Below are 144,179 nucleotides of genomic sequence, written 5' to 3'. Positions count from 1 at the left end.
GCAAGCAGAAAAGCTGATTGCCAGCGTCCTAAGTCCCCGCCCTCCTGCAACTTTCGGGGAACAATTCTGGCCCCAGGAGGCTGCGCAGGCTCCGCGCGCCCGGAGCGGGGGCGCTGCCCACGGTCACCTGTCTGGGTGCCCACCCCACACGCGCGTCCCCTCCCGTGGTTCCTACCATGTCCCCCTCGGTGGCTGAACCGGCTCCTCGGCGCGCTCAGCCTGCTCGCCAGCTCATCCCGCCGCCCCGCCCCGGCCCCGGCCCCGTGGCTCTCCGGGCACCGTGGCTCTCCGGGCTTCCCGGGATGCGGGATCCGGACCGAGGGGCCACAGCTTTCTAGCGGCCAACTCCGGGGCGGGCGATGCGCGGCGGGATGCTCTGAGGTTGGGCTCCGTAGAGGAGGTCTAGGAGAATGCACACGCGGGATCCGTCGTTCTGCGGTAGCCTTCCCACAGCCTCGAGCCTCCTCAATCAGCTAGGGACGTTTGCAGAGTTTGCAAAGTCCTGGCCTCGAGTCCCGGCCCAGCCTCCCCACTTCCCCGAAAGCGCGGGAGGGGGAAGCTCCTTTCACAATAAAAGCCCTGCCCCGGGCTCGAGCAGCCGCAGCCGCCTGAAGCAGGGGCCCAGGTGCTAGGAATGAATGGGCCCCGCCCGCCGGTCCGCTGGGTGATGAGCTGAGGCTGGGGGGCGAGGGGCGCTGCGCAAGGCCTGGGGACATCGCCTCGATCTCTCCTCCAAGGGGTGCGGTGCACTGTGAGCCCCTGGCAACCGGGGGGGGGGGTCCTGCGGAGGGTCTCCCAAACTATCGCTTTCCCCTGCAAAGCCTCAGAAGGACAACTTTACTGGCATCTCATAGCCTTGCTTGGGCCCAGTCCCCAAGGGCGATTTGGAAGGAAACACGGAAGGAGAATCCGTTGACCACTTAAGATCATTAACGATGAACAGGTTTTCTCCTTGAGAACTAATCAGTGTTTAAGTTGCTGCAGTAAGCCACTGATACCAACCTCTCCGCTAAGGATGCGAACACAGGGCCCTGTGTCTCCTGGGTCTTCGTGCTCCTTGTTGGAGAGGAGACTGGGCTTGGAGCCCATAGCCCTGGAATTAGGGGCTGGACCCTCTGTAAACAGCTCAGTGACCTTCTACCAGTGCCTGGACCTCTTTGAGACCAGTGTCCCTAAGCAGCCCAACGTTGTATCTCAGGATTCTTAACAGCCTGCAGGCAAGAAGGTGGAGGTGGGGATAGAGTCAGCAGTAGGACTCAGAGAATCTGGGAACCAGGCTAAAATATTACCCTCCAAGATTGAAACTAGTACGAACCATTATTAGATGGACAAAACCTGGTATGTTCCCAGAAGTTCCCTGCTACAGAATGCTTTGAGGTTGTCACTGATGACAGTGCTTCTTAAGAGGGTCTCCTTAAATTGTGTGTGTGTGTGTGTGTGTGTGTGTGTGTATGCTGGGGCTACGACAGATGGAAAGGAAAGTATTTTTTTCAGTCCTTATCTTGTTCCAGATGCTTTCCAGAGGTTATTTCATTTCATCATCACAAGCAATCCTAAGAGAGAAATTTTATTACCACCATTTTTCAAATAAGGAAACTGAGGATTAGGCAGTTGAAGTGACTTTCCTGAGGCCAGATAGTCAGTTAGTAGTTTAGCAAACCAAAGTCTATTTGCTAGAGCATGTGAAAAAGAGGAAGAAATCAATAAGCCAGGAACAGGAGGCAGGATGCGGTGCTGAAAACCAGAGCTTATTTGTGCATAGGGAGGACAGCGAGAACTGAGAATCTGAGTGCTGGCTGAGGAATGTGGAGGAAGGGGGAGACGGACAGAGAGTATAAACTTTTTTGTGTTTTGTCCAGATGTTTGGGGAGACGATGTGGTCTTTTGAGTCTCCTTTTCTGACTGCAACCCACATAAGATGTACATTCTTTGTCATGACTTTTTACACAAACATACACGTACAAACGTAACTGAAACAAAATTTTATAAATCATTGTTACACATAGTGCACTCCAATGTGTTCTATTCTAATCCATCTTAATTATTATTATTATTATTATTTTTTTTTTTTTTGCAGTATGCGGGTCTCTCACTGTTGTGGCCTCTCCCATGGCAGAGCACAGGCTCCGGACGCACAGGCTCAGCGGCCATGGCTCACGGGGCCAGCCGCTCCGCGGCATGTGGGATCTTCCCGGACCGGGGCACGAACCTGTGTCCCCTGCATCGGCAGGCGGACTCTCAACCACTGCACCACCAGGGAAGCCCCATCTTAATTATTTTTAACGGTGGTCTCTAATCACTCTATTTCCCTAACATCCACTACTGAGTATAGTTTGAAAAACACTGTACTTGAGAGTAGAACAGAGACATTTCTTTAATGTTTTCGAAGAGCTTTGTGGTCTTCTACAGAATGTATCTGCTATATAGAAAAGGAATTTTAAAGTCAGGGATTTTGTTGGTCAAGTTTGAGAACACTGAGCACAGCTTTTTTTGTTTTTTGTTTTGTTTTTGGCAATAGGACTTGCCAGAGCCTTTGATGCTAATATATGTTGAGGTTTTCTGAGACAGGAGGATAGTGCCCAGTTTTTCCCAGGTTTACTGGATGTAGAACTCTTCTCCAGAGGAGTCATCTCTCAGGACTCACGGGACACCCTTGGGAAAAGCTGTTCCAGGACCTGGTCCAGACAAGTGAAGTGTCGCATACGAACAGGGAGTGAAAACCCTACATTCTGAAGCCCAACTCCCAAGCTCAGCACCATTTTGTTCACCTGATACTCTGCTCAGAGAAGGATCAACTACCCAGATGGTGAATGTAGGAACTCCATTCGTAAATGAACAACTGCCACTTTTATAACCCAGAATGAATGTGAGCAGTGTCCAGGAATGACCACAGCTGAGGAAGCAGATAAACTATCCAGCTGAGGACGCACGTGGGATCTGCAAGCATCCACCTGCCTTTCACAAGATCCTGCCTAGACTCCTGCCTTCCCTTTCTTTACTAACTCCTAATTGACACTGATTCCTTCCAGCTCTGAAATCCTATGAAGTTATATTAAATTTAGGTAACCAATAAACCCCTCCTTTCTAGGAAATAGCACTCCAGGCAGTATTTACTTTCAGAACTTGGGCTGCTTGAGAGTTGGCTGCTCCCAGGATACCTGGTAGGGCCTCTGGTTACACAGTGGAGCTTGCAAGTGAGAAACATTCAACTGAGACAGGTTGGTGCTAGTGAGGAATATTTTGCTATTTCCACCAGAGAGAGCTTCCTACTTCATTGCGGAGTGAATCTATCTTCACCTTAACCATTCCCAAGGAGTCAGACTTACAATTTGCGCTAATGACTTTTAGAGCTCCTTACAAATTGGTACCCCAGGCAGCTGCCCAACTGGCTACTTTTTTTTTTTTTTTTTTTTTTTTTTTTGCTGCGCCCTGCACTTGCGGGATCTCAGTTCCCTGACCAGGTATGGAACCCGTGCCCCCTGAAGTGGAAGCGAGGAGTCCTAACCACTGGACTACCAGGGAATTCCCACAACTGGCCCACCCCGTGGTATGGTTCCATGTCTCATTCCAACTCAGACTTACTAAATCAAAATTTCCAAGGCTTGAGAATCTATCCATTTTTTAAGCACCATAATTAATGCTAAAGCACAGCCAGGCTGAAAACTGCTGAGCTAAGCAACTCCTCTTTCTTGGCTCCCATGTCTAAATGGCCATTCTAAATGATTCTGGAATCTCTCTCCTATCCATTCTGACTGCCAGTTCTTTGACCCAAACTCTTGTCTCACTCACAGAACTCTTGGAGGGACTCCCAGGCCCTGCATTTGCTCCTCCCAATCCATCCTGCACATCACTACAAAAATGTAAATGTGGACCAGCCACTGGCCTGCTCCCCATAACTCTTGGGATTAAATGCAAATTCCTCAGCATAGCTTTCAAGGTCCTTCAGCGTTTGACTTCTGATGACCTCTCAGGCCTCTTACACATTTCTAAACCTTCTTAAGTGCAGTTCCCTCCATCTCAAAGCCTTTTCTTTTTTTTTTTTTAATTAATTTATTTTTTGCTGCGTTGGGTCTTCGATGCTGCGCGTGGGCTTTCTCTAGTTGTGGCGAGCAGGGGCTGCTCTTCGTTGCGGTGCACGGGCTTCTCATTGCGGTGGCTTCTCTTGTTGCAGAGCACAGGCTCTAGGCGCGCAGGCTTCAGTAGTTGTGGCACGTGGGCTCAGCAGTTGTGGCTCACGGGCTCTAGAGTGCAGGCTCAGTAGTTGTGGCACACAGACTTAGTTGCTCCGCAACATGTGGGATCTTCCCGGACCAGGGATCTAACCCGTGTCCCCTGCATTGGCAGGCGGATTCTTAACGACTGCGCCACCAGGGAAGTCCCTCAAAGCCTTTTCCTGATACACTCATTTCTAACCAGACACACCTCCACCGCCATTCACCCCCACCCCCAAATCCTCTCTATTCTGAAGACCCAGCACAGCATGTTCCCTGAAGTTATGACCTTGTTAGTCTCTCTCATGGACCTTGGACTCCCTAGAGGAAGGGACCATTCTGGGCCTTCTGTGTCCACTTGCCTAGCACCAAGTAACAGCTCAGTAAATGCTTTTGAATAAAGGAATAAGAGAGAAGACTGGGGTTCGATAATGAATCTGCCACTCACCACGCATGGGTACTCAGTAAAGCAACTCTGCTCCAATGGCTTCACGTTCCTCACCTGACAAATAAGAACCATCATCCCTGCCCAGCCCACCTCCCTGGATTCCTACAACCATATAATGGGTTCATATAAATTACATCATCCAGAACAAAGCCTGTGTCATGACAAACTTTCAAAAACATTTGTTGAATCCATGAATGAAGGAATGAATGAATAAGAAAGAAGCTTCCTTTGTGGCTAACATCCAGTTTACATTTTCTCTTTTTATCTTCACTCACCGAACCACTGTATTTTAGAGGGCAGCAGTGTACTCAGCCAAAAGAATTACGTACTTCACAACCCCACTTGCAAAAAGGGACAGTCAATGGGAAGTAAATGGAAGTCATTGAGTGGGGCCCACAGGAAGCTCTTCCCAGGGGCCTGGCATTGCTTTGATATCGCTCAGCAAATATTCACTCCCCTTTGCCCTGCTGTGAACAGAGCATGTGTCTGTGCCACTGTCGTTTGGCTTGGCCATGGACTCACCATAACCATTAGAATGTGAGCAAGTAGAGGCATTATATTTGCTTGTGCAGCATCACTTGGCTTTCATTCTGGGGGTTCACCATGTAAAGAACAAGCCCTGGGTAGCCACTACCCTCTAGTCTGAGCCCTAGAATGAGATACGTGGGACAGACCTGAGCCCAACTCACTGCGTGGAGTCACACACAGCTGCCCCAGAGGCATGAGGATAAACGCTGTGGTTGGAAATCACTGAGTCTTAGAAAAGTTTGTTCCATGACATTATTACAGTAAAAGTTGAGGCACACAGGTAGGAGGGCCAAGCGCTTAGAGAGTCAATCTAGGACAAAAGGGTTCCCAGGTCAAAAAAAGAGCCCTATCATACCAAAAAGTCCCATAATAACATAATATATAACAAATTATTATACATATATGTGCTATTACTTCAACATAAAAATACAGAAACAGATGTCATATTAAATTATCTATTATTCCATATTATTAATTTTTGTTTCATAAATTCTATTATTTAAACAAAACAAAAATAGGACTACTTAGCAATAGTAATTAGTAGCAATGAAAAATATATGTGAGAAAAATATAACAAAATTTTGGTTTCTTTCTCTCCTCTCATATAGCAATTTATTTAAACTCTTTATTGGATATTTATATAAACTATATCATTGTATATTCTTAAGCTATATAAATGTAAGCTTGCTTAAAAAGATAACAGAAATGTAATAGGACTACTTAAACAGATATTACCTAGATTTAATTTAAAAATAACAATATGGGTTTCCCTGGTGGCAGAGCTTCCCTGGTTGAGAGTCTGCCTGCCGATGCAGGGGACACGGGTTCATGCCCTGGTCTGGGAAGATCCCACATGCAGCGGAGTGGCTGGGCCCCTGAGCCATGGCCGCTGAGCCTGCGTGTCCGGAGCCTGTGCTCTGCAACGGGAGAGGCCACAACAGTGAGAGGCCCGCGTACCGCAAAAAAATTAAAAAAATAAAAAATAACAATATGCTTCCTTGTATCCCATACTATAGTAGGATATTTTTACTCTCCTGTCAAAGATAAACTTTACTTTGACCTGTAGCTGTGCTCTTATCAAGTGTATGTTTCATTGATTCCTAGCATCAGTCCAGTGTGATAACATCAAGCTAAATATCCTCTCAACAAAGGCATTTGACCATGGGAAACAGGATTCTACTTACTAGGTTTATCTTATGAACCTGCAACAGCAGGCTTATAAACTTATAGGAATTAGTTTCCAGCTCTCCAAAAATGTCCATCTACTTTGTATCCACAGGTTTGTTTTGGTAGAGCAGCTGTTTGTCAGTCAGTTACTTTGCATCTGTAAATTCATCAGATGGGCTATCTATGTCTGAAATGTCCATCATTTTTAAACACTCTGAAGCATGTTGGATGTCATTATAAGTTAAACCTCTCTTTCTCAGGGAAAATAGTTTAAAGCACAGAGATAATCTGAAGTTGTAAAATTAAATTCTAAATCAGTTACAGTTTTAATAAATAAATTGGGATTAATGGATACACACTACTATATATAAAATAGATAACCATCTAGATGGACCTACTGTATAGCACAGGGAGCTATGTTCAATATCTTGTAATAACCTATAATGGAAGAGAATCTGAAAAAGAATACAAGTATATATATATCTATATATCTATCTATATATATGTATACGAACCACTTTGATGTACACCTGAAACATTGTAAGTCAACTATACTTCAACTTAAAAAAATTTTTTTTAATTAATTGAGAAAGTCCTGTTTAAACTGGCTACCCTTTTCTGGTGACACTTTTTTGGAGTTCTAAAGCAGTCTTACTTCCAAATATCAAGTCATTTTTTGCTTGTATGAGTTTTTGTTGCAACCTATCCATAACATCTAATGACTCAGGTGTACTCAGTTCATCCTTTTTCAGACTTTGTGGCCTCTTCAAAGATCATCAAACAGCTTTGGAGAAAGAGCATATAAATTGTTTTGCTATAATACTTTTCTCCACTCTCATTAATATATTTCCAAATTAAAGAAGGACATTGTTACAAACTGAATGTGCCCCCAACCCCAAAATTCATATGTTGAAGCCCTAACCCCCCAGTGTGGCTGTATTTGGAGATGGAGCCTCTAAGGAAGTAATTAAGATTAAATGAGGTCATAGGTGGGGCCCTGGTCCATTAGGATTAGTGTCTTTATAAGAAAAGACTCCAGAGAGCTTGGTTTCTCTTTCTCTCCACATGCTCACAAAGAAGAGGTCATTTGAGCAGCCGTCTGCAACCCATGGAGAGAGGCCTCACCAGTCACCAACCCTGCTGGCACCTTGATCTTGGACTTCCAGTGTCCAGAACTTTTCTCCACAGTGTGCAGTATGCTCTGTTGGGTTATTCACTGCCCTAATCCAGATGTACACGTCCTTCAATCTGTCATTAAAATAAGTCATTTAGCAATGGAATAGAATAGAGAGCCCAGAAATAAACCCACACACCTATGGTCAATTAATCTTCGATACAGGAGGCAAGAATATAAAAGGGGAAAAAGTCTCTTCAGCAAGTGGTGCTGGGAAAGTTGGACAGCTGCATGTAAATCAATGACATTAGAACACACCCTCACACCATGCACAAAAATAAACTCAAATTGGCTTAAAGACTTAAACATAAGACACAACACCATGAAACTCCTAGAAGAGAGTATAGGCAAAACATTCTCTGACATAAATCGTACCAATGTTTTCTTAGGTCAGTCTCCCAAGGCAATAGAAATAAAAACAAACATAAAAAAATGGGACCTGGGCTTCCCTGGTGGTGCAGTGGCTGAGGGTCCGCCTGCCGATGCAGGGGACGCGGGTTCGTGTCTGGTCCAGGAAGATCCCACATTCCACAGAGCGGCTGGGCCCGTGAGCCATGGCTGCTGAGCCTGTGAGTCCGGAGCCTGTGCTCCACAACGGGAGAGGGCACAACAGTGAGAAGCCCGCATACCACACCCACACACAAAAAAAGAACCTAATCAAACTTACAAGCTTTTGCACAACAAAGGAAACCAATGAAATGACAACATATGGAATAGGAGAAAATATTTGCAAATGATGCAACTGACAAGAGCTTAATCTCTAAAATATACAAACAGCTCATACAACTCAAAAGAAAAAAAACCCCAAAAAACCCAACCCAACCGAAAAATGGGCAGAAGGGGCAGAAGACATTAATCGACATTTCTCCAGAGAAGACATACAGATGGCCAGTGCACACAGGAAAAGAGGCTCCACGTCACTCAGTATTACAAAGTCTACAAATAACAAATGCTGGAAAGGGCGTGGAGAAAAGGGAACCCTCCTACACTGTTCGTGGGAATGTGAGTTGGTGCAGCCACTGTGAAAAACAGTATGGAGGTTCCTCAGAAAACTCAAAATGGAATTACCATATGATCCAGCAATCCCACTCCTGGGCATGTACCTGGACAAAACTCTAATTCAAAGAGATACATGCATCCCTATGTTCATAGCAGCACTATTCACAATAGCCAAGACATGGAAACAACCTAAATGTCCATCAACAGATGAATGGATAAAGAAGATGTGGTACATATATACAATGGAATACTACTCCGCCATAAAAAAGAAAGAAAGAATGCCATTTGCAGCAATATGGATACAACTAGTTATTATCATACTAAGAAAGAGAAAGACAAACACCATATGATATCACTTATATGTGGAATCTAAAATATGCCACAAATGAACCTATCTACAAAATAGAAATAGACTCACAGACATAGAGAACAGACTTGTGGTTGCCAAGGGGGAAGAGGAGAGGGAGAGGGATGGACTGGGAGTTAGTAGATGCAAACTGTTACATCTAGAATGGATAAACAACAAGGTCCTCTTGTATAGCATAGGGAACTATATCCAATCTACTGGGATAAACCATAATGGGAAAGAATATAAAAAAGAGAATGTATGTATGTGTATAACTGAGTCACTTTGCTGAACAGCAGAGACTGGCACAACATCGTAAATCAACTATATTTCAATAAAATATGAGTCATTTAGCCTTCTTTTTCAGTGATGTCTGTGTCATACTGGCACTGGTAGGATAATCATTCTTGTTTTCATTATCTGAACTCCTAGAAAACATGGTCATGATATTCAGTGTCAAAAATTAAACTAGCACTATCTCAATACAAAGTCCAATAGTTAATCCACAAGCAAAATGAAAAATAGACTGTTAGTGCTCATGATTACAACACACTTAAGGTGGACATTTAAGTCACATCATTTGGAGTGACGTTACAATGAATGCTCCAGTTTTGTGAACCATAAATCATGGTTGCCTGCATCAATGGTAAGGGAAAAAAATAAGCAACAGCAACTACAGAAGGCAGATAATCTATGCCATATCCATCTGACACTAAAAATCGTATTGATTTCAGCCCCTATTTTTCAGGTAGCCTTGTGGGGTTCTATATTCTCCCCCAGACTTCTGCATCCATCACCAAAAACTGGGACTTTTTGTGTCCTGAGGAGGGGTTTCCTGGGATGCTAAACTTTCAGTGCTAAAACTGGGACAGTAGTGAGCAAACCAGGGGGTTAGTCACCCTTGCCTAAAGGAAGCTCGGAGTCTGTATCAGTTATATCAACTTCCAGAATGGATGGATTCAATGAGTAATTAGCTACACTTACTGAGCATCCACAATGATCAGGTATATAGTGCAAGGTTTCTTCATGCGCATTTAATTTTTTAAAAAATATTTATAATAGCCCCACAAGTAGATGTTATAGTCTCCATTTTATAGATGGAAAAAGTAAGCCTCAAAATCTAGGCTGCACCACTCATGGAATTGGGGAAAAGTGTAAAATGGATTTTTGTCCTTGCCTTGGCTAGAGAGGAACCATATCTGAGTAAACTAAGGGTCAGACACACTGTCAAAGAGGAGAAAATTCAGTAACTCTAAGGGAAAGACAACAAATTATAGAGGGGTGAGTTAGGGCCTGCCAGTCCCACTGCCCTTTGCGCCCTCCAGGTGGCTCCTTTTGTTTCTGGAACATTAGGACCTTGTTTTATTAAGAGGTGCATCCCTTATGCAGTAATTCTTAAACTTTGTCTCTAATGGCAGGTCAGAGAAAATTTAGACTCAAGGCACATGACCAGGGATGAGGCTGTAAACCACCTTATGGTCAGCATGTACTTTAACATTAAAATAATTAAATCATTATTAAAATGTTTAAATACACTTTGACTTTGTATTTCAAAATCCTTGTCTGAAATTACTGCTCCAGAAAGCAGTAACTATGGGCAAGCTAATTAACATTTATATTCCTTATAAAAGCAAATATAATATGATGCCTTCCCTCTCTATTCCACAGTCTCTGAGAATTGAGAAGAAATAATTTACATAAGACATATTCTTTAAGCTTATTACTATTTGGGGAGTCAAGGCTCCATGCTTCTGTCACGACTGTATTTTTTTTTTCTGAAATTCTACCACTAGTTCTCACCTGTAAAACAGTCACAGCTCAGCCAAGCAGGACATACCACATTTAAAGGCTAGTTCCCTGGTCCAGACCAAAGAGTTAAGATAATCAGTATCTCATTTTCATACTTCTTTATCTTGTGTTCCAAGTGTAGGCAACAAGGTAAGTATTGGCTATTTCAGATTTATTATCTTATCACCACAGATCTGAGCAACACTGTAATAAAGAGTATAACTTCATTACTGATATTTGATCACTAACAGCTTTCAAGCCTCTTTTCCCCCTCTTCTCCTATTGCCCCACACCTGGATAGGCCTGTAAGAAACCCTGCAGGCTCCCTCTCCTGGTGCCAGTGGAAGTTCAAACCATGCCGGCCCCTGCAGGCACAGTTAGAACCCTCACCCCAACGCTACTACCTACACAAAAAGAATATCCAAATGGCCAATAAGGATATGAACAAGGTACTCAACATCATTAGTCATTAGGGAAATATAATTAAAACCATAACATGTTACATCTATACTAACACCAGAATGGCTAATATTAAAAAGACTACCCAGGGGCTTCCCTGGTGGTCCAGTGATTAAGACTCCATGCTTCCAATGCAGAGGGCATGGGTTCAATCCGTGTTCGGGGAACTAGAAAAGACTATGAAGGAGGAGGCTGCAGAGTATCTGAGACTCTCATACACTGCTGGAAGCAGGATACTTCATTACAACTATTTTGTAAAACTTTTGGCAGTATCTGTCTAAGCCAAGCATATGCCTAACCTGTATGATGTAGCAATTCCACTCATATAATAATTAGTTAATATAAAATTATATCAATGTATCTACCTACCTATAGATATTCAAGAGATATACATGAATAGGTCAGTCAAAAGGCATGTAAAAGAACGTTCATAGTATTTACAAAAGCCCCAAATCTGAAGCCACCCAAATATCCATCAACCAGTGGTATATTCAGTCAATGGAATAGTACTCAGCAATTTTAAAAAGCCTCTGCTACACGTAACAACATGGATAAACCTCACAGACAAAATGTGGTAAAAGCATCTAAACATAAAAGAGCAGATACTAAATTATTTTCTTTGTCATCTACACTAACCTATAGTAAGAGAAATCATTACAGTGGTTGACCCTTGGGAGGAGGCTGACTGGCAGAAGACGTGAGGAAGCCGTCTGGGCTATCTTGATCTGGGTAGGGGGCACGATACACCTCACTGTTTGCCTCCACTGGAGCCTACCTTGCTATTCTCAAGCGTGCCTTTCCTTACTTAGCAATATCTTGTGGCCGTTCCCGTGTCAATAAAAGTAGCTCTCTTTCATCAACTTTGAGTTGCTGTCACCTCTTTTTATTAAACATACTTTCAGGAATCTTGTCTCCTTAAGCAAGTTACAAATGCTACAAGGGCAGGGGCTCTATCTTGCAAATCACATGAAGAAAGAGAATTTGGAGCTGCGGAGAGAGACAGACCTGGTTTTAAAACCGAATTTCACCACTTTGGGCTGTATAACCTTGGACAAATAATGTACCCATCCAGCCTCAGTTTCCTCATCTATAAAATGGGGGTATAATGCCTACCTCATGAAGTTTATTAGAAAGTTTTACATAGACAATGAATGGAAGGAACTTAATACCTAATGGGTGCTCATCAAACGACAGCTGTCTTCTCTTCCAGCCTCATCAAGGCCTTGCTCACAGAGCCCTCAGAAAAGCTATGACGATTCTCTTACCTCGTTCCTGGAACCAAGCAGCAGTCTAGAGACTAAGGGCAGGGCAGCATCAGCTCAGCGTGCTTCCTAATGCCAATCGCTCCTTCTCAAGGTCAGGAGACACTGTCCAGCTGATCACACCATTTAAGACCTGAGGATGAATTCCGAGAACACATAGTAATGTGTATCCTGAATTGCTCTCCCCAGTCACAGACAGCAATCCCCTCAGAAGGCATAAAAATGAGGAAGTGTGCTGAACTTCAAGGCTGGCAGGTGGGGTTTGACAGAGACCACCTAGGCTAGTCCCAGAATCAGGAGTATAAGAGAAATGTGTTAAATAATGAGGATTTGAAGAAGTAAATAGCACCCCTGCGTGGCCAACATTCCATATGGAAGCTGTTCTGTGCTTTGATTCAGCCTGGGGTTTTTCCTAACTGCTGTATCATGTCCTGACTTCACAAGGGTGGAGAGAGAACTAAGACACATTCAGGAAAATGAGTACAGTTGTTCCCATAATCTGTTCCTCACCAAGGTCTGGCTCTGAGCCCACTGTGCCTCTAGGGCCTCCTAGCTTCATAACAGGCATTAATTCAACAACCTCTTGCCATAGGCATTGTACAGATCTTAACCTGAGCAAGCCCCACCTCACTCCTTTTTTTTTTTTTTTTTTTTTTTTTTTTTTTTTTTTTTCGGTACGCGGGCCTCTCACTGTTGTGGCCTCTCCCGTTGCTGAGCACAGGCTCCGGACGCGCAGGCTCAGTGGCCATGGCTCACGGGCCTAGCCACTCCGCGGCATGTGGGATCTTCCCAGACCGGGGCACGAACCCGTGTCCCCTGCATCGGCAGGCGGACTCTCAACCACTGCGCCACCAGGGAAGGCCCTTTTTAAAAAATAAAAATAAATTTATTTATGGCCGCGCTGGGTCTTTGTTGCTGCGCGTGGGCTTTCTCTAGTTGCAGCGAGCGGGGGCTACTCTTCATTGCGGTGCGCGGACTTCTCACTGCAGTGGCCTCTCTTGTTGTGGAGCACAGGCTCTAGGCGTGCAGGCTTCAGTAGTCGTGGCACGCAGGCTCAGTAGTTGTGGCTCGTGGGCTCAGTAGTTGTGGCTTGAGGGCTCTAGAGCGCAGGCTCAGTAGTTGTGGCACACGGACTGAGTTGCTCCGCAGCATGTGGGATCTTCCTGGACCAGGGCTCGAACCTGTGTCCCCTGCAACGGCAGGCGGATTCTTAACCACTGCACCACCAGGGAAGTCCCCCACCCCACTCCTATATTCTGCTCTCTGATCTTTCAATGTGGGTGGGATTCATGAAACTGTATTTCTTGCCAGACTCCTGCCTTCCACTGTATATGGCTGTCTATCTTCTCGTAGGTTTCCTAAGCAATATGAGGACAGATGCCAGGACTAGCTTATTCACAAATGTAATCTTGGCACCTATCACGATGCTTGGCACAAAGAATGAGCTTAATAAATGTCTGCCGAATAAATGAATGTTGACGTGCTTGAACTGTCCAATATATGCTGTAACTACTGATTGCAGAAATCATTTCACTCACTCACTTGATCCAAGATTTATTAAGTATCTCCTATGTGCCATGAACTGTATAAGGTGCCAGGGTGACAAAGATGACTAGAACATTATCCTCTGCCCACAAGGATCTCCAGGTGGGAGAGAGAAGGTGTGGAAGTGAATAATATGACCAGAGCTACCACAAAGGAATGAGCAGGCTGCTTGACACCTGCCTGAATAGGTGGGCTAAGGCTTCTGAGCCAGCTGACTGTTTGGGATGAGTAGCAGCTCTCTAAGTAGGCAACTCGGGAAGGGCAGGCGTTCTACTCAAAGGGAACGGGATGCTGTGCATGAGGCTGGGTCAGGGTCACTTTGCATTGGCCAAAACAAGTCTCATGGCCAAGCCTGACTTCAACAGAGTGTGAAGAATAACCCTCCCGGGAGGCGCACTGCGAAGACGCAGCTGGTCGGCTCCTTTCCCCCTGGCGCTTCTGCCCAGCTCTGGCAGACAAGTCTCGACCTCGTGCGCGCCCCTCCCCCCCGGGACCGCTCCCTCCCCCTTCTCGACGTAGTCGAAGATAAACAATAGTTGGCCGGCGAGCGCAGAGTGTGCATCCCGCTGCCGCATTCGGCGGGCTGCGTGGGACCGGCGGGATCTCGGCCAGCCTGCCATGGCGGGGCTGTACTCCCTGGGAGTGAGCGTCTTCTCAGACCAGGGCGGGAGGAAGCACATGGAGGACGTTACTCAGATCGTGGTGGAGCCCGAGCCCACGGCTGAAGAAGAACCCTCGCCGCGGCGGTCTCTCTCTCAGCCGTTGCCTCCGCAGCGGTCACCGCTGGCTTTTCCTGGCGGCGAAATCTCGGGGAAAGGCCCGGCGGTGGCAGCCCGAGAGGCTTGCGACGCGCCGCCGGACGCCGGGGCCTCGCCGGCTCCCGGCTGCTGCTGTCGCCGTCGTTCCTCAGTGGCCTTTTTCGCCGTGTGCGACGGGCACGGCGGGCGGGAGGCGGCACAGTTTGCCCGGGAGCACTTGTGGGGTTTCATCAAGAAGCAGAAGGGCTTCACCTCTTCCGAGCCGGCGAAGGTGTGCGCTGCCATCCGCAAAGGCTTCCTCGCTTGTCATCTCGCCATGTGGAAGAAACTGGCAGAATGGCCAAAGACTATGAAAGGTCTTCCCAGCACGTCAGGGACAACTGCCAGTGTGGTCATCATACGGGGCCTGAAGATGTATGTAGCTCATGTGGGTGACTCAGGGGTGGTTCTTGGAATTCAGGATGACCCAAAGGATGATTTTGTCAGAGCGGTGGAGGTGACACAGGACCATAAGCCAGAACTTCCCAAGGAAAGAGAACGAATTGAAGCACTTGGGGGGAGCGTGATGAACAAGTCTGGGGTGAATCGTGTAGTTTGGAAACGACCTCGGCTCACTCACAGTGGACCTGTGAGAAGGAGCACAGTCATTGACCAGATTCCATTTCTGGCAGTAGCAAGAGCACTTGGTGATTTCTGGAGCTATGATTTCTTCAGTGGTGAGTTTGTGGTGTCACCTGAACCAGACACAAGTGTCCACACTCTTGATCCCCAGAAGCACAAGTATATTATCTTGGGGAGTGATGGTCTTTGGAATATGATTCCACCTCAAGATGCCATCTCAATGTGCCAGGACCAAGAGGAGATAAAATACCTGATGGGTGAGCATGGACAGTCTTGTGCCAAAATGCTTGTGAATCGAGCTCTAGGCCGCTGGAGGCAGCGTAGGCTTCGAGCGGATAATACTAGTGCCATAGTAATCTGCATCTCTCCAGGAGTGGGCACTCAGGGAGATTTCACCAATGGAGACGAGCTCTACCTGAACCTGACTGATAGCCCTTCCTATAATAGTCAAGAAACCTGCGTGATGACTCCTTCTCCATGTTCTACACCACCAGTCAAGTCACTGGAGGAGGACCCATGGCCAAGGCTGAACTCTAAGGACCACATACCTGCTCTTGTTCGTAGTAATGCCTTCTCAGAGAATTATTTAGAAGTCGCAGCTGAGATAGCTCGAGGGAATGTCCAGGCTGCAGTCATATCCTCAAAAGATCCAGAGCCACTTGAAGAAAATTGCACTAAAGCCCTGACTTTAAGGATACATGATTCTTTGAATAATAGCCTGTCAGTTGGCCTTGTGCCTACCAATTCAACAAACACCATCATGGACCAAAAAAACTTAGAGATGTCGATCCCAGGTCAAATGAAAGCTCAAGAAGTTGAAAGAACCCCTCCAACAAACTTCAAAAGGACATTAGAAGAATCCAACTCTGGCCCTCTTGTGAAGAAGCATAGACGAAATGGTTTAAGTTGAAGCAGCGGTGCTCAGCCTGCAAGCCTCCCCACAAACTCACGGCGAAAGAACTCTGTTAAACTTACCATGTGACGCAGACTTAGGGGCCAGAAGAAAATGGGAAATCCTTTACTTCACCAGCACAGAAAAACTGTTTGTGTTTGCTGAAATATATCTGGAATTTTTTTTTTCCAGACTTCTAAGAGGGCTTTATGAATTTGGTGCCGAAGCTGAACTTTTTTTAAGGGGACAAAATAAAAATAGTATACAGTTTGACTTTTTGGAATTCAACAGTTTTATCCTGGCCTTGTACTTGCTTGTATTATACCTGTGAATTTTGTAGATGTTAGGGTATAAGTTGCTATAAAATGTGTGTAAATTTGTATCCTTCACACAAACTCAGTCTCTTACACTGATACACAGTAAACGTAACAACAGGGCTAAAGGTTTAAAAAAAGATCAAAAGAATCTATTCGATTTTAGAAATACATTTAAACTTTTAAAAATGCTTATTAAGACATTTGTATAAGTCACGTGTGATGAAAGCTACACAACTTTTTAAAGTAAATTATGAAGCAAACTGGAAAAGTGATGTATTTTCATAGTGACCTGTGTTCCACTTAATGTTTCTTAGAGACAACTAGTGTCTTTTAAAAATTATTCTTTATTTCTGATTTCATAATTCAGAACTAAATTTTTCATAGAAGCAGAAGTGTTGAGCCATGCAAAAGCAGCTGGGTTTTAGTCTCCTTGTCCTAATTAAAATACTATGCAGTATCTCTTATTTCTTTCAGTAGCATTTTTTCTAAACATTAATCATCAGATTTGCTCACCAAATCTTTGAAGTAGAAGGAGGTAGGTTTGCCTAAAAAGATGCCCTTCTCAATCATCCTGGACATTCAGTGGCATTAGTGGGTCTTAAAAGTAGTTATATCCTCTTCTAGTGTTTGCATAAAATATGTGAAGTTTTTCTTGCTATGTCAATAACAGATGGTGCTGCTAATTCCCAACATTTCTTAAATTATTTTATATATCCTATGGTTTTCATTGATTATATGGACATGTTTGTTCATCGAACAAAATCAGTGAACTGTTAAAGAAAAAAAAAAAAAAAAGAATAACCCTCCCACAGAGAGAATAAGTGACTCTTTGGTGAATGACAATATGAGCTCATTGCCCATGTGAGCGGTCCTCCCCACAGACAGTAAACTCCAGGACTGTTTGATACAAGTCAACTTTTCCATTCGAAGATTGACCAGAGGGCTTCCCTGGTGGCGCAGTGGTTGAGAGTCCGCCTGCCGATGCAGGGGACACGGGTTCGTGCCCCGGTCCGGGAAGATCCCACATGCCGCAGAGCGGCTGGGCCCGTGAACCATGGCCGCTGAGCCTGTGCGTCCGGAGCCTGTGCTCCGCAACGGGAGAGGCCACGACAGTGAGAGGCCCGCGTACCGCAAAAAAAATAAAGATCGACCAGAATTCAGGAATTGAGGGGAACCTACAGAGTGTCTCTCACATTTGATGAGGCCAACCCACCAGGTACTGGCTTTATCAGTTTTCTCTTTGACCGAGAAGCCCTGTGATCTGGCCATGTTGTGTGTACTTTCCTTCTTTGTCCCATTCTTCAGAATAGGATAGTCAGAGAGAAGACCTGTCCATCTTTGGCTTTGTTTAATAGAGCTTCTATTACTACTGAGCTATTGCAACAAATACTGACATTCTCATCTGGTCCCTCAACAGTCACTCAGTATGCCCTCCTAGCTCCTCCAAACTCAGGGACATTAATAAAACCTTGCTCAAATCTCCTCTACTTGCTGCCTAAGAAACAGAAACTTTCTCAGAAAAGGCTTTGAGTCATCCCTCACGATCAATTCACATCCATCTACACAAGTCTTTAAGAATGAAGAAAAGTCCTTAAGAATTGAGGCAAAAGGTAGTATTGTTATTTGTTCTCTTCTCTTTTGTATTCTTTTCAGGACAAGATCAGTCACAAGGATGGGGAATTAGAGAGTTGGATGTCTGTGCTCAAATCATCATATTAAGTTAAACATTTCTGAGTGGCATTTTAAAATATAAAATTTGAATTGGTCATACCATATCCCTATTGCCTACAAGTTGGTAGATGCAGTGGAATTTAGAAGGACGTAACCCACTTTCTAGCAATGTTAACAAATTTTGCTGTGTCAGTTCCCATTGTACTACAACACTCAGTAAAGAAAAAATAAACTTCTAATTTTGTTATAATTACACAGGCTTTTCTGAGGTATCAATATGCCTGGAGCAAAAGCTTTATTAAAGTCAAATCCAGCAACGCGGTGCTCTCAGGACATTGTTTCAGGTATTATCTCAATAACCCTCCACCTTATAGTGTCCATTTGAGGGCTTCTCATCCATTCCAGTTGCTGGACTGGTGGTTGGTTCTCCTGGCATGGATGGCATGCAGTGCAGATTCTATCACAGGGTGGCACAAGACTCAGGTGCCTAATTAGGTACCAGCATATTCTTGGCATTGGAAATATACTGAGGCATAGCCACTTCTCCTCACTAAACACTGTATTGCTTAAAATTAATTCAATTTTTAGCAAGTCCAAGCAGCTATCAGCTTCTTGTCATACATGCCTATCTCAACAGTTGGCTCTGCTACATAAACGATCAGATCTTCACATACACACTCGTTTAGGTAACATCGATTGCCAGCCAGCATGGTTCTCTAGCCTTCTTCCCCATCGCCAGGCTCTGATAAATTCTAAAGTTGCTTTCCCCAACTTTTCTGTCTTTTGTTCCTATTATTTTCTGTAAGTGTCTGACTCCTCACCAGTAAGGCCTCTGAGTAAGATCTTCAGCTCTGAGTATGGAAGGGAAGACAGAGGCTGCGACTGGCCCTTCCAGGCTCCGTGTATGGAGCCAGGTCACGGGAGGTCTTTCAGCGGCAGGGCCAGGAGTAGTGAAGAGAGAGAAGCCTGGGATACCTACCTCAAGAACCTAGAGTGGGGCACAAAACAGCAATAGGGGTAGATGAAAAACGAAAGTGGTGCAACCATGGTCACACGTGGAGACATACTCACTGAATTTGAATTCAAACCTCTCAGTATACCCCCACGTATTCATGTGTAAACTTCTGACACTAGGACTTCCCTGGTGGCGCAGTGGTTAACAATCCGCCTGCCAATGCAGGGGACACGGCAAGATCCCACATGCTCCAGAGCAACTAAGCCTGTGCGACACGACTACTGAGTCTGAGCTCTAGAGCCCGTGAGCCACAACTACTGAGCCCTCGAGCCACAACTACTGAAGCCTGCGCACCTAGAGCCTGTGCTCCACAGCAAGAGGAGCCACCGCAATGAGAAGCCTGTGCACCGCAACGAGGAGTAGGCCCCACTCGCCGCAGCTAGAGAAAGCCCACGTGCAGGAACGAAGACCCAACACAGGCTAACTAACTAACTAAATAAATAAATAAACTTATTTATTTATTTGTTTATGGGGAAAAAAATTGTGACAATAATAACCCCTTACTACAGAGAGCTATTATACCATTGAGATAAAGAATATAAACTCCACACAATAATACTTGGCTCATGTTAGGTGCTCAAGAAGATGTGGTGTACATATATATGAAATATGATGCAGCCATTAAAAAAATGAAATAATGCCATCTGCAACAAAATGGATGGATGTAGAGGTGATCAAACTAAGTGAACACAGTCAGACAAAGACAAATATCATAGGATAACACTTATAGGTGGAATGTAAAAATTGATACAAATGACAACTTGACAAAACAGAAACAGGCTGGCAGACTTCAAAAAGACATTTATGTTTACCAAAGGGGAAAGGTGGGCAGGGGGGATAAATTAGGAGGTTGGCATTAACACACACACACACACACACACACACACACATATAAAATAGATCATCAACAGGGACCTACTATACAAAACAGGGAACTCTACTCAGCACTCTGTAATAACCTAAATGGGGAAAGAATTTGAAAAACAATAGACATATGGATATCTATGACTGCATCAAGTTGCTGTACACCTAAAACAAAAACAACATTGTAAATCAAGTCTACTCCAAGTTAAAGTAAAAGTTAAATGAAAAACAACACAAAAAAAAGTAAGGAAAGAAATGCCTACTCTGTTACCCTCAGGCCTAGTGACCTGGGCTGGTGTCACATCCCTGGAGCCTGAGCAGCCTTGGGTCCCATGGCTGGAGTACGCTGGTGCTGAGGGAGCCAGCGGGGAGGACGTGCCAACAAAGGAGCCCTGCCCGGACTCAGACTGCCCCGTCCCCTCTAGATGGGACTACGATCACCAGATCCAGGCAGGCCCTCCTACACCTAAGCCAAGCCTACTGCACCCCAAAGATGGTGGACCCTCTGGGCTCAAAGAGCGTTAACAAGGGACCTGGTCACCAGGTCCCCTAGTGGTAAGGTCCCCACCTCCAGCCTCCTTCCTTAGAGTAGCCCCATGTACGGACGACAGCACCCTCAGCAGAGTGGTTATGCAGGGATTGGCATCTGCCAGGGTAAGGGGGAAAAAGGAATGAGGCACAAGCCCTTGAGTCCTTGTGCTGGCACACTCCCCTCTCTATTACAAGCCAGGAACACAACTTTCCCTAAGGCTCTGGTTGCCTGAGTCACCACACTGGAGCATGAAGAAATCCTGCCGCCGTGTGGCCGCTTCCTGTAACAACAGCTATAAACCCGCTGCTGCTGGGCACTTAATGTTCACAAGGCCTGAGGGGCGTTAGGTGATACCTGCCCTCAAGTAACGTGCTGGGGTAGGTCATCGAAGAAGAACTCAAAAATGGGAAGACTTTCCAGAAGCCCATTTCAAGAGATAACTTTTACTCACACTGTTTAAGGGAAAAAAAATAAAAGCACATGAAAAGATGCTCAACGTGGCTAATTATCAGAGAAACGCAAACGAAAATGACAACGAGCTATCACATCGCACCAGTCAGAATGGCCATCATCAAAATGTCTACAAACAGTAAATGTTGGAGAGGGTGTGGAAAAAAGGGAACCCTCCTCGCTGTTGGCGAGAATGGAAATTGGTTAAGAGCCACTGTGAAGAACAGTATGGAGGTTCCTTAAAAAACTAAAACTAGAGCTACCAAATGATCCGGCAACCCCACTCCTGGGAGTATATCCACAGAAAATCCTATTTCAAAAAGACACATGGGGCTTCCCTGGTGGCGCAGTGGTTGAGAGTCCGCCTGCCGATGCAGGGGACACGGGTTCGTGCCCCGGTCTGGGAAGATCCCACATGCCGCGGAGTGGCTGGGCCCGTGAGCCATGGCCGCTGAGCCTGCGTGTCCGGAGCCTGTGCTCCGCAACGGGAGAGGCCACAACAGTGAGAGGCCCGCGTACCGCAAAAAAATTAAAAAAATAAAAAATAACAATATGCTTCCTTGTATCCCATACTATAGTAGGATATTTTTACTCTCCTGTCAAAGATAAACTTTACTTTGACCTGTAGCTGTGCTCTTATCAAGTGTATGTTTCATTGATTCCTAGCATCAGTCCAGTGTGATAACATCAAGCTAAATATCCTCTCAACAAAGGCATTTGACCATGGGAAACAGGATTCTACTTACTAGGTTTATCTTATGAACCTGCAACAGCAGGCTTATAAACTTATAGGAATTAGTTTCCAGCTCTCCAAAAATGTCCATCTACTTTGTATCTACAGGTTTGTTTTGGTAGAGCAGCTGTTTGTCAGTCAGTTACTTTGCATCTGTAAATTCATCAGATGGGCTATCTATGTCTGAAATGTCCATCATTTTTAAACACTCTGAAGCATGTTGGATGTCATCATAAGTTAAACCTCTCTTTCTCAGGGAAAATAGTTTAAAGCACAGAGATAATCTGAAGTTGTAAAATTAAATTCTAAATCAGTTACAGTTTTAATAAATAAGTTGGGATTAATGGATACACACTACTATACATAAAATAGATAACCATCTAGAGGGACCTACTGTATAGCACAGGGAGCTACGTTCAATATCTTGTAATAACCTATAATGGAAGAGAATCTGAAAAAGAATACAAGTATCTATCTATCAATCTATCTATATGTATACGAACCACTTTGATGTACACCTGAAACATTGTAAATCAACTATACTTCAATTTAAAAAAAAATTTTTTTAATTAATTGAGAAAGTCCTGTTTAAACTGGCTACCCTTTTCTGGTGACACTTTTTCGGAGTTCTAAAGCAGTCTTACTTCCAAATATCAAGTCATTTTTTGCTTGTATGAGTTTTTGTTGCAACCTATCCATAACATCTAATGACTCAGGTGTACTCAGTTCATCCTTTTTCAGACTTTGTGGCCTCTTCAAAGATCATCAAACAGCTTTGGAGAAAGAGCATATAAATTGTTTTGCTATAATACTTTTCTCCACTCTCATTAATATATTTCCAAATTAAAGAAGGACATTGTTACAAACTGAATGTGCCCCCAACCCCAAAATTCATATGTTGAAGCCCTAACCCCCCAGTGTGGCTGTATTTGGAGATGGAGCCTCTAAGGAAGTAATTAAGATTAAATGAGGTCATAGGTGGGGCCCTGGTCCATTAGGATTAGTGTCTTTATAAGAAAAGACTCCAGAGAGCTTGGTTTCTCTTTCTCTCCACATGCTCACAAAGAAGAGGTCATTTGAGCAGCCGTCTGCAACCCATGGAGAGAGGCCTCACCAGTCACCAACCCTGCTGGCACCTTGATCTTGGACTTCCAGTGTCCAGAACTTTTCTCCACAGTGTGCAGTATGCTCTGTTGGGTTATTCACTGCCCTAATCCAGATGTACACGTCCTTCAATCTGTCATTAAAATAAGTCATTTAGCAATGGAATAGAATAGAGAGCCCAGAAATAAACCCACACACCTACGGTCAATTAATCTTCGATACAGGAGGCAAGAATATAAAAGGGGAAAAAGTCTCTTCAGCAAGTGGTGCTGGGAAAGTTGGACAGCTGCATGTAAATCAATGACATTAGAACACACCCTCACACCATGCACAAAAATAAACTCAAATTGGCTTAAAGACTTAAACATAAGACACAACACCATGAAACTCCTAGAAGAGAGTATAGGCAAAACATTCTCTGACATAAATCGTACCAATGTTTTCTTAGGTCAGTCTCCCAAGGCAATAGAAATAAAAACAAACATAAAAAAAATGGGACCTGGGCTTCCCTGGTGGTGCAGTGGCTGAGGGTCCGCCTGCCGATGCAGGGGACACGGGTTCGTGTCCGGTCCGGGAAGATCCCACATGCCGCAGAGCGGCTGGGCCCGTGAGCCATGGCTGCTGAGCCTGCACGTCCGAAGCCTGGGCTCCACAACGGGAGAGGGCACAACAGTGAGAAGCCCGCATACCACACCCACACACAAAAAAAGAACCTAATCAAACTTACAAGCTTTTGCACAACAAAGGAAACCAATGAAATGACAACATATGGAATAGGAGAAAATATTTGCAAATGATGCAACTGACAAGAGCTTAATCTCTAAAATATACAAACAGCTCATACAACTCAAAAAAAAAAAACCCAAAAAAACCCAACCCAACCGAAAAATGGGCAGAAGGGGCAGAAGACATTAATCGACATTTCTCCAGAGAAGACATACAGATGGCCAGTGCACACAGGAAAAGAGGCTCCACGTCACTCAGTATTACAAAGTCTACAAATAACAAATGCTGGAAAGGGCGTGGAGAAAAGGGAACCCTCCTACACTGTTGGTGGGAATGTGAGTTGGTGCAGCCACTATGAAAAACAGTAGGGGGGTTCCTCGGAAAACTCAAAATGGAATTACCATCTGATCCAGCAATCCCACGCCTGGGCATGTACCTGGACAAAACTCTAATTCAAAGAGATACATGCATCCCTATGTTCATAGCAGCACTATTCACAATAGCCAAGACATGGAAACAACCTAAATGTCCATCAACAGATGAATGGATAAAGAAGATGTGGTACATATATACAATGGAATACTACTCAGCCATAAAAAAGAAAGAATGCCATTTGCAGCAACATGGATACAACTAGTTATTATCATACTAAGAAACAGAAAGACAAACACCATATGATATCACTTATATGTGGAATCTAAAATATGCCACAAATGAACCTATCTACAAAATAGAAATAGACTCACAGACATAGAGAACAGACTTGTGGTTGCCAAGGGGGAAGAGGAGAGGGAGAGGGATGGACTGGGAGTTAGTAGATGCAAACTATTACATCTAGAATGGATAAACAACAAGGTCCTCTTGTATAGCATAGGGAACTATATCCAATCTACTGGGATAAACCATAATGGGAAAGAATATAAAAAAGAGAATGTATGTATGTGTATAACTGAGTCACTTTGCTGAACAGCAGAGACTGGCACAACATCGTAAATCAACTATATTTCAATAAAAAAATGAGTCATTTAGCCTTCTTTTTCAGTGATGTCTGTGTCATACTGGCACTGGTAGGATAATCATTCTTGTTTTCATTATCTGAACTCTTAGAAAACATGGTCATGATATTCAGTGTCAAAAATTAAACTAGCACTATCTCAATACAAAGTCCAATAGTTAATCCACAAGCAAAATGAAAAATAGACTGTTAGTGCTCATGATTACAACACACTTAAGGTGGACATTTAAGTCACATCATTTGGAGTGACGTTACAATGAATGCTCCAGTTTTGTGAACCATAAATCATGGTTGCCTGCATCAATGGTAAGGGAAAAAAATAAGCAACAGCAACTACAGAAGGCAGATAATCTATGCCATATCCATCTGACACTAAAAATCGTATTGATTTCAGCCCCTATTTTTCAGGTAGCCTTGTGGGGTTCTATATTCTCCCCCAGACTTCTGCATCCATCACCCAAAACTGGGACTTTTTGTGTCCTGAGGAGGGGTTTCCTGGGATGCTAAACTTTCAGTGCTAAAACTGGGACAGTAGTGAGCAAACCAGGGGGTTAGTCACCCTTGCCTAAAGGAAGCTCGGAGTCTATATCAGTTATATCAATTTCCAGAATGGATGGATTCAATGAGTAATTAGCTACACTTACTGAGCATCCACAATGATCAGGTATATAGTGCAAGGTTTCTTCATGCGCATTTAATTTCTTTAAAAATATTTATAATGGCCCCACAAGTAGATGTTATAGTCTCCATTTTATAGATGGAAAAAGTAAGCCTCAAAATCTAGGCTGCACCACTCATGGAATTGGGGAAAAGTGTAAAATGGATTTTTGTCCTTGCCTTGGCTAGAGAGGAACCATATCTGAGTAAACTAAGGGTCAGACACACTGTCAAAGAGGAGAAAATTCAGTAACTCTAAGAGAAAGACAACAAATTATAGAGGGGTGAGTTAGGGCCTGCCAGTCCCACTGCCCTTTGCGCCCTCCAGGTGGCTCCTTTTGTTTCTGGAACATTAGGACCTTGTTTTATTAAGAGGTGCATCCCTTATGCAGTAATTCTTAAACTTTGTCTCTAATGGCAGGTCAGAGAAAATTTAGACTCAAGGCACATGACCAGGGATGAGGCTGTAAACCACCTTATGGTCAGCATGTACTTTAACATTAAAATAATTAAATCATTATTAAAATGTTTAAATACACTTTGACTTTGTATTTCAAAATCCTTGTCTGAAATTACTGCTCCAGAAAGCAGTAACTATGGGCAAGCTAATTAACATTTATATTCCTTATAAAAGCAAATATAATATGATGCCTTCCCTCTCTATTCCACAGTCTCTGAGAATTGAGAAGAAATAATTTACATAAGACATATTCTTTAAGCTTATTACTATTTGGGGAGTCAAGGCTCCATGCTTCTGTCACGGCTGCATTTTTTTTTTCTGAAATTCTACCACTAGTTCTCACCTGTAAAACAGTCACAGCTCAGCCAAGCAGGACATACCACATTTAAAGGCTAGTTCCCTGGTCCAGACCAGAGAGTTAAGATAATCAGTATCTCATTTTCAAACTTATTTATCTTGTGTTCCAAGTGTAGGCAACAAGGTAAGTATTGGCTATTTCAGATTTATTATCTTATCACCACAGATCTGAGCAACACTGTAATAAAGAGTATAACTTCATTACTGATATTTGATCACTAACAGCTTTCAAGCCTCTTTTCCCCCTCTTCTCCTATTGCCCCACACCTGGACAGGCCTGTAAGAAACCCTGCGGGCTCCCTCTCCTGGTGCCAGTGGAAGTTCAAACCATGCCAGCCCCTGCAGGCACAGTTAGAACCCTCACCCCAACGCTACTACCTACACAAAAAGAATATCCAAATGGCCAATAAGGATATGAACAAGGTACTCAACATCATTAGTCATTAGGGAAATATAATTAAAACCATAACATGTTACATCTATACTAACACCAGAATGGCTAATATTAAAAAGACTACCCAGGGGCTTCCCTGGTGGTCCAGTGGTTGAGAGTCCGCCTGCCGATGCAGAGGGCATGGGTTCAATCCATGTTCGGGGAACTAGAAAAGACTATGAAGGAGGAGGTTGCAGAGTATCTAAGACTCTCATACACTGCTGGAAGCAGGATACTTCATTACAACTATTTTGTAAAACTTTTGGCAGTATCTGTCTAAGCCAAGCATATGCCTAACCTGTATGATGTAGCAATTCCACTCATATAATAATTAATTAATATAAAATTATATCAATGTATCTATCTACCTATAGATATTCAAGAGATATACATGAATAGGTCAGTCAAAAGGCATGTAAAAGAACGTTCATAGTATTTACAAAAGCCCCAAATCTGAAGCCACCCAAATATCCATCAACCAGTGGTATATTCAGTCGATGGAATAGTACTCAGCAATTTTAAAAAGCCTCTGCTACACGTAACAACATGGATAAACCTCACAGACAAAATGTGGTAAAAGCATCTAAACATAAAAGAGCAGATACTAAATTATTTTCTTTGTCATCTACACTAACCTATAGTAAGAGAAATCATTACAGTGGTTGACCCTTGGGAGGAGGCTGACTGGCAGAAGACGTGAGGAAGCCGTCTGGGCTATCTTGATCTGGGTAGGGGGCACGATACACCTCACTGTTTGCCTCCACTGGAGCCTACCTTGCTATTCTCAAGCGTGCTTTTCCTTACTTAGCAATATCTTGTGGCCGTTCCCGTGTCAATAAAAGTAGCTCTCTTTCATCAACTTTGAGTTGCTGTCACCTCTTTTTATTAAACATACTTTCAGGAATCTTGTCTCCTTAAGCAAGTTACAAATGCTACAAGGGCAGGGGCTCTATCTTGCAAATCACATGAAGAAAGAGAATTTGGAGCTGCGGAGAGAGACAGACCTGGTTTTAAAACCGAATTTCACCACTTTGGGCTGTATAACCTTGGACAAATAATGTACCCATCCAGCCTCAGTTTCCTCATCTATAAAATGGGGGTATAATGCCTACCTCATGAAGTTTATTAGAAAGTTTTACATAGACAATGAATGGAAGGAACTTAATACCTAATGGGTGCTCATCAAACGACAGCTGTCTTCTCTTCCAGCCTCATCAAGGCCTTGCTCACAGAGCCCTCAGAAAAGCTATGATGATTCTCTTACCTCGTTCCTGGAACCAAGCAGCAGTCTAGAGACTAAGTGCAGGGCAGCATCAGCTCAGCGTGCTTCCTAATGCCAATCGCTCCTTCTCAAGGTCAGGAGACACTGTCCAGCTGATCACACCATTTAAGACCTGAGGATGAATTCCGAGAACGCATAGTAATGTGTATCCTGAATTGCTCTCCCCAGTCACAGACAGCAATCCCCTCAGAAGGCATAAAAATGAGGAAGTGTGCTGAACTTCAAGGCTGGCAGGTGGGGTTTGACAGAGACCACCTAGGCTAGTCCCAGAATCAGGAGTATAAGAGAAATGTGTTAAATAATGAGGATTTGAAGAAGTAAATAGCACCCCTGCGTGGCCAACATTCCATATGGAAGCTGTTCTGTGCTTTGATTCAGCCTGGGGTTTTTCCTAACTGCTGTATCATGTCCTGGCTTCACAAGGGTGGAGAGAGAACTAAGACACATTCAGGAAAATGAGTACAGTTGTTCCCATAATCTGTTCCTCACCAAGATCTGTGGCTCTGAGCCCACTGTGCCTCTAGGGCCTCCTAGCTTCATAACAGGCATTAATTCAACAACCTCTTGCCATAGGCATTGTACAGATCTTAACCTGAGCAAGCCCCACCTCACTCCTTTTTTTTTTGTTTTTTTTTTTTGTTTTTTGCGGTACGCGGGCCTCTCACTGTTGTGGCCTCTCCCGTTGCTGAGCACAGGCTCCGGACGCGCAGGCTCAGTGGCCATGGCTCACGGGCCTAGCCACTCCGCGGCATGTGGGATCTTCCCATACCGGGGCACGAACCCGTGTCCCCTGCATCGGCAGGCGGACTCTCAACCACTGCGCCACCAGGGAAGGCCCTTTTTAAAAAATAAAAATAAATTTATTTATGGCCGCGCTGGGTCTTTGTTTCTGCGCGTGGGCTTTCTCTAGTTGCAGCGAGCGGGGGCTACTCTTCATTGCGGTGCGCGGGCTTCTCACTGCAGTGGCCTCTCTTGTTGTGGAGCACAGGCTCTAGGCGTGCAGGCTTCAGTAGTCGTGGCACGCAGGCTCAGTAGTTGTGGCTCGTGGGCTCAGTAGTTGTGGCTTGAGGGCTCTAGAGCGCAGGCTCAGTAGTTGTGGCACACGGACTGAGTTGCTCCGCAGCATGTGGGATCTTCCTGGACCAGGGCTCGAACCTGTGTCCCCTGCAACGGCAGGTGGATTCTTAACCACTGCACCACCAGGGAAGTCCCCCACCCCACTCCTATATTCTGCTCTCTGATCTTTCAGTGTGGGTGGGATTCATGAAACTGTATTTCTTGCCAGACTCCTGCCTTCCACTGTATATGGCTGTCTACCTTCTTGTAGGTTTCCTAAGCAATACGAGGACAGATGCCAGGACTTATTCACAAATGTAATCTTGGCACCTATCACGATGCTTGGCACAAAGAATGAGCTTAATAAATGTCTGCCGAATAAATGAATGTTGACGTGCTTGAACTGTCCAATATATGCTGTAACTACTGATTGCAGAAATCATTTCACTCACTCACTTGATCCAAGATTTATTAAGTATCTCCTATGTGCCATGAACTATATAAGGTGCCAGGGTGACAAAGATGACTAGAACATTATCCTCTGCCCACAAGGATCTCCAGGTGGGAGAGAGAAGGTGTGGAAGTGAATAATATGACCAGAGCTACCACAAAGGAATGAGCAGGCTGCTTGACACCTGCCTGAATAGGTGGGCTAAGGCTTCTGAGCCAGCTGACTGTTTGGGATGAGTAGCAGCTCTCTAAGTAGGCAACTCGGGAAGGGGAGGCGTTCTACTCAAAGGGAACGGGATGCTGTGCATGAGGCTGGGTCAGGGTCACTTTGCATTGGCCAAAACAAGTCTCATGGCCAAGCCTGACTTCAACAGAGTGTGAAGAATAACCCTCCCGGGAGGCGCACTGCGAAGACGCAGCTGGTCGGCTCCTTTCCCCCTGGCGCTTCTGCCCAGCTCTGGCAGACAAGTCTCGACCTCGTGCGCGCCCCTCCCCCTCCCGGGACCGCTCCCTCCCCCTTCTCGACGTAGTCGAAGATAAACAATAGTTGGCCGGCGAGCGCAGAGTGTGCATCCCGCTGCCGCATTCGGCGGGCTGCGTGGGACCGGCGGGATCTCGGCCAGCCTGCCATGGCGGGGCTGTACTCCCTGGGAGTGAGCGTCTTCTCAGACCAGGGCGGGAGGAAGTACATGGAGGACGTTACTCAGATCGTGGTGGAGCCCGAGCCCACGGCTGAAGAAGAACCCTCGCCGCGGCGGTCTCTCTCTCAGCCGTTGCCTCCGCAGCGGTCACCGCTGGCTTTTCCTGGTGGCGAAATCTCGGGGAAAGGCCCGGCGGTGGCAGCCCGAGAGGCTTGCGACGCGCCGCCGGACGCCGGGGCCTCGCCGGCTCCCGGCTGCTGCTGTCGCCGTCGTTCCTCAGTGGCCTTTTTCGCCGTGTGCGACGGGCACGGCGGGCGGGAGGCGGCACAGTTTGCCCGGGAGCACTTGTGGGGTTTCATCAAGAAGCAGAAGGGCTTCACCTCTTCCGAGCCGGCGAAGGTGTGCGCTGCCATCCGCAAAGGCTTCCTCGCTTGTCATCTCGCCATGTGGAAGAAACTGGCAGAATGGCCAAAGACTATGAAAGGTCTTCCCAGCACGTCAGGGACAACTGCCAGTGTGGTCATCATACGGGGCCTGAAGATGTATGTAGCTCATGTGGGTGACTCAGGGGTGGTTCTTGGAATTCAGGATGACCCAAAGGATGATTTTGTCAGAGCGGTGGAGGTGACACAGGACCATAAGCCAGAACTTCCCAAGGAAAGAGAACGAATTGAAGCACTTGGGGGGAGCGTGATGAACAAGTCTGGGGTGAATCGTGTAGTTTGGAAACGACCTCGGCTCACTCACAGTGGACCTGTGAGAAGGAGCACAGTCATTGACCAGATTCCATTTCTGGCAGTAGCAAGAGCACTTGGTGATTTCTGGAGCTATGATTTCTTCAGTGGTGAGTTTGTGGTGTCACCTGAACCAGACACAAGTGTCCACACTCTTGATCCCCAGAAGCACAAGTATATTATCTTGGGGAGTGATGGTCTTTGGAATATGATTCCACCTCAAGATGCCATCTCAATGTGCCAGGACCAAGAGGAGATAAAACACCTGATGGGTGAGCATGGACAGTCTTGTGCCAAAATGCTTGTGAATCGAGCTCTAGGCCGCTGGAGGCAGCGTAGGCTTCGAGCGGATAATACTAGTGCCATAGTAATCTGCATCTCTCCAGGAGTGGGCACTCAGGGAGATTTCACCAATGGAGACGAGCTCTACCTGAACCTGACTGATAGCCCTTCCTATAATAGTCAAGAAACCTGCGTGATGACTCCTTCTCCATGTTCTACACCACCAGTCAAGTCACTGGAGGAGGACCCATGGCCAAGGCTGAACTCTAAGGACCACATACCTGCTCTTGTTCGTAGTAATGCCTTCTCAGAGAATTATTTAGAAGTCGCAGCTGAGATAGCTCGAGGGAATGTCCAGGCTGCAGTCATATCCTCAAAAGATCCAGAGCCACTTGAAGAAAATTGCACTAAAGCCCTGACTTTAAGGATACATGATTCTTTGAATAATAGCCTGTCAGTTGGCCTTGTGCCTACCAATTCAACAAACACCATCATGGACCAAAAAAACTTAGAGATGTCGATCCCAGGTCAAATGAAAGCTCAAGAAGTTGAAAGAACCCCTCCAACAAACTTCAAAAGGACATTAGAAGAATCCAACTCTGGCCCTCTTGTGAAGAAGCATAGACGAAATGGTTTAAGTTGAAGCAGCGGTGCTCAGCCTGCAAGCCTCCCCACAAACTCACGGCGAAAGAACTCTGTTAAACTTACCATGTGACGCAGACTTAGGGGCCAGAAGAAAATGGGAAATCCTTTACTTCACCAGCACAGAAAAACTGTTTGTGTTTGCTGAAATATATCTGGAATTTTTTTTTCCAGACTTCTAAGAGGGCTTTATGAATTTGGTGCCGAAGCTGAACTTTTTTTAAGGGGACAAAATAAAAATAGTATACAGTTTGACTTTTTGGAATTCAACAGTTTTATCCTGGCCTTGTACTTGCTTGTATTATACCTGTGAATTTTGTAGATGTTAGGGTATAAGTTGCTATAAAATGTGTGTAAATTTGTATCCTTCACACAAACTCAGTCTCTTACACTGATACACAGTAAATGTAACAACAGGGCTAAAGGTTTAAAAAAAGATCAAAAGAATCTATTCGATTTTAGAAATACATTTAAACTTTTAAAAATGCTTATTAAGACATTTGTATAAGTCACGTGTGATGAAAGCTACACAACTTTTTAAAGTAAATTATGAAGCAAACTGGAAAAGTGATGTATTTTCATAGTGACCTGTGTTCCACTTAATGTTTCTTAGAGACAACTAGTGTCTTTTAAAAATTATTCTTTATTTCTGATTTCATAATTCAGAACTAAATTTTTCATAGAAGCAGAAGTGTTGAGCCATGCAAAAGCAGCTGGGTTTTAGTCTCCTTGTCCTAATTAAAATACTATGCAGTATCTCTTATTTCTTTCAGTAGCATTTTTTCTAAACATTAATCATCAGATTTGCTCACCAAATCTTTGAAGTAGAAGGAGGTAGGTTTGCCTAAAAAGATGCCCTTCTCAATCATCCTGGACATTCAGTGGCATTAGTGGGTCTTAAAAGTAGTTATATCCTCTTCTAGTGTTTGCATAAAATATGTGAAGTTTTTCTTGCTATGTCAATAACAGATGGTGCTGCTAATTCCCAACATTTCTTAAATTATTTTATATATCCTATGGTTTTCATTGATTATATGGACATGTTTGTTCATCGAACAAAATCAGTGAACTGTTAAAAAAAAAAAAAAAAAAGAATAACCCTCCCACAGAGAGAATAAGTGACTCTTTGGTGAATGACAATATGAGCTCATTGCCCATGTGAGCGGTCCTCCCCACAGACAGTAAACTCCAGGACTGTTTGATACAAGTCAACTTTTCCATTCGAAGATTGACCAGAGGGCTTCCCTGGTGGCGCAGTGGTTGAGAGTCCGCCTGCCGATGCAGGGGACACGGGTTCGTGCCCCGGTCCGGGAAGATCCCACATGCCGCAGAGCGGCTGGGCCCGTGAACCATGGCCGCTGAGCCTGTGCGTCCGGAGCCTGTGCTCCGCAACGGGAGAGGCCACGACAGTGAGAGGCCCGCGTACCGCAAAAAAAATAAAGATCGACCAGAATTCAGGAATTGAGGGGAACCTACAGAGTGTCTCTCACATTTGATGAGGCCAACCCACCAGGTACTGGCTTTATCAGTTTTCTCTTTGACCGAGAAGCCCTGTGATCTGGCCATGTTGTGTGTACTTTCCTTCTTTGTCCCATTCTTCAGAATAGGATAGTCAGAGAGAAGACCTGTCCATCTTTGGCTTTGTTTAATAGAGCTTCTATTACTACTGAGCTATTGCAACAAATACTGACATTCTCATCTGGTCCCTCAACAGTCACTCAGTATGCCCTCCTAGCTCCTCCAAACTCAGGGACATTAATAAAACCTTGCTCAAATCTCCTCTACTTGCTGCCTAAGAAACAGAAACTTTCTCAGAAAAGGCTTTGAGTCATCCCTCACGATCAATTCACATCCATCTACACAAGTCTTTAAGAATGAAGAAAAGTCCTTAAGAATTGAGGCAAAAGGTAGTATTGTTATTTGTTCTCTTCTCTTTTGTATTCTTTTCAGGACAAGATCAGTCACAAGGATGGGGAATTAGAGAGTTGGATGTCTGTGCTCAAATCATCATATTAAGTTAAACATTTCTGAGTGGCATTTTAAAATATAAAATTTGAATTGGTCATACCATATCCCTATTGCCTACAAGTTGGTAGATGCAGTGGAATTTAGAAGGACGTAACCCACTTTCTAGCAATGTTAACAAATTTTGCTGTGTCAGTTCCCATTGTACTACAACACTCAGTAAAGAAAAAATAAACTTCTAATTTTGTTATAATTACACAGGCTTTTCTGAGGTATCAATATGCCTGGAGCAAAAGCTTTATTAAAGTCAAATCCAGCAACGCGGTGCTCTCAGGACATTGTTTCAGGTATTATCTCAATAACCCTCCACCTTATAGTGTCCATTTGAGGGCTTCTCATCCATTCCAGTTGCTGGACTGGTGGTTGGTTCTCCTGGCATGGATGGCATGCAGTGCAGATTCTATCACAGGGTGGCACAAGACTCAGGTGCCTAATTAGGTACCAGCATATTCTTGGCATTGGAAATATACTGAGGCATAGCCACTTCTCCTCACTAAACACTGTATTGCTTAAAATTAATTCAATTTTTAGCAAGTCCAAGCAGCTATCAGCTTCTTGTCATACATGCCTATCTCAACAGTTGGCTCTGCTACATAAACGATCAGATCTTCACATACACACTCGTTTAGGTAACATCGATTGCCAGCCAGCATGGTTCTCTAGCCTTCTTCCCCATCGCCAGGCTCTGATAAATTCTAAAGTTGCTTTCCCCAACTTTTCTGTCTTTTGTTCCTATTATTTTCTGTAAGTGTCTGACTCCTCACCAGTAAGGCCTCTGAGTAAGATCTTCAGCTCTGAGTATGGAAGGGAAGACAGAGGCTGCGACTGGCCCTTCCAGGCTCCGTGTATGGAGCCAGGTCACGGGAGGTCTTTCAGCGGCAGGGCCAGGAGTAGTGAAGAGAGAGAAGCCTGGGATACCTACCTCAAGAACCTAGAGTGGGGCACAAAACAGCAATAGGGGTAGATGAAAAACGAAAGTGGTGCAACCATGGTCACACGTGGAGACATACTCACTGAATTTGAATTCAAACCTCTCAGTATACCCCCACGTATTCATGTGTAAAATTCTGACACTAGGACTTCCCTGGTGGCGCAGTGGTTAAGAATCCGCCTGCCAATGCAGGGGACACGGCAAGATCCCACATGCTCCAGAGCAACTAAGCCTGTGCGACACGACTACTGAGTCTGAGCTCTAGAGCCCGTGAGCCACAACTACTGAGCCCTCGAGCCACAACTACTGAAGCCTGCGCACCTAGAGCCTGTGCTCCGCAGCAAGAGAAGCCACCGCAATGAGAAGCCTGTGCACCGCAACGAGGAGTAGGCCCCACTCGCCGCAGCTAGAGAAAGCCCACGTGCAGGAACGAAGACCCAACACAGGCTAACTAAATAAATAAATAAACTTATTTATTTATTTGTTTATGGGGAAAAAATTGTGACAATAATAACCCCTTACTACAGAGAGCTATTATACCATTGAGATAAAGAATATAAACTCCACACAATAATACTTGGCTCATGTTAGGTGCTCAAGAAGATGTGGTGTACATATATATGAAATATGATGCAGCCATTAAAAAAATGAAATAATGCCATCTGCAACAAAATGGATGGATGTAGAGGTGATCAAACTAAGTGAACACAGTCAGACAAAGACAAATATCATAGGATAACACTTATAGGTGGAATGTAAAAATTGATACAAATGACAACTTGACAAAACAGAAACAGGCTGGCAGACTTCAAAAAGACATTTATGTTTACCAAAGGGGAAAGGTGGGCAGAGGGGATAAATTAGGAGGTTGGCATTAACACACACACACACACACACACACACACACACACACATATAAAATAGATCATCAACAGGGACCTACTATACAGAACAGGGAACTCTACTCAGCACTCTGTAATAACCTAAATGGGGAAAGAATTTGAAAAACAATAGACATATGGATATCTATGACTGCATCAAGTTGCTGTACACCTAAAACAAAAACAACATTGTAAATCAAGTCTACTCCAAGTTAAAGTAAAAGTTAAATGAAAAACAACACAAAAAAAAGTAAGGAAAGAAATGCCTACTCTGTTACCCTCAGGCCTAGTGACCTGGGCTGGTGTCACATCCCTGGAGCCTGAGCAGCCTTGGGTCCCATGGCTGGAGTACGCTGGTGCTGAGGGAGCCAGCGGGGAGGACGTGCCAACAAAGGAGCCCTGCCCGGACTCAGAGTGCCCCGTCCCCTCTAGATGGGACTACGATCACCAGATCCAGGCAGGCCCTCCTACACCTAAGCCAAGCCTACTGCACCCCAAAGATGGTGGACCCTCTGGGCTCAAAGAGCGTTAACAAGGGACCTGGTCACCAGGTCCCCTAGTGGTAAGGTCCCCACCTCCAGCCTCCTTCCTTAGAGTAGCCCCATGTACGGACGACAGCACCCTCAGCAGAGTGGTTATGCAGGGATTGGCATCTGCCAGGGTAAGGGGGAAAAAAGAATGAGGCACAAGCCCTTGAGTCCTTGTGCTGGCACACTCCCCTCTCTTTTACAAGCCAGGAACACAACTTTCCCTAAGGCTCTGGTTGCCTGAGTCACCACACTGGAGCATGAAGAAATCCTGCCGCCGTGTGGCCGCTTCCTGTAACAACAGCTATAAACCCGCTGCTGCTGGGCACTTAATGTTCACAAGGCCTGAGGGGCGTTAGGTGATACCTGCCCTCAAGTAACGTGCTGGGGTAGGTCATCGAAGAAGAATTCAAAAATGGGAAGACTTTCCAGAAGCCCATTTCAAGAGATAACTTTTACTCACACTGTTTAAGGGAAAAAAAATAAAAGCACATGAAAAGATGCTCAACGTGGCTAATTATCAGAGAAACGCAAATGAAAATGACAACGAGCTATCACATCGCACCAGTCAGAATGGCCATCATCAAAATGTCTACAAACAATAAATGTTGGAGAGGGTGTGGAAAAAAGGGAACCCTCCTCGCTGTTGGCGAGAATGGAAATTGGTTAAGAGCCACTGTGAAGAACAGTATGGAGGTTCCTTAAAAAACTAAAACTAGAGCTACTAAATGATCCAGCAACCCCACTCCTGGGAGTATATCCACAGAAAATCCTATTTCAAAAAGACACAAGGGCTTCCCTGGTGGCGCAGTGGTTGAGAGTCCGCCTGCCGATGCAGGGGACACGGGTTCGTGCCCCGGTCTGGGAAGATCCCACATGCCGCGGAGTGGCTGGGCCCGTGAGCCATGGCCGCTGAGCCTGCGTGTCCGGAGCCTGTGCTCCGCAACGGGAGAGGCCACAACAGTGAGAGGCCCGTGTACCGCAAAAAAATTAAAAAAATAAAAAATAACAATATGCTTCCTTGTATCCCATACTATAGTAGGATATTTTTACTCTCCTGTCAAAGATAAACTTTACTTTGACCTGTAGCTGTGCTCTTATCAAGTGTATGTTTCATTGATTCCTAGCATCAGTCCAGTGTGATAACATCAAGCTAAATATCCTCTCAACAAAGGCATTTGACCATGGGAAACAGGATTCTACTTACTAGGTTTATCTTATGAACCTGCAACAGCAGGCTTATAAACTTATAGGAATTAGTTTCCAGCTCTCCAAAAATGTCCATCTACTTTGTATCTACAGGTTTGTTTTGGTAGAGCAGCTGTTTGTCAGTCAGTTACTTTGCATCTGTAAATTCATCAGATGGGCTATCTATGTCTGAAATATCCATCATTTTTAAACACTCTGAAGCATGTTGGATGTCATCATAAGTTAAACCTCTCTTTCTCAGGGAAAATAGTTTAAAGCACAGAGATAATCTGAAGTTGTAAAATTAAATTCTAAATCAGTTACAGTTTTAATAAATAAATTGGGATTAATGGATACACACTACTATATATAAAATAGATAACCATCTAGAAGGACCTACTGTATAGCACAGGGAGCTATGTTCAATATCTTGTAATAACCTATAATGGAAGAGAATCTGAAAAAGAATACAAGTATATATATATCTATATATCTATCTACATATATGTATACGAACCACTTTGATGTACACCTGAAACATTGTAAATCAACTATACTTCAATTAAAAAAAATTTTTTTTAATTAATTGAGAAAGTCCTGTTTAAACTGGCTACCCTTTTCTGGTGACACTTTTTTGGAGTTCTAAAGCAGTCTTACTTCCAAATATCAAGTCATTTTTTGCTTGTATGAGTTTTTGTTGCAACCTATCCATAACATCTAATGACTCAGGTGTACTCAGTTCATCCTTTTTCAGACTTTGTGGCCTCTTCAAAGATCATCAAACAGCTTTGGAGAAAGAGCATATAAATTGTTTTGCTATAATACTTTTCTCCACTCTCATTAATATATTTCCAAATTAAAGAAGGACATTGTTACAAACTGAATGTGCCCCCAACCCCAAAATTCATATGTTGAAGCCCTAACCCCCCAGTGTGGCTGTATTTGGAGATGGAGCCTCTAAGGAAGTAATTAAGATTAAATGAGGTCATAGGTGGGGCCCTGGTCCATTAGGATTAGTGTCTTTATAAGAAAAGACTCCAGAGAGCTTGGTTTCTCTTTCTCTCCACATGCTCACAAAGAAGAGGTCATTTGAGCAGCCGTCTGCAACCCATGGAGAGAGGCCTCACCAGTCACCAACCCTGCTGGCACCTTGATCTTGGACTTCCAGTGTCCAGAACTTTTCTCCACAGTGTGCAGTATGCTCTGTTGGGTTATTCACTGCCCTAATCCAGATGTACACGTCCTTCAATCTGTCATTAAAATAAGTCATTTAGCAATGGAATAGAATAGAGAGCCCAGAAATAAACCCACACACCTACGGTCAATTAATCTTCGATACAGGAGGCAAGAATATAAAAGGGGAAAAAGTCTCTTCAGCAAGTGGTGCTGGGAAAGTTGGACAGCTGCATGTAAATCAATGACATTAGAACACACCCTCACACCATGCACAAAAATAAACTCAAATTGGCTTAAAGACTTAAACATAAGACACAACACCATGAAACTCCTAGAAGAGAGTATAGGCAAAACATTCTCTGACATAAATCGTACCAATGTTTTCTTAGGTCAGTCTCCCAAGGCAATAGAAATAAAAACAAACATAAAAAAAATGGGACCTGGGCTTCCCAGGTAGTGCAGTGGTTGAGGGTCCGCCTGCCGGTGCAGGGGACACGGGTTCGTGTCCGGTCCGGGAAGATCCCACATGCCGCAGAGCGGCTGGGCCCGTGAGCCATGGCTGTTGAGCCTGCGCGTCCGGAGCCTGTGCTCCACAACGGGAGAGGGCACAACAGTGAGAAGCCCGCATACCACACACACAAAAAAAAGGACCTAATCAAACTTACAAGCTTTTGCACAACAAAGGAAACCAATGAAATGACAACGTATGGAATAGGAGAAAATATTTGCAAATGATGCAACTGACAAGAGCTTAATCTCTAAAATATACAAACAGCTCATACAACTCAAAAAAAAAAAAAAACCCAAAAAAACCCAACCCAACTGAAAAATGGGCAGAAGGGGCAGAAGACATTAATCGACATTTCTCCAGAGAAGACATACAGATGGCCAGTGCACACAGGAAAAGAGGCTCCAAGTCATTCATTATTACAAAGTCTACAAATAACAAATGCTGGAAAGGGCGTGGAGAAAAGGGAACCCTCCTACACTGTTGGTGGGAATGTGAGTTGGTGCAGCCACTATTAAAAACAGTATGGAGGTTCCTCGGAAAACTCAAAATGGAATTACCATCTGATCCAGCAATCCCACGCCTGGGCATGTACCTGGACAAAACTCTAATTCAAAGAGATACATGCATCCCTATGTTCATAGCAGCACTATTCACAATAGCCAAGACATGGAAACAACCTAAATGTCCATCAACAGATGAATGGATAAAGAAGATGTGGTACATATATACAATGGAATACTACTCAGCCATAAAAAAGAAAGAAAGAATGCCATTTGCAGCAACATGGATACAACTAGTTATTATCATACTAAGAAAGAGAAAGACAAACACCATATGATATCACTTATATGTGGAATCTAAAATATGCCACAAATGAACCTATCTACAAAATAGAAATAGACTCACAGACATAGAGAACAGACTTGTGGTTGCCAAGGGGGAAGAGGAGAGGGAGAGGGGTGGACTGGGAGTTAGTAGATGCAAACTATTACATCTAGAATGGATAAACAACAAGGTCCTCTTGTATAGCATAGGGAACTATATCCAATCTACTGGGATAAACCATAATGGGAAAGAATATAAAAAAGAGAATGTATGTATGTGTATAACTGAGTCACTTTGCTGAACAGCAGAGACTGGCACAACATCGTAAATCAACTATATTTCAATAAAAAAATGAGTCATTTAGCCTTCTTTTTCAGTGATGTCTGTGTCATACTGGCACTGGTAGGATAATCATTCTTGTTTTCATTATCTGAACTCTTAGAAAACATGGTCATGATATTCAGTGTCAAAAATTAAACTAGCACTATCTCAATACAAAGTCCAATAGTTAATCCACAAGCAAAATGAAAAATAGACTGTTAGTGCTCATGATTACAACACACTTAAGGTGGACATTTAAGTCACATCATTTGGAGTGACGTTACAATGAATGCTCCAGTTTTGTGAACCATAAATCATGGTTGCCTGCATCAATGGTAAGGGAAAAAAATAAGCAACAGCAACTACAGAAGGCAGATAATCTATGCCATATCCATCTGACACTAAAAATCGTATTGATTTCAGCCCCTATTTTTCAGGTAGCCTTGTGGGGTTCTATATTCTCCCCCAGACTTCTGCATCCATCACCAAAAACTGGGACTTTTTGTGTCCTGAGGAGGGGTTTCCTGGGATGCTAAACTTTCAGTGCTAAAACTGGGACAGTAGTGAGCAAACCAGGGGGTTAGTCACCCTTGCCTAAAGGAAGCTCGGAGTCTATATCAGTTATATCAACTTCCAGAATGGATGGATTCAATGAGTAATTAGCTACACTTACTGAGCATCCACAATGATCAGGTATATAGTGCGAGGTTTCTTCATGCGCATTTAATTTTTTAAAAAATATTTATAATAGCCCCACAAGTAGATGTTATAGTCTCCATTTTATAGATGGAAAAAGTAAGCCTCAAAATCTAGGCTCCACCACTCAAGGAATTGGGGAAAAGTGTAAAATGGATTTTTGTCCTTGCCTTGGCTAGAGAGGAACCATATCTGAGTAAACTAAGGGTCAGACACACTGTCAAAGAGGAGAAAATTCAGTAACTCTAAGGGAAAGACAACAAATTATAGAGGGGTGAGTTAGGGCCTGCCAGTCTCACTGCCCTTTGCGCCCTCCAGGTGGCTCCTTTTGTTTCTGGAACATTAGGACCTTGTTTTATTAAGAGGTGCATCCCTTATGCAGTAATTCTTAAACTTTGTCTCTAATGGCAGGTCAGAGAAAATTTAGACTCAAGGCACATGACCAGGGATGAGGCTGTAAACCACCTTATGGTCAGCATGTACTTTAACATTAAAATAATTAAATCATTATTAAAATGTTTAAATACACTTTGACTTTGTATTTCAAAATCCTTGTCTGAAATTACTGCTCCAGAAAGCAGTAACTATGGGCAAGCTAATTAACATTTATATTCCTTATAAAAGCAAATATAATATGATGCCTTCCCTCTCTATTCCACAGTCTCTGAGAATTGAGAAGAAATAATTTACATAAGACATATTCTTTAAGCTTATTACTATTTGGGGAGTCAAGGCTCCATGCTTCTGTCACGGCTGCATTTTTTTTTTCTGAAATTCTACCACTAGTTCTCACCTGTAAAACAGTCACAGCTCAGCCAAGCAGGACATACCACATTTAAAGTCTAGTTCCCTGGTCCAGACCAGAGAGTTAAGATAATCAGTATCTCATTTTCATACTTATTTATCTTGTGTTCCAAGTGTAGGCAACAACGTAAGTATTGGCTATTTCAGATTTATTATCTTATCACCACAGATCTGAGCAACACTGTAATAAAGAGTATAACTTCATTACTGATATTTGATCACTAACAGCTTTCAAGCCTCTTTTCCCCCTCTTCTCCTATTGCCCCACACCTGGACAGGCTTGTAAGAAACCCTGCAGGCTCACTCTCCTGGTGCCAGTGGAAGTTCAAACCATGCCAGCCCCTGCAGGCACAGTTAGAACCCTCACCCCAACGCTACTACCTACACAAAAAGAATATCCAAATGGCCAATAAGGATATGAACAAGGTACTCAACATCATTACTCATTAGGGAAATATAATTAAAACCATAACATGTTACATCTATACTAACACCAGAATGGCTAATATTAAAAAGACTACCCAGGGGCTTCCCTGGTGGTCCAGTGATTAAGACTCCATGCTTCCAATGCAGAGGGCATGGGTTCAATCCGTGTTCGGGGAACTAGAAAAGACTGTGAAGGAGGAGGCTGCAGAGTATCTGAGACTCTCATACACTGCTGGAAGCAGGATACTTCATTACAACTATTTTGTAAAACTTTTGGCAGTATCTGTCTAAGCCAAGCATATGCCTAACCTGTATGATGCAGCAATTCCACTCATCTAATAATTAATTAATATAAAATTATATCAATGTATCTACCTACCTATAGATATTCAAGAGATATACATGAATAGGTCAGTCAAAAGGCATGTAAAAGAACGTTCATAGTATTTACAAAAGCCCCAAATCTGAAGCCACCCAAATATCCATCAACCAGTGGTATATTCAGTCAATGGAATAGTACTCAGCAATTTTAAAAAGCCTCTGCTACACGTAACAACATGGATAAACCTCACAGACAAAATGTGGTAAAAGCATCTAAACATAAAAGAGCAGATACTAAATTATTTTCTTTGTCATCTACACTAACCTATAGTAAGAGAAATCATTACAGTGGTTGACCCTTGGGAGGAGGCTGACTGGCAGAAGACGTGAGGAAGCCGTCTGGGCTATCTTGATCTGGGTAGGGGGCACGATACACCTCACTGTTTGCCTCCACTGGAGCCTACCTTGCTATTCTCAAGCGTGCTTTTCCTTACTTAGCAATATCTTGTGGCCGTTCCCGTGTCAATAAAAGTAGCTCTCTTTCATCAACTTTGAGTTGCTGTCACCTCTTTTTATTAAACATACTTTCAGGAATCTTGTCTCCTTAAGCAAGTTACAAATGCTACAAGGGCAGGGGCTCTATCTTGCAAATCACATGAAGAAAGAGAATTTGGAGCTGCGGAGAGAGACAGACCTGGTTTTAAAACCGAATTTCACCACTTTGGGCTGTATAACCTTGGACAAATAATGTACCCATCCAGCCTCAGTTTCCTCATCTATAAAATGGGGGTATAATGCCTACCTCATGAAGTTTATTAGAAAGTTTTACATAGACAATGAATGGAAGGAACTTAATACCTAATGGGTGCTCATCAAACAACAGCTATCTTCTCTTCCAGCCTCATCAAGGCCTTGCTCACAGAGCCCTCAGAAAAGCTATGATGATTCTCTTACCTCGTTCCTGGAACCAAGCAGCAGTCTAGAGACTAAGGGCAGGGCAGCATCAGCTCAGCGTGCTTCCTAATGCCAATCGCTCCTTCTCAAGGTCAGGAGACACTGTCCAGCTGATCACACCATTTAAGACCTGAGGATGAATTCCGAGAACGCATAGTAATGTGTATCCTGAATTGCTCTCCCCAGTCACAGACAGCAATCCCCTCAGAAGGCATAAAAGTGAGGAAGTGTGCTGAACTTCAAGGCTGGCAGGTGGGGTTTGACAGAGACCACCTAGGCTAGTCCCAGAATCAGGAGTATAAGAGAAATGTTTTAAATAATGAGGATTTGAGGAAGTAAATAGCACCCTTGCATGGCCAACATTCCGTATGGAATCATAACAGCCATTAATTCAACAACCTCTTGCCATAGGCATTGTACAGAACTTAACCTGAGCAAGCCCCACCTCACTCCTTTTTTTGCGGTACGCGGGCCTCTCACTGTTGTGGCCTCTCCCGTTGCGGAGCACAGGCTCCGGAGGCGCAGGCTCAGTGGCCATGGCTCACGGGCCTAGCCACTCCGCAGCATGTGGGATCTTCCCAGACCGGGGCACGAACCCGTGTCCCATGCATCGGCAGGCATACTCTCAACCACTGCGCCACCAGGGAAGGCCCTTTTTAAAAAAAAAATAAATTTATTTATGGCTGCGCTGGGTCTTTGTTTCTGCGCGTGGGCTTTCTCTAGTTGCAGCGAGCGGGGGCTACTCTTCATTGCGGTGCGCGGGCTTCTCACTGCAGTGGCCTCTCTTGTTGTGGAGCACAGGCTCTAGGCGTGCAGGCTTCAGTAGTCGTGGCACGGAGGCTCAGTAGTTGTGGCTCGTGGGCTCTAGAGCGCAGGCTCAGTAGTTGTGGCACACGGACTGAGTTGCTCCGCAGCATGTGGGATCTTCCTGGACCAGGGCTCAAACCTGTGTCCCCTGCAACGGCAGGCGGATTCTTAACCACTGCACCACCAGGGAAGTCCCCCACCCCACTCCTATATTCTGCTCTCTGATCTTTCAGTGTGGGTGGGATTCATGAAACTGTATTTCTTGCCAGACTCCTGCCTTCCACTGTATATGGCTGTCTACCTTCTTGTAGGTTTCCTAAGCAATATGAGGACAGATGCCAGGACTAACTTATTCACAAATGTAATCTTGGCACCTATCACGATGCTTGGCACAAAGAATGAGCTTAATAAATGTCTGCCGAATAAATGAATGTTGACGTGCTTGAACTGTCCAATATATGCTGTAACTACTGATTGCAGAAATCATTTCACTCACTCACTTGATCCAAGATTTATTAAGTATCTCCTATGTGCCATGAACTATATAAGGTGCCAGGGTGACAAAGATGACTAGAACATTATCCTCTGCCCACAAGGATCTCCAGGTGGGAGAGAGAAGGTGTGGAAGTGAATAATATGACCAGAGCTACCACAAAGGAATGAGCAGGCTGCTTGACACCTGCCTGAATAGGTGGGCTAAGGCTTCTGAGCCAGCTGACTGTTTGGGATGAGTAGCAGCTCTCTAAGTAGGCAACTCGGGAAGGGGAGGCGTTCTACTCAAAGGGAACGGGATGCTGTGCATGAGGCTGGGTCAGGGTCACTTTGCATTGGCCAAAACAAGTCTCATGGCCAAGCCTGACTTCAACAGAGTGTGAAGAGTAACCCTCCCGGGAGGCGCACTGCGAAGACGCAGCTGGTCGGCTCCTTTCCCCCTGGCGCTTCTGCCCAGCTCTGGCGGACAAGTCTCGACCTCGTGCGCGCCCCTCCCCCTCCCGGGACCGCTCCCTCCCCCTTCTCGACGTAGTCGAAGATAAACAATAGTTGGCCGGCGAGCGCAGAGTGTGCATCCCGCTGCCGCATTCGGCGGGCTGCGTGGGACCGGCGGGATCTCGGCCAGCCTGCCATGGCGGGGCTGTACTCCCTGGGAGTGAGCGTCTTCTCAGACCAGGGCGGGAGGAAGCACATGGAGGACGTTACTCAGATCGTGGTGGAGCCCGAGCCCACGGCTGAAGAAGAACCCTCGCCGCGGCGGTCTCTCTCTCAGCCGTTGCCTCCGCAGCGGTCACCGCTGGCTTTTCCTGGCGGCGAAATCTCGGGGAAAGGCCCGGCGGTGGCAGCCCGAGAGGCTTGCGACGCGCCGCCGGACGCCGGGGCCTCGCCGGCTCCCGGCTGCTGCTGTCGCCGTCGTTCCTCAGTGGCCTTTTTCGCCGTGTGCGACGGGCACGGCGGGCGGGAGGCGGCACAGTTTGCCCGGGAGCACTTGTGGGGTTTCATCAAGAAGCAGAAGGGCTTCACCTCTTCCGAGCCGGCGAAGGTGTGCGCTGCCATCCGCAAAGGCTTCCTCGCTTGTCATCTCGCCATGTGGAAGAAACTGGCAGAATGGCCAAAGACTATGAAAGGTCTTCCCAGCACGTCAGGGACAACTGCCAGTGTGGTCATCATACGGGGCCTGAAGATGTATGTAGCTCATGTGGGTGACTCAGGGGTGGTTCTTGGAATTCAGGATGACCCAAAGGATGATTTTGTCAGAGCGGTGGAGGTGACACAGGACCATAAGCCAGAACTTCCCAAGGAAAGAGAACGAATTGAAGCACTTGGGGGGAGCGTGATGAACAAGTCTGGGGTGAATCGTGTAGTTTGGAAACGACCTCGGCTCACTCACAGTGGACCTGTGAGAAGGAGCACAGTCATTGACCAGATTCCATTTCTGGCAGTAGCAAGAGCACTTGGTGATTTCTGGAGCTATGATTTCTTCAGTGGTGAGTTTGTGGTGTCACCTGAACCAGACACAAGTGTCCACACTCTTGATCCCCAGAAGCACAAGTATATTATCTTGGGGAGTGATGGTCTTTGGAATATGATTCCACCTCAAGATGCCATCTCAATGTGCCAGGACCAAGAGGAGATAAAATACCTGATGGGTGAGCATGGACAGTCTTGTGCCAAAATGCTTGTGAATCGAGCTCTAGGCCGCTGGAGGCAGCGTAGGCTTCGAGCGGATAATACTAGTGCCATAGTAATCTGCATCTCTCCAGGAGTGGGCACTCAGGGAGATTTCACCAATGGAGACGAGCTCTACCTGAACCTGACTGATAGCCCTTCCTATAATAGTCAAGAAACCTGCGTGATGACTCCTTCTCCATGTTCTACACCACCAGTCAAGTCACTGGAGGAGGACCCATGGCCAAGGCTGAACTCTAAGGACCACATACCTGCTCTTGTTCGTAGTAATGCCTTCTCAGAGAATTATTTAGAAGTCGCAGCTGAGATAGCTCGAGGGAATGTCCAGGCTGCAGTCATATCCTCAAAAGATCCAGAGCCACTTGAAGAAAATTGCACTAAAGCCCTGACTTTAAGGATACATGATTCTTTGAATAATAGCCTGTCAGTTGGCCTTGTGCCTACCAATTCAACAAACACCATCATGGACCAAAAAAACGTAGAGATGTCGATCCCAGGTCAAATGAAAGCTCAAGAAGTTGAAAGAACCCCTCCAACAAACTTCAAAAGGACATTAGAAGAATCCAACTCTGGCCCTCTTGTGAAGAAGCATAGACGAAATGGTTTAAGTTGAAGCAGCGGTGCTCAGCCTGCAAGCCTCCCCACAAACTCACGGCGAAAGAACTCTGTTAAACTTACCATGTGACGCAGACTTAGGGGCCAGAAGAAAATGGGAAATCCTTTACTTCACCAGCACAGAAAAACTGTTTGTGTTTGCTGAAATATATCTGGAATTTTTTTTTTCCAGACTTCTAAGAGGGCTTTATGAATTTGGTGCCGAAGCTGAACTTTTTTTAAGGGGACAAAATAAAAATAGTATACAGTTTGACTTTTTGGAATTCAACAGTTTTATCCTGGCCTTGTACTTGCTTGTATTATACCTGTGAATTTTGTAGATGTTAGGGTATAAGTTGCTATAAAATGTGTGTAAATTTGTATCCTTCACACAAACTCAGTCTCTTACACTGATACACAGTAAATGTAACAACAGGGCTAAAGGTTTAAAAAAAAATCAAAAGAATCTATTCGATTTTAGAAATACATTTAAACTTTTAAAAATGCTTATTAAGACATTTGTATAAGTCACGTGTGATGAAAGCTACACAACTTTTTAAAGTAAATTATGAAGCAAACTGGAAAAGTGATGTATTTTCATAGTGACCTGTGTTCCACTTAATGTTTCTTAGAGACAACTAGTGTCTTTTAAAAATTATTCTTTATTTCTGATTTCATAATTCAGAACTAAATTTTTCATAGAAGCAGAAGTGTTGAGCCATGCAAAAGCAGCTGGGTTTTAGTCTCCTTGTCCTAATTAAAATACTATGCAGTATCTCTTATTTCTTTCAGTAGCATTTTTTCTAAACATTAATCATCAGATTTGCTCACCAAATCTTTGAAGTAGAAGGAGGTAGGTTTGCCTAAAAAGATGCCCTTCTCAATCATCCTGGACATTCAGTGGCATTAGTGGGTCTTAAAAGTAGTTATATCCTCTTCTAGTGTTTGCATAAAATATGTGAAGTTTTTCTTGCTATGTCAATAACAGATGGTGCTGCTAATTCCCAACATTTCTTAAATTATTTTATATATCCTATGGTTTTCATTGATTATATGCACATGTTTGTTCATCGAACAAAATCAGTGAACTGTTAAAAAAAAAAAAAAAAAAAGAATAACCCTCCCACAGAGAGAATAAGTGACTCTTTGGTGAATGACAATATGAGCTCATTGCCCATGTGAGCGGTCCTCCCCACAGACAGTAAACTCCAGGACTGTTTGATACAAGTCAACTTTTCCATTCGAAGATTGACCAGAGGGCTTCCCTGGTGGCGCAGTGGTTGAGAGTCCGCCTGCCGATGCAGGGGACACGGGTTCGTGCCCCGGTCCGGGAAGATCCCACATGCCGCAGAGCGGCTGGGCCCGTGAACCATGGCCGCTGAGCCTGTGTGTCCGGAGCCTGTGCTCCGCAACGGGAGAGGCCACAACAGTGAGAGGCCCGCGTACCGCAAAAAAAATAAAGATCGACCAGAATTCAGGAATTGAGGGGAACCTACAGAGTGTCTCTCACATTTGATGAGGCCAACCCACCAGGTACTGGCTTTATCAGTTTTCTCTTTGACCGAGAAGCCCTGTGATCTGGCCATGTTGTGTGTACTTTCCTTCTTTGTCCCATTCTTCAGAATAGGATAGTCAGAGAGAAGACCTGTCCATCTTTGGCTTTGTTTAATAGAGCTTCTATTACTACTGAGCTATTGCAACAAATACTGACATTCTCATCTGGTCCCTCAACAGTCACTCAGTATGCCCTCCTAGCTCCTCCAAACTCAGGGACATTAATAAAACCTTGCTCAAATCTCCTCTACTTGCTGCCTAAGAAACAGAAACTTTCTCAGAAAAGGCTTTGAGTCATCCCTCACGATCAATTCAGATCCATCTACACAAGTCTTTAAGAATGAAGAAAAGTCCTTAAGAATTGAGGCAAAAGGTAGTATTGTTATTTGTTCTCTTCTCTTTTGTATTCTTTTCAGGACAAGATCAGTCACAAGGATGGGGAATTAGAGAGTTGGATGTCTGTGCTCAAATCATCATATTAAGTTAAACATTTCTGAGTGGCATTTTAAAATATAAAATTTGAATTGGTCATACCATATCCCTATTGCCTACAAGTTGGTAGATGCAGTGGAATTTAGAAGGACATAACCCACTTTCTAGCAATGTTAACAAATTTTGCTGTGTCAGTTCCCATTGTACTACAACACTCAGTAAAGAAAAAATAAACTTCTAATTTTGTTATAATTACACAGGCTTTTCTGAGGTATCAATATGCCTGGAGCAAAAGCTTTATTAAAGTCAAATCCAGCAACGTGGTGCTCTCAGGACATTGTTTCAGGTATTATCTCAATAACCCTCCACCTTATAGTGTCCATTTGAGGGCTTCTCATCCATTCCAGTTGCTGGACTGGTGGTTGGTTCTCCTGGCATGGATGGCATGCAATGCAGATTCTATCACAGGGTGGCACAAGACTCAGGTGCCTAATTAGGTACCAGCATATTCTTGGCATTGGAAATATACTGAGGCATAGCCACTTCTCCTCACTAAACACTGTATTGCTTAAAATTAATTCAATTTTTAGCAAGTCCAAGCAGCTATCAGCTTCTTGTCATACATGCCTATCTCAACAGTTGGCTCTGCTACATAAACGATCAGATCTTCACATACACACTCGTTTAGGTAACATCGATTGCCAGCCAGCATGGTTCTCTAGCCTTCTTCCCCATCGCCAGGCTCTGATAAATTCTAAAGTTGCTTTCCCCAACTTTTCTGTCTTTTGTTCCTATTATTTTCTGTAAGTGTCTGACTCCTCACCAGTAAGGCCTCTGAGTAAGATCTTCAGCTCTGAGTATGGAAGGGAAGACAGAGGCTGCGACTGGCCCTTCCAGGCTCCGTGTATGGAGCCAGGTCACGGGAGGTCTTTCAGCGGCAGGGCCAGGAGTAGTGAAGAGAGAGAAGCCTGGGATACCTACCTCAAGAACCTAGAGTGGGGCACAAAACAGCAATAGGGGTAGATGAAAAACGAAAGTGGTGCAACCATGGTCACACGTGGAGACATACTCACTGAATTTGAATTCAAACCTCTCAGTATACCCCCACGTACTCATGTGTAAAATTCTGACACTAGGACTTCCCTGGTGGCGCAGTGGTTAAGAATCTGCCTGCCAATGCAGGGGACACGGCAAGATCCCACATGCTCCAGAGCAACTAAGCCTGTGCGACACGACTACTGAGTCTGAGCTCTAGAGCCCGTGAGCCACAACTACTGAGCCCTCGAGCCACAACTACTGAAGCCTGCGCACCTAGAGCCTGTGCTCCGCAGCAAGAGAAGCCACCGCAATGAGAAGCCTGTGCACCGCAACGAGGAGTAGGCCCCACTCGCCGCAGCTAGAGAAAGCCCACGTGCAGGAACGAAGACCCAACACAGGCTAACTAACTAACTAACTAAATAAATAAATAAATAAACATATTTATTTATTTATTTATGGGGAAAAAAATTGTGACAATAATAACCCCTTACTACAGAGAGCTATTATACCATTGAGATAAAGAATATAAACTCCACACAATAATACTTGGCTCATGTTAGGTGCTCAAGAAGATGTGGTGTACATATATATGAAATATGATGCAGCCATTAAAAAAATGAAATAATGCCATCTGCAACAAAATGGATGGATGTAGAGGTGATCAAACTAAGTGAGCACAGTCAGACAAAGACAAATATCATAGGATAACACTTATAGGTGGAATGTAAAAATTGATACAAATGACAACTTGACAAAACAGAAACAGGCTGGCAGACTTCAAAAAGACATTTATGTTTACCAAAGGGGAAAGGTGGGCAGGGGGGATAAATTAGGAGGTTGGCATTAACACACACACACACACACACATATAAAATAGATCATCAACAGGGACCTACTATACAGAACAGGGAACTCTACTCAGCACTCTGTAATAACCTAAATGGGGAAAGAATTCGAAAAACAATAGACATATGGATATCTATGACTGCATCAAGTTGCTGTACACCTAAAACAAAAACAACATTGTAAATCAAGTCTACTCCAAGTTAAAGTAAAAGTTAAATGAAAAACAACACAAAAAAAAGTAAGGAAAGAAATGCCTACTCTGTTACCCTCAGGCCTAGTGACCTGGGCTGGTGTCACATCCCTGGAGCCTGAGCAGCCTTGGGTCCCATGGCTGGAGTACGCTGGTGCTGAGGGAGCCAGCGGGGAGGACGTGCCAACAAAGGAGCCCTGCCCGGACTCAGAGTGCCCCGTCCCCTCTAGATGGGACTACGATCACCAGATCCAGGCAGGCCCTCCTACACCTAAGCCAAGCCTACTGCACCCCAAAGATGGTGGACCCTCTGGGCTCAAAGAGCGTTAACAAGGGACCTGGTCGCCAGGTCCCCTAGTGGTAAGGTCCCCACCTCCAGCCTCCTTCCTTAGAGTAGCCCCATGTACGGACGACAGCACCCTCAGCAGAGTGGTTATGCAGGGATTGGCATCTGCCAGGGTAAGGGGGAAAAAGGAATGAGGCACAAGCCCTTGAGTCCTTGTGCTGGCACACTCCCCTCTCTTTTACAAGCCAGGAACACAACTTTCCCTAAGGCTCTGGTTGCCTGAGTCACCACACTGGAGCATGAAGAAATCCTGCCGCCTTGTGGCCGCTTCCTGTAACAACAGCTATAAACCCGCTGCTGCTGGGCACTTAATGTTCACAAGGCCTGAGGGGCGTTAGGTGATACCTGCCCTCAAGTAACGTGCTGGGGTAGGTCATCGAAGAAGAATTCAAAAATGGGAAGACTTTCCAGAAGCCCATTTCAAGAGATAACTTTTACTCACACTGTTTAAGGGAAAAAAAATAAAAGCACATGAAAAGATGCTCAACGTGGCTAATTATCAGAGAAACGCAAATGAAAATGACAACGAGCTATCACATCGCACCAGTCAGAATGGCCATCATCAAAATGTCTACAAACAGTAAATGTTGGAGAGGGTGTGGAAAAAGGGAACCCTCCTCGCTGTTGGCGAGAATGGAAATTGGTTAAGAGCCACTGTGAAGAACAGTATGGAGGTTCCTTAAAAAACTAAAACTAGAGCTACCAAATGATCCGGCAACCCCACTCCTGGGAGTATATCCACAGAAAATCCTATTTCAAAAAGACACTTGGGGCTTCCCTGGTGGCGCAGTGGTTGAGAGTCCGCCTGCCGATGCAGGGGACACGGGTTCGTGCCCCGGTCTGGGAAGATCCCACATGCCGCGGAGTGGCTGGGCCCGTGAGCCATGGCCGCTGAGCCTGCGTGTCCGGAGCCTGTGCTCCGCAACGGGAGAGGCCACAACAGTGAGAGGCCCGCGTACCGCAAAAAAATTAAAAAAATAAAAAATAACAGTATGCTTCCTTGTATCCCATACTATAGTAGGATATTTTTACTCTCCTGTCAAAGATAAACTTTACTTTGACCTGTAGCTGTGCTGTTATCAAGTGTATGTTTCATTGATTCCTAGCATCAGTCCAGTGTGATAACATCAAGCTAAATATCCTCTCAACAAAGGCATTTGACCATGGGAAACAGGATTCTACTTACTAGGTTTATCTTATGAACCTGCAACAGCAGGCTTATAAACTTATAGGAATTAGTTTCCAGCTCTCCAAAAATGTCCATCTACTTTGTATCCACAGGTTTGTTTTGGTAGAGCAGCTGTTTGTCAGTCAGTTACTTTGCATCTGTAAATTCATCAGATGGGCTATCTATGTCTGAAATGTCCATCATTTTTAAACACTCTGAAGCATGTTGGATGTCATCATAAGTTAAACCTCTCTTTCTCAGGGAAAATAGTTTAAAGCACAGAGATAATCTGAAGTTGTAAAATTAAATTCTAAATCAGTTACAGTTTTAATAAATAAATTGGGATTAATGGATACACACTACTATATATAAAATAGATAACCATCTAGATGGACCTACTGTATAGCACAGGGAGCTATGTTCAATATCTTGTAATAACCTATAATGGAAGAGAATCTGAAAAAGAATACAAGTATATATATATCTATATATCTATCTACATATATGTATACGAACCACTTTGATGTACACCTGAAACATTGTAAATCAACTATACTTCAACTTAAAAAAAATTTTTTTTAATTAATTGAGAAAGTCCTGTTTAAACTGGCTACCCTTTTCTGGTGACACTTTTTCGGAGTTCTAAAGCAGTCTTACTTCCAAATATCAAGTCATTTTTTGCTTGTATGAGTTTTTGTTGCAACCTATCCATAACATCTAATGACTCAGATGTACTCAGTTCATCCTTTTTCAGACTTTGTGGCCTCTTCAAAGATCATCAAACAGCTTTGGAGAAAGAGCATATAAATTGTTTTGCTATAATACTTTTCTCCACTCTCATTAATATATTTCCAAATTAAAGAAGGACATTGTTACAAACTGAATGTGCCCCCAACCCCAAAATTCATATGTTGAAGCCCTAACCCCCCAGTGTGGCTGTATTTGGAGATGGAGCCTCTAAGGAAGTAATTAAGATTAAATGAGGTCATAGGTGGGGCCCTGGTCCATTAGGATTAGTGTCTTTATAAGAAAAGACTCCAGAGAGCTTGGTTTCTCTTTCTCTCCACATGCTCACAAAGAAGAGGTCATTTGAGCAGCCGTCTGCAACCCATGGAGAGAGGCTTCACCAGTCACCAACCCTGCTGGCACCTTGATCTTGGACTTCCAGTGTCCAGAACTTTTCTCCACAGTGTGCAGTATGCTCTGTTTGGTTATTCACTGCCCTAATCCAGATGTACACGTCCTTCAATCTGTCATTAAAATAAGTCATTTAGCAATGGAATAGAATAGAGAGCCCAGAAATAAACCCACACACCTATGGTCAATTAATCTTCGATACAGGAGGCAAGAATATAAAAGGGGAAAAAGTCTCTTCAGCAAGTGGTGCTGGGAAAGTTGGACAGCTGCATGTAAATCAATGACATTAGAACACACCCTCACACCATGCACAAAAATAAACTCAAATTGGCTTAAAGGCTTAAACATAAGACACAACACCATGAAACTCCTAGAAGAGAGTATAGGCAAAACATTCTCTGACATAAATCGTACCAATGTTTTCTTAGGTCAGTCTCCCAAGGCAATAGAAATAAAAACAAACATAAAAAAAATGGGACCTGGGCTTCCCTGGTGGTGCAGTGGTTGAGGGTCCGCCTGCCGGTGCAGGGGACACGGGTTCGTGTCCGGTCCGGGAAGATCCCACATGCCGCAGAGCGGCTGGGCCCGTGAGCCATGGCTGCTGAGCCTGCGCGTCCGGAGCCTGTGCTCCACAACGGGAGAGGGCACAACAGTGAGAAGCCCGCATACCACACACACACACAAAAAAGGACCTAATCAAACTTACAAGCTTTTGCACAACAAAGGAAACCAATGAAATGACAACATATGGAATAGGAGAAAATATTTGCAAATGATGCAACTGACAAGAGCTTAATCTCTAAAATATACAAACAGCTCATACAACTCAAAAGAAAAAAAACCCAAAAAAACCCAACCCAACCGAAAAATGGGCAGAAGGGGCAGAAGACATTAATCGACATTTCTCCAGAGAAGACATACAGATGGCCAGTGCACACAGGAAAAGAGGCTCCACGTCATTCATTATTACAAAGTCTACAAATAACAAATGCTGGAAAGGGCGTGGAGAAAAGGGAACCCTCCTACACTGTTGGTGGGAATGTGAGTTGGTGCAGCCACTATGAAAAACAGTATGGAGGTTCCTCGGAAAACTCAAAATGGAATTACCATATGATCCAGCAATCCCACTCCTGGGCATGTACCTGGACAAAACTCTAATTCAAAGAGATACATGCATCCCTATGTTCACAGCAGCACTATTCACAATAGCCAAGACATGGAAACAACCTAAATGTCCATCAACAGATGAATGGATAAAGAAGATGTGGTACATATATACAATGGAATACTACTCCGCCATAAAAAAGAAAGAAAGAATGCCATTTGCAGCAACATGGATACAACTAGTTATTATCATACTAAGAAAGAGAAAGACAAACACCATATGATATCACTTATATGTGGAATCTAAAATATGCCACAAATGAACCTATCTACAAAATAGAAATAGACTCACAGACATAGAGAACAGACTTGTGGTTGCCAAGGGGGAAGAGGAGAGGGAGAGGGATGGACTGGGAGTTAGTAGATGCAAACTATTACATCTAGAATGGATAAACAACAAGGTCCTCTTGTATAGCATAGGGAACTATATCCAATCTACTGGGATAAACCATAATGGGAAAGAATATAAAAAAGAGAATGTATGTATGTGTATAACTGAGTCACTTTGCTGAACAGCAGAGACTGGCACAACATCGTAAATCAACTATATTTCAATAAAAAAATGAGTCATTTAGCCTTCTTTTTCAGTGATGTCTGTGTCATACTGGCACTGGTAGGATAATCATTCTTGTTTTCATTATCTGCACTCTTAGAAAACATGGTCATGATATTCAGTGTCAAAAATTAAACTAGCACTATCTCAATACAAAGTCCAATAGTTAATCCACAAGCAAAATGAAAAATAGACTGTTAGTGCTCATGATTACAACACACTTAAGGTGGACATTTAAGACACATCATTTGGAGTGACGTTACAATGAATGCTCCAGTTTTGTGAACCATAAATCATGGTTGCCTGCATCAATGGTAAGGGAAAAAAATAAGCAACAGCAACTACAGAAGGCAGATAATCTATGCCATATCCATCTGACACTAAAAATCGTATTGATTTCAGCCCCTATTTTTCAGGTAGCCTTGTGGGGTTCTATATTCTCCCCCAGACTTCTGCATCCATCACCCAAAACTGGGACTTTTTGTGTCCTGAGGAGGGGTTTCCTGGGATGCTAAACTTTCAGTGCTAAAACTGGGACAGTAGTGAGCAAACCAGGGGGTTAGTCACCCTTGCCTAAAGGAAGCTCGGAGTCTATATCAGTTATATCAATTTCCAGAATGGATGGATTCAATGAGTAATTAGCTACACTTACTGAGCATCCACAATGATCAGGTATATAGTGCAAGGTTTCTTCATGCGCATTTAATTTTTTAAAAAATATTTATAATAGCCCCACAAGTAGATGTTATAGTCTCCATTTTATAGATGGAAAAAGTAAGCCTCAAAATCTAGGCTGCACCACTCATGGAATTGGGGAAAAGTGTAAAATGGATTTTTGTCCTTGCCTTGGCTAGAGAGGAACCATATCTGAGTAAACTAAGGGTCAGACACACTGTCAAAGAGGAGAAAATTCAGTAACTCTAAGGGAAAGACAACAAATTATAGAGGGGTGAGTTAGGGCCTGCCAGTCCCACTGCCCTTTGCGCCCTCCAGGTGGCTCCTTTTGTTTCTGGAACATTAGGACCTTGTTTTATTAAGAGGTGCATCCCTTATGCAGTAATTCTTAAACTTTGTCTCTAATGGCAGGTCAGAGAAAATTTAGACTCAAGGCACATGACCAGGGATGAGGCTGTAAACCACCTTATGGTCAGCATGTACTTTAACATTAAAATAATTAAATCATTATTAAAATGTTTAAATACACTTTGACTTTGTATTTCAAAATCCTTGTCTGAAATTACTGCTCCAGAAAGCAGTAACTATGGGCAAGCTAATTAACATTTATATTCCTTATAAAAGCAAATATAATATGATGCCTTCCCTCTCTATTCCACAGTCTCTGAGAATTGAGAAGAAATAATTTACATAAGACATATTCTTTAAGCTTATTACTATTTGGGGAGTCAAGGCTCCATGCTTCTGTCACGGCTGCATTTTTTTTTTCTGAAATTCTACCACTAGTTCTCACCTGTAAAACAGTCACAGCTCAGCCAAGCAGGACATACCACATTTAAAGGCTAGTTCCCTGGTCCAGACCAGAGAGTTAAGATAATCAGTATCTCATTTTCATACTTATTTATCTTGTGTTCCAAGTGTAGGCAACAACGTAAGTATTGGCTATTTCAGATTTATTATCTTATCACCACAGATCTGAGCAACACTGTAATAAAGAGTATAACTTCATTACTGATATTTGATCACTAACAGCTTTCAAGCCTCTTTTCCCCCTCTTCTCCTATTGCCCCACACCTGGACAGGCCTGTAAGAAACCCTGCGGGCTCCCTCTCCTGGTGCCAGTGGAAGTTCAAACCATGCCAGCCCCTGCAGGCACAGTTAGAACCCTCACCCCAACGCTACTACCTACACAAAAAGAATATCCAAATGGCCAATAAGGATATGAACAAGGTACTCAACATCATTAGTCATTAGGGAAATATAATTAAAACCATAACATGTTACATCTATACTAACACCAGAATGGCTAATATTAAAAAGACTACCCAGGGGCTTCCCTGGTGGTCCAGTGATTAAGACTCCATGCTTCCAATGCAGAGGGCATGGGTTCAATCCGTGTTCGGGGAACTAGAAAAGACTGTGAAGGAGGAGGCTGCAGAGTATCTGAGACTCTCATACACTGCTGGAAGCAGGATACTTCATTACAACTATTTTGTAAAACTTTTGGCAGTATCTGTCTAAGCCAAGCATATGCCTAACCTGTATGATGCAGCAATTCCACTCATCTAATAATTAATTAATATAAAATTATATCAATGTATCTACCTACCTATAGATATTCAAGAGATATACATGAATAGGTCAGTCAAAAGGCATGTAAAAGAACGTTCATAGTATTTACAAAAGCCCCAAATCTGAAGCCACCCAAATATCCATCAACCAGTGGTATATTCAGTCAATGGAATAGTACTCAGCAATTTTAAAAAGCCTCTGCTACACGTAACAACATGGATAAACCTCACAGACAAAATGTGGTAAAAGCATCTAAACATAAAAGAGCAGATACTAAATTATTTTCTTTGTCATCTACACTAACCTATAGTAAGAGAAATCATTACAGTGGTTGACCCTTGGGAGGAGGCTGACTGGCAGAAGACGTGAGGAAGCCGTCTGGGCTATCTTGATCTGGGTAGGGGGCACGATACACCTCACTGTTTGCCTCCACTGGAGCCTACCTTGCTATTCTCAAGCGTGCTTTTCCTTACTTAGCAATATCTTGTGGCTGTTCCCGTGTCAATAAAAGTAGTGCTCTTTCATCAACTTTGAGTTGCTGTCACCTCTTTTTATTAAACATACTTTCAGGAATCTTGTCTCCTTAAGCAAGTTACAAATGCTACAAGGGCAGGGGCTCTATCTTGCAAATCACATGAAGAAAGAGAATTTGGAGCTGCGGAGAGAGACAGACCTGGTTTTAAAACCGAATTTCACCACTTTGGGCTGTATAACCTTGGACAAATAATGTACCCATCCAGCCTCAGTTTCCTCATCTATAAAATGGGGATATAATGCCTACCTCATGAAGTTTATTAGAAAGTTTTACATAGACAATGAATGGAAGGAACTTAATACCTAATGGGTGCTCATCAGACGACAGCTGTCTTCTCTTCCAGCCTCATCAAGGCCTTGCTCACAGAGCCCTCAGAAAAGCTATGATGATTCTCTTACCTCGTTCCTGGAACCAAGCAGCAGTCTAGAGACTAAGGGCAGGGCAGCATCAGCTCAGCGTGCTTCCTAATGCCAATCGCTCCTTCTCAAGGTCAGGAGACACTGTCCAGCTGATCACACCATTTAAGACCTGAGGATGAATTCCGAGAACGCATAGTAATGTGTATCCTGAATTGCTCTCCCCAGTCACAGACAGCAATCCCCTCAGAAGGCATAAAAATGAGGAAGTGTGCTGAACTTCAAGGCTGGCAGGTGGGGTTTGACAGAGACCACCTAGGCTAGTCCCAGAATCAGGAGTATAAGAGAAATGTGTTAAATAATGAGGATTTGAAGAAGTAAATAGCACCCCTGCGTGGCCAACATTCCATATGGAAGCTGTTCTGTGCTTTGATTCAGCCTGGGGTTTTTCCTAACTGCTGTATCATGTCCTGGCTTCACAAGGGTGGAGAGAGGACTAAGACACATTCAGGAAAATGAGTACAGTTGTTCCCATAATCTGTTCCTCACCAAGATCTGTGGCTCTGAGCCCACTGTGCCTCTAGGGCCTCCTAGCTTCATAACAGGCATTAATTCAACAACCTCTTGCCATAGGCATTGTACAGATCTTAACCTGAGCAAGCCCCACCTCACTCCTTTTTTTTTTTTTTTGCGGTAAGCGGGCCTCTCACTGTTGTGGCCTCTCCCGTTGCTGAGCACAGTCTCACGACGCGCAGGCTCAGTGGCCATGGCTCACGGGCCTAGCCACTCCGCGGCATGTGGGACCTTCCCAGACCGGGGCACGAACCCGTGTCCCCTGCATCGGCAGGCGGACTCTCAACCACTGCGCCACCAGGGAAGCCCCTTTTTAAAAAATAAAAATAAATTTATTTATGGCCGCGCTGGGTCTTTGTTGCTGCGCGTGGGCTTTCTCTAGTTGCAGCGAGCGGGGGCTACTCTTCATTGCGGTGCGCGGGCTTCTCACTGCAGTGGCCTCTCTTGTTGTGGAGCACAGGCTCTAGGCGTGCAGGCTTCAGTAGTCGTGGCATGCAGGCTCAGTAGTTGTGGCTCGTGGGCTCAGTAGTTGTGGCTTGAGGGCTCTAGAGCGCAGGCTCAGTAGTTGTGGCACACGGACTGAGTTGCTCCGCAGCATGTGGGATCTTCCTGGACCAGGGCTCGAACCTGTGTCCCCTGCAACGGCAGGCGGATTCTTAACCACTGCACCACCAGGGAAGTCCCCCACCCCACTCCTATATTCTGCTCTCTGATCTTTCAGTGTGGGTGGGATTCATGAAACTGTATTTCTTGCCAGACTCCTGCCTTCCACTGTATATGGCTGTCTACCTTCTTGTAGGTTTCCTAAGCAATACGAGGACAGATGCCAGGACTTATTCACAAATGTAATCTTGGCACCTATCACGATGCTTGGCACAAAGAATGAGCTTAATAAATGTCTGCCGAATAAATGAATGTTGACGTGCTTGAACTGTCCAATATATGCTGTAACTACTGATTGCAGAAATCATTTCACTCACTCACTTGATCCAAGATTTATTAAGTATCTCCTATGTGCCATGAACTATATAAGGTGCCAGGGTGACAAAGATGACTAGAACATTATCCTCTGCCCACAAGGATCTCCAGGTGGGAGAGAGAAGGTGTGGAAGTGAATAATATGACCAGAGCTACCACAAAGGAATGAGCAGGCTGCTTGACACCTGCCTGAATAGGTGGGCTAAGGCTTCTGAGCCAGCTGACTGTTTGGGATGAGTAGCAGCTCTCTAAGTAGGCAACTCGGGAAGGGGAGGCGTTCTACTCAAAGGGAACGGGATGCTGTGCATGAGGCTGGGTCAGGGTCACTTTGCATTGGCCAAAACAAGTCTCATGGCCAAGCCTGACTTCAACAGAGTGTGAAGAGTAACCCTCCCGGGAGGCGCACTGCGAAGACGCAGCTGGTCGGCTCCTTTCCCCCTGGCGCTTCTGCCCAGCTCTGGCGGACAAGTCTCGACCTCGTGCGCGCCCCTCCCCCTCCCGGGACCGCTCCCTCCCCCTTCTCGACGTAGTCGAAGATAAACAATAGTTGGCCGGCGAGCGCAGAGTGTGCATCCCGCTGCCGCATTCGGCGGGCTGCGTGGGACCGGCGGGATCTCGGCCAGCCTGCCATGGCGGGGCTGTACTCCCTGGGAGTGAGCGTCTTCTCAGACCAGGGCGGGAGGAAGCACATGGAGGACGTTACTCAGATCGTGGTGGAGCCCGAGCCCACGGCTGAAGAAGAACCCTCGCCGCGGCGGTCTCTCTCTCAGCCGTTGCCTCCGCAGCGGTCACCGCTGGCTTTTCCTGGCGGCGAAATCTCGGGGAAAGGCCCGGCGGTGGCAGCCCGAGAGGCTTGCGACGCGCCGCCGGACGCCGGGGCCTCGCCGGCTCCCGGCTGCTGCTGTCGCCGTCGTTCCTCAGTGGCCTTTTTCGCCGTGTGCGACGGGCACGGCGGGCGGGAGGCGGCACAGTTTGCCCGGGAGCACTTGTGGGGTTTCATCAAGAAGCAGAAGGGCTTCACCTCTTCCGAGCCGGCGAAGGTGTGCGCTGCCATCCGCAAAGGCTTCCTCGCTTGTCATCTCGCCATGTGGAAGAAACTGGCAGAATGGCCAAAGACTATGAAAGGTCTTCCCAGCACGTCAGGGACAACTGCCAGTGTGGTCATCATACGGGGCCTGAAGATGTATGTAGCTCATGTGGGTGACTCAGGGGTGGTTCTTGGAATTCAGGATGACCCAAAGGATGATTTTGTCAGAGCGGTGGAGGTGACACAGGACCATAAGCCAGAACTTCCCAAGGAAAGAGAACGAATTGAAGCACTTGGGGGGAGCGTGATGAACAAGTCTGGGGTGAATCGTGTAGTTTGGAAACGACCTCGGCTCACTCACAGTGGACCTGTGAGAAGGAGCACAGTCATTGACCAGATTCCATTTCTGGCAGTAGCAAGAGCACTTGGTGATTTCTGGAGCTATGATTTCTTCAGTGGTGAGTTTGTGGTGTCACCTGAACCAGACACAAGTGTCCACACTCTTGATCCCCAGAAGCACAAGTATATTATCTTGGGGAGTGATGGTCTTTGGAATATGATTCCACCTCAAGATGCCATCTCAATGTGCCAGGACCAAGAGGAGATAAAATACCTGATGGGTGAGCATGGACAGTCTTGTGCCAAAATGCTTGTGAATCGAGCTCTAGGCCGCTGGAGGCAGCGTAGGCTTCGAGCGGATAATACTAGTGCCATAGTAATCTGCATCTCTCCAGGAGTGGGCACTCAGGGAGATTTCACCAATGGAGACGAGCTCTACCTGAACCTGACTGATAGCCCTTCCTATAATAGTCAAGAAACCTGCGTGATGACTCCTTCTCCATGTTCTACACCACCAGTCAAGTCACTGGAGGAGGACCCATGGCCAAGGCTGAACTCTAAGGACCACATACCTGCTCTTGTTCGTAGTAATGCCTTCTCAGAGAATTATTTAGAAGTCGCAGCTGAGATAGCTCGAGGGAATGTCCAGGCTGCAGTCATATCCTCAAAAGATCCAGAGCCACTTGAAGAAAATTGCACTAAAGCCCTGACTTTAAGGATACATGATTCTTTGAATAATAGCCTGTCAGTTGGCCTTGTGCCTACCAATTCAACAAACACCATCATGGACCAAAAAAACTTAGAGATGTCGATCCCAGGTCAAATGAAAGCTCAAGAAGTTGAAAGAACCCCTCCAACAAACTTCAAAAGGACATTAGAAGAATCCAACTCTGGCCCTCTTGTGAAGAAGCATAGACGAAATGGTTTAAGTTGAAGCAGCGGTGCTCAGCCTGCAAGCCTCCCCACAAACTCACGGCGAAAGAACTCTGTTAAACTTACCATGTGATGCAGACTTAGGGGCCAGAAGAAAATGGGAAATCCTTTACTTCACCAGCACAGAAAAACTGTTTGTGTTTGCTGAAATATATCTGGAATTTTTTTTTTCCAGACTTCTAAGAGGGCTTTATGAATTTGGTGCCGAAGCTGAACTTTTTTTAAGGGGACAAAATAAAAATAGTATACAGTTTGACTTTTTGGAATTCAACAGTTTTATCCTGGCCTTGTACTTGCTTGTATTATACCTGTGAATTTTGTAGATGTTAGGGTATAAGTTGCTATAAAATGTGTGTAAATTTGTATCCTTCACACAAACTCAGTCTCTTACACTGATACACAGTAAATGTAACAACAGGGCTAAAGGTTTAAAAAAAGATCAAAAGAATCTATTCGATTTTAGAAATACATTTAAACTTTTAAAAATGCTTATTAAGACATTTGTATAAGTCACGTGTGATGAAAGCTACACAACTTTTTAAAGTAAATTATGAAGCAAACTGGAAAAGTGATGTATTTTCATAGTGACCTGTGTTCCACTTAATGTTTCTTAGAGACAACTAGTGTCTTTTAAAAATTATTCTTTATTTCTGATTTCATAATTCAGAACTAAATTTTTCATAGAAGCAGAAGTGTTGAGCCATGCAAAAGCAGCTGGGTTTTAGTCTCCTTGTCCTAATTAAAATACTATGCAGTATCTCTTATTTCTTTCAGTAGCATTTTTTCTAAACATTAATCATCAGATTTGCTCACCAAATCTTTGAAGTAGAAGGAGGTAGGTTTGCCTAAAAAGATGCCCTTCTCAATCATCCTGGACATTCAGTGGCATTAGTGGGTCTTAAAAGTAGTTATATCCTCTTCTAGTGTTTGCATAAAATATGTGAAGTTTTTCTTGCTATGTCAATAACAGATGGTGCTGCTAATTCCCAACATTTCTTAAATTATTTTATATATCCTATGGTTTTCATTGATTATATGGACATGTTTGTTCATCGAACAAAATCAGTGAACTGTTAAAAAAAAAAAAAAAAAAAAGAATAACCCTCCCACAGAGAGAATAAGTGACTCTTTGGTGAATGACAATATGAGCTCATTGCCCATGTGAGCGGTCCTCCCCACAGACAGTAAACTCCAGGACTGTTTGATACAAGTCAACTTTTCCATTCGAAGATTGACCAGAGGGCTTCCCTGGTGGCGCAGTGGTTAAGAGTCCGCCTGCCGATGCAGGGGACACGGGTTCGTGCCCCGGTCCGGGAAGATCCCACATGCCGCAGAGCGGCTGGGCCCGTGAACCATGGCCGCTGAGCCTGTGCGTCCGGAGCCTGTGCTCCGCAACGGGAGAGGCCACGACAGTGAGAGGCCCGCGTACCGCAAAAAAAATAAAGATCGACCAGAATTCAGGAATTGAGGGGAACCTACAGAGTGTCTCTCACATTTGATGAGGCCAACCCACCAGGTACTGGCTTTATCAGTTTTCTCTTTGACCGAGAAGCCCTGTGATCTGGCCATGTTGTGTGTACTTTCCTTCTTTGTCCCATTCTTCAGAATAGGATAGTCAGAGAGAAGACCTGTCCATCTTTGGCTTTGTTTAATAGAGCTTCTATTACTACTGAGCTATTGCAACAAATACTGACATTCTCATCTGGTCCCTCAACAGTCACTCAGTATGCCCTCCTAGCTCCTCCAAACTCAGGGACATTAATAAAACCTTGCTCAAATCTCCTCTACTTGCTGCCTAAGAAACAGAAACTTTCTCAGAAAAGGCTTTGAGTCATCCCTCACGATCAATTCACATCCATCTACACAAGTCTTTAAGAATGAAGAAAAGTCCTTAAGAATTGAGGCAAAAGGTAGTATTATTTGTTCTCTTCTCTTTTGTATTCTTTTCAGGACAAGATCAGTCACAAGGATGGGGAATTAGAGAGTTGGATGTCTGTGCTCAAATCATCATATTAAGTTAAACATTTCTGAGTGGCATTTTAAAATATAAAATTTGAATTGGTCATACCATATCCCTATTGCCTACAAGTTGGTAGATGCAGTGGAATTTAGAAGGACGTAACCCACTTTCTAGCAATGTTAACAAATTTTGCTGTGTCAGTTCCCATTGTACTACAACACTCAATAAAGAAAAAATAAACTTCTAATTTTGTTATAATTACACAGGCTTTTCTGAGGTATCAATATGCCTGGAGCAAAAGCTTTATTAAAGTCAAATCCAGCAACGCGGTGCTCTCAGGACATTGTTTCAGGTATTATCTCAATAACCCTCCACCTTATAGTGTCCATTTGAGGGCTTCTCATCCATTCCAGTTGCTGGACTGGTGGTTGGTTCTCCTGGCATGGATGGCATGCAATGCAGATTCTATCACAGGGTGGCACAAGACTCAGGTGCCTAATTAGGTACCAGCATATTCTTGGCATTGGAAATATACTGAGGCATAGCCACTTCTCCTCACTAAACACTGTATTGCTTAAAATTAATTCAATTTTTAGCAAGTCCAAGCAGCTATCAGCTTCTTGTCATACATGCCTATCTCAACAGTTGGCTCTGCTACATAAACGATCAGATCTTCACATACACACTCGTTTAGGTAACATCGATTGCCAGCCAGCATGGTTCTCTAGCCTTCTTCCCCATCGCCAGGCTCTGATAAATTCTAAAGTTGCTTTCCCCAACTTTTCTGTCTTTTGTTCCTATTATTTTCTGTAAGTGTCTGACTCCTCACCAGTAAGGCCTCTGAGTAAGATCTTCAGCTCTGAGTATGGAAGGGAAGACAGAGGCTGCGACTGGCCCTTCCAGGCTCCGTGTATGGAGCCAGGTCACGGGAGGTCTTTCAGCGGCAGGGCCAGGAGTAGTGAAGAGAGAGAAGCCTGGGATACCTACCTCAAGAACCTAGAGTGGGGCACAAAACAGCAATAGGGGTAGATGAAAAACGAAAGTGGTGCAACCATGGTCACACGTGGAGACATACTCACTGAATTTGAATTCAAACCTCTCAGTATACCCCCACGTATTCATGTGTAAAATTCTGACACTAGGACTTCCCTGGTGGCGCAGTGGTTAAGAATCCGCCTGCCAATGCAGGGGACACGCCAAGATCCCACATGCTCCAGAGCAACTAAGCCTGTGCGACACGACTACTGAGTCTGAGCTCTAGAGCCCGTGAGCCACAACTACTGAGCCCTCGAGCCACAACTACTGAAGCCTGCGCACCTAGAGCCTGTGCTCCGCAGCAAGAGAAGCCACCGCAATGAGAAGCCTGTGCACCGCAACGAGGAGTAGGCCCCACTCGCCGCAGCTAGAGAAAGCCCATGTGCAGGAACGAAGACCCAACACAGGCTAACTAACTAACTAACTAACTAAATAAATAAATAAACATATTTATTTATTTATTTATGGGGAAAAAAATTGTGACTATAATAACCCCTTACTACAGAGAGCTATTATACCATTGAGATAAAGAATATAAACTCCACACAATAATACTTGGCTCATGTTAGGTGCTCAAGAAGATGTGGTGTACATATATATGAAATATGATGCAGCCATTAAAAAAATGAAATAATGCCATCTGCAACAAAATGGATGGATGTAGAGGTGATCAAACTAAGTGAACACAGTCAGACAAAGACAAATATCATAGGATAACACTTATAGGTGGAATGTAAAAATTGATACAAATGACAACTTGACAAAACAGAAACAGGCTGGCAGACTTCAAAAAGACATTTATGTTTACCAAAGGGGAAAGGTGGGCAGGGGGGATAAATTAGGAGGTTGGCATTAACACACACACACACACACACACACACACACACACACATAAAATAGATCATCAACAGGGACCTACTATACAGAACAGGGAACTCTACTCAGCACTCTGTAATAACCTAAATGGGGAAAGAATTCGAAAAACAATAGACATATGGATATCTATGACTGCATCAAGTTGCTGTACACCTAAAACAAAAACAACATTGTAAATCAAGTCTACTCCAAGTTAAAGTAAAAGTTAAATGAAAAACAACACAAAAAAAAGTAAGGAAAGAAATGCCTACTCTGTTACCCTCAGGCCTAGTGACCTGGGCTGGTGTCACATCCCTGGAGCCTGAGCAGCCTTGGGTCCCATGGCTGGAGTACGCTGGTGCTGAGGGAGCCAGCGGGGAGGACGTGCCAACAAAGGAGCCCTGCCCGGACTCAGAGTGCCCCGTCCCCTCTAGATGGGACTACGATCACCAGATCCAGGCAGGCCCTCCTACACCTAAGCCAAGCCTACTGCACCCCAAAGATGGTGGACCCTCTGGGCTCAAAGAGCGTTAACAAGGGACCTGGTCACCAGGTCCCCTAGTGGTAAGGTCCCCACCTCCAGCCTCCTTCCTTAGAGTAGCCCCATGTACGGACGACAGCACCCTCAGCAGAGTGGTTATGCAGGGATTGGCATCTGCCAGGGTAAGGGGGAAAAAGGAATGAGGCACAAGCCCTTGAGTCCTTGTGCTGGCACACTCCCCTCTCTTTTACAAGCCAGGAACACAACTTTCCCTAAGGCTCTGGTTGCCTGAGTCACCACACTGGAGCATGAAGAAATCCTGCCGCCGTGTGGCCGCTTCCTGTAACAACAGCTATAAACCCGCTGCTGCTGGGCACTTAATGTTCACAAGGCCTGAGGGGCGTTAGGTGATACCTGCCCTCAAGTAACGTGCTGGGGTAGGTCATCGAAGAAGAATTCAAAAATGGGAAGACTTTCCAGAAGCCCATTTCAAGAGATAACTTTTACTCACACTGTTTAAGGGAAAAAAAATAAAAGCACATGAAAAGATGCTCAACGTGGCTAATTATCAGAGAAACGCAAATGAAAATGACAACGAGCTATCACATCGCACCAGTCAGAATGGCCATCATCAAAATGTCTACAAACAGTAAATGTTGGAGAGGGTGTGGAAAAAAGGGAACCCTCCTCGCTGTTGGCGAGAATGGAAATTGGTTAAGAGCCACTGTGAAGAACAGTATGGAGGTTCCTTAAAAAACTAAAACTAGAGCTACCAAATGATCCGGCAACCCCACTCCTGGGAGTATATCCACAGAAAATCCTATTTCAAAAAGACACATGGGGCTTCCCTGGTGGCGCAGTGGTTGAGAGTCCGCCTGCCGATGCAGGGGACACGGGTTCGTGCCCCGGTCTGGGAAGATCCCACATGCCGCGGAGTGGCTGGGCCCGTGAGCCATGGCCGCTGAGCCTGCGTGTCCGGAGCCTGTGCTCCGCAACGGGAGAGGCCACAACAGTGAGAGGCCCGCGTACCGCAAAAAAATTAAAAAAATAAAAAATAACAATATGCTTCCTTGTATCCCATACTATAGTAGGATATTTTTACTCTCCTGTCAAAGATAAACTTTACTTTGACCTGTAGCTGTGCTCTTATCAAGTGTATGTTTCATTGATTCCTAGCATCAGTCCAGTGTGATAACATCAAGCTAAATATCCTCTCAACAAAGGCATTTGACCATGGGAAACAGGATTCTACTTACTAGGTTTATCTTATGAACCTGCAACAGCAGGCTTATAAACTTATAGGAATTAGTTTCCAGCTCTCCAAAAATGTCCATCTACTTTGTATCCACAGGTTTGTTTTGGTAGAGCAGCTGTTTGTCAGTCAGTTACTTTGCATCTGTAAATTCATCAGATGGGCTATCTATGTCTGAAATGTCCATCATTTTTAAACACTCTGAAGCATGTTGGATGTCATCATAAGTTAAACCTCTCTTTCTCAGGGAAAATAGTTTAAAGCACAGAGATAATCTGAAGTTGTAAAATTAAATTCTAAATCAGTTACAGTTTTAATAAATAAATTGGGATTAATGGATACACACTACTATATATAAAATAGATAACCATCTAGATGGACCTACTGTATAGCACAGGGAGCTATGTTCAATATCTTGTAATAACCTATAATGGAAGAGAATCTGAAAAAGAATACAAGTATATATATATCTATATATCTATCTACATATATGTATACGAACCACTTTGATGTACACCTGAAACATTGTAAATCAACTATACTTCAATTAAAAAAAATTTTTTTTTAATTAATTGAGAAAGTCCTGTTTAAACTGGCTACCCTTTTCTGGTGACACTTTTTCGGAGTTCTAAAGCAGTCTTACTTCCAAATATCAAGTCATTTTTTGCTTGTATGAGTTTTTGTTGCAACCTATCCATAACATCTAATGACTCAGATGTACTCAGTTCATCCTTTTTCAGACTTTGTGGCCTCTTCAAAGATCATCAAACAGCTTTGGAGAAAGAGCATATAAATTGTTTTGCTATAATACTTTTCTCCACTCTCATTAATATATTTCCAAATTAAAGAAGGACATTGTTACAAACTGAATGTGCCCCCAACCCCAAAATTCATATGTTGAAGCCCTAACCCCCCAGTGTGGCTGTATTTGGAGATGGAGCCTCTAAGGAAGTAATTAAGATTAAATGAGGTCATAGGTGGGGCCCTGGTCCATTAGGATTAGTGTCTTTATAAGAAAAGACTCCAGAGAGCTTGGTTTCTCTTTCTCTCCACATGCTCACAAAGAAGAGGTCATTTGAGCAGCCGTCTGCAACCCATGGAGAGAGGCTTCACCAGTCACCAACCCTGCTGGCACCTTGATCTTGGACTTCCAGTGTCCAGAACTTTTCTCCACAGTGTGCAGTATGCTCTGTTTGGTTATTCACTGCCCTAATCCAGATGTACACGTCCTTCAATCTGTCATTAAAATAAGTCATTTAGCAATGGAATAGAATAGAGAGCCCAGAAATAAACCCACACACCTATGGTCAATTAATCTTCGATACAGGAGGCAAGAATATAAAAGGGGAAAAAGTCTCTTCAGCAAGTGGTGCTGGGAAAGTTGGACAGCTGCATGTAAATCAATGACATTAGAACACACCCTCACACCATGCACAAAAATAAACTCAAATTGGCTTAAAGGCTTAAACATAAGACACAACACCATGAAACTCCTAGAAGAGAGTATAGGCAAAACATTCTCTGACATAAATCGTACCAATGTTTTCTTAGGTCAGTCTCCCAAGGCAATAGAAATAAAAACAAACATAAAAAAAATGGGACCTGGGCTTCCCTGGTGGTGCAGTGGTTGAGGGTCCGCCTGCCGGTGCAGGGGACACGGGTTCGTGTCCGGTCCGGGAAGATCCCACATGCCGCAGAGCGGCTGGGCCCGTGAGCCATGGCTGCTGAGCCTGCGCGTCCGGAGCCTGTGCTCCACAACGGGAGAGGGCACAACAGTGAGAAGCCCGCATACCACAAAAAAAAAAAAAAAAAGGACCTAATCAAACTTACAAGCTTTTGCACAACAAAGGAAACCAATGAAATGACAACATATGGAATAGGAGAAAATATTTGCAAATGATGCAACTGACAAGAGCTTAATCTCTAAAATATACAAACAGCTCATACAACTCAAAAAAAAAAAACCCAAAAAAACCCAACCCAACCGAAAAATGGGCAGAAGGGGCAGAAGACATTAATCGACATTTCTCCAGAGAAGACATACAGATGGCCAGTGCACACAGGAAAAGAGGCTCCACGTCATTCATTATTACAAAGTCTACAAATAACAAATGCTGGAAAGGGCGTGGAGAAAAGGGAACCCTCCTACACTGTTGGTGGGAATGTGAGTTGGTGCAGCCACTATGAAAAACAGTATGGAGGTTCCTCGGAAAACTCAAAATGGAATTACCATCTGATCCAGCAATCCCACTCCTGGGCATGTACCTGGACAAAACTCTAATTCAAAGAGATACATGCATCCCTATGTTCACAGCAGCACTATTCACAATAGCCAAGACATGGAAACAACCTAAATGTCCATCAACAGATGAATGGATAAAGAAGATGTGGTACATATATACAATGGAATACTACTCCGCCATAAAAAAGAAAGAAAGAATGCCATTTGCAGCAACATGGATACAACTAGTTATTATCATACTAAGAAAGAGAAAGACAAACACCATATGATATCACTTATATGTGGAATCTAAAATATGCCACAAATGAACCTATCTACAAAATAGAAATAGACTCACAGACATAGAGAACAGACTTGTGGTTGCCAAGGGGGAAGAGGAGAGGGAGAGGGATGGACTGGGAGTTAGTAGATGCAAACTATTACATCTAGAATGGATAAACAACAAGGTCCTCTTGTATAGCATAGGGAACTATATCCAATCTACTGGGATAAACCATAATGGGAAAGAATATAAAAAAAGAGAATGTATGTATGTGTATAACTGAGTCACTTTGCTGAACAGCAGAGACTGGCACAACATCGTAAATCAACTATATTTCAATAAAAAAATGAGTCATTTAGCCTTCTTTTTCAGTGATGTCTGTGTCATACTGGCACTGGTAGGATAATCATTCTTGTTTTCATTATCTGAACTCTTAGAAAACATGGTCATGATATTCAGTGTCAAAAATTAAACTAGCACTATCTCAATACAAAGTCCAATAGTTAATCCACAAGCAAAATGAAAAATAGACTGTTAGTGCTCATGATTACAACACACTTAAGGTGGACATTTAAGACACATCATTTGGAGTGACGTTACAATGAATGCTCCAGTTTTGTGAACCATAAATCATGGTTGCCTGCATCAATGGTAAGGGAAAAAAATAAGCAACAGCAACTACAGAAGGCAGATAATCTATGCCATATCCATCTGACACTAAAAATCGTATTGATTTCAGCCCCTATTTTTCAGGTAGCCTTGTGGGGTTCTATATTCTCCCCCAGACTTCTGCATCCATCACCCAAAACTGGGACTTTTTGTGTCCTGAGGAGGGGTTTCCTGGGATGCTAAACTTTCAGTGCTAAAACTGGGACAGTAGTGAGCAAACCAGGGGGTTAGTCACCCTTGCCTAAAGGAAGCTCGGAGTCTATATCAGTTATATCAATTTCCAGAATGGATGGATTCAATGAGTAATTAGCTACACTTACTGAGCATCCACAATGATCAGGTATATAGTGCAAGGTTTCTTCATGCGCATTTAATTTCTTTAAAAATATTTATAATGGCCCCACAAGTAGATGTTATAGTCTCCATTTTATAGATGGAAAAAGTAAGCCTCAAAATCTAGGCTGCACCACTCATGGAATTGGGGAAAAGTGTAAAATGGATTTTTGTCCTTGCCTTGGCTAGAGAGGAACCATATCTGAGTAAACTAAGGGTCAGACACACTGTCAAAGAGGAGAAAATTCAGTAACTCTAAGAGAAAGACAACAAATTATAGAGGGGTGAGTTAGGGCCTGCCAGTCCCACTGCCCTTTGCGCCCTCCAGGTGGCTCCCTTTGTTTCTGGAACATTAGGACCTTGTTTTATTAAGAGGTGCATCCCTTATGCAGTAATTCTTAAACTTTGTCTCTAATGGCAGGTCAGAGAAAATTTAGACTCAAGGCACATGACCAGGGATGAGGCTGTAAACCACCTTATGGTCAGCATGTACTTTAACATTAAAATAATTAAATCATTATTAAAATGTTTAAATACACTTTGACTTTGTATTTCAAAATCCTTGTCTGAAATTACTGCTCCAGAAAGCAGTAACTATGGGCAAGCTAATTAACATTTATATTCCTTATAAAAGCAAATATAATATGATGCCTTCCCTCTCTATTCCACAGTCTCTGAGAATTGAGAAGAAATAATTTACATAAGACATATTCTTTAAGCTTATTACTATTTGGGGAGTCAAGGCTCCATGCTTCTGTCACGGCTGCATTTTTTTTTTCTGAAATTCTACCACTAGTTCTCACCTGTAAAACAGTCACAGCTCAGCCAAGCAGGACATACCACATTTAAAGGCTAGTTCCCTGGTCCAGACCAAAGAGTTAAGATAATCAGTATCTCATTTTCAAACTTATTTATCTTGTGTTCCAAGTGTAGGCAACAAGGTAAGTATTGGCTATTTCAGATTTATTATCTTATCACCACAGATCTGAGCAACACTGTAATAAAGAGTATAACTTCATTACTGATATTTGATCACTAACAGCTTTCAAGCCTCTTTTCCCCCTCTTCTCCTATTGCCCCACACCTGGACAGGCCTGTAAGAAACCCTGCGGGCTCCCTCTCCTGGTGCCAGTGGAAGTTCAAACCATGCCAGCCCCTGCAGGCACAGTTAGAACCCTCACCCCAACGCTACTACCTACACAAAAAGAATATCCAAATGGCCAATAAGGATATGAACAAGGTACTCAACATCATTAGTCATTAGGGAAATATAATTAAAACCATAACATGTTACATCTATACTAACACCAGAATGGCTAATATTAAAAAGACTACCCAGGGGCTTCCCTGGTGGTCCAGTGGTTGAGAGTCCGCCTGCCGATGCAGAGGGCATGGGTTCAATCCATGTTCGGGGAACTAGAAAAGACTATGAAGGAGGAGGTTGCAGAGTATCTAAGACTCTCATACACTGCTGGAAGCAGGATACTTCATTACAACTATTTTGTAAAACTTTTGGCAGTATCTGTCTAAGCCAAGCATATGCCTAACCTGTATGATGTAGCAATTCCACTCATATAATAATTAATTAATATAAAATTATATCAATGTATCTATCTACCTATAGATATTCAAGAGATATACATGAATAGGTCAGTCAAAAGGCATGTAAAAGAACGTTCATAGTATTTACAAAAGCCCCAAATCTGAAGCCACCCAAATATCCATCAACCAGTGGTATATTCAGTCGATGGAATAGTACTCAGCAATTTTAAAAAGCCTCTGCTACACGTAACAACATGGATAAACCTCACAGACAAAATGTGGTAAAAGCATCTAAACATAAAAGAGCAGATACTAAATTATTTTCTTTGTCATCTACACTAACCTATAGTAAGAGAAATCATTACAGTGGTTGACCCTTGGGAGGAGGCTGACTGGCAGAAGACGTGAGGAAGCCGTCTGGGCTATCTTGATCTGGGTAGGGGGCACGATACACCTCACTGTTTGCCTCCACTGGAGCCTACCTTGCTATTCTCAAGCGTGCCTTTCCTTACTTAGCAATATCTTGTGGCCGTTCCCGTGTCAATAAAAGTAGCTCTCTTTCATCAACTTTGAGTTGCTGTCACCTCTTTTTATTAAACATACTTTCAGGAATCTTGTCTCCTTAAGCAAGTTACAAATGCTACAAGGGCAGGGGCTCTATCTTGCAAATCACATGAAGAAAGAGAATTTGGAGCTGCGGAGAGAGACAGACCTGGTTTTAAAACCGAATTTCACCACTTTGGGCTGTATAACCTTGGACAAATAATGTACCCATCCAGCCTCAGTTTCCTCATCTATAAAATGGGGGTATAATGCCTACCTCATGAAGTTTATTAGAAAGTTTTACATAGACAATGAATGGAAGGAACTTAATACCTAATGGGTGCTCATCAAACGACAGCTGTCTTCTCTTCCAGCCTCATCAAGGCCTTGCTCACAGAGCCCTCAGAAAAGCTATGATGATTCTCTTACCTCGTTCCTGGAACCAAGCAGCAGTCTAGAGACTAAGGGCAGGGCAGCATCAGCTCAGCGTGCTTCCTAATGCCAATCGCTCCTTCTCAAGGTCAGGAGACACTGTCCAGCTGATCACACCATTTAAGACCTGAGGATGAATTCCGAGAACGCATAGTAATGTGTATCCTGAATTGCTCTCCCCAGTCACAGACAGCAATCCCCTCAGAAGGCATAAAAATGAGGAAGTGTGCTGAACTTCAAGGCTGGCAGGTGGGGTTTGACAGAGACCACCTAGGCTAGTCCCAGAATCAGGAGTATAAGAGAAATGTGTTAAATAATGAGGATTTGAAGAAGTAAATAGCACCCCTGCGTGGCCAACATTCCATATGGAAGCTGTTCTGTGCTTTGATTCAGCCTGGGGTTTTTCCTAACTGCTGTATCATGTCCTGGCTTCACAAGGGTGGAGAGAGAACTAAGACACATTCAGGAAAATGAGTACAGTTGTTCCCATAATCTGTTCCTCACCAAGATCTGTGGCTCTGAGCCCACTGTGCCTCTAGAGCCTCCTAGCTTCATAACAGGCATTAATTCAACAACCTCTTGCCATAGGCATTGTACAGATCTTAACCTGAGCAAGCCCCACCTCACTCCTTTTTTTTTTTTTTTTTTTGCGGTACGCGGGCCTCTCACTGTTGTGGCCTCTCCCGTTGCTGAGCACAGGCTCCGGACGCGCAGGCTCAGTGGCCATGGCTCACGGGCCTAGCCACTCCGCGGCATGTGGGATCTTCCCAGACCGGGGCACGAACCCGTGTCCCCTGCATCGGCAGGCGGACTCTCAACCACTGCGCCACCAGGGAAGGCCCTTTTTAAAAAATAAAAATAAATTTATTTATGGCCGCGCTGGGTCTTTGTTGCTGCGCGTGGGCTTTCTCTAGTTGCAGCGAGCGGGGGCTACTCTTCATTGCGGTGCGCGGGCTTCTCACTGCAGTGGCCTCTCTTGTTGTGGAGCACAGGCTCTAGGCGTGCAGGCTTCAGCAGTCGTGGCACGCAGGCTCAGTAGTTGTGGCTCGTGGGCTCAGTAGTTGTGGCTTGAGGGCTCTAGAGCGCAGGCTCAGTAGTTGTGGCACACGGACTGAGTTGCTCCGCAGCATGTTGGATCTTCCTGGACCAGGGCTCGAACCTGTGTCCCCTGCAACGGCAGGCGGATTCTTAACCACTGCACCACCAGGGAAGTCCCCCACCCCACTCCTATATTCTGCTCTCTGATCTTTCAATGTGGGTGGGATTCATGAAACTGTATTTCTTGCCAGACTCCTGCCTTCCACTGTATATGGCTGTCTATCTTCTCGTAGGTTTCCTAAGCAATATGAGGACAGATGCCAGGACTAACTTATTCACAAATGTAATCTTGGCACCTATCACGATGCTTGGCACAAAGAATGAGCTTAATAAATGTCTGCCGAATAAATGAATGTTGACGTGCTTGAACTGTCCAATATATGCTGTAACTACTGATTGCAGAAATCATTTCACTCACTCACTTGATCCAAGATTTATTAAGTATCTCCTATGTGCCATGAACTGTATAAGGTGCCAGGGTGACAAAGATGACTAGAACATTATCCTCTGCCCACAAGGATCTCCAGGTGGGAGAGAGAAGGTGTGGAAGTGAATAATATGACCAGAGCTACCACAAAGGAATGAGCAGGCTGCTTGACACCTGCCTGAATAGGTGGGCTAAGGCTTCTGAGCCAGCTGACTGTTTGGGATGAGTAGCAGCTCTCTAAGTAGGCAACTCGGGAAGGGGAGGCGTTCTACTCAAAGGGAACGGGATGCTGTGCATGAGGCTGGGTCAGGGTCACTTTGCATTGGCCAAAACAAGTCTCATGGCCAAGCCTGACTTCAACAGAGTGTGAAGAGTAACCCTCCCGGGAGGCGCACTGCGAAGACGCAGCTGGTCGGCTCCTTTCCCCCTGGCGCTTCTGCCCAGCTCTGGCGGACAAGTCTCGACCTCGTGCGCGCCCCTCCCCCCCGGGACCGCTCCCTCCCCCTTCTCGACGTAGTCGAAGATAAACAATAGTTGGCCGGCGAGCGCAGAGTGTGCATCCCGCTGCCGCATTCGGCGGGCTGCGTGGGACCGGCGGGATCTCGGCCAGCCTGCCATGGCGGGGCTGTACTCCCTGGGAGTGAGCGTCTTCTCAGACCAGGGCGGGAGGAAGCACATGGAGGACGTTACTCAGATCGTGGTGGAGCCCGAGCCCACGGCTGAAGAAGAACCCTCGCCGCGGCGGTCTCTCTCTCAGCCGTTGCCTCCGCAGCGGTCACCGCTGGCTTTTCCTGGCGGCGAAATCTCGGGGAAAGGCCCGGCGGTGGCAGCCCGAGAGGCTTGCGACGCGCCGCCGGACGCCGGGGCCTCGCCGGCTCCCGGCTGCTGCTGTCGCCGTCGTTCCTCAGTGGCCTTTTTCGCCGTGTGCGACGGGCACGGCGGGCGGGAGGCGGCACAGTTTGCCCGGGAGCACTTGTGGGGTTTCATCAAGAAGCAGAAGGGCTTCACCTCTTCCGAGCCGGCGAAGGTGTGCGCTGCCATCCGCAAAGGCTTCCTCGCTTGTCATCTCGCCATGTGGAAGAAACTGGCAGAATGGCCAAAGACTATGAAAGGTCTTCCCAGCACGTCAGGGACAACTGCCAGTGTGGTCATCATACGGGGCCTGAAGATGTATGTAGCTCATGTGGGTGACTCAGGGGTGGTTCTTGGAATTCAGGATGACCCAAAGGATGATTTTGTCAGAGCGGTGGAGGTGACACAGGACCATAAGCCAGAACTTCCCAAGGAAAGAGAACGAATTGAAGCACTTGGGGGGAGCGTGATGAACAAGTCTGGGGTGAATCGTGTAGTTTGGAAACGACCTCGGCTCACTCACAGTGGACCTGTGAGAAGGAGCACAGTCATTGACCAGATTCCATTTCTGGCAGTAGCAAGAGCACTTGGTGATTTCTGGAGCTATGATTTCTTCAGTGGTGAGTTTGTGGTGTCACCTGAACCAGACACAAGTGTCCACACTCTTGATCCCCAGAAGCACAAGTATATTATCTTGGGGAGTGATGGTCTTTGGAATATGATTCCACCTCAAGATGCCATCTCAATGTGCCAGGACCAAGAGGAGATAAAATACCTGATGGGTGAGCATGGACAGTCTTGTGCCAAAATGCTTGTGAATCGAGCTCTAGGCCGCTGGAGGCAGTGTAGGCTTCGAGCGGATAATACTAGTGCCATAGTAATCTGCATCTCTCCAGGAGTGGGCACTCAGGGAGATTTCACCAATGGAGACGAGCTCTACCTGAACCTGACTGATAGCCCTTCCTATAATAGTCAAGAAACCTGCGTGATGACTCCTTCTCCATGTTCTACACCACCAGTCAAGTCACTGGAGGAGGACCCATGGCCAAGGCTGAACTCTAAGGACCACATACCTGCTCTTGTTCGTAGTAATGCCTTCTCAGAGAATTATTTAGAAGTCGCAGCTGAGATAGCTCGAGGGAATGTCCAGGCTGCAGTCATATCCTCAAAAGATCCAGAGCCACTTGAAGAAAATTGCACTAAAGCCCTGACTTTAAGGATACATGCTTCTTTGAATAATAGCCTGTCAGTTGGCCTTGTGCCTACCAATTCAACAAACACCATCATGGACCAAAAAAACTTAGAGATGTCGATCCCAGGTCAAATGAAAGCTCAAGAAGTTGAAAGAACCCCTCCAACAAACTTCAAAAGGACATTAGAAGAATCCAACTCTGGCCCTCTTGTGAAGAAGCATAGACGTTTAAGGTTTAAGTTGAAGCAGCGGTGCTCAGCCTGCAAGCCTCCCCACAAACTCACGGCGAAAGAACTCTGTTAAACTTACCATGTGACGCAGACTTAGGGGCCAGAAGAAAATGGGAAATCCTTTACTTCACCAGCACAGAAAAACTGTTTGTGTTTGCTGAAATATATCTGGAATTTTTTTTTTCCAGACTTCTAAGAGGGCTTTATGAATTTGGTGCCGAAGCTGAACTTTTTTTAAGGGGACAAAATAAAAATAGTATACAGTTTGACTTTTTGGAATTCAACAGTTTTATCCTGGCCTTGTACTTGCTTGTATTATACCTGTGAATTTTGTAGATGTTAGGGTATAAGTTGCTATAAAATGTGTGTAAATTTGTATCCTTCACACAAACTCAGTCTCTTACACTGATACACAGTAAATGTAACAACAGGGCTAAAGGTTTAAAAAAAGATCAAAAGAATCTATTCGATTTTAGAAATACATTTAAACTTTTAAAAATGCTTATTAAGACATTTGTATAAGTCACGTGTGATGAAAGCTACACAACTTTTTAAAGTAAATTATGAAGCAAACTGGAAAAGTGATGTATTTTCATAGTGACCTGTGTTCCACTTAATGTTTCTTAGAGACAACTAGTGTCTTTTAAAAATTATTCTTTATTTCTGATTTCATAATTCAGAACTAAATTTTTCATAGAAGCAGAAGTGTTGAGCCATGCAAAAGCAGCTGGGTTTTAGTCTCCTTGTCCTAATTAAAATACTATGCAGTATCTCTTATTTCTTTCAGTAGCATTTTTTCTAAACATTAATCATCAGATTTGCTCACCAAATCTTTGAAGTAGAAGGAGGTAGGTTTGCCTAAAAAGATGCCCTTCTCAATCATCCTGGACATTCAGTGGCATTAGTGGGTCTTAAAAGTAGTTATATCCTCTTCTAGTGTTTGCATAAAATATGTGAAGTTTTTCTTGCTATGTCAATAACAGATGGTGCTGCTAATTCCCAACATTTCTTAAATTATTTTATATATCCTATGGTTTTCATTGATTATATGGACATGTTTGTTCATCGAACAAAATCAGTGAACTGTTAAAAAAAAAAAAAAAAAAGAATAACCCTCCCACAGAGAGAATAAGTGACTCTTTGGTGAATGACAATATGAGCTCATTGCCCATGTGAGCGGTCCTCCCCACAGACAGTAAACTCCAGGACTGTTTGATACAAGTCAACTTTTCCATTCGAAGATTGACCAGAGGGCTTCCCTGGTGGCGCAGTGGTTGAGAGTCCGCCTGCCGATGCAGGGGACACGGGTTCGTGCCCCGGTCCGGGAAGATCCCACATGCCGCAGAGCGGCTGGGCCCGTGAACCATGGCCGCTGAGCCTGTGCGTCCGGAGCCTGTGCTCCGCAACGGGAGAGGCCACGACAGTGAGAGGCCCGCGTACCGCAAAAAAAATAAAGATCGACCAGAATTCAGGAATTGAGGGGAACCTACAGAGTGTCTCTCACATTTGATGAGGCCAACCCACCAGGTACTGGCTTTATCAGTTTTCTCTTTGACCGAGAAGCCCTGTGATCTGGCCATGTTGTGTGTACTTTCCTTCTTTGTCCCATTCTTCAGAATAGGATAGTCAGAGAGAAGACCTGTCCATCTTTGGCTTTGTTTAATAGAGCTTCTATTACTACTGAGCTATTGCAACAAATACTGACATTCTCATCTGGTCCCTCAACAGTCACTCAGTATGCCCTCCTAGCTCCTCCAAACTCAGGGACATTAATAAAACCTTGCTCAAATCTCCTCTACTTGCTGCCTAAGAAACAGAAACTTTCTCAGAAAAGGCTTTGAGTCATCCCTCACGATCAATTCACATCCATCTACACAAGTCTTTAAGAATGAAGAAAAGTCCTTAAGAATTGAGGCAAAAGGTAGTATTATTTGTTCTCTTCTCTTTTGTATTCTTTTCAGGACAAGATCAGTCACAAGGATGGGGAATTAGAGAGTTGGATGTCTGTGCTCAAATCATCATATTAAGTTAAACATTTCTGAGTGGCATTTTAAAATATAAAATTTGAATTGGTCATACCATATCCCTATTGCCTACAAGTTGGTAGATGCAGTGGAATTTAGAAGGACGTAACCCACTTTCTAGCAATGTTAACAAATTTTGCTGTGTCAGTTCCCATTGTACTACAACACTCAATAAAGAAAAAATAAACTTCTAATTTTGTTATAATTACACAGGCTTTTCTGAGGTATCAATATGCCTGGAGCAAAAGCTTTATTAAAGTCAAATCCAGCAACGTGGTGCTCTCAGGACATTGTTTCAGGTATTATCTCAATAACCCTCCACCTTATAGTGTCCATTTGAGGGCTTCTCATCCATTCCAGTTGCTGGACTGGTGGTTGGTTCTCCTGGCATGGATGGCATGCAATGCAGATTCTATCACAGGGTGGCACAAGACTCAGGTGCCTAATTAGGTACCAGCATATTCTTGGCATTGGAAATATACTGAGGCATAGCCACTTCTCCTCACTAAACACTGTATTGCTTAAAATTAATTCAATTTTTAGCAAGTCCAAGCAGCTATCAGCTTCTTGTCATACATGCCTATCTCAACAGTTGGCTCTGCTACATAAACGATCAGATCTTCACATACACACTCGTTTAGGTAACATCGATTGCCAGCCAGCATGGTTCTCTAGCCTTCTTCCCCATCGCCAGGCTCTGATAAATTCTAAAGTTGCTTTCCCCAACTTTTCTGTCTTTTGTTCCTATTATTTTCTGTAAGTGTCTGACTCCTCACCAGTAAGGCCTCTGAGTAAGATCTTCAGCTCTGAGTATGGAAGGGAAGACAGAGGCTGCGACTGGCCCTTCCAGGCTCCGTGTATGGAGCCAGGTCACGGGAGGTCTTTCAGCGGCAGGGCCAGGAGTAGTGAAGAGAGAGAAGCCTGGGATACCTACCTCAAGAACCTAGAGTGGGGCACAAAACAGCAATAGGGGTAGATGAAAAACGAAAGTGGTGCAACCATGGTCACACGTGGAGACATACTCACTGAATTTGAATTCAAACCTCTCAGTATACCCCCACGTATTCATGTGTAAAATTCTGACACTAGGACTTCTCTGGTGGCGCAGTGGTTAAGAATCCGCCTGCCAATGCAGGGGACACGGCAAGATCCCACATGCTCCAGAGCAACTAAGCCTGTGCGACACGACTACTGAGTCTGAGCTCTAGAGCCCATGAGCCACAATTACTGAGCCCTCGAGCCACAACTACTGAAGCCTGCGCACCTAGAGCCTGTGCTCCGCAGCAAGAGGAGCCACCGCAATGAGAAGCCTGTGCACCGCAACGAGGAGTAGGCCCCACTCGCCGCAGCTAGAGAAAGCCCACGTGCAGGAACGGAGACCCAACACAGGCTAACTAACTAACTAAATAAATAAATAAACATATTTATTTATTTGTTTATGGGGAAAAAAATTGTGACAATAATAACCCCTTACTACAGAGAGCTATTATACCATTGAGATAAAGAATATAAACTCCACACAATAATACTTGGCTCATGTTAGGTGCTCAAGAAGATGTGGTGTACATATGTATGAAATATGATGCAGCCATTAAAAAAATGAAATAATGCCATCTGCAACAAAATGGATGGATGTAGAGGTGATCAAACTAAGTGAACACAGTCAGACAAAGACAAATATCATAGGATAACACTTATAGGTGGAATGTAAAAATTGATACAAATGACAACTTGACAAAACAGAAACAGGCTGGCAGACTTCAAAAAGACATTTATGTTTACCAAAGGGGAAAGGTGGGCAGGGGGGATAAATTAGGAGGTTGGCATTAACACACACACACACACACACACACACACACACACACACACATAAAATAGATCATCAACAGGGACCTACTATACAGAACAGGGAACTCTACTCAGCACTCTGTAATAACCTAAATGGGGAAAGAATTCGAAAAACAATAGACATATGGATATCTATGACTGCATCAAGTTGCTGTACACCTAAAACAAAAACAACATTGTAAATCAAGTCTACTCCAAGTTAAAGTAAAAGTTAAATGAAAAACAACACAAAAAAAAGTAAGGAAAGAAATGCCTACTCTGTTACCCTCAGGCCTAGTGACCTGGGCTGGTGTCACATCCCTGGAGCCTGAGCAGCCTTGGGTCCCATGGCTGGAGTACGCTGGTGCTGAGGGAGCCAGCGGGGAGGACGTGCCAACAAAGGAGCCCTGCCCGGACTCAGAGTGCCCCGTCCCCTCTAGATGGGACTACGATCACCAGATCCAGGCAGGCCCTCCTACACCTAAGCCAAGCCTACTGCACCCCAAAGATGGTGGACCCTCTGGGCTCAAAGAGCGTTAACAAGGGACCTGGTCGCCAGGTCCCCTAGTGGTAAGGTCCCCACCTCCAGCCTCCTTCCTTAGAGTAGCCCCATGTACGGACGACAGCACCCTCAGCAGAGTGGTTATGCAGGGGTTGGCATCTGCCAGGGTAAGGGGGAAAAAGGAATGAGGCACAAGCCCTTGAGTCCTTGTGCTGGCACACTCCCCTCTCTTTTACAAGCCAGGAACACAACTTTCCCTAAGGCTCTGGTTGCCTGAGTCACCACACTGGAGCATGAAGAAATCCTGCCGCCTTGTGGCCGCTTCCTGTAACAACAGCTATAAACCTGCTGCTGCTGGGTACTTAATGTTCACAAGGCCTGAGGGGCGTTAGGTGATACCTGCCCTCAAGTAACGTGCTGGGGTAGGTCATCGAAGAAGAATTCAAAAATGGGAAGACTTTCCAGAAGCCCATTTCAAGAGATAACTTTTACTCACACTGTTTAAGGGAAAAAAAATAAAAGCACATGAAGAGATGCTCAACGTGGCTAATTATCAGAGAAACGCAAATGAAAATGACAACGAGCTATCACATCGCACCAGTCAGAATGGCCATCATCAAAATGTCTACAAACAATAAATGTTGGAGAGGGTGTGGAAAAAAGGGAACCCTCCTCGCTTTTGGTGAGAATGGAAATTGGTTAAGAGCCACTGTGAAGAACAGTATGGAGGTTCCTTAAAAAACTAAAACTAGAGCTACCAAATGATCCGGCAACCCCACTCCTGGGAGTATATCCACAGAAAATCCTATTTCAAAAAGACACATGGGCTTCCCTGGTGGCGCAGTGGTTGAGAATCCGCCTGCCGATGCAGGGGACACGGGTTCGTGCCCCGGTCTGGGAAGATCCCACATGCCGCGGAGTGGCTGGGCCCGTGAGCCATGGCCGCTGAGCCTGCGTGTCCGGAGCCTGTGCTCCGCAACGGGAGAGGCCACAACAGTGAGAGGCCCGCGTACCGCAAAAAAATTAAAAAAATAAAAAATAACAATATGCTTCCTTGTATCCCATACTATAGTAGGATATTTTTACTCTCCTGTCAAAGATAAACTTTACTTTGACCTGTAGCTGTGCTCTTATCAAGTGTATGTTTCATTGATTCCTAGCATCAGTCCAGTGTGATAACATCAAGCTAAATATCCTCTCAACAAAGGCATTTGACCATGGGAAACAGGATTCTACTTACTAGGTTTATCTTATGAACCTGCAACAGCAGGCTTATAAACTTATAGGAATTAGTTTCCAGCTCTCCAAAAATGTCCATCTACTTTGTATCCACAGGTTTGTTTTGGTAGAGCAGCTGTTTGTCAGTCAGTTACTTTGCATCTGTAAATTCATCAGATGGGCTATCTATGTCTGAAATGTCCATCATTTTTAAACACTCTGAAGCATGTTGGATGTCATCATAAGTTAAACCTCTCTTTCTCAGGGAAAATAGTTTAAAGCACAGAGATAATCTGAAGTTGTAAAATTAAATTCTAAATCAGTTACAGTTTTAATAAATAAGTTGGGATTAATGGATACACACTACTATACATAAAATAGATAACCATCTAGAGGGACCTACTGTATAGCACAGGGAGCTACGTTCAATATCTTGTAATAACCTATAATGGAAGAGAATCTGAAAAAGAATACAAGTATCTATCTATCTATCTATCTATATGTATACGAACCACTTTGATGTACACCTGAAACATTGTAAATCAACTATACTTCAATTAAAAAAAATTTTTTTTTAATTAATTGAGAAAGTCCTGTTTAAACTGGCTACCCTTTTCTGGTGACACTTTTTCGGAGTTCTAAAGCAGTCTTACTTCCAAATATCAAGTCATTTTTTGCTTGTATGAGTTTTTGTTGCAACCTATCCATAACATCTAATGACTCAGATGTACTCAGTTCATCCTTTTTCAGACTTTGTGGCCTCTTCAAAGATCATCAAACAGCTTTGGAGAAAGAGCATATAAATTGTTTTGCTATAATACTTTTCTCCACTCTCATTAATATATTTCCAAATTAAAGAAGGACATTGTTACAAACTGAATGTGCCCCCAACCCCAAAATTCATATGTTGAAGCCCTAACCCCCCAGTGTGGCTGTATTTGGAGATGGAGCCTCTAAGGAAGTAATTAAGATTAAATGAGGTCATAGGTGGGGCCCTGGTCCATTAGGATTAGTGTCTTTATAAGAAAAGACTCCAGAGAGCTTGGTTTCTCTTTCTCTCCACATGCTCACAAAGAAGAGGTCATTTGAGCAGCCGTCTGCAACCCATGGAGAGAGGCCTCACCAGTCACCAACCCTGCTGGCACCTTGATCTTGGACTTCCAGTGTCCAGAACTTTTCTCCACAGTGTGCAGTATGCTCTGTTGGGTTATTCACTGCCCTAATCCAGATGTACACGTCCTTCAATCTGTCATTAAAATAAGTCATTTAGCAATGGAATAGAATAGAGAGCCCAGAAATAAACCCACACACCTACGGTCAATTAATCTTCGATACAGGAGGCAAGAATATAAAAGGGGAAAAAGTCTCTTCAGCAAGTGGTGCTGGGAAAGTTGGACAGCTGCATGTAAATCAATGACATTAGAACACACCCTCACACCATGCACAAAAATAAACTCAAATTGGCTTAAAGACTTAAACATAAGACACAACACCAAGAAACTCCTAGAAGAGAGTATAGGCAAAACATTCTCTGACATAAATCGTACCAATGTTTTCTTAGGTCAGTCTCCCAAGGCAATAGAAATAAAAACAAACATAAAAAAAATGGGACCTGGGCTTCCCTGGTGGTGCAGTGGCTGAGGGTCTGCCTGCCGATGCAGGGGACATGGGTTCGTGTCCGGTCCGGGAAGATCCCACATGCCGCAGAGCGGCTGGGCCCGTGAGCCATGGCTGCTGAGCCTGCGCGTCCGGAGCCTGTGCTCCACAACGGGAGAGGGCACAACAGTGAGAAGCCCGCATACCACACACACACACAAAAAAGGACCTAATCAAACTTACAAGCTTTTGCACAACAAAGGAAACCAATGAAATGACAACATATGGAATAGGAGAAAATATTTGCAAATGATGCAACTGACAAGAGCTTAATCTCTAAAATATACAAACAGCTCATACAACTCAAAAAAAAAAACCCAAAAAAACCCAACCCAACCGAAAAATGGGCAGAAGGGGCAGAAGACATTAATCGACATTTCTCCAGAGAAGACATACAGATGGCCAGTGCACACAGGAAAAGAGGCTACACGTCAGTCATTATTACAAAGTCTACAAATAACAAATGCTGGAAAGGGCGTGGAGAAAAGGGAACCCTCCTACACTGTTGGTGGGAATGTGAGTTGGTGCAGCCACTATGAAAAACAGTATGGAGGTTCCTCGGAAAACTCAAAATGGAATTACCATCTGATCCAGCAATCCCACTCCTGGGCATGTACCTGGACAAAACTCTAATTCAAAGAGATACATGCATCCCTATGTTCACAGCAGCACTATTCACAATAGCCAAGACATGGAAACAACCTAAATGTCCATCAACAGATGAATGGATAAAGAAGATGTGGTACATATATACAATGGAATACTACTCCGCCATAAAAAAGAAAGAAAGAATGCCATTTGCAGCAACATGGATACAACTAGTTATTATCATACTAAGAAAGAGAAAGACAAACACCATATGATATCACTTATATGTGGAATCTAAAATATGCCACAAATGAACCTATCTACAAAATAGAAATAGACTCACAGACATAGAGAACAGACTTGTGGTTGCCAAGGGGGAAGAGGAGAGGGAGAGGGATGGACTGGGAGTTAGTAGATGCAAACTATTACATCTAGAATGGATAAACAACAAGGTCCTCTTGTATAGCATAGGGAACTATATCCAATCTACTGGGATAAACCATAATGGGAAAGAATATAAAAAAAGAGAATGTATGTATGTGTATAACTGAGTCACTTTGCTGAACAGCAGAGACTGGCACAACATCGTAAATCAACTATATTTCAATAAAAAAATGAGTCATTTAGCCTTCTTTTTCAGTGATGTCTGTGTCATACTGGCACTGGTAGGATAATCATTCTTGTTTTCATTATCTGAACTCTTAGAAAACATGGTCATGATATTCAGTGTCAAAAATTAAACTAGCACTATCTCAATACAAAGTCCAATAGTTAATCCACAAGCAAAATGAAAAATAGACTGTTAGTGCTCATGATTACAACACACTTAAGGTGGACATTTAAGACACATCATTTGGAGTGACGTTACAATGAATGCTCCAGTTTTGTGAACCATAAATCATGGTTGCCTGCATCAATGGTAAGGGAAAAAAATAAGCAACAGCAACTACAGAAGGCAGATAATCTATGCCATATCCATCTGACACTAAAAATCGTATTGATTTCAGCCCCTATTTTTCAGGTAGCCTTGTGGGGTTCTATATTCTCCCCCAGACTTCTGCATCCATCACCCAAAACTGGGACTTTTTGTGTCCTGAGGAGGGGTTTCCTGGGATGCTAAACTTTCAGTGCTAAAACTGGGACAGTAGTGAGCAAACCAGGGGGTTAGTCACCCTTGCCTAAAGGAAGCTCGGAGTCTATATCAGTTATATCAATTTCCAGAATGGATGGATTCAATGAGTAATTAGCTACACTTACTGAGCATCCACAATGATCAGGTATATAGTGCAAGGTTTCTTCATGCGCATTTAATTTCTTTAAAAATATTTATAATGGCCCCACAAGTAGATGTTATAGTCTCCATTTTATAGATGGAAAAAGTAAGCCTCAAAATCTAGGCTGCACCACTCATGGAATTGGGGAAAAGTGTAAAATGGATTTTTGTCCTTGCCTTGGCTAGAGAGGAACCATATCTGAGTAAACTAAGGGTCAGACACACTGTCAAAGAGGAGAAAATTCAGTAACTCTAAGAGAAAGACAACAAATTATAGAGGGGTGAGTTAGGGCCTGCCAGTCCCACTGCCCTTTGCGCCCTCCAGGTGGCTCCCTTTGTTTCTGGAACATTAGGACCTTGTTTTATTAAGAGGTGCATCCCTTATGCAGTAATTCTTAAACTTTGTCTCTAATGGCAGGTCAGAGAAAATTTAGACTCAAGGCACATGACCAGGGATGAGGCTGTAAACCACCTTATGGTCAGCATGTACTTTAACATTAAAATAATTAAATCATTATTAAAATGTTTAAATACACTTTGACTTTGTATTTCAAAATCCTTGTCTGAAATTACTGCTCCAGAAAGCAGTAACTATGGGCAAGCTAATTAACATTTATATTCCTTATAAAAGCAAATATAATATGATGCCTTCCCTCTCTATTCCACAGTCTCTGAGAATTGAGAAGAAATAATTTACATAAGACATATTCTTTAAGCTTATTACTATTTGGGGAGTCAAGGCTCCATGCTTCTGTCACGGCTGCATTTTTTTTTTCTGAAATTCTACCACTAGTTCTCACCTGTAAAACAGTCACAGCTCAGCCAAGCAGGACATACCACATTTAAAGGCTAGTTCCCTGGTCCAGACCAAAGAGTTAAGATAATCAGTATCTCATTTTCAAACTTATTTATCTTGTGTTCCAAGTGTAGGCAACAAGGTAAGTATTGGCTATTTCAGATTTATTATCTTATCACCACAGATCTGAGCAACACTGTAATAAAGAGTATAACTTCATTACTGATATTTGATCACTAACAGCTTTCAAGCCTCTTTTCCCCCTCTTCTCCTATTGCCCCACACCTGGACAGGCCTGTAAGAAACCCTGCGGGCTCCCTCTCCTGGTGCCAGTGGAAGTTCAAACCATGCCGGCCCCTGCAGGCACAGTTAGAACCCTCACCCCAACGCTACTACCTACACAAAAAGAATATCCAAATGGCCAATAAGGATATGAACAAGGTACTCAACATCATTAGTCATTAGGGAAATATAATTAAAACCATAACATGTTACATCTATACTAACACCAGAATGGCTAATATTAAAAAGACTACCCAGGGGCTTCCCTGGTGGTCCAGTGGTTGAGAGTCCGCCTGCCGATGCAGAGGGCATGGGTTCAATCCATGTTCGGGGAACTAGAAAAGACTATGAAGGAGGAGGTTGCAGAGTATCTAAGACTCTCATACACTGCTGGAAGCAGGATACTTCATTACAACTATTTTGTAAAACTTTTGGCAGTATCTGTCTAAGCCAAGCATATGCCTAACCTGTATGATGTAGCAATTCCACTCATATAATAATTAATTAATATAAAATTATATCAATGTATCTATCTACCTATAGATATTCAAGAGATATACATGAATAGGTCAGTCAAAAGGCATGTAAAAGAACGTTCATAGTATTTACAAAAGCCCCAAATCTGAAGCCACCCAAATATCCATCAACCAGTGGTATATTCAGTCGATGGAATAGTACTCAGCAATTTTAAAAAGCCTCTGCTACACGTAACAACATGGATAAACCTCACAGACAAAATGTGGTAAAAGCATCTAAACATAAAAGAGCAGATACTAAATTATTTTCTTTGTCATCTACACTAACCTATAGTAAGAGAAATCATTACAGTGGTTGACCCTTGGGAGGAGGCTGACTGGCAGAAGACGTGAGGAAGCCGTCTGGGCTATCTTGATCTGGGTAGGGGGCACGATACACCTCACTGTTTGCCTCCACTGGAGCCTACCTTGCTATTCTCAAGCGTGCCTTTCCTTACTTAGCAATATCTTGTGGCCGTTCCCGTGTCAATAAAAGTAGCTCTCTTTCATCAACTTTGAGTTGCTGTCACCTCTTTTTATTAAACATACTTTCAGGAATCTTGTCTCCTTAAGCAAGTTACAAATGCTACAAGGGCAGGGGCTCTATCTTGCAAATCACATGAAGAAAGAGAATTTGGAGCTGCGGAGAGAGACAGACCTGGTTTTAAAACCGAATTTCACCACTTTGGGCTGTATAACCTTGGACAAATAATGTACCCATCCAGCCTCAGTTTCCTCATCTATAAAATGGGGGTATAATGCCTACCTCATGAAGTTTATTAGAAAGTTTTACATAGACAATGAATGGAAGGAACTTAATACCTAATGGGTGCTCATCAAACGACAGCTGTCTTCTCTTCCAGCCTCATCAAGGCCTTGCTCACAGAGCCCTCAGAAAAGCTATGATGATTCTCTTACCTCGTTCCTGGAACCAAGCAGCAGTCTAGAGACTAAGGGCAGGGCAGCATCAGCTCAGCGTGCTTCCTAATGCCAATCGCTCCTTCTCAAGGTCAGGAGACACTGTCCAGCTGATCACACCATTTAAGACCTGAGGATGAATTCCGAGAACGCATAGTAATGTGTATCCTGAATTGCTCTCCCCAGTCACAGACAGCAATCCCCTCAGAAGGCATAAAAATGAGGAAGTGTGCTGAACTTCAAGGCTGGCAGGTGGGGTTTGACAGAGACCACCTAGGCTAGTCCCAGAATCAGGAGTATAAGAGAAATGTGTTAAATAATGAGGATTTGAAGAAGTAAATAGCACCCCTGCGTGGCCAACATTCCATATGGAAGCTGTTCTGTGCTTTGATTCAGCCTGGGGTTTTTCCTAACTGCTGTATCATGTCCTGGCTTCACAAGGGTGGAGAGAGAACTAAGACACATTCAGGAAAATGAGTACAGTTGTTCCCATAATCTGTTCCTCACCAAGATCTGTGGCTCTGAGCCCACTGTGCCTCTAGGGCCTCCTAGCTTCATAACAGGCATTAATTCAACAACCTCTTGCCATAGGCATTGTACAGATCTTAACCTGAGCAAGCCCCACCTCACTCCTTTTTTTTTTTTTTTTTTTGCGGTACGCGGGCCTCTCACTGTTGTGGCCTCTCCCGTTGCTGAGCACAGGCTCCGGACGCGCAGGCTCAGTGGCCATGGCTCACGGGCCTAGCCACTCCGCGGCATGTGGGATCTTCCCAGACCGGGGCACGAACCCGTGTCCCCTGCATCGGCAGGCGGACTCTCAACCACTGCGCCACCAGGGAAGGCCCTTTTTAAAAAATAAAAATAAATTTATTTATGGCCGCGCTGGGTCTTTGTTGCTGCGCGTGGGCTTTCTCTAGTTGCAGCGAGCGGGGGCTACTCTTCATTGCGGTGCGCGGGCTTCTCACTGCAGTGGCCTCTCTTGTTGTGGAGCACAGGCTCTAGGCGTGCAGGCTTCAGCAGTCGTGGCACGCAGGCTCAGTAGTTGTGGCTCGTGGGCTCAGTAGTTGTGGCTTGAGGGCTCTAGAGCGCAGGCTCAGTAGTTGTGGCACACGGACTGAGTTGCTCCGCAGCATGTTGGATCTTCCTGGACCAGGGCTCGAACCTGTGTCCCCTGCAACGGCAGGCGGATTCTTAACCACTGCACCACCAGGGAAGTCCCCCACCCCACTCCTATATTCTGCTCTCTGATCTTTCAATGTGGGTGGGATTCATGAAACTGTATTTCTTGCCAGACTCCTGCCTTCCACTGTATATGGCTGTCTATCTTCTCGTAGGTTTCCTAAGCAATATGAGGACAGATGCCAGGACTAACTTATTCACAAATGTAATCTTGGCACCTATCACGATGCTTGGCACAAAGAATGAGCTTAATAAATGTCTGCCGAATAAATGAATGTTGACGTGCTTGAACTGTCCAATATATGCTGTAACTACTGATTGCAGAAATCATTTCACTCACTCACTTGATCCAAGATTTATTAAGTATCTCCTATGTGCCATGAACTGTATAAGGTGCCAGGGTGACAAAGATGACTAGAACATTATCCTCTGCCCACAAGGATCTCCAGGTGGGAGAGAGAAGGTGTGGAAGTGAATAATATGACCAGAGCTACCACAAAGGAATGAGCAGGCTGCTTGACACCTGCCTGAATAGGTGGGCTAAGGCTTCTGAGCCAGCTGACTGTTTGGGATGAGTAGCAGCTCTCTAAGTAGGCAACTCGGGAAGGGGAGGCGTTCTACTCAAAGGGAACGGGATGCTGTGCATGAGGCTGGGTCAGGGTCACTTTGCATTGGCCAAAACAAGTCTCATGGCCAAGCCTGACTTCAACAGAGTGTGAAGAGTAACCCTCCCGGGAGGCGCACTGCGAAGACGCAGCTGGTCGGCTCCTTTCCCCCTGGCGCTTCTGCCCAGCTCTGGCAGACAAGTCTCGACCTCGTGCGCGCCCCTCCCCCCCGGGACCGCTCCCTCCCCCTTCTCGACGTAGTCGAAGATAAACAATAGTTGGCCGGCGAGCGCAGAGTGTGCATCCCGCTGCCGCATTCGGCGGGCTGCGTGGGACCGGCGGGATCTCGGCCAGCCTGCCATGGCGGGGCTGTACTCCCTGGGAGTGAGCGTCTTCTCAGACCAGGGCGGGAGGAAGCACATGGAGGACGTTACTCAGATCGTGGTGGAGCCCGAGCCCACGGCTGAAGAAGAACCCTCGCCGCGGCGGTCTCTCTCTCAGCCGTTGCCTCCGCAGCGGTCACCGCTGGCTTTTCCTGGCGGCGAAATCTCGGGGAAAGGCCGGGCGGTGGCAGCCCGAGAGGCTTGCGACGCGCCGCCGGACGCCGGGGCCTCGCCGGCTCCCGGCTGCTGCTGTCGCCGTCGTTCCTCAGTGGCCTTTTTCGCCGTGTGCGACGGGCACGGCGGGCGGGAGGCGGCACAGTTTGCCCGGGAGCACTTGTGGGGTTTCATCAAGAAGCAGAAGGGCTTCACCTCTTCCGAGCCGGCGAAGGTGTGCGCTGCCATCCGCAGAGGCTTCCTCGCTTGTCATCTCGCCATGTGGAAGAAACTGGCAGAATGGCCAAAGACTATGAAAGGTCTTCCCAGCACGTCAGGGACAACTGCCAGTGTGGTCATCATACGGGGCCTGAAGATGTATGTAGCTCATGTGGGTGACTCAGGGGTGGTTCTTGGAATTCAGGATGACCCAAAGGATGATTTTGTCAGAGCGGTGGAGGTGACACAGGACCATAAGCCAGAACTTCCCAAGGAAAGAGAACGAATTGAAGCACTTGGGGGGAGCGTGATGAACAAGTCTGGGGTGAATCGTGTAGTTTGGAAACGACCTCGGCTCACTCACAGTGGACCTGTGAGAAGGAGCACAGTCATTGACCAGATTCCATTTCTGGCAGTAGCAAGAGCACTTGGTGATTTCTGGAGCTATGATTTCTTCAGTGGTGAGTTTGTGGTGTCACCTGAACCAGACACAAGTGTCCACACTCTTGATCCCCAGAAGCACAAGTATATTATCTTGGGGAGTGATGGTCTTTGGAATATGATTCCACCTCAAGATGCCATCTCAATGTGCCAGGACCAAGAGGAGATAAAATACCTGATGGGTGAGCATGGACAGTCTTGTGCCAAAATGCTTGTGAATCGAGCTCTAGGCCGCTGGAGGCAGCGTAGGCTTCGAGCGGATAATACTAGTGCCATAGTAATCTGCATCTCTCCAGGAGTGGGCACTCAGGGAGATTTCACCAATGGAGACGAGCTCTACCTGAACCTGACTGATAGCCCTTCCTATAATAGTCAAGAAACCTGCGTGATGACTCCTTCTCCATGTTCTACACCACCAGTCAAGTCACTGGAGGAGGACCCATGGCCAAGGCTGAACTCTAAGGACCACATACCTGCTCTTGTTCGTAGTAATGCCTTCTCAGAGAATTATTTAGAAGTCGCAGCTGAGATAGCTCGAGGGAATGTCCAGGCTGCAGTCATATCCTCAAAAGATCCAGAGCCACTTGAAGAAAATTGCACTAAAGCCCTGACTTTAAGGATACATGCTTCTTTGAATAATAGCCTGTCAGTTGGCCTTGTGCCTACCAATTCAACAAACACCATCATGGACCAAAAAAACTTAGAGATGTCGATCCCAGGTCAAATGAAAGCTCAAGAAGTTGAAAGAACCCCTCCAACAAACTTCAAAAGGACATTAGAAGAATCCAACTCTGGCCCTCTTGTGAAGAAGCATAGACGAAATGGTTTAAGTTGAAGCAGCGGTGCTCAGCCTGCAAGCCTCCCCACAAACTCACGGCGAAAGAACTCTGTTAAACTTACCATGTGATGCAGACTTAGGGGCCAGAAGAAAATGGGAAATCCTTTACTTCACCAGCACAGAAAAACTGTTTGTGTTTGCTGAAATATATCTGGAATTTTTTTTTTCCAGACTTCTAAGAGGGCTTTATGAATTTGGTGCCGAAGCTGAACTTTTTTTAAGGGGACAAAATAAAAATAGTATACAGTTTGACTTTTTGGAATTCAACAGTTTTATCCTGGCCTTGTACTTGCTTGTATTATACCTGTGAATTTTGTAGATGTTAGGGTATAAGTTGCTATAAAATGTGTGTAAATTTGTATCCTTCACACAAACTCAGTCTCTTACACTGATACACAGTAAATGTAACAACAGGGCTAAAGGTTTAAAAAAAGATCAAAAGAATCTATTCGATTTTAGAAATACATTTAAACTTTTAAAAATGCTTATTAAGACATTTGTATAAGTCACGTGTGATGAAAGCTACACAACTTTTTAAAGTAAATTATGAAGCAAACTGGAAAAGTGATGTATTTTCATAGTGACCTGTGTTCCACTTAATGTTTCTTAGAGACAACTAGTGTCTTTTAAAAATTATTCTTTATTTCTGATTTCATAATTCAGAACTAAATTTTTCATAGAAGCAGAAGTGTTGAGCCATGCAAAAGCAGCTGGGTTTTAGTCTCCTTGTCCTAATTAAAATACTATGCAGTATCTCTTATTTCTTTCAGTAGCATTTTTTCTAAACATTAATCATCAGATTTGCTCACCAAATCTTTGAAGTAGAAGGAGGTAGGTTTGCCTAAAAAGATGCCCTTCTCAATCATCCTGGACATTCAGTGGCATTAGTGGGTCTTAAAAGTAGTTATATCCTCTTCTAGTGTTTGCATAAAATATGTGAAGTTTTTCTTGCTATGTCAATAACAGATGGTGCTGCTAATTCCCAACATTTCTTAAATTATTTTATATATCCTATGGTTTTCATTGATTATATGGACATGTTTGTTCATCGAACAAAATCAGTGAACTGTTAAAAAAAAAAAAAAAAAAAAGAATAACCCTCCCACAGAGAGAATAAGTGACTCTTTGGTGAATGACAATATGAGCTCATTGCCCATGTGAGCGGTCCTCCCCACAGACAGTAAACTCCAGGACTGTTTGATACAAGTCAACTTTTCCATTCGAAGATTGACCAGAGGGCTTCCCTGGTGGCGCAGTGGTTGAGAGTCCGCCTGCCGATGCAGGGGACACGGGTTCGTGCCCCGGTCCGGGAAGATCCCACATGCCGCAGAGCGGCTGGGCCCGTGAACCATGGCCGCTGAGCCTGTGCGTCCGGAGCCTGTGCTCCGCAACGGGAGAGGCCACGACAGTGAGAGGCCCGCGTACCGCAAAAAAAATAAAGATCGACCAGAATTCAGGAATTGAGGGGAACCTACAGAGTGTCTCTCACATTTGATGAGGCCAACCCACCAGGTACTGGCTTTATCAGTTTTCTCTTTGACCGAGAAGCCCTGTGATCTGGCCATGTTGTGTGTACTTTCCTTCTTTGTCCCATTCTTCAGAATAGGATAGTCAGAGAGAAGACCTGTCCATCTTTGGCTTTGTTTAATAGAGCTTCTATTACTACTGAGCTATTGCAACAAATACTGACATTCTCATCTGGTCCCTCAACAGTCACTCAGTATGCCCTCCTAGCTCCTCCAAACTCAGGGACATTAATAAAACCTTGCTCAAATCTCCTCTACTTGCTGCCTAAGAAACAGAAACTTTCTCAGAAAAGGCTTTGAGTCATCCCTCACGGTCAATTCAGATCCATCTACACAAGTCTTTAAGAATGAAGAAAAGTCCTTAAGAATTGAGGCAAAAGGTAGTATTATTTGTTCTCTTCTCTTTTGTATTCTTTTCAGGACAAGATCAGTCACAAGGATGGGGAATTAGAGAGTTGGATGTCTGTGCTCAAATCATCATATTAAGTTAAACATTTCTGAGTGGCATTTTAAAATATAAAATTTGAATTGGTCATACCATATCCCTATTGCCTACAAGTTGGTAGATGCAGTGGAATTTAGAAGGACGTAACCCACTTTCTAGCAATGTTAACAAATTTTGCTGTGTCAGTTCCCATTGTACTACAACACTCAATAAAGAAAAAATAAACTTCTAATTTTGTTATAATTACACAGGCTTTTCTGAGGTATCAATATGCCTGGAGCAAAAGCTTTATTAAAGTCAAATCCAGCAACGTGGTGCTCTCAGGACATTGTTTCAGGTATTATCTCAATAACCCTCCACCTTATAGTGTCCATTTGAGGGCTTCTCATCCATTCCAGTTGCTGGACTGGTGGTTGGTTCTCCTGGCATGGATGGCATGCAATGCAGATTCTATCACAGGGTGGCACAAGACTCAGGTGCCTAATTAGGTACCAGCATATTCTTGGCATTGGAAATATACTGAGGCATAGCCACTTCTCCTCACTAAACACTGTATTGCTTAAAATTAATTCAATTTTTAGCAAGTCCAAGCAGCTATCAGCTTCTTGTCATACATGCCTATCTCAACAGTTGGCTCTGCTACATAAACGATCAGATCTTCACATACACACTCGTTTAGGTAACATCGATTGCCAGCCAGCATGGTTCTCTAGCCTTCTTCCCCATCGCCAGGCTCTGATAAATTCTAAAGTTGCTTTCCCCAACTTTTCTGTCTTTTGTTCCTATTATTTTCTGTAAGTGTCTGACTCCTCACCAGTAAGGCCTCTGAGTAAGATCTTCAGCTCTGAGTATGGAAGGGAAGACAGAGGCTGCGACTGGCCCTTCCAGGCTCCGTGTATGGAGCCAGGTCACGGGAGGTCTTTCAGCGGCAGGGCCAGGAGTAGTGAAGAGAGAGAAGCCTGGGATACCTACCTCAAGAACCTAGAGTGGGGCACAAAACAGCAATAGGGGTAGATGAAAAACGAAAGTGGTGCAACCATGGTCACACGTGGAGACATACTCACTGAATTTGAATTCAAACCTCTCAGTATACCCCCACGTATTCATGTGTAAAATTCTGACACTAGGACTTCCCTGGTGGCGCAGTGGTTAAGAATCCGCCTGCCAATGCAGGGGACACGGCAAGATCCCACATGCTCCAGAGCAACTAAGCCTGTGCGACACGACTACTGAGTCTGAGCTCTAGAGCCCGTGAGCCACAACTACTGAGCCCTCGAGCCACAACTACTGAAGCCTGCGCACCTAGAGCCTGTGCTCCGCAGCAAGAGGAGCCACCGCAATGAGAAGCCTGTGCACCGCAACGAGGAGTAGGCCCCACTCGCCGCAGCTAGAGAAAGCCCACGTGCAGGAACGGAGACCCAACACAGGCTAACTAACTAACTAAATAAATAAATAAACTTATTTATTTATTTGTTTATGGGGAAAAAAATTGTGACAATAATAACCCCTTACTACAGAGAGCTATTATACCATTGAGATAAAGAATATAAACTCCACACAATAATACTTGGCTCATGTTAGGTGCTCAAGAAGATGTGGTGTACATATGTATGAAATATGATGCAGCCATTAAAAAAATGAAATAATGCCATCTGCAACAAAATGGATGGATGTAGAGGTGATCAAACTAAGTGAACACAGTCAGACAAAGACAAATATCATAGGATAACACTTATAGGTGGAATGTAAAAATTGATACAAATGACAACTTGACAAAACAGAAACAGGCTGGCAGACTTCAAAAAGACATTTATGTTTACCAAAGGGGAAAGGTGGGCAGGGGGGATAAATTAGGAGGTTGGCATTAACACACACACACACACACACACACACACACACACACACATATAAAATAGATCATCAACAGGGACCTACTATACAGAACAGGGAACTCTACTCAGCACTCTGTAATAACCTAAATGGGGAAAGAATTCGAAAAACAATAGACATACGGATATCTATGACTGCATCAAGTTGCTGTACACCTAAAACAAAAACAACATTGTAAATCAAGTCTACTCCAAGTTAAAGTAAAAGTTAAATGAAAAACAACACAAAAAAAAGTAAGGAAAGAAATGCCTACTCTGTTACCCTCAGGCCTAGTGACCTGGGCTGGTGTCACATCCCTGGAGCCTGAGCAGCCTTGGGTCCCATGGCTGGAGTACGCTGGTGCTGAGGGAGCCAGCGGGGAGGACGTGCCAACAAAGGAGCCCTGCCCGGACTCAGAGTGCCCCGTCCCCTCTAGATGGGACTACGATCACCAGATCCAGGCAGGCCCTCCTACACCTAAGCCAAGCCTACTGCACCCCAAAGATGGTGGACCCTCTGGGCTCAAAGAGCGTTAACAAGGGACCTGGTCGCCAGGTCCCCTAGTGGTAAGGTCCCCACCTCCAGCCTCCTTCCTTAGAGTAGCCCCATGTACGGACGACAGCACCCTCAGCAGAGTGGTTATGCAGGGGTTGGCATCTGCCAGGGTAAGGGGGAAAAAGGAATGAGGCACAAGCCCTTGAGTCCTTGTGCTGGCACACTCCCCTCTCTTTTACAAGCCAGGAACACAACTTTCCCTAAGGCTCTGGTTGCCTGAGTCACCACACTGGAGCATGAAGAAATCCTGCCGCCTTGTGGCCGCTTCCTGTAACAACAGCTATAAACCTGCTGCTGCTGGGTACTTAATGTTCACAAGGCCTGAGGGGCGTTAGGTGATACCTGCCCTCAAGTAACGTGCTGGGGTAGGTCATCGAAGAAGAATTCAAAAATGGGAAGACTTTCCAGAAGCCCATTTCAAGAGATAACTTTTACTCACACTGTTTAAGGGAAAAAAAATAAAAGCACATGAAGAGATGCTCAACGTGGCTAATTATCAGAGAAACGCAAATGAAAATGACAACGAGCTATCACATCGCACCAGTCAGAATGGCCATCATCAAAATGTCTACAAACAGTAAATGTTGGAGAGGGTGTGGAAAAAGGGAACCCTCCTCGCTTTTGGTGAGAATGGAAATTGGTTAAGAGCCACTGTGAAGAACAGTATGGAGGTTCCTTAAAAAACTAAAACTAGAGCTACCAAATGATCCGGCAGCCCCACTCCTGGGAGTATATCCACAGAAAATCCTATTTCAAAAAGACACATGGGCTTCCCTGGTGGCGCAGTGGTTGAGAATCCGCCTGCCGATGCAGGGGACACGGGTTCGTGCCCCGGTCTGGGAAGATCCCACATGCCGCGGAGTGGCTGGGCCCGTGAGCCATGGCCGCTGAGCCTGCGTGTCCGGAGCCTGTGCTCCGCAACGGGAGAGGCCACAACAGTGAGAGGCCCGCGTACCGCAAAAAAATTAAAAAAATAAAAAATAACAATATGCTTCCTTGTATCCCATACTATAGTAGGATATTTTTACTCTCCTGTCAAAGATGAACTTTACTTTGACCTGTAGCTGTGCTCTTATCAAGTGTATGTTTCATTGATTCCTAGCATCAGTCCAGTGTGATAACATCAAGCTAAATATCCTCTCAACAAAGGCATTTGACCATGGGAAACAGGATTCTACTTACTAGGTTTATCTTATGAACCTGCAACAGCAGGCTTATAAACTTATAGGAATTAGTTTCCAGCTCTCCAAAAATGTCCATCTACTTTGTATCCACAGGTTTGTTTTGGTAGAGCAGCTGTTTGTCAGTCAGTTACTTTGCATCTGTAAATTCATCAGATGGGCTATCTATGTCTGAAATGTCCATCATTTTTAAACACTCTGAAGCATGTTGGATGTCATCATAAGTTAAACCTCTCTTTCTCAGGGAAAATAGTTTAAAGCACAGAGATAATCTGAAGTTGTAAAATTAAATTCTAAATCAGTTACAGTTTTAATAAATAAGTTGGGATTAATGGATACACACTACTATACATAAAATAGATAACCATCTAGAGGGACCTACTGTATAGCACAGGGAGCTACGTTCAATATCTTGTAATAACCTATAATGGAAGAGAATCTGAAAAAGAATACAAGTATCTATCTATCTATCTATCTATATGTATACGAACCACTTTGATGTACACCTGAAACATTGTAAATCAACTATACTTCAATTAAAAAAAATTTTTTTTTAATTAATTGAGAAAGTCCTGTTTAAACTGGCTACCCTTTTCTGGTGACACTTTTTCGGAGTTCTAAAGCAGTCTTACTTCCAAATATCAAGTCATTTTTTGCTTGTATGAGTTTTTGTTGCAACCTATCCATAACATCTAATGACTCAGATGTACTCAGTTCATCCTTTTTCAGACTTTGTGGCCACTTCAAAGATCATCAAACAGCTTTGGAGAAAGAGCATATAAATTGTTTTGCTATAATACTTTTCTCCACTCTCATTAATATATTTCCAAATTAAAGAAGGACATTGTTACAAACTGAATGTGCCCCCAACCCCAAAATTCATATGTTGAAGCCCTAACCCCCCAGTGTGGCTGTATTTGGAGATGGAGCCTCTAAGGAAGTAATTAAGATTAAATGAGGTCATAGGTGGGGCCCTGGTCCATTAGGATTAGTGTCTTTATAAGAAAAGACTCCAGAGAGCTTGGTTTCTCTTTCTCTCCACATGCTCACAAAGAAGAGGTCATTTGAGCAGCCGTCTGCAACCCATGGAGAGAGGCCTCACCAGTCACCAACCCTGCTGGCACCTTGATCTTGGACTTCCAGTGTCCAGAACTTTTCTCCACAGTGTGCAGTATGCTCTGTTGGGTTATTCACTGCCCTAATCCAGATGTACACGTCCTTCAATCTGTCATTAAAATAAGTCATTTAGCAATGGAATAGAATAGAGAGCCCAGAAATAAACCCACACACCTACGGTCAATTAATCTTCGATACAGGAGGCAAGAATATAAAAGGGGAAAAAGTCTCTTCAGCAAGTGGTGCTGGGAAAGTTGGACAGCTGCATGTAAATCAATGACATTAGAACACACCCTCACACCATGCACAAAAATAAACTCAAATTGGCTTAAAGACTTAAACATAAGACACAACACCATGAAACTCCTAGAAGAGAGTATAGGCAAAACATTCTCTGACATAAATCGTACCAATGTTTTCTTAGGTCAGTCTCCCAAGGCAATAGAAATAAAAACAAACATAAAAAAAATGGGACCTGGGCTTCCCTGGTGGTGCAGTGGCTGAGGGTCCGCCTGCCGATGCAGGGGACACGGGTTCGTGTCCGGTCCGGGAAGATCCCACATGCCGCAGAGCGGCTGGGCCCGTGAGCCATGGCTGCTGAGCCTGCGCGTCCGGAGCCTGTGCTCCACAACGGGAGAGGGCACAACAGTGAGAAGCCCGCATACCACACACACACACAAAAAAGGACCTAATCAAACTTACAAGCTTTTGCACAACAAAGGAAACCAATGAAATGACAACATATGGAATAGGAGAAAATATTTGCAAATGATGCAACTGACAAGAGCTTAATCTCTAAAATATACAAACAGCTCATACAACTCAAAAAAAAAAACCCAAAAAAACCCAACCCAACCGAAAAATGGGCAGAAGGGGCAGAAGACATTAATCGACATTTCTCCAGAGAAGACATACAGATGGCCAGTGCACACAGGAAAAGAGGCTCCACGTCAGTCATTATTACAAAGTCTACAAATAACAAATGCTGGAAAGGGCGTGGAGAAAAGGGAACCCTCCTACACTGTTGGTGGGAATGTGAGTTGGTGCAGCCACTATGAAAAACAGTAGGGGGGTTCCTCGGAAAACTCAAAATGGAATTACCATATGATCCAGCAATCCCACTCCTGGGCATGTACCTGGACAAAACTCTAATTCAAAGAGATACATGCATCCCTATGTTCACAGCAGCACTATTCACAATAGCCAAGACATGGAAACAACCTAAATGTCCATCAACAGATGAATGGATAAAGAAGATGTGGTACATATATACAATGGAATACTACTCCGCCATAAAAAAGAAAGAAAGAATGCCATTTGCAGCAACATGGATACAACTAGTTATTATCATACTAAGAAAGAGAAAGACAAACACCATATGATATCACTTATATGTGGAATCTAAAATATGCCACAAATGAACCTATCTACAAAATAGAAATAGACTCACAGACATAGAGAACAGACTTGTGGTTGCCAGGGGGGAAGAGGAGAGGGAGAGGGATGGACTGGGAGTTAGTAGATGCAAACTATTACATCTAGAATGGATAAACAACAAGGTCCTCTTGTATAGCATAGGGAACTATATCCAATCTACTGGGATAAACCATAATGGGAAAGAATATAAAAAAAGAGAATGTATGTATGTGTATAACTGAGTCACTTTGCTGAACAGCAGAGACTGGCACAACATCGTAAATCAACTATATTTCAATAAAAAAATGAGTCATTTAGCCTTCTTTTTCAGTGATGTCTGTGTCATACTGGCACTGGTAGGATAATCATTCTTGTTTTCATTATCTGCACTCTTAGAAAACATGGTCATGATATTCAGTGTCAAAAATTAAACTAGCACTATCTCAATACAAAGTCCAATAGTTAATCCACAAGCAAAATGAAAAATAGACTGTTAGTGCTCATGATTACAACACACTTAAGGTGGACATTTAAGTCACATCATTTGGAGTGACGTTACAATGAATGCTCCAGTTTTGTGAACCATAAATCATGGTTGCCTGCATCAATGGTAAGGGAAAAAAATAAGCAACAGCAACTACAGAAGGCAGATAATCTATGCCATATCCATCTGACACTAAAAATCGTATTGATTTCAGCCCCTATTTTTCAGGTAGCCTTGTGGGGTTCTATATTCTCCCCCAGACTTCTGCATCCATCACCCAAAACTGGGACTTTTTGTGTCCTGAGGAGGGGTTTCCTGGGATGCTAAACTTTCAGTGCTAAAACTGGGACAGTAGTGAGCAAACCAGGGGGTTAGTCACCCTTGCCTAAAGGAAGCTCGGAGTCTATATCAGTTATATCAATTTCCAGAATGGATGGATTCAATGAGTAATTAGCTACACTTACTGAGCATCCACAATGATCAGGTATATAGTGCAAGGTTTCTTCATGCGCATTTAATTTCTTTAAAAATATTCATAATGGCCCTACAAGTAGATGTTATAGTCTCCATTTTATAGATGGAAAAAGTAAGCCTCAAAATCTAGGCTGCACCACTCATGGAATTGGGGAAAAGTGTAAAATGGATTTTTGTCCTTGCCTTGGCTAGAGAGGAACCATATCTGAGTAAACTAAGGGTCAGACACACTGTCAAAGAGGAGAAAATTCAGTAACTCTAAGAGAAAGACAACAAATTATAGAGGGATGAGTTAGGGCCTGCCAGTCCCACTGCCCTTTGCGCCCTCCAGGTGGCTCCCTTTGTTTCTGGAACATTAGGACCTTGTTTTATTAAGAGGTGCATCCCTTATGCAGTAATTCTTAAACTTTGTCTCTAATGGCAGGTCAGAGAAAATTTAGACTCAAGGCACATGACCAGGGATGAGGCTGTAAACCACCTTATGGTCAGCATGTACTTTAACATTAAAATAATTAAATCATTATTAAAATGTTTAAATACACTTTGACTTTGTATTTCAAAATCCTTGTCTGAAATTACTGCTCCAGAAAGCAGTAACTATGGGCAAGCTAATTAACATTTATATTCCTTATAAAAGCAAATATAATATGATGCCTTCCCTCTCTATTCCACAGTCTCTGAGAATTGAGAAGAAATAATTTACATAAGACATATTCTTTAAGCTTATTACTATTTGGGGAGTCAAGGCTCCATGCTTCTGTCACGGCTGCATTTTTTTTTTCTGAAATTCTACCACTAGTTCTCACCTGTAAAACAGTCACAGCTCAGCCAAGCAGGACATACCACATTTAAAGGCTAGTTCCCTGGTCCAGACCAGAGAGTTAAGATAATCAGTATCTCATTTTCAAACTTATTTATCTTGTGTTCCAAGTGTAGGCAACAAGGTAAGTATTGGCTATTTCAGATTTATTATCTTATCACCACAGATCTGAGCAACACTGTAATAAAGAGTATAACTTCATTACTGATATTTGATCACTAACAGCTTTCAAGCCTCTTTTCCCCCTCTTCTCCTATTGCCCCACACCTGGACAGGCCTGTAAGAAACCCTGCGGGCTCCCTCTCCTGGTGCCAGTGGAAGTTCAAACCATGCCAGCCCCTGCAGGCACAGTTAGAACCCTCACCCCAACGCTACTACCTACACAAAAAGAATATCCAAATGGCCAATAAGGATATGAACAAGGTACTCAACATCATTAGTCATTAGGGAAATATAATTAAAACCATAACATGTTACATCTATACTAACACCAGAATGGCTAATATTAAAAAGACTACCCAGGGGCTTCCCTGGTGGTCCAGTGGTTGAGAGTCCGCCTGCCGATGCAGAGGGCATGGGTTCAATCCATGTTCGGGGAACTAGAAAAGACTATGAAGGAGGAGGTTGCAGAGTATCTAAGACTCTCATACACTGCTGGAAGCAGGATACTTCATTACAACTATTTTGTAAAACTTTTGGCAGTATCTGTCTAAGCCAAGCATATGCCTAACCTGTATGATGTAGCAATTCCACTCATATAATAATTAATTAATATAAAATTATATCAATGTATCTATCTACCTATAGATATTCAAGAGATATACATGAATAGGTCAGTCAAAAGGCATGTAAAAGAACGTTCATAGTATTTACAAAAGCCCCAAATCTGAAGCCACCCAAATATCCATCAACCAGTGGTATATTCAGTCGATGGAATAGTACTCAGCAATTTTAAAAAGCCTCTGCTACACGTAACAACATGGATAAACCTCACAGACAAAATGTGGTAAAAGCATCTAAACATAAAAGAGCAGATACTAAATTATTTTCTTTGTCATCTACACTAACCTATAGTAAGAGAAATCATTACAGTGGTTGACCCTTGGGAGGAGGCTGACTGGCAGAAGACGTGAGGAAGCCGTCTGGGCTATCTTGATCTGGGTAGGGGGCACGATACACCTCACTGTTTGCCTCCACTGGAGCCTACCTTGCTATTCTCAAGCGTGCCTTTCCTTACTTAGCAATATCTTGTGGCCGTTCCCGTGTCAATAAAAGTAGCTCTCTTTCATCAACTTTGAGTTGCTGTCACCTCTTTTTATTAAACATACTTTCAGGAATCTTGTCTCCTTAAGCAAGTTACAAATGCTACAAGGGCAGGGGCTCTATCTTGCAAATCACATGAAGAAAGAGAATTTGGAGCTGCGGAGAGAGACAGACCTGGTTTTAAAACCGAATTTCACCACTTTGGGCTGTATAACCTTGGACAAATAATGTACCCATCCAGCCTCAGTTTCCTCATCTATAAAATGGGGGTATAATGCCTACCTCATGAAGTTTATTAGAAAGTTTTACATAGACAATGAATGGAAGGAACTTAATACCTAATGGGTGCTCATCAAACGACAGCTGTCTTCTCTTCCAGCCTCATCAAGGCCTTGCTCACAGAGCCCTCAGAAAAGCTATGATGATTCTCTTACCTCGTTCCTGGAACCAAGCAGCAGTCTAGAGACTAAGGGCAGGGCAGCATCAGCTCAGCGTGCTTCCTAATGCCAATCGCTCCTTCTCAAGGTCAGGAGACACTGTCCAGCTGATCACACCATTTAAGACCTGAGGATGAATTCCGAGAACGCATAGTAATGTGTATCCTGAATTGCTCTCCCCAGTCACAGACAGCAATCCCCTCAGAAGGCATAAAAATGAGGAAGTGTGCTGAACTTCAAGGCTGGCAGGTGGGGTTTGACAGAGACCACCTAGGCTAGTCCCAGAATCAGGAGTATAAGAGAAATGTGTTAAATAATGAGGATTTGAAGAAGTAAATAGCACCCCTGCGTGGCCAACATTCCATATGGAAGCTGTTCTGTGCTTTGATTCAGCCTGGGGTTTTTCCTAACTGCTGTATCATGTCCTGGCTTCACAAGGGTGGAGAGAGAACTAAGACACATTCAGGAAAATGAGTACAGTTGTTCCCATAATCTGTTCCTCACCAAGATCTGTGGCTCTGAGCCCACTGTGCCTCTAGGGCCTCCTAGCTTCATAACAGGCATTAATTCAACAACCTCTTGCCATAGGCATTGTACAGATCTTAACCTGAGCAAGCCCCACCTCACTCCTTTTTTTTTTTTTTTTTTTGCGGTACGCGGGCCTCTCACTGTTGTGGCCTCTCCCGTTGCTGAGCACAGGCTCCGGACGCGCAGGCTCAGTGGCCATGGCTCACGGGCCTAGCCACTCCGCGGCATGTGGGATCTTCCCAGACCGGGGCACGAACCCGTGTCCCCTGCATCGGCAGGCGGACTCTCAACCACTGCGCCACCAGGGAAGGCCCTTTTTAAAAAATAAAAATAAATTTATTTATGGCCGCGCTGGGTCTTTGTTGCTGCGCGTGGGCTTTCTCTAGTTGCAGCGAGCGGGGGCTACTCTTCATTGCGGTGCGCGGGCTTCTCACTGCAGTGGCCTCTCTTGTTGTGGAGCACAGGCTCTAGGCGTGCAGGCTTCAGCAGTCGTGGCACGCAGGCTCAGTAGTTGTGGCTCGTGGGCTCAGTAGTTGTGGCTTGAGGGCTCTAGAGCGCAGGCTCAGTAGTTGTGGCACACGGACTGAGTTGCTCCGCAGCATGTTGGATCTTCCTGGACCAGGGCTCGAACCTGTGTCCCCTGCAACGGCAGGCGGATTCTTAACCACTGCACCACCAGGGAAGTCCCCCACCCCACTCCTATATTCTGCTCTCTGATCTTTCAATGTGGGTGGGATTCATGAAACTGTATTTCTTGCCAGACTCCTGCCTTCCACTGTATATGGCTGTCTATCTTCTCGTAGGTTTCCTAAGCAATATGAGGACAGATGCCAGGACTAACTTATTCACAAATGTAATCTTGGCACCTATCACGATGCTTGGCACAAAGAATGAGCTTAATAAATGTCTGCCGAATAAATGAATGTTGACGTGCTTGAACTGTCCAATATATGCTGTAACTACTGATTGCAGAAATCATTTCACTCACTCACTTGATCCAAGATTTATTAAGTATCTCCTATGTGCCATGAACTGTATAAGGTGCCAGGGTGACAAAGATGACTAGAACATTATCCTCTGCCCACAAGGATCTCCAGGTGGGAGAGAGAAGGTGTGGAAGTGAATAATATGACCAGAGCTACCACAAAGGAATGAGCAGGCTGCCTGAATAGGTGGGCTAAGGCTTCTGAGCCAGCTGACTGTTTGGGATGAGTAGCAGCTCTCTAAGTAGGCAACTCGGGAAGGGGAGGCGTTCTACTCAAAGGGAACGGGATGCTGTGCATGAGGCTGGGTCAGGGTCACTTTGCATTGGCCAAAACAAGTCTCATGGCCAAGCCTGACTTCAACAGAGTGTGAAGAGTAACCCTCCCGGGAGGCGCACTGCGAAGACGCAGCTGGTCGGCTCCTTTCCCCCTGGCGCTTCTGCCCAGCTCTGGCGGACAAGTCTCGACCTCGTGCGCGCCCCTCCCCCTCCCGGGACCGCTCCCTCCCCCTTCTCGACGTAGTCGAAGATAAACAATAGTTGGCCGGCGAGCGCAGAGTGTGCATCCCGCTGCCGCATTCGGCGGGCTGCGTGGGACCGGCGGGATCTCGGCCAGCCTGCCATGGCGGGGCTGTACTCCCTGGGAGTGAGCGTCTTCTCAGACCAGGGCGGGAGGAAGCACATGGAGGACGTTACTCAGATCGTGGTGGAGCCCGAGCCCACGGCTGAAGAAGAACCCTCGCCGCGGCGGTCTCTCTCTCAGCCGTTGCCTCCGCAGCGGTCACCGCTGGCTTTTCCTGGCGGCGAAATCTCGGGGAAAGGCCCGGCGGTGGCAGCCCGAGAGGCTTGCGACGCGCCGCCGGACGCCGGGGCCTCGCCGGCTCCCGGCTGCTGCTGTCGCCGTCGTTCCTCAGTGGCCTTTTTCGCCGTGTGCGACGGGCACGGCGGGCGGGAGGCGGCACAGTTTGCCCGGGAGCACTTGTGGGGTTTCATCAAGAAGCAGAAGGGCTTCACCTCTTCCGAGCCGGCGAAGGTGTGCGCTGCCATCCGCAAAGGCTTCCTCGCTTGTCATCTCGCCATGTGGAAGAAACTGGCAGAATGGCCAAAGACTATGAAAGGTCTTCCCAGCACGTCAGGGACAACTGCCAGTGTGGTCATCATACGGGGCCTGAAGATGTATGTAGCTCATGTGGGTGACTCAGGGGTGGTTCTTGGAATTCAGGATGACCCAAAGGATGATTTTGTCAGAGCGGTGGAGGTGACACAGGACCATAAGCCAGAACTTCCCAAGGAAAGAGAACGAATTGAAGCACTTGGGGGGAGCGTGATGAACAAGTCTGGGGTGAATCGTGTAGTTTGGAAACGACCTCGGCTCACTCACAGTGGACCTGTGAGAAGGAGCACAGTCATTGACCAGATTCCATTTCTGGCAGTAGCAAGAGCACTTGGTGATTTCTGGAGCTATGATTTCTTCAGTGGTGAGTTTGTGGTGTCACCTGAACCAGACACAAGTGTCCACACTCTTGATCCCCAGAAGCACAAGTATATTATCTTGGGGAGTGATGGTCTTTGGAATATGATTCCACCTCAAGATGCCATCTCAATGTGCCAGGACCAAGAGGAGATAAAATACCTGATGGGTGAGCATGGACAGTCTTGTGCCAAAATGCTTGTGAATCGAGCTCTAGGCCGCTGGAGGCAGCGTAGGCTTCGAGCGGATAATACTAGTGCCATAGTAATCTGCATCTCTCCAGGAGTGGGCACTCAGGGAGATTTCACCAATGGAGACGAGCTCTACCTGAACCTGACCGATAGCCCTTCCTATAATAGTCAAGAAACCTGCGTGATGACTCCTTCTCCATGTTCTACACCACCAGTCAAGTCACTGGAGGAGGACCCATGGCCAAGGCTGAACTCTAAGGACCACATACCTGCTCTTGTTCGTAGTAATGCCTTCTCAGAGAATTATTTAGAAGTCGCAGCTGAGATAGCTCGAGGGAATGTCCAGGCTGCAGTCATATCCTCAAAAGATCCAGAGCCACTTGAAGAAAATTGCACTAAAGCCCTGACTTTAAGGATACATGCTTCTTTGAATAATAGCCTGTCAGTTGGCCTTGTGCCTACCAATTCAACAAACACCATCATGGACCAAAAAAACTTAGAGATGTCGATCCCAGGTCAAATGAAAGCTCAAGAAGTTGAAAGAACCCCTCCAACAAACTTCAAAAGGACATTAGAAGAATCCAACTCTGGCCCTCTTGTGAAGAAGCATAGACGAAATGGTTTAAGTTGAAGCAGCGGTGCTCAGCCTGCAAGCCTCCCCACAAACTCACGGCGAAAGAACTCTGTTAAACTTACCATGTGACGCAGACTTAGGGGCCAGAAGAAAATGGGAAATCCTTTACTTCACCAGCACAGAAAAACTGTTTGTGTTTGCTGAAATATATCTGGAATTTTTTTTTTCCAGACTTCTAAGAGGGCTTTATGAATTTGGTGCCGAAGCTGAACTTTTTTTAAGGGGACAAAATAAAAATAGTATACAGTTTGACTTTTTGGAATTCAACAGTTTTATCCTGGCCTTGTACTTGCTTGTACTATACCTGTGAATTTTGTAGATGTTAGGGTATAAGTTGCTATAAAATGTGTGTAAATTTGTATCCTTCACACAAACTCAGTCTCTTACACTGATACACAGTAAATGTAACAACAGGGCTAAAGGTTTAAAAAAAGATCAAAAGAATCTATTCGATTTTAGAAATACATTTAAACTTTTAAAAATGCTTATTAAGACATTTGTATAAGTCACGTGTGATGAAAGCTACACAACTTTTTAAAGTAAATTATGAAGCAAACTGGAAAAGTGATGTATTTTCATAGTGACCTGTGTTCCACTTAATGTTTCTTAGAGACAACTAGTGTCTTTTAAAAATTATTCTTTATTTCTGATTTCATAATTCAGAACTAAATTTTTCATAGAAGCAGAAGTGTTGAGCCATGCAAAAGCAGCTGGGTTTTAGTCTCCTTGTCCTAATTAAAATACTATGCAGTATCTCTTATTTCTTTCAGTAGCATTTTTTCTAAACATTAATCATCAGATTTGCTCACCAAATCTTTGAAGTAGAAGGAGGTAGGTTTGCCTAAAAAGATGCCCTTCTCAATCATCCTGGACATTCAGTGGCATTAGTGGGTCTTAAAAGTAGTTATATCCTCTTCTAGTGTTTGCATAAAATATGTGAAGTTTTTCTTGCTATGTCAATAACAGATGGTGCTGCTAATTCCCAACATTTCTTAAATTATTTTATATATCCTATGGTTTTCATTGATTATATGGACATGTTTGTTCATCGAACAAAATCAGTGAACTGTTAAAAAAAAAAAAAAAAAAGAATAACCCTCCCACAGAGAGAATAAGTGACTCTTTGGTGAATGACAATATGAGCTCATTGCCCATGTGAGCGGTCCTCCCCACAGACAGTAAACTCCAGGACTGTTTGATACAAGTCAACTTTTCCATTCGAAGATTGACCAGAGGGCTTCCCTGGTGGCGCAGTGGTTGAGAGTCCGCCTGCCGATGCAGGGGACACGGGTTCGTGCCCCGGTCCGGGAAGATCCCACATGCCGCAGAGCGGCTGGGCCCGTGAACCATGGCCGCTGAGCCTGTGCGTCCGGAGCCTGTGCTCCGCAACGGGAGAGGCCACGACAGTGAGAGGCCCGCGTACCGCAAAAAAATAAAGATCGACCAGAATTCAGGAATTGAGGGGAACCTACAGAGTGTCTCTCACATTTGATGAGGCCAACCCACCAGGTACTGGCTTTATCAGTTTTCTCTTTGACCGAGAAGCCCTGTGATCTGGCCATGTTGTGTGTACTTTCCTTCTTTGTCCCATTCTTCAGAATAGGATAGTCAGAGAGAAGACCTGTCCATCTTTGGCTTTGTTTAATAGAGCTTCTATTACTACTGAGCTATTGCAACAAATACTGACATTCTCATCTGGTCCCTCAACAGTCACTCAGTATGCCCTCCTAGCTCCTCCAAACTCAGGGACATTAATAAAACCTTGCTCAAATCTCCTCTACTTGCTGCCTAAGAAACAGAAACTTTCTCAGAAAAGGCTTTGAGTCATCCCTCACGGTCAATTCAGATCCATCTACACAAGTCTTTAAGAATGAAGAAAAGTCCTTAAGAATTGAGGCAAAAGGTAGTATTATTTGTTCTCTTCTCTTTTGTATTCTTTTCAGGACAAGATCAGTCACAAGGATGGGGAATTAGAGAGTTGGATGTCTGTGCTCAAATCATCATATTAAGTTAAACATTTCTGAGTGGCATTTTAAAATATAAAATTTGAATTGGTCATACCATATCCCTATTGCCTACAAGTTGGTAGATGCAGTGGAATTTAGAAGGACGTAACCCACTTTCTAGCAATGTTAACAAATTTTGCTGTGTCAGTTCCCATTGTACTACAACACTCAATAAAGAAAAAATAAACTTCTAATTTTGTTATAATTACACAGGCTTTTCTGAGGTATCAATATGCCTGGAGCAAAAGCTTTATTAAAGTCAAATCCAGCAACGTGGTGCTCTCAGGACATTGTTTCAGGTATTATCTCAATAACCCTCCACCTTATAGTGTCCATTTGAGGGCTTCTCATCCATTCCAGTTGCTGGACTGGTGGTTGGTTCTCCTGGCATGGATGGCATGCAATGCAGATTCTATCACAGGGTGGCACAAGACTCAGGTGCCTAATTAGGTACCAGCATATTCTTGGCATTGGAAATATACTGAGGCATAGCCACTTCTCCTCACTAAACACTGTATTGCTTAAAATTAATTCAATTTTTAGCAAGTCCAAGCAGCTATCAGCTTCTTGTCATACATGCCTATCTCAACAGTTGGCTCTGCTACATAAACGATCAGATCTTCACATACACACTCGTTTAGGTAACATCGATTGCCAGCCAGCATGGTTCTCTAGCCTTCTTCCCCATCGCCAGGCTCTGATAAATTCTAAAGTTGCTTTCCCCAACTTTTCTGTCTTTTGTTCCTATTATTTTCTGTAAGTGTCTGACTCCTCACCAGTAAGGCCTCTGAGTAAGATCTTCAGCTCTGAGTATGGAAGGGAAGACAGAGGCTGCGACTGGCCCTTCCAGGCTCCGTGTATGGAGCCAGGTCACGGGAGGTCTTTCAGCGGCAGGGCCAGGAGTAGTGAAGAGAGAGAAGCCTGGGATACCTACCTCAAGAACCTAGAGTGGGGCACAAAACAGCAATAGGGGTAGATGAAAAACGAAAGTGGTGCAACCATGGTCACACGTGGAGACATACTCACTGAATTTGAATTCAAACCTCTCAGTATACCCCCACGTATTCATGTGTAAAATTCTGACACTAGGACTTCCCTGGTGGCGCAGTGGTTAAGAATCCGCCTGCCAATGCAGGGGACACGGCAAGATCCCACATGCTCCAGAGCAACTAAGCCTGTGCGACACGACTACTGAGTCTGAGCTCTAGAGCCCGTGAGCCACAACTACTGAGCCCTCGAGCCACAACTACTGAAGCCTGCGCACCTAGAGCCTGTGCTCCGCAGCAAGAGGAGCCACCGCAATGAGAAGCCTGTGCACCGCAACGAGGAGTAGGCCCCACTCGCCGCAGCTAGAGAAAGCCCACGTGCAGGAACGAAGACCCAACACAGGCTAACTAACTAACTAAATAAATAAATAAACTTATTTATTTATTTGTTTATGGGGAAAAAAATTGTGACAATAATAACCCCTTACTACAGAGAGCTATTATACCATTGAGATAAAGAATATAAACTCCACACAATAATACTTGGCTCATGTTAGGTGCTCAAGAAGATGTGGTGTACATATGTATGAAATATGATGCAGCCATTAAAAAAATGAAATAATGCCATCTGCAACAAAATGGATGGATGTAGAGGTGATCAAACTAAGTGAACACAGTCAGACAAAGACAAATATCATAGGATAACACTTATAGGTGGAATGTAAAAATTGATACAAATGACAACTTGACAAAACAGAAACAGGCTGGCAGACTTCAAAAAGACATTTATGTTTACCAAAGGGGAAAGGTGGGCAGGGGGGATAAATTAGGAGGTTGGCATTAACACACACACACACACACACACACACACACATATAAAATAGATCATCAACAGGGACCTACTATACAGAACAGGGAACTCTACTCAGCACTCTGTAATAACCTAAATGGGGAAAGAATTCGAAAAACAATAGACATATGGATATCTATGACTGCATCAAGTTGCTGTACACCTAAAACAAAAACAACATTGTAAATCAAGTCTACTCCAAGTTAAAGTAAAAGTTAAATGAAAAACAACACAAAAAAAAGTAAGGAAAGAAATGCCTACTCTGTTACCCTCAGGCCTAGTGACCTGGGCTGGTGTCACATCCCTGGAGCCTGAGCAGCCTTGGGTCCCATGGCTGGAGTACGCTGGTGCTGAGGGAGCCAGCGGGGAGGACGTGCCAACAAAGGAGCCCTGCCCGGACTCAGAGTGCCCCGTCCCCTCTAGATGGGACTACGATCACCAGATCCAGGCAGGCCCTCCTACACCTAAGCCAAGCCTACTGCACCCCAAAGATGGTGGACCCTCTGGGCTCAAAGAGCGTTAACAAGGGACCTGGTCGCCAGGTCCCCTAGTGGTAAGGTCCCCACCTCCAGCCTCCTTCCTTAGAGTAGCCCCATGTACGGACGACAGCACCCTCAGCAGAGTGGTTATGCAGGGGTTGGCATCTGCCAGGGTAAGGGGGAAAAAGGAATGAGGCACAAGCCCTTGAGTCCTTGTGCTGGCACACTCCCCTCTCTTTTACAAGCCAGGAACACAACTTTCCCTAAGGCTCTGGTTGCCTGAGTCACCACACTGGAGCATGAAGAAATCCTGCCGCCTTGTGGCCGCTTCCTGTAACAACAGCTATAAACCTGCTGCTGCTGGGTACTTAATGTTCACAAGGCCTGAGGGGCGTTAGGTGATACCTGCCCTCAAGTAACGTGCTGGGGTAGGTCATCGAAGAAGAATTCAAAAATGGGAAGACTTTCCAGAAGCCCATTTCAAGAGATAACTTTTACTCACACTGTTTAAGGGAAAAAAAATAAAAGCACATGAAGAGATGCTCAACGTGGCTAATTATCAGAGAAATGCAAATGAAAATGACAACGAGCTATCACATCGCACCAGTCAGAATGGCCATCATCAAAATGTCTACAAACAGTAAATGTTGGAGAGGGTGTGGAAAAAGGGAACCCTCCTCGCTTTTGGTGAGAATGGAAATTGGTTAAGAGCCACTGTGAAGAACAGTATGGAGGTTCCTTAAAAAACTAAAACTAGAGCTACCAAATGATCCGGCAGCCCCACTCCTGGGAGTATATCCACAGAAAATCCTATTTCAAAAAGACACATGGGCTTCCCTGGTGGCGCAGTGGTTGAGAATCCGCCTGCCGATGCAGGGGACACGGGTTCGTGCCCCGGTCTGGGAAGATCCCACATGCCGCGGAGTGGCTGGGCCCGTGAGCCATGGCCGCTGAGCCTGCGTGTCCGGAGCCTGTGCTCCGCAACGGGAGAGGCCACAACAGTGAGAGGCCCGCGTACCGCAAAAAAATTAAAAAAATAAAAAATAACAATATGCTTCCTTGTATCCCATACTATAGTAGGATATTTTTACTCTCCTGTCAAAGATGAACTTTACTTTGACCTGTAGCTGTGCTCTTATCAAGTGTATGTTTCATTGATTCCTAGCATCAGTCCAGTGTGATAACATCAAGCTAAATATCCTCTCAACAAAGGCATTTGACCATGGGAAACAGGATTCTACTTACTAGGTTTATCTTATGAACCTGCAACAGCAGGCTTATAAACTTATAGGAATTAGTTTCCAGCTCTCCAAAAATGTCCATCTACTTTGTATCCACAGGTTTGTTTTGGTAGAGCAGCTGTTTGTCAGTCAGTTACTTTGCATCTGTAAATTCATCAGATGGGCTATCTATGTCTGAAATGTCCATCATTTTTAAACACTCTGAAGCATGTTGGATGTCATCATAAGTTAAACCTCTCTTTCTCAGGGAAAATAGTTTAAAGCACAGAGATAATCTGAAGTTGTAAAATTAAATTCTAAATCAGTTACAGTTTTAATAAATAAGTTGGGATTAATGGATACACACTACTATACATAAAATAGATAACCATCTAGAGGGACCTACTGTATAGCACAGGGAGCTACGTTCAATATCTTGTAATAACCTATAATGGAAGAGAATCTGAAAAAGAATACAAGTATCTATCTATCTATCTATCTATATGTATACGAACCACTTTGATGTACACCTGAAACATTGTAAATCAACTATACTTCAATTAAAAAAAATTTTTTTTTAATTAATTGAGAAAGTCCTGTTTAAACTGGCTACCCTTTTCTGGTGACACTTTTTCGGAGTTCTAAAGCAGTCTTACTTCCAAATATCAAGTCATTTTTTGCTTGTATGAGTTTTTGTTGCAACCTATCCATAACATCTAATGACTCAGATGTACTCAGTTCATCCTTTTTCAGACTTTGTGGCCTCTTCAAAGATCATCAAACAGCTTTGGAGAAAGAGCATATAAATTGTTTTGCTATAATACTTTTCTCCACTCTCATTAATATATTTCCAAATTAAAGAAGGACATTGTTACAAACTGAATGTGCCCCCAACCCCAAAATTCATATGTTGAAGCCCTAACCCCCCAGTGTGGCTGTATTTGGAGATGGAGCCTCTAAGGAAGTAATTAAGATTAAATGAGGTCATAGGTGGGGCCCTGGTCCATTAGGATTAGTGTCTTTATAAGAAAAGACTCCAGAGAGCTTGGTTTCTCTTTCTCTCCACATGCTCACAAAGAAGAGGTCATTTGAGCAGCCGTCTGCAACCCATGGAGAGAGGCCTCACCAGTCACCAACCCTGCTGGCACCTTGATCTTGGACTTCCAGTGTCCAGAACTTTTCTCCACAGTGTGCAGTATGCTCTGTTTGGTTATTCACTGCCCTAATCCAGATGTACACGTCCTTCAATCTGTCATTAAAATAAGTCATTTAGCAATGGAATAGAATAGAGAGCCCAGAAATAAACCCACACACCTACGGTCAATTAATCTTCGATACAGGAGGCAAGAATATAAAAGGGGAAAAAGTCTCTTCAGCAAGTGGTGCTGGGAAAGTTGGGCAGCTGCATGTAAATCAATGACATTAGAACACACCCTCACACCATGCACAAAAATAAACTCAAATTGGCTTAAAGACTTAAACATAAGACACAACACCATGAAACTCCTAGAAGAGAGTATAGGCAAAACATTCTCTGACATAAATCGTACCAATGTTTTCTTAGGTCAGTCTCCCAAGGCAATAGAAATAAAAACAAACATAAAAAAAATGGGACCTGGGCTTCCCTGGTGGTGCAGTGGTTGAGGGTCCGCCTGCCGATGCAGGGGACACGGGTTCGTGTCCGGTCCGGGAAGATCCCACATGCCGCAGAGCGGCTGGGCCCGTGAGCCATGGCTGCTGAGCCTGCGCGTCCGGAGCCTGTGCTCCACAACGGGAGAGGGCACAACAGTGAGAAGCCCGCATACCACACACACACACAAAAAAGGACCTAATCAAACTTACAAGCTTTTGCACAACAAAGGAAACCAATGAAATGACAACATATGGAATAGGAGAAAATATTTGCAAATGATGCAACTGACAAGAGCTTAATCTCTAAAATATACAAACAGCTCATACAACTCAAAAAAAAAAACCCAAAAAAACCCAACCCAACCGAAAAATGGGCAGAAGGGGCAGAAGACATTAATCGACATTTCTCCAGAGAAGACATACAGATGGCCAGTGCACACAGGAAAAGAGGCTCCACGTCAGTCATTATTACAAAGTCTACAAATAACAAATGCTGGAAAGGGCGTGGAGAAAAGGGAACCCTCCTACACTGTTGGTGGGAATGTGAGTTGGTGCAGCCACTATGAAAAACAGTAGGGGGGTTCCTCGGAAAACTCAAAATGGAATTACCATATGATCCAGCAATCCCACTCCTGGGCATGTACCTGGACAAAACTCTAATTCAAAGAGATACATGCATCCCTATGTTCACAGCAGCACTATTCACAATAGCCAAGACATGGAAACAACCTAAATGTCCATCAACAGATGAATGGATAAAGAAGATGTGGTACATATATACAATGGAATACTACTCCGCCATAAAAAAGAAAGAAAGAATGCCATTTGCAGCAACATGGATACAACTAGTTATTATCATACTAAGAAAGAGAAAGACAAACACCATATGATATCACTTATATGTGGAATCTAAAATATGCCACAAATGAACCTATCTACAAAATAGAAATAGACTCACAGACATAGAGAACAGACTTGTGGTTGCCAGGGGGGAAGAGGAGAGGGAGAGGGATGGACTGGGAGTTAGTAGATGCAAACTATTACATCTAGAATGGATAAACAACAAGGTCCTCTTGTATAGCATAGGGAACTATATCCAATCTACTGGGATAAACCATAATGGGAAAGAATATAAAAAAAGAGAATGTATGTATGTGTATAACTGAGTCACTTTGCTGAACAGCAGAGACTGGCACAACATCGTAAATCAACTATATTTCAATAAAAAAATGAGTCATTTAGCCTTCTTTTTCAGTGATGTCTGTGTCATACTGGCACTGGTAGGATAATCATTCTTGTTTTCATTATCTGAACTCTTAGAAAACATGGTCATGATATTCAGTGTCAAAAATTAAACTAGCACTATCTCAATACAAAGTCCAATAGTTAATCCACAAGCAAAATGAAAAATAGACTGTTAGTGCTCATGATTACAACACACTTAAGGTGGACATTTAAGTCACATCATTTGGAGTGACGTTACAATGAATGCTCCAGTTTTGTGAACCATAAATCATGGTTGCCTGCATCAATGGTAAGGGAAAAAAATAAGCAACAGCAACTACAGAAGGCAGATAATCTATGCCATATCCATCTGACACTAAAAATCGTATTGATTTCAGCCCCTATTTTTCAGGTAGCCTTGTGGGGTTCTATATTCTCCCCCAGACTTCTGCATCCATCACCCAAAACTGGGACTTTTTGTGTCCTGAGGAGGGGTTTCCTGGGATGCTAAACTTTCAGTGCTAAAACTGGGACAGTAGTGAGCAAACCAGGGGGTTAGTCACCCTTGCCTAAAGGAAGCTCGGAGTCTATATCAGTTATATCAATTTCCAGAATGGATGGATTCAATGAGTAATTAGCTACACTTACTGAGCATCCACAATGATCAGGTATATAGTGCAAGGTTTCTTCATGCGCATTTAATTTCTTTAAAAATATTTATAATGGCCCCACAAGTAGATGTTATAGTCTCCATTTTATAGATGGAAAAAGTAAGCCTCAAAATCTAGGCTGCACCACTCATGGAATTGGGGAAAAGTGTAAAATGGATTTTTGTCCTTGCCTTGGCTAGAGAGGAACCATATCTGAGTAAACTAAGGGTCAGACACACTGTCAAAGAGGAGAAAATTCAGTAACTCTAAGAGAAAGACAACAAATTATAGAGGGATGAGTTAGGGCCTGCCAGTCCCACTGCCCTTTGCGCCCTCCAGGTGGCTCCCTTTGTTTCTGGAACATTAGGACCTTGTTTTATTAAGAGGTGCATCCCTTATGCAGTAATTCTTAAACTTTGTCTCTAATGGCAGGTCAGAGAAAATTTAGACTCAAGGCACATGACCAGGGATGAGGCTGTAAACCACCTTATGGTCAGCATGTACTTTAACATTAAAATAATTAAATCATTATTAAAATGTTTAAATACACTTTGACTTTGTATTTCAAAATCCTTGTCTGAAATTACTGCTCCAGAAAGCAGTAACTATGGGCAAGCTAATTAACATTTATATTCCTTATAAAAGCAAATATAATATGATGCCTTCCCTCTCTATTCCACAGTCTCTGAGAATTGAGAAGAAATAATTTACATAAGACATATTCTTTAAGCTTATTACTATTTGGGGAGTCAAGGCTCCATGCTTCTGTCACGGCTGCATTTTTTTTTTCTGAAATTCTACCACTAGTTCTCACCTGTAAAACAGTCACAGCTCAGCCAAGCAGGACATACCACATTTAAAGGCTAGTTCCCTGGTCCAGACCAGAGAGTTAAGATAATCAGTATCTCATTTTCAAACTTATTTATCTTGTGTTCCAAGTGTAGGCAACAAGGTAAGTATTGGCTATTTCAGATTTATTATCTTATCACCACAGATCTGAGCAACACTGTAATAAAGAGTATAACTTCATTACTGATATTTGATCACTAACAGCTTTCAAGCCTCTTTTCCCCCTCTTCTCCTATTGCCCCACACCTGGACAGGCCTGTAAGAAACCCTGCGGGCTCCCTCTCCTGGTGCCAGTGGAAGTTCAAACCATGCCAGCCCCTGCAGGCACAGTTAGAACCCTCACCCCAACGCTACTACCTACACAAAAAGAATATCCAAATGGCCAATAAGGATATGAACAAGGTACTCAACATCATTAGTCATTAGGGAAATATAATTAAAACCATAACATGTTACATCTATACTAACACCAGAATGGCTAATATTAAAAAGACTACCCAGGGGCTTCCCTGGTGGTCCAGTGGTTGAGAGTCCGCCTGCCGATGCAGAGGGCATGGGTTCAATCCATGTTCGGGGAACTAGAAAAGACTATGAAGGAGGAGGTTGCAGAGTATCTAAGACTCTCATACACTGCTGGAAGCAGGATACTTCATTACAACTATTTTGTAAAACTTTTGGCAGTATCTGTCTAAGCCAAGCATATGCCTAACCTGTATGATGTAGCAATTCCACTCATATAATAATTAATTAATATAAAATTATATCAATGTATCTATCTACCTATAGATATTCAAGAGATATACATGAATAGGTCAGTCAAAAGGCATGTAAAAGAACGTTCATAGTATTTACAAAAGCCCCAAATCTGAAGCCACCCAAATATCCATCAACCAGTGGTATATTCAGTCGATGGAATAGTACTCAGCAATTTTAAAAAGCCTCTGCTACACGTAACAACATGGATAAACCTCACAGACAAAATGTGGTAAAAGCATCTAAACATAAAAGAGCAGATACTAAATTATTTTCTTTGTCATCTACACTAACCTATAGTAAGAGAAATCATTACAGTGGTTGACCCTTGGGAGGAGGCTGACTGGCAGAAGACGTGAGGAAGCCGTCTGGGCTATCTTGATCTGGGTAGGGGGCACGATACACCTCACTGTTTGCCTCCACTGGAGCCTACCTTGCTATTCTCAAGCGTGCCTTTCCTTACTTAGCAATATCTTGTGGCCGTTCCCGTGTCAATAAAAGTAGCTCTCTTTCATCAACTTTGAGTTGCTGTCACCTCTTTTTATTAAACATACTTTCAGGAATCTTGTCTCCTTAAGCAAGTTACAAATGCTACAAGGGCAGGGGCTCTATCTTGCAAATCACATGAAGAAAGAGAATTTGGAGCTGCGGAGAGAGACAGACCTGGTTTTAAAACCGAATTTCACCACTTTGGGCTGTATAACCTTGGACAAATAATGTACCCATCCAGCCTCAGTTTCCTCATCTATAAAATGGGGGTATAATGCCTACCTCATGAAGTTTATTAGAAAGTTTTACATAGACAATGAATGGAAGGAACTTAATACCTAATGGGTGCTCATCAAACGACAGCTGTCTTCTCTTCCAGCCTCATCAAGGCCTTGCTCACAGAGCCCTCAGAAAAGCTATGATGATTCTCTTACCTCGTTCCTGGAACCAAGCAGCAGTCTAGAGACTAAGGGCAGGGCAGCATCAGCTCAGCGTGCTTCCTAATGCCAATCGCTCCTTCTCAAGGTCAGGAGACACTGTCCAGCTGATCACACCATTTAAGACCTGAGGATGAATTCCGAGAACGCATAGTAATGTGTATCCTGAATTGCTCTCCCCAGTCACAGACAGCAATCCCCTCAGAAGGCATAAAAATGAGGAAGTGTGCTGAACTTCAAGGCTGGCAGGTGGGGTTTGACAGAGACCACCTAGGCTAGTCCCAGAATCAGGAGTATAAGAGAAATGTGTTAAATAATGAGGATTTGAAGAAGTAAATAGCACCCCTGCGTGGCCAACATTCCATATGGAAGCTGTTCTGTGCTTTGATTCAGCCTGGGGTTTTTCCTAACTGCTGTATCATGTCCTGGCTTCACAAGGGTGGAGAGAGGACTAAGACACATTCAGGAAAATGAGTACAGTTGTTCCCATAATCTGTTCCTCACCAAGATCTGTGGCTCTGAGCCCACTGTGCCTCTAGGGCCTCCTAGCTTCATAACAGGCATTAATTCAACAACCTCTTGCCATAGGCATTGTACAGATCTTAACCTGAGCAAGCCCCACCTCACTCCTTTTTTTTTTTTTTTGCGGTACGCGGGCCTCTCACTGTTGTGGCCTCTCCCGTTGCTGAGCACAGGCTCCGGACGCGCAGGCTCAGTGGCCATGGCTCACGGGCCTAGCCACTCCGCGGCATGTGGGATCTTCCCAGACCGGGGCACGAACCCGTGTCCCCTGCATCGGCAGGCGGACTCTCAACCACTGCGCCACCAGGGAAGGCCCTTTTTAAAAAATAAAAATAAATTTATTTATGGCCGCGCTGGGTCTTTGTTGCTGCGCGTGGGCTTTCTCTAGTTGCAGCGAGCGGGGGCTACTCTTCATTGCGGTGCGCGGGCTTCTCACTGCAGTGGCCTCTCTTGTTGTGGAGCACAGGCTCTAGGCGTGCAGGCTTCAGTAGTCGTGGCACGCAGGCTCAGTAGTTGTGGCTCGTGGGCTCAGTAGTTGTGGCTTGAGGGCTCTAGAGCGCAGGCTCAGTAGTTGTGGCACACGGACTGAGTTGCTCCGCAGCATGTTGGATCTTCCTGGACCAGGGCTCGAACCTGTGTCCCCTGCAACGGCAGGCGGATTCTTAACCACTGCACCACCAGGGAAGTCCCCCACCCCACTCCTATATTCTGCTCTCTGATCTTTCAATGTGGGTGGGATTCATGAAACTGTATTTCTTGCCAGACTCCTGCCTTCCACTGTATATGGCTGTCTATCTTCTCGTAGGTTTCCTAAGCAATATGAGGACAGATGCCAGGACTAACTTATTCACAAATGTAATCTTGGCACCTATCACGATGCTTGGCACAAAGAATGAGCTTAATAAATGTCTGCCGAATAAATGAATGTTGACGTGCTTGAACTGTCCAATATATGCTGTAACTACTGATTGCAGAAATCATTTCACTCACTCACTTGATCCAAGATTTATTAAGTATCTCCTATGTGCCATGAACTGTATAAGGTGCCAGGGTGACAAAGATGACTAGAACATTATCCTCTGCCCACAAGGATCTCCAGGTGGGAGAGAGAAGGTGTGGAAGTGAATAATATGACCAGAGCTACCACAAAGGAATGAGCAGGCTGCTTGACACCTGCCTGAATAGGTGGGCTAAGGCTTCTGAGCCAGCTGACTGTTTGGGATGAGTAGCAGCTCTCTAAGTAGGCAACTCGGGAAGGGGAGGCGTTCTACTCAAAGGGAACGGGATGCTGTGCATGAGGCTGGGTCAGGGTCACTTTGCATTGGCCAAAACAAGTCTCATGGCCAAGCCTGACTTCAACAGAGTGTGAAGAGTAACCCTCCCGGGAGGCGCACTGCGAAGACGCAGCTGGTCGGCTCCTTTCCCCCTGGCGCTTCTGCCCAGCTCTGGCGGACAAGTCTCGACCTCGTGCGCGCCCCTCCCCCCCGGGACCGCTCCCTCCCCCTTCTCGACGTAGTCGAAGATAAACAATAGTTGGCCGGCGAGCGCAGAGTGTGCATCCCGCTGCCGCATTCGGCGGGCTGCGTGGGACCGGCGGGATCTCGGCCAGCCTGCCATGGCGGGGCTGTACTCCCTGGGAGTGAGCGTCTTCTCAGACCAGGGCGGGAGGAAGCACATGGAGGACGTTACTCAGATCGTGGTGGAGCCCGAGCCCACGGCTGAAGAAGAACCCTCGCCGCGGCGGTCTCTCTCTCAGCCGTTGCCTCCGCAGCGGTCACCGCTGGCTTTTCCTGGCGGCGAAATCTCGGGGAAAGGCCCGGCGGTGGCAGCCCGAGAGGCTTGCGACGCGCCGCCGGACGCCGGGGCCTCGCCGGCTCCCGGCTGCTGCTGTCGCCGTCGTTCCTCAGTGGCCTTTTTCGCCGTGTGCGACGGGCACGGCGGGCGGGAGGCGGCACAGTTTGCCCGGGAGCACTTGTGGGGTTTCATCAAGAAGCAGAAGGGCTTCACCTCTTCCGAGCCGGCGAAGGTGTGCGCTGCCATCCGCAAAGGCTTCCTCGCTTGTCATCTCGCCATGTGGAAGAAACTGGCAGAATGGCCAAAGACTATGAAAGGTCTTCCCAGCACGTCAGGGACAACTGCCAGTGTGGTCATCATACGGGGCCTGAAGATGTATGTAGCTCATGTGGGTGACTCAGGGGTGGTTCTTGGAATTCAGGATGACCCAAAGGATGATTTTGTCAGAGCGGTGGAGGTGACACAGGACCATAAGCCAGAACTTCCCAAGGAAAGAGAACGAATTGAAGCACTTGGGGGGAGCGTGATGAACAAGTCTGGGGTGAATCGTGTAGTTTGGAAACGACCTCGGCTCACTCACAGTGGACCTGTGAGAAGGAGCACAGTCATTGACCAGATTCCATTTCTGGCAGTAGCAAGAGCACTTGGTGATTTCTGGAGCTATGATTTCTTCAGTGGTGAGTTTGTGGTGTCACCTGAACCAGACACAAGTGTCCACACTCTTGATCCCCAGAAGCACAAGTATATTATCTTGGGGAGTGATGGTCTTTGGAATATGATTCCACCTCAAGATGCCATCTCAATGTGCCAGGACCAAGAGGAGATAAAATACCTGATGGGTGAGCATGGACAGTCTTGTGCCAAAATGCTTGTGAATCGAGCTCTAGGCCGCTGGAGGCAGCGTAGGCTTCGAGCGGATAATACTAGTGCCATAGTAATCTGCATCTCTCCAGGAGTGGGCACTCAGGGAGATTTCACCAATGGAGACGAGCTCTACCTGAACCTGACTGATAGCCCTTCCTATAATAGTCAAGAAACCTGCGTGATGACTCCTTCTCCATGTTCTACACCACCAGTCAAGTCACTGGAGGAGGACCCATGGCCAAGGCTGAACTCTAAGGACCACATACCTGCTCTTGTTCGTAGTAATGCCTTCTCAGAGAATTATTTAGAAGTCGCAGCTGAGATAGCTCGAGGGAATGTCCAGGCTGCAGTCATATCCTCAAAAGATCCAGAGCCACTTGAAGAAAATTGCACTAAAGCCCTGACTTTAAGGATACATGATTCTTTGAATAATAGCCTGTCAGTTGGCCTTGTGCCTACCAATTCAACAAACACCATCATGGACCAAAAAAACTTAGAGATGTCGATCCCAGGTCAAATGAAAGCTCAAGAAGTTGAAAGAACCCCTCCAACAAACTTCAAAAGGACATTAGAAGAATCCAACTCTGGCCCTCTTGTGAAGAAGCATAGACGAAATGGTTTAAGTTGAAGCAGCGGTGCTCAGCCTGCAAGCCTCCCCACAAACTCACGGCGAAAGAACTCTGTTAAACTTACCATGTGACGCAGACTTAGGGGCCAGAAGAAAATGGGAAATCCTTTACTTCACCAGCACAGAAAAACTGTTTGTGTTTGCTGAAATATATCTGGAATTTTTTTTTTCCAGACTTCTAAGAGGGCTTTATGAATTTGGTGCCGAAGCTGAACTTTTTTTAAGGGGACAAAATAAAAATAGTATACAGTTTGACTTTTTGGAATTCAACAGTTTTATCCTGGCCTTGTACTTGCTTGTATTATACCTGTGAATTTTGTAGATGTTAGGGTATAAGTTGCTATAAAATGTGTGTAAATTTGTATCCTTCACACAAACTCAGTCTCTTACACTGATACACAGTAAATGTAACAACAGGGCTAAAGGTTTAAAAAAAGATCAAAAGAATCTATTCGATTTTAGAAATACATTTAAACTTTTAAAAATGCTTATTAAGACATTTGTATAAGTCACGTGTGATGAAAGCTACACAACTTTTTAAAGTAAATTATGAAGCAAACTGGAAAAGTGATGTATTTTCATAGTGACCTGTGTTCCACTTAATGTTTCTTAGAGACAACTAGTGTCTTTTAAAAATTATTCTTTATTTCTGATTTCATAATTCAGAACTAAATTTTTCATAGAAGCAGAAGTGTTGAGCCATGCAAAAGCAGCTGGGTTTTAGTCTCCTTGTCCTAATTAAAATACTATGCAGTATCTCTTATTTCTTTCAGTAGCATTTTTTCTAAACATTAATCATCAGATTTGCTCACCAAATCTTTGAAGTAGAAGGAGGTAGGTTTGCCTAAAAAGATGCCCTTCTCAATCATCCTGGACATTCAGTGGCATTAGTGGGTCTTAAAAGTAGTTATATCCTCTTCTAGTGTTTGCATAAAATATGTGAAGTTTTTCTTGCTATGTCAATAACAGATGGTGCTGCTAATTCCCAACATTTCTTAAATTATTTTATATATCCTATGGTTTTCATTGATTATATGGACATGTTTGTTCATCGAACAAAATCAGTGAACTGTTAAAAAAAAAAAAAAAAAGAATAACCCTCCCACAGAGAGAATAAGTGACTCTTTGGTGAATGACAATATGAGCTCATTGCCCATGTGAGCGGTCCTCCCCACAGACAGTAAACTCCAGGACTGTTTGATACAAGTCAACTTTTCCATTCGAAGATTGACCAGAGGGCTTCCCTGGTGGCGCAGTGGTTGAGAGTCCGCCTGCCGATGCAGGGGACACAGGTTCGTGCCCCGGTCCGGGAAGATCCCACATGCCGCAGAGCGGCTGGGCCCGTGAACCATGGCCGCTGAGCCTGTGCGTCCGGAGCCTGTGCTCCGCAACGGGAGAGGCCACGACAGTGAGAGGCCCGCGTACCGCAAAAAAATAAAGATCGACCAGAATTCAGGAATTGAGGGGAACCTACAGAGTGTCTCTCACATTTGATGAGGCCAACCCACCAGGTACTGGCTTTATCAGTTTTCTCTTTGACCGAGAAGCCCTGTGATCTGGCCATGTTGTGTGTACTTTCCTTCTTTGTCCCATTCTTCAGAATAGGATAGTCAGAGAGAAGACCTGTCCATCTTTGGCTTTGTTTAATAGAGCTTCTATTACTACTGAGCTATTGCAACAAATACTGACATTCTCATCTGGTCCCTCAACAGTCACTCAGTATGCCCTCCTAGCTCCTCCAAACTCAGGGACATTAATAAAACCTTGCTCAAATCTCCTCTACTTGCTGCCTAAGAAACAGAAACTTTCTCAGAAAAGGCTTTGAGTCATCCCTCACGGTCAATTCAGATCCATCTACACAAGTCTTTAAGAATGAAGAAAAGTCCTTAAGAATTGAGGCAAAAGGTAGTATTATTTGTTCTCTTCTCTTTTGTATTCTTTTCAGGACAAGATCAGTCACAAGGATGGGGAATTAGAGAGTTGGATGTCTGTGCTCAAATCATCATATTAAGTTAAACATTTCTGAGTGGCATTTTAAAATATAAAATTTGAATTGGTCATACCATATCCCTATTGCCTACAAGTTGGTAGATGCAGTGGAATTTAGAAGGACGTAACCCACTTTCTAGCAATGTTAACAAATTTTGCTGTGTCAGTTCCCATTGTACTACAACACTCAATAAAGAAAAAATAAACTTCTAATTTTGTTATAATTACACAGGCTTTTCTGAGGTATCAATATGCCTGGAGCAAAAGCTTTATTAAAGTCAAATCCAGCAACGTGGTGCTCTCAGGACATTGTTTCAGGTATTATCTCAATAACCCTCCACCTTATAGTGTCCATTTGAGGGCTTCTCATCCATTCCAGTTGCTGGACTGGTGGTTGGTTCTCCTGGCATGGATGGCATGCAATGCAGATTCTATCACAGGGTGGCACAAGACTCAGGTGCCTAATTAGGTACCAGCATATTCTTGGCATTGGAAATATACTGAGGCATAGCCACTTCTCCTCACTAAACACTGTATTGCTTAAAATTAATTCAATTTTTAGCAAGTCCAAGCAGCTATCAGCTTCTTGTCATACATGCCTATCTCAACAGTTGGCTCTGCTACATAAACGATCAGATCTTCACATACACACTCGTTTAGGTAACATCGATTGCCAGCCAGCATGGTTCTCTAGCCTTCTTCCCCATCGCCAGGCTCTGATAAATTCTAAAGTTGCTTTCCCCAACTTTTCTGTCTTTTGTTCCTATTATTTTCTGTAAGTGTCTGACTCCTCACCAGTAAGGCCTCTGAGTAAGATCTTCAGCTCTGAGTATGGAAGGGAAGACAGAGGCTGCGACTGGCCCTTCCAGGCTCCGTGTATGGAGCCAGGTCACGGGAGGTCTTTCAGCGGCAGGGCCAGGAGTAGTGAAGAGAGAGAAGCCTGGGATACCTACCTCAAGAACCTAGAGTGGGGCACAAAACAGCAATAGGGGTAGATGAAAAACGAAAGTGGTGCAACCATGGTCACACGTGGAGACATACTCACTGAATTTGAATTCAAACCTCTCAGTATACCCCCACGTATTCATGTGTAAAATTCTGACACTAGGACTTCCCTGGTGGCGCAGTGGTTAAGAATCCGCCTGCCAATGCAGGGGACACGGCAAGATCCCACATGCTCCAGAGCAACTAAGCCTGTGCGACACGACTACTGAGTCTGAGCTCTAGAGCCCGTGAGCCACAACTACTGAGCCCTCGAGCCACAACTACTGAAGCCTGCGCACCTAGAGCCTGTGCTCCGCAGCAAGAGGAGCCACCGCAATGAGAAGCCTGTGCACCGCAACGAGGAGTAGGCCCCACTCGCCGCAGCTAGAGAAAGCCCACGTGCAGGAACGAAGACCCAACACAGGCTAACTAACTAACTAAATAAATAAATAAACTTATTTATTTATTTGTTTATGGGGAAAAAAATTGTGACAATAATAACCCCTTACTACAGAGAGCTATTATACCATTGAGATAAAGAATATAAACTCCACACAATAATACTTGGCTCATGTTAGGTGCTCAAGAAGATGTGGTGTACATATGTATGAAATATGATGCAGCCATTAAAAAAATGAAATAATGCCATCTGCAACAAAATGGATGGATGTAGAGGTGATCAAACTAAGTGAACACAGTCAGACAAAGACAAATATCATAGGATAACACTTATAGGGGAATGTAAAAATTGGTACAAATGACAACTTGACAAAACAGAAACAGGCTGGCAGACTTCAAAAAGACATTTATGTTTACCAAAGGGGAAAGGTGGGCAGGGGGGATAAATTAGGAGGTTGGCATTAACACACACACACACACACACACACACACACATATAAAATAGATCATCAACAGGGACCTACTATACAGAACAGGGAACTCTACTCAGCACTCTGTAATAACCTAAATGGGGAAAGAATTTGAAAAACAATAGACATATGGATATCTATGACTGCATCAAGTTGCTGTACACCTAAAACAAAAACAACATTGTAAATCAAGTCTACTCCAAGTTAAAGTAAAAGTTAAATGAAAAACAACACAAAAAAAAGTAAGGAAAGAAATGCCTACTCTGTTACCCTCAGGCCTAGTGACCTGGGCTGGTGTCACATCCCTGGAGCCTGAGCAGCCTTGGCTGGAGTACGCTGGTGCTGAGGGAGCCAGCGGGGAGGACGTGCCAACAAAGGAGCCCTGCCCGGACTCAGAGTGCCCCGTCCCCTCTAGATGGGACTACGATCACCAGATCCAGGCAGGCCCTCCTACACCTAAGCCAAGCCTACTGCACCCCAAAGATGGTGGACCCTCTGGGCTCAAAGAGCGTTAACAAGGGACCTGGTCACCAGGTCCCCTAGTGGTAAGGTCCCCACCTCCAGCCTCCTTCCTTAGAGTAGCCCCATGTACGGACGACAGCACCCTCAGCAGAGTGGTTATGCAGGGGTTGGCATCTGCCAGGGTAAGGGGGAAAAAGGAATGAGGCACAAGCCCTTGAGTCCTTGTGCTGGCACACTCCCCTCTCTTTTACAAGCCAGGAACACAACTTTCCCTAAGGCTCTGGTTGCCTGAGTCACCACACTGGAGCATGAAGAAATCCTGCCGCCTTGTGGCCGCTTCCTGTAACAACAGCTATAAACCTGCTGCTGCTGGGTACTTAATGTTCACAAGGCCTGAGGGGCGTTAGGTGATACCTGCCCTCAAGTAACGTGCTGGGGTAGGTCATCGAAGAAGAATTCAAAAATGGGAAGACTTTCCAGAAGCCCATTTCAAGAGATAACTTTTACTCACACTGTTTAAGGGAAAAAAAATAAAAGCACATGAAGAGATGCTCAACGTGGCTAATTATCAGAGAAATGCAAATGAAAATGACAACGAGCTATCACATCGCACCAGTCAGAATGGCCATCATCAAAATGTCTACAAACAGTAAATGTTGGAGAGGGTGTGGAAAAAGGGAACCCTCCTCGCTTTTGGTGAGAATGGAAATTGGTTAAGAGCCACTGTGAAGAACAGTATGGAGGTTCCTTAAAAAACTAAAACTAGAGCTACCAAATGATCCGGCAGCCCCACTCCTGGGAGTATATCCACAGAAAATCCTATTTCAAAAAGACACATGGGCTTCCCTGGTGGCGCAGTGGTTGAGAATCCGCCTGCCGATGCAGGGGACACGGGTTCGTGCCCCGGTCTGGGAAGATCCCACATGCCGCGGAGTGGCTGGGCCCGTGAGCCATGGCCGCTGAGCCTGCGTGTCCGGAGCCTGTGCTCCGCAACGGGAGAGGCCACAACAGTGAGAGGCCCGCGTACCGCAAAAAAATTAAAAAAATAAAAAATAACAATATGCTTCCTTGTATCCCATACTATAGTAGGATATTTTTACTCTCCTGTCAAAGATAAACTTTACTTTGACCTGTAGCTGTGCTCTTATCAAGTGTATGTTTCATTGATTCCTAGCATCAGTCCAGTGTGATAACATCAAGCTAAATATCCTCTCAACAAAGGCATTTGACCATGGGAAACAGGATTCTACTTACTAGGTTTATCTTATGAACCTGCAACAGCAGGCTTATAAACTTATAGGAATTAGTTTCCAGCTCTCCAAAAATGTCCATCTACTTTGTATCCACAGGTTTGTTTTGGTAGAGCAGCTGTTTGTCAGTCAGTTACTTTGCATCTGTAAATTCATCAGATGGGCTATCTATGTCTGAAATGTCCATCATTTTTAAACACTCTGAAGCATGTTGGATGTCATCATAAGTTAAACCTCTCTTTCTCAGGGAAAATAGTTTAAAGCACAGAGATAATCTGAAGTTGTAAAATTAAATTCTAAATCAGTTACAGTTTTAATAAATAAGTTGGGATTAATGGATACACACTACTATACATAAAATAGATAACCATCTAGAGGGACCTACTGTATAGCACAGGGAGCTACGTTCAATATCTTGTAATAACCTATAATGGAAGAGAATCTGAAAAAGAATACAAGTATCTATCTATCTATCTATCTATATGTATACGAACCACTTTGATGTACACCTGAAACATTGTAAATCAACTATACTTCAATTAAAAAAAATTTTTTTTTAATTAATTGAGAAAGTCCTGTTTAAACTGGCTACCCTTTTCTGGTGACACTTTTTCGGAGTTCTAAAGCAGTCTTACTTCCAAATATCAAGTCATTTTTTGCTTGTATGAGTTTTTGTTGCAACCTATCCATAACATCTAATGACTCAGATGTACTCAGTTCATCCTTTTTCAGACTTTGTGGCCTCTTCAAAGATCATCAAACAGCTTTGGAGAAAGAGCATATAAATTGTTTTGCTATAATACTTTTCTCCACTCTCATTAATATATTTCCAAATTAAAGAAGGACATTGTTACAAACTGAATGTGCCCCCAACCCCAAAATTCATATGTTGAAGCCCTAACCCCCCAGTGTGGCTGTATTTGGAGATGGAGCCTCTAAGGAAGTAATTAAGATTAAATGAGGTCATAGGTGGGGCCCTGGTCCATTAGGATTAGTGTCTTTATAAGAAAAGACTCCAGAGAGCTTGGTTTCTCTTTCTCTCCACATGCTCACAAAGAAGAGGTCATTTGAGCAGCCGTCTGCAACCCATGGAGAGAGGCCTCACCAGTCACCAACCCTGCTGGCACCTTGATCTTGGACTTCCAGTGTCCAGAACTTTTCTCCACAGTGTGCAGTATGCTCTGTTGGGTTATTCACTGCCCTAATCCAGATGTACACGTCCTTCAATCTGTCATTAAAATAAGTCATTTAGCAATGGAATAGAATAGAGAGCCCAGAAATAAACCCACACACCTACGGTCAATTAATCTTCGATACAGGAGGCAAGAATATAAAAGGGGAAAAAGTCTCTTCAGCAAGTGGTGCTGGGAAAGTTGGACAGCTGCATGTAAATCAATGACATTAGAACACACCCTCACACCATGCACAAAAATAAACTCAAATTGGCTTAAAGACTTAAACATAAGACACAACACCATGAAACTCCTAGAAGAGAGTATAGGCAAAACATTCTCTGACATAAATCGTACCAATGTTTTCTTAGGTCAGTCTCCCAAGGCAATAGAAATAAAAACAAACATAAAAAAAATGGGACCTGGGCTTCCCTGGTGGTGCAGTGGCTGAGGGTCCGCCTGCCGATGCAGGGGACACGGGTTCGTGTCCGGTCCGGGAAGATCCCACATGCCGCAGAGCGGCTGGGCCCGTGAGCCATGGCTGCTGAGCTTGCACGTCCGGAGCCTGTGCTCCACAATGGGAGAGGGCACAACAGTGAGAAGCCCACAAAAAAAAAAAAAAAAAGGACCTAATCAAACTTACAAGCTTTTGCACAACAAAGGAAACCAATGAAATGACAACATATGGAATAGGAGAAAATATTTGCAAATGATGCAACTGACAAGAGCTTAATCTCTAAAATATACAAACAGCTCATACAACTCAAAAAAAAACCCCCAAAAAAACCCAACCCAACCGAAAAATGGGCAGAAGGGGCAGAAGACATTAATCGACATTTCTCCAGAGAAGACATACAGATGGCCAGTGCACACAGGAAAAGAGGCTCCACGTCAGTCATTATTACAAAGTCTACAAATAACAAATGCTGGAAAGGGCGTGGAGAAAAGGGAACCCTCCTACACTGTTGGTGGGAATGTGAGTTGGTGCAGCCACTATGAAAAACAGTAGGGGGGTTCCTCGGAAAACTCAAAATGGAATTACCATATGATCCAGCAATCCCACTCCTGGGCATGTACCTGGACAAAACTCTAATTCAAAGAGATACATGCATCCCTATGTTCACAGCAGCACTATTCACAATAGCCAAGACATGGAAACAACCTAAATGTCCATCAACAGATGAATGGATAAAGAAGATGTGGTACATATATACAATGGAATACTACTCCGCCATAAAAAAGAAAGAAAGAATGCCATTTGCAGCAACATGGATACAACTAGTTATTATCATACTAAGAAAGAGAAAGACAAACACCATATGATATCACTTATATGTGGAATCTAAAATATGCCACAAATGAACCTATCTACAAAATAGAAATAGACTCACAGACATAGAGAACAGACTTGTGGTTGCCAGGGGGGAAGAGGAGAGGGAGAGGGATGGACTGGGAGTTAGTAGATGCAAACTATTACATCTAGAATGGATAAACAACAAGGTCCTCTTGTATAGCATAGGGAACTATATCCAATCTACTGGGATAAACCATAATGGGAAAGAATATAAAAAAAGAGAATGTATGTATGTGTATAACTGAGTCACTTTGCTGAACAGCAGAGACTGGCACAACATCGTAAATCAACTATATTTCAATAAAAAAATGAGTCATTTAGCCTTCTTTTTCAGTGATGTCTGTGTCATACTGGCACTGGTAGGATAATCATTCTTGTTTTCATTATCTGAACTCTTAGAAAACATGGTCATGATATTCAGTGTCAAAAATTAAACTAGCACTATCTCAATACAAAGTCCAATAGTTAATCCACAAGCAAAATGAAAAATAGACTGTTAGTGCTCATGATTACAACACACTTAAGGTGGACATTTAAGTCACATCATTTGGAGTGACGTTACAATGAATGCTCCAGTTTTGTGAACCATAAATCATGGTTGCCTGCATCAATGGTAAGGGAAAAAAATAAGCAACAGCAACTACAGAAGGCAGATAATCTATGCCATATCCATCTGACACTAAAAATCGTATTGATTTCAGCCCCTATTTTTCAGGTAGCCTTGTGGGGTTCTATATTCTCCCCCCAGACTTCTGCATCCATCACCCAAAACTGGGACTTTTTGTGTCCTGAGGAGGGGTTTCCTGGGATGCTAAACTTTCAGTGCTAAAACTGGGACAGTAGTGAGCAAACCAGGGGGTTAGTCACCCTTGCCTAAAGGAAGCTCGGAGTCTATATCAGTTATATCAATTTCCAGAATGGATGGATTCAATGAGTAATTAGCTACACTTACTGAGCATCCACAATGATCAGGTATATAGTGCAAGGTTTCTTCATGCGCATTTAATTTCTTTAAAAATATTCATAATGGCCCCACAAGTAGATGTTATAGTCTCCATTTTATAGATGGAAAAAGTAAGCCTCAAAATCTAGGCTGCACCACTCATGGAATTGGGGAAAAGTGTAAAATGGATTTTTGTCCTTGCCTTGGCTAGAGAGGAACCATATCTGAGTAAACTAAGGGTCAGACACACTGTCAAAGAGGAGAAAATTCAGTAACTCTAAGAGAAAGACAACAAATTATAGAGGGATGAGTTAGGGCCTGCCAGTCCCACTGCCCTTTGCGCCCTCCAGGTGGCTCCTTTTGTTTCTGGAACATTAGGACCTTGTTTTATTAAGAGGTGCATCCCTTATGCAGTAATTCTTAAACTTTGTCTCTAATGGCAGGTCAGAGAAAATTTAGACTCAAGGCACATGACCAGGGATGAGGCTGTAAACCACCTTATGGTCAGCATGTACTTTAACATTAAAATAATTAAATCATTATTAAAATGTTTAAATACACTTTGACTTTGTATTTCAAAATCCTTGTCTGAAATTACTGCTCCAGAAAGCAGTAACTATGGGCAAGCTAATTAACATTTATATTCCTTATAAAAGCAAATATAATATGATGCCTTCCCTCTCTATTCCACAGTCTCTGAGAATTGAGAAGAAATAATTTACATAAGACATATTCTTTAAGCTTATTACTATTTGGGGAGTCAAGGCTCCATGCTTCTGTCACGGCTGCATTTTTTTTTTCTGAAATTCTACCACTAGTTCTCACCTGTAAAACAGTCACAGCTCAGCCAAGCAGGACATACCACATTTAAAGGCTAGTTCCCTGGTCCAGACCAAAGAGTTAAGATAATCAGTATCTCATTTTCAAACTTATTTATCTTGTGTTCCAAGTGTAGGCAACAAGGTAAGTATTGGCTATTTCAGATTTATTATCTTATCACCACAGATCTGAGCAACACTGTAATAAAGAGTATAACTTCATTACTGATATTTGATCACTAACAGCTTTCAAGCCTCTTTTCCCCCTCTTCTCCTATTGCCCCACACCTGGACAGGCCTGTAAGAAACCCTGCGGGCTCCCTCTCCTGGTGCCAGTGGAAGTTCAAACCATGCCAGCCCCTGCAGGCACAGTTAGAACCCTCACCCCAACGCTACTACCTACACAAAAAGAATATCCAAATGGCCAATAAGGATATGAACAAGGTACTCAACATCATTAGTCATTAGGGAAATATAATTAAAACCATAACATGTTACATCTATACTAACACCAGAATGGCTAATATTAAAAAGACTACCCAGGGGCTTCCCTGGTGGTCCAGTGGTTGAGAGTCCGCCTGCCGATGCAGAGGGCATGGGTTCAATCCATGTTCGGGGAACTAGAAAAGACTATGAAGGAGGAGGTTGCAGAGTATCTAAGACTCTCATACACTGCTGGAAGCAGGATACTTCATTACAACTATTTTGTAAAACTTTTGGCAGTATCTGTCTAAGCCAAGCATATGCCTAACCTGTATGATGTAGCAATTCCACTCATATAATAATTAATTAATATAAAATTATATCAATGTATCTATCTACCTATAGATATTCAAGAGATATACATGAATAGGTCAGTCAAAAGGCATGTAAAAGAACGTTCATAGTATTTACAAAAGCCCCAAATCTGAAGCCACCCAAATATCCATCAACCAGTGGTATATTCAGTCGATGGAATAGTACTCAGCAATTTTAAAAAGCCTCTGCTACACGTAACAACATGGATAAACCTCACAGACAAAATGTGGTAAAAGCATCTAAACATAAAAGAGCAGATACTAAATTATTTTCTTTGTCATCTACACTAACCTATAGTAAGAGAAATCATTACAGTGGTTGACCCTTGGGAGGAGGCTGACTGGCAGAAGACGTGAGGAAGCCGTCTGGGCTATCTTGATCTGGGTAGGGGGCACGATACACCTCACTGTTTGCCTCCACTGGAGCCTACCTTGCTATTCTCAAGCGTGCCTTTCCTTACTTAGCAATATCTTGTGGCCGTTCCCGTGTCAATAAAAGTAGCTCTCTTTCATCAACTTTGAGTTGCTGTCACCTCTTTTTATTAAACATACTTTCAGGAATCTTGTCTCCTTAAGCAAGTTACAAATGCTACAAGGGCAGGGGCTCTATCTTGCAAATCACATGAAGAAAGAGAATTTGGAGCTGCGGAGAGAGACAGACCTGGTTTTAAAACCGAATTTCACCACTTTGGGCTGTATAACCTTGGACAAATAATGTACCCATCCAGCCTCAGTTTCCTCATCTATAAAATGGGGGTATAATGCCTACCTCATGAAGTTTATTAGAAAGTTTTACATAGACAATGAATGGAAGGAACTTAATACCTAATGGGTGCTCATCAAACGACAGCTGTCTTCTCTTCCAGCCTCATCAAGGCCTTGCTCACAGAGCCCTCAGAAAAGCTATGATGATTCTCTTACCTCGTTCCTGGAACCAAGCAGCAGTCTAGAGACTAAGGGCAGGGCAGCATCAGCTCAGCGTGCTTCCTAATGCCAATTGCTCCTTCTCAAGGTCAGGAGACACTGTCCAGCTGATCACACCATTTAAGACCTGAGGATGAATTCCGAGAACGCATAGTAATGTGTATCCTGAATTGCTCTCCCCAGTCACAGACAGCAATCCCCTCAGAAGGCATAAAAATGAGGAAGTGTGCTGAACTTCAAGGCTGGCAGGTGGGGTTTGACAGAGACCACCTAGGCTAGTCCCAGAATCAGGAGTATAAGAGAAATGTGTTAAATAATGAGGATTTGAAGAAGTAAATAGCACCCCTGCGTGGCCAACATTCCATATGGAAGCTGTTCTGTGCTTTGATTCAGCCTGGGGTTTTTCCTAACTGCTGTATCATGTCCTGGCTTCACAAGGGTGGAGAGAGAACTAAGACACATTCAGGAAAATGAGTACAGTTGTTCCCATAATCTGTTCCTCACCAAGATCTGTGGCTCTGAGCCCACTGTGCCTCTAGGGCCTCCTAGCTTCATAACAGGCATTAATTCAACAACCTCTTGCCATAGGCATTGTACAGATCTTAACCTGAGCAAGCCCCACCTCACTCCTTTTTTTTTTTTTTTTTTTTGCGGTACGCGGGCCTCTCACTGTTGTGGCCTCTCCCGTTGCTGAGCACAGGCTCCGGACGCGCAGGCTCAGTGGCCATGGCTCACGGGCCTAGCCACTCCGCGGCATGTGGGATCTTCCCAGACCGGGGCACGAACCCGTGTCCCCTGCATCGGCAGGCGGACTCTCAACCACTGCGCCACCAGGGAAGGCCCTTTTTAAAAAATAAAAATAAATTTATTTATGGCCGCGCTGGGTCTTTGTTGCTGCGCGTGGGCTTTCTCTAGTTGCAGCGAGCGGGGGCTACTCTTCATTGCGGTGCGCGGGCTTCTCACTGCAGTGGCCTCTCTTGTTGTGGAGCACAGGCTCTAGGCGTGCAGGCTTCAGCAGTCGTGGCACGCAGGCTCAGTAGTTGTGGCTCGTGGGCTCAGTAGTTGTGGCTTGAGGGCTCTAGAGCGCAGGCTCAGTAGTTGTGGCACACGGACTGAGTTGCTCCGCAGCATGTTGGATCTTCCTGGACCAGGGCTCGAACCTGTGTCCCCTGCAACGGCAGGCGGATTCTTAACCACTGCACCACCAGGGAAGTCCCCCACCCCACTCCTATATTCTGCTCTCTGATCTTTCAATGTGGGTGGGATTCATGAAACTGTATTTCTTGCCAGACTCCTGCCTTCCACTGTATATGGCTGTCTATCTTCTCGTAGGTTTCCTAAGCAATATGAGGACAGATGCCAGGACTAACTTATTCACAAATGTAATCTTGGCACCTATCACGATGCTTGGCACAAAGAATGAGCTTAATAAATGTCTGCCGAATAAATGAATGTTGACGTGCTTGAACTGTCCAATATATGCTGTAACTACTGATTGCAGAAATCATTTCACTCACTCACTTGATCCAAGATTTATTAAGTATCTCCTATGTGCCATGAACTGTATAAGGTGCCAGGGTGACAAAGATGACTAGAACATTATCCTCTGCCCACAAGGATCTCCAGGTGGGAGAGAGAAGGTGTGGAAGTGAATAATATGACCAGAGCTACCACAAAGGAATGAGCAGGCTGCTTGACACCTGCCTGAATAGGTGGGCTAAGGCTTCTGAGCCAGCTGACTGTTTGGGATGAGTAGCAGCTCTCTAAGTAGGCAACTCGGGAAGGGGAGGCGTTCTACTCAAAGGGAACGGGATGCTGTGCATGAGGCTGGGTCAGGGTCACTTTGCATTGGCCAAAACAAGTCTCATGGCCAAGCCTGACTTCAACAGAGTGTGAAGAGTAACCCTCCCGGGAGGCGCACTGCGAAGACGCAGCTGGTCGGCTCCTTTCCCCCTGGCGCTTCTGCCCAGCTCTGGCGGACAAGTCTCGACCTCGTGCGCGCCCCTCCCCCCCGGGACCGCTCCCTCCCCCTTCTCGACGTAGTCGAAGATAAACAATAGTTGGCCGGCGAGCGCAGAGTGTGCATCCCGCTGCCGCATTCGGCGGGCTGCGTGGGACCGGCGGGATCTCGGCCAGCCTGCCATGGCGGGGCTGTACTCCCTGGGAGTGAGCGTCTTCTCAGACCAGGGCGGGAGGAAGCACATGGAGGACGTTACTCAGATCGTGGTGGAGCCCGAGCCCACGGCTGAAGAAGAACCCTCGCCGCGGCGGTCTCTCTCTCAGCCGTTGCCTCCGCAGCGGTCACCGCTGGCTTTTCCTGGCGGCGAAATCTCGGGGAAAGGCCCGGCGGTGGCAGCCCGAGAGGCTTGCGACGCGCCGCCGGACGCCGGGGCCTCGCCGGCTCCCGGCTGCTGCTGTCGCCGTCGTTCCTCAGTGGCCTTTTTCGCCGTGTGCGACGGGCACGGCGGGCGGGAGGCGGCACAGTTTGCCCGGGAGCACTTGTGGGGTTTCATCAAGAAGCAGAAGGGCTTCACCTCTTCCGAGCCGGCGAAGGTGTGCGCTGCCATCCGCAAAGGCTTCCTCGCTTGTCATCTCGCCATGTGGAAGAAACTGGCAGAATGGCCAAAGACTATGAAAGGTCTTCCCAGCACGTCAGGGACAACTGCCAGTGTGGTCATCATACGGGGCCTGAAGATGTATGTAGCTCATGTGGGTGACTCAGGGGTGGTTCTTGGAATTCAGGATGACCCAAAGGATGATTTTGTCAGAGCGGTGGAGGTGACACAGGACCATAAGCCAGAACTTCCCAAGGAAAGAGAACGAATTGAAGCACTTGGGGGGAGCGTGATGAACAAGTCTGGGGTGAATCGTGTAGTTTGGAAACGACCTCGGCTCACTCACAGTGGACCTGTGAGAAGGAGCACAGTCATTGACCAGATTCCATTTCTGGCAGTAGCAAGAGCACTTGGTGATTTCTGGAGCTATGATTTCTTCAGTGGTGAGTTTGTGGTGTCACCTGAACCAGACACAAGTGTCCACACTCTTGATCCCCAGAAGCACAAGTATATTATCTTGGGGAGTGATGGTCTTTGGAATATGATTCCACCTCAAGATGCCATCTCAATGTGCCAGGACCAAGAGGAGATAAAATACCTGATGGGTGAGCATGGACAGTCTTGTGCCAAAATGCTTGTGAATCGAGCTCTAGGCCGCTGGAGGCAGCGTAGGCTTCGAGCGGATAATACTAGTGCCATAGTAATCTGCATCTCTCCAGGAGTGGGCACTCAGGGAGATTTCACCAATGGAGACGAGCTCTACCTGAACCTGACTGATAGCCCTTCCTATAATAGTCAAGAAACCTGCGTGATGACTCCTTCTCCATGTTCTACACCACCAGTCAAGTCACTGGAGGAGGACCCATGGCCAAGGCTGAACTCTAAGGACCACATACCTGCTCTTGTTCGTAGTAATGCCTTCTCAGAGAATTATTTAGAAGTCGCAGCTGAGATAGCTCGAGGGAATGTCCAGGCTGCAGTCATATCCTCAAAAGATCCAGAGCCACTTGAAGAAAATTGCACTAAAGCCCTGACTTTAAGGATACATGCTTCTTTGAATAATAGCCTGTCAGTTGGCCTTGTGCCTACCAATTCAACAAACACCATCATGGACCAAAAAAACTTAGAGATGTCGATCCCAGGTCAAATGAAAGCTCAAGAAGTTGAAAGAACCCCTCCAACAAACTTCAAAAGGACATTAGAAGAATCCAACTCTGGCCCTCTTGTGAAGAAGCATAGACGAAATGGTTTAAGTTGAAGCAGCGGTGCTCAGCCTGCAAGCCTCCCCACAAACTCACGGCGAAAGAACTCTGTTAAACTTACCATGTGACGCAGACTTAGGGGCCAGAAGAAAATGGGAAATCCTTTACTTCACCAGCACAGAAAAACTGTTTGTGTTTGCTGAAATATATCTGGAATTTTTTTTTTCCAGACTTCTAAGAGGGCTTTATGAATTTGGTGCCGAAGCTGAACTTTTTTTAAGGGGACAAAATAAAAATAGTATACAGTTTGACTTTTTGGAATTCAACAGTTTTATCCTGGCCTTGTACTTGCTTGTATTATACATGTGAATTTTGTAGATGTTAGGGTATAAGTTGCTATAAAATGTGTGTAAATTTGTATCCTTCACACAAACTCAGTCTCTTACACTGATACACAGTAAATGTAACAACAGGGCTAAAGGTTTAAAAAAAGATCAAAAGAATCTATTCGATTTTAGAAATACATTTAAACTTTTAAAAATGCTTATTAAGACATTTGTATAAGTCACGTGTGATGAAAGCTACACAACTTTTTAAAGTAAATTATGAAGCAAACTGGAAAAGTGATGTATTTTCATAGTGACCTGTGTTCCACTTAATGTTTCTTAGAGACAACTAGTGTCTTTTAAAAATTATTCTTTATTTCTGATTTCATAATTCAGAACTAAATTTTTCATAGAAGCAGAAGTGTTGAGCCATGCAAAAGCAGCTGGGTTTTAGTCTCCTTGTCCTAATTAAAATACTATGCAGTATCTCTTATTTCTTTCAGTAGCATTTTTTCTAAACATTAATCATCAGATTTGCTCACCAAATCTTTGAAGTAGAAGGAGGTAGGTTTGCCTAAAAAGATGCCCTTCTCAATCATCCTGGACATTCAGTGGCATTAGTGGGTCTTAAAAGTAGTTATATCCTCTTCTAGTGTTTGCATAAAATATGTGAAGTTTTTCTTGCTATGTCAATAACAGATGGTGCTGCTAATTCCCAACATTTCTTAAATTATTTTATATATCCTATGGTTTTCATTGATTATATGGACATGTTTGTTCATCGAACAAAATCAGTGAACTGTTAAAAAAAAAAAAAAAAGAATAACCCTCCCACAGAGAGAATAAGTGACTCTTTGGTGAATGACAATATGAGCTCATTGCCCATGTGAGCGGTCCTCCCCACAGACAGTAAACTCCAGGACTGTTTGATACAAGTCAACTTTTCCATTCGAAGATTGACCAGAGGGCTTCCCTGGTGGCGCAGTGGTTGAGAGTCCGCCTGCCGATGCAGGGGACACGGGTTCGTGCCCCGGTCCGGGAAGATCCCACATGCCGCAGAGCGGCTGGGCCCGTGAACCATGGCCGCTGAGCCTGTGCGTCCGGAGCCTGTGCTCCGCAACGGGAGAGGCCACGACAGTGAGAGGCCCGCGTACCGCAAAAAAAATAAAGATCGACCAGAATTCAGGAATTGAGGGGAACCTACAGAGTGTCTCTCACATTTGATGAGGCCAACCCACCAGGTACTGGCTTTATCAGTTTTCTCTTTGACCGAGAAGCCCTGTGATCTGGCCATGTTGTGTGTACTTTCCTTCTTTGTCCCATTCTTCAGAATAGGATAGTCAGAGAGAAGACCTGTCCATCTTTGGCTTTGTTTAATAGAGCTTCTATTACTACTGAGCTATTGCAACAAATACTGACATTCTCATCTGGTCCCTCAACAGTCACTCAGTATGCCCTCCTAGCTCCTCCAAACTCAGGGACATTAATAAAACCTTGCTCAAATCTCCTCTACTTGCTGCCTAAGAAACAGAAACTTTCTCAGAAAAGGCTTTGAGTCATCCCTCACGATCAATTCACATCCATCTACACAAGTCTTTAAGAATGAAGAAAAGTCCTTAAGAATTGAGGCAAAAGGTAGTATTGTTATTTGTTCTCTTCTCTTTTGTATTCTTTTCAGGACAAGATCAGTCACAAGGATGGGGAATTAGAGAGTTGGATGTCTGTGCTCAAATCATCATATTAAGTTAAACATTTCTGAGTGGCATTTTAAAATATAAAATTTGAATTGGTCATACCATATCCCTATTGCCTACAAGTTGGTAGATGCAGTGGAATTTAGAAGGACGTAACCCACTTTCTAGCAATGTTAACAAATTTTGCTGTGTCAGTTCCCATTGTACTACAACACTCAGTAAAGAAAAAATAAACTTCTAATTTTGTTATAATTACACAGGCTTTTCTGAGGTATCAATATGCCTGGAGCAAAAGCTTTATTAAAGTCAAATCCAGCAACGCGGTGCTCTCAGGACATTGTTTCAGGTATTATCTCAATAACCCTCCACCTTATAGTGTCCATTTGAGGGCTTCTCATCCATTCCAGTTGCTGGACTGGTGGTTGGTTCTCCTGGCATGGATGGCATGCAATGCAGATTCTATCACAGGGTGGCACAAGACTCAGGTGCCTAATTAGGTACCAGCATATTCTTGGCATTGGAAATATACTGAGGCATAGCCACTTCTCCTCACTAAACACTGTATTGCTTAAAATTAATTCAATTTTTAGCAAGTCCAAGCAGCTATCAGCTTCTTGTCATACATGCCTATCTCAACAGTTGGCTCTGCTACATAAACGATCAGATCTTCACATACACACTCGTTTAGGTAACATCGATTGCCAGCCAGCATGGTTCTCTAGCCTTCTTCCCCATCGCCAGGCTCTGATGAATTCTAAAGTTGCTTTCCCCAACTTTTCTGTCTTTTGTTCCTATTATTTTCTGTAAGTGTCTGACTCCTCACCAGTAAGGCCTCTGAGTAAGATCTTCAGCTCTGAGTATGGAAGGGAAGACAGAGGCTGCGACTGGCCCTTCCAGGCTCCGTGTATGGAGCCAGGTCACGGGAGGTCTTTCAGCAGCAGGGCCAGGAGTAGTGAAGAGAGAGAAGCCTGGGATACCTACCTCAAGAACCTAGAGTGGGGCACAAAACAGCAATAGGGGTAGATGAAAAACGAAAGTGGTGCAACCATGGTCACACGTGGAGACATACTCACTGAATTTGAATTCAAACCTCTCAGTATACCCCCACGTATTCATGTGTAAAATTCTGACACTAGGACTTCCCTGGTGGCGCAGTGGTTAAGAATCCGCCTGCCAATGCAGGGGACACGGCAAGATCCCACATGCTCCAGAGCAACTAAGCCTGTGCGACACGACTACTGAGTCTGAGCTCTAGAGCCCGTGAGCCACAACTACTGAGCCCTCGAGCCACAACTACTGAAGCCTGCGCACCTAGAGCCTGTGCTCCGCAGCAAGAGGAGCCACCGCAATGAGAAGCCTGTGCACCGCAACGAGGAGTAGGCCCCACTCGCCGCAGCTAGAGAAAGCCCACGTGCAGGAACGAAGACCCAACACAGGCTAACTAACTAACTAACTAACTAAATAAATAAATAAACATATTTATTTATTTATTTATGGGGAAAAAAATTGTGACAATAATAACCCCTTACTACAGAGAGCTATTATACCATTGAGATAAAGAATATAAACTCCACACAATAATACTTGGCTCATGTTAGGTGCTCAAGAAGATGTGGTGTACATATGTATGAAATATGATGCAGCCATTAAAAAAATGAAATAATGCCATCTGCAACAAAATGGATGGATGTAGAGGTGATCAAACTAAGTGAACACAGTCAGACAAAGACAAATATCATAGGATAACACTTATAGGTGGAATGTAAAAATTGATACAAATGACAACTTGACAAAGCAGAAACAGGCTGGCAGACTTCAAAAAGACATTTATGTTTACCAAAGGGGAAAGGTGGGCAGGGGGGATAAATTAGGAGGTTGGCATTAACACACACACACACACACACACACACACACACACACACATATAAAATAGATCATCAACAGGGACCTACTATACAGAACAGGGAACTCTACTCAGCACTCTGTAATAACCTAAATGGGGAAAGAATTCGAAAAACAATAGACATATGGATATCTATGACTGCATCAAGTTGCTGTACACCTAAAACAAAAACAACATTGTAAATCAAGTCTACTCCAAGTTAAAGTAAAAGTTAAATGAAAAACAACACAAAAAAAAGTAAGGAAAGAAATGCCTACTCTGTTACCCTCAGGCCTAGTGACCTGGGCTGGTGTCACATCCCTGGAGCCTGAGCAGCCTTGGGTCCCATGGCTGGAGTACGCTGGTGCTGAGGGAGCCAGCGGGGAGGACGTGCCAACAAAAGGAGCCCTGCCCGGACTCAGAGTGCCCCGTCCCCTCTAGATGGGACTACGATCACCAGATCCAGGCAGGCCCTCCTACACCTAAGCCAAGCCTACTGCACCCCAAAGATGGTGGACCCTCTGGGCTCAAAGAGCGTTAACAAGGGACCTGGTCGCCAGGTCCCCTAGTGGTAAGGTCCCCACCTCCAGCCTCCTTCCTTAGAGTAGCCCCATGTACGGACGACAGCACCCTCAGCAGAGTGGTTATGCAGGGATTGGCATCTGCCAGGGTAAGGGGGAAAAAGGAATGAGGCACAAGCCCTTGAGTCCTTGTGCTGGCACACTCCCCTCTCTTTTACAAGCCAGGAACACAACTTTCCCTAAGGCTCTGGTTGCCTGAGTCACCACACTGGAGCATGAAGAAATCCTGCCGCCTTGTGGCCGCTTCCTGTAACAACAGCTATAAACCTGCTGCTGCTGGGTACTTAATGTTCACAAGGCCTGAGGGGCGTTAGGTGATACCTGCCCTCAAGTAACGTGCTGGGGTAGGTCATCGAAGAAGAATTCAAAAATGGGAAGACTTTCCAGAAGCCCATTTCAAGAGATAACTTTTACTCACACTGTTTAAGGGAAAAAAAATAAAAGCACATGAAGAGATGCTCAACGTGGCTAATTATCAGAGAAATGCAAATGAAAATGACAACGAGCTATCACATCGCACCAGTCAGAATGGCCATCATCAAAATGTCTACAAACAATAAATGTTGGAGAGGGTGTG

The 144,179-nt window shown here is 44.2% G+C and overlaps 4 protein-coding genes and 5 pseudogenes across 9 annotated transcripts; all 9 read left to right on the top strand.

Moving 5' to 3' along the window:
- Positions 1–14,381: 14,381 nt before the first annotated feature.
- Positions 14,382–16,562, top strand: LOC309813681 (protein phosphatase 1D-like). Its single transcript, XM_082638737.1, has one exon. It carries the CDS (start codon positions 14,546–14,548, stop codon positions 16,214–16,216), a length of 1,671 nt encoding a protein of 556 aa, XP_082494863.1. The 5' UTR covers positions 14,382–14,545; the 3' UTR covers positions 16,217–16,562.
- A 13,387-nt stretch (positions 16,563–29,949) lies between these two features.
- LOC309813680 (protein phosphatase 1D-like) lies at positions 29,950–33,786 on the top strand (annotated as a pseudogene). The gene has a single exon. The product of its transcript is annotated as a protein phosphatase 1D-like (transcript).
- A 10,566-nt stretch (positions 33,787–44,352) lies between these two features.
- On the top strand, positions 44,353–48,230 carry LOC309813206 (protein phosphatase 1D-like; annotated as a pseudogene). Its single transcript has one exon. The product of its transcript is annotated as a protein phosphatase 1D-like (transcript).
- An 11,383-nt stretch (positions 48,231–59,613) lies between these two features.
- Positions 59,614–65,282, top strand: LOC309813272 (protein phosphatase 1D-like; annotated as a pseudogene). Its single transcript has one exon. The product of its transcript is annotated as a protein phosphatase 1D-like (transcript).
- Positions 65,283–75,818: 10,536 nt separating this feature from the next.
- LOC309813851 (protein phosphatase 1D-like) lies at positions 75,819–79,935 on the top strand (annotated as a pseudogene). The gene has a single exon. The product of its transcript is annotated as a protein phosphatase 1D-like (transcript).
- Positions 79,936–91,222: 11,287 nt separating this feature from the next.
- Positions 91,223–94,835, top strand: LOC309813679 (protein phosphatase 1D-like; annotated as a pseudogene). Its single transcript has one exon. The product of its transcript is annotated as a protein phosphatase 1D-like (transcript).
- An 11,486-nt stretch (positions 94,836–106,321) lies between these two features.
- Positions 106,322–108,693, top strand: LOC309813354 (protein phosphatase 1D-like). The gene has a single exon (XM_082638172.1). The coding sequence runs from the start codon at positions 106,744–106,746 to the stop codon at positions 108,412–108,414; it is 1,671 nt and encodes a 556-aa protein (XP_082494298.1). The 5' UTR covers positions 106,322–106,743; the 3' UTR covers positions 108,415–108,693.
- A 13,304-nt stretch (positions 108,694–121,997) lies between these two features.
- LOC309813726 (protein phosphatase 1D-like) lies at positions 121,998–125,137 on the top strand. The gene has a single exon (XM_082638824.1). It carries the CDS (start codon positions 122,130–122,132, stop codon positions 123,798–123,800), a length of 1,671 nt encoding a protein of 556 aa, XP_082494950.1. The 5' UTR covers positions 121,998–122,129; the 3' UTR covers positions 123,801–125,137.
- A 12,235-nt stretch (positions 125,138–137,372) lies between these two features.
- LOC309812917 (protein phosphatase 1D-like) lies at positions 137,373–141,340 on the top strand. The gene has a single exon (XM_082637240.1). The coding sequence runs from the start codon at positions 137,505–137,507 to the stop codon at positions 139,173–139,175; it is 1,671 nt and encodes a 556-aa protein (XP_082493366.1). The 5' UTR covers positions 137,373–137,504; the 3' UTR covers positions 139,176–141,340.
- The last annotated feature ends 2,839 nt before the right edge of the window (positions 141,341–144,179 follow it).

The sequence above is a fragment of the Mesoplodon mirus genome (genome assembly GCF_964341445.2).
Source record: "Mesoplodon mirus genome assembly, chromosome: 12".
Classification (NCBI taxonomy): Eukaryota; Metazoa; Chordata; class Mammalia; order Artiodactyla; family Ziphiidae; genus Mesoplodon; species Mesoplodon mirus.
This window is presented reverse-complemented; position numbering and strand designations above follow the sequence as displayed.

Coding starts and splice junctions, on each gene's coding strand:
- LOC309813681 (XM_082638737.1), top strand. CDS start 14,546: ATGGCGGGGCTGTACTCCCTGGGAGTGAGCGTCTTCTCAGACCAGGGC.
- LOC309813354 (XM_082638172.1), top strand. CDS start 106,744: ATGGCGGGGCTGTACTCCCTGGGAGTGAGCGTCTTCTCAGACCAGGGC.
- LOC309812917 (XM_082637240.1), top strand. CDS start 137,505: ATGGCGGGGCTGTACTCCCTGGGAGTGAGCGTCTTCTCAGACCAGGGC.
- LOC309813726 (XM_082638824.1), top strand. CDS start 122,130: ATGGCGGGGCTGTACTCCCTGGGAGTGAGCGTCTTCTCAGACCAGGGC.